At 48.6% G+C, this 144,179-nt stretch overlaps 3 protein-coding genes across 6 annotated transcripts; 1 reads left to right on the forward strand and 2 right to left on the reverse strand.

Annotated features, from left to right (window-relative positions):
- Positions 1-4,035: 4,035 nt before the first annotated feature.
- On the reverse strand, positions 4,036-9,600 carry DUSP28 (dual specificity phosphatase 28). Of its 4 annotated transcripts, none has more exons than XM_061553470.1 (3): positions 9,445-9,600; positions 8,706-9,112; positions 4,036-6,106 (listed from the first exon to the last, which is right to left on the reverse strand). In XM_061553470.1, exons 2-3 carry the CDS (start codon positions 9,105-9,107, stop codon positions 5,957-5,959), a joined length of 552 nt encoding a protein of 183 aa, XP_061409454.1. In that variant the 5' UTR covers positions 9,108-9,112; positions 9,445-9,600; the 3' UTR covers positions 4,036-5,956. The 4 variants fall into 4 exon arrangements, with proteins under 4 accessions (XP_061409454.1, XP_061409455.1, XP_061409456.1 ...); XM_061553471.1 differs by having other exon boundaries at positions 8,706-9,109; positions 9,445-9,587; XM_061553472.1 differs by lacking the exon at positions 9,445-9,600 and adding an exon at positions 9,225-9,434 and having other exon boundaries at positions 8,706-9,109.
- An 825-nt stretch (positions 9,601-10,425) lies between these two features.
- Positions 10,426-71,812, reverse strand: LOC133343711 (atrial natriuretic peptide receptor 1-like). The gene is given in 23 exon segments (XM_061553468.1): positions 10,426-13,550; positions 16,698-16,789; positions 18,116-18,214; positions 20,602-20,776; positions 22,748-22,816; positions 27,327-27,450; positions 29,935-30,081; positions 30,565-30,733; positions 31,098-31,253; positions 46,578-46,737; positions 48,450-48,521; positions 51,078-51,182; positions 52,715-52,792; positions 54,036-54,110; positions 55,763-55,886; positions 56,334-56,418; positions 56,986-57,121; positions 57,425-57,516; positions 58,152-58,287; positions 61,845-61,958; positions 62,617-62,843; positions 70,395-71,118; positions 71,120-71,812. Coding segments are annotated over 23 exon segments (3,387 nt in total). The 5' UTR covers positions 71,282-71,812; the 3' UTR covers positions 10,426-13,484.
- Positions 71,813-89,768: 17,956 nt separating this feature from the next.
- LOC133343581 (urea transporter 2-like) lies at positions 89,769-110,218 on the forward strand. The gene is given in 10 exon segments (XM_061553269.1): positions 89,769-89,828; positions 95,122-95,264; positions 96,326-96,515; positions 98,020-98,143; positions 101,600-101,803; positions 103,537-103,684; positions 106,090-106,169; positions 106,172-106,226; positions 107,872-107,921; positions 108,644-110,218. Coding segments are annotated over 9 exon segments (1,395 nt in total). The 5' UTR covers positions 89,769-89,828; positions 95,122-95,140; the 3' UTR covers positions 109,064-110,218.
- The last annotated feature ends 33,961 nt before the right edge of the window (positions 110,219-144,179 follow it).

Raw genomic sequence — 144,179 nt, forward strand, 5'->3', positions numbered from 1 at the left:
CAACTTGCACCGTTACCTTCTGTGGAACTCTTCAAGTGCATTTGCGTTTGTGAATAAAAACATCGATGTTGGGTGCTTGTTTTGTGGATAAGTAAATTCGCGGTTCAGAGGAGTTATCCTGTTATCCACAGAATTATTGCGGATGCATAGAGTTTGTGTGACTTTTTTTTTATCTGTGAAAAAGCAATGAGATCAATTTAGTGACCACGTCTTTTATCCGTAAAAAAACGCGGTGAACATGGATGAATCACCCCTGTCGAAAACAATTTCTACAGATCCATTTGGAGTCAAGTACGATTAGTTTCGTTTCATATTTTAGGAGATTTCGGATCTCCCAGTCTTAAAATGCGCTCGAGTTTTGATGTGTTACTTAATTTTGTTGAACTCGAATTTTTCCTTAAAGTATTTTGTTAAAATGAAGTCCAACTTAATTAAGTACAACTTGAGTTTAGATGGTGTTCTTGCAGCAATCATATTCCTGTAAATGACTGCTATATCGGAAATTCCCGCTGTGCTAATACAATAATGGAATGGAAATAACTCGTGAAATGCCAGTGCTAATGAATTGGCATTACCATTATTTACAGGATATGTCACAGCCAACAATGCAACACAAAAAATCCTTATTAACACTGCCACATAAGAGAAAAATTATTTGCAGATTAACGTTTTGTGCAATGGTCCTTTCTGCTCAAAATATTAGTCTATTGCATCTCTATCATATGCGTGTATAATAGTTGGCTGGTGTAATTTTCCACATGATGAGCCACTTCGTTGAATTATCGTTTGTGGTCAGGTCACTTCTGAAAAAAAGCCCAGTGGGCCTTACATGGTATAATGATAAAAGTAGATTTCTTTTACAGTCTAAGAGAACGCATTGTTAGTAGTCAGATTATAATGACAATAGTACTGCCAGTATGACGAACGACCATTGTCCAAACGTTGTATTGCAAAAAAAATTCGTTCTAAAACCATGTTCATGATAAATATGCTGATATATTTTTGTTTGCATTCGTGCACCACTACCAATCTCCCTATTCGTCTTATTCCCATCAGCTGCAGTTGGATTTACCTTGGCACTTTCCTCCGCCGCTTCTTGTTTCTCATGACCCCGTCTGCTTGTTCCATTCCCATCCCCAGATATATCACGTCCTCCCGGACACAACCGAACTAACGTTTATTAGGTCTGCTCTATGCTGTTGCCATCTTGCTCTTTCTCATGAATGCTCTTTTGCAATCTGATCCAAGTCCATTTTCATCTCGTGTCCAATCCAGGTCCATCTTGCTGATTTCTTTTTTTTTTTATCTCACCCAGCACCGAGGTACAAGCAGAGCTTAATTTCTCACTCGTTAGTTTGTTCAAAGCTGCTAGCCTGGTTTGAGGTATAAATAAAATAATCGGTATAATTCACTAGCACTCGAGTGCAAGGTATATTAATGCACATACTACTAATTGTACCCTATATTCCTACAACCCGCCACAGTATCGTGAGGACAACATAATTTGAGATGAATTTGGCGTGCAAAAATTATTTCCGGAACAATGCTCCGGGCTGTTCAGGATGACATTAAGCACCGCGTACAACCCTATTATTTCACGTGTCTTCTGATTCGTGAGACATTCGAGAAGATTTTTCTTTAGTCCCTTGCCCAATGGTAGATCTTTGGCTCTAGATTATGGTTGTGTTATTTTCCTGATGAATGTAACGTATGCTGTGGACCACTGCGATTGTTGTCCCTTAGTGGCCAATTAGTCGGCCTGCAAATGGGGTGGCAACCACAGGAAAGAACGCACCCTTGAGACCGTATGAAGTGTCAGTAGATAGAACATGACTGACGGTGAATTATGCAGTATAGATGTAATAATAGAATAATATGACCAGCTGAGAGCTCACTTGACAATATACCCCATTTTTAATGGTGGCCCGGAGAAAATATATTGCTTCAAGTCATATGATGTAGGACATGGCGCAATATGTTATAGAATGAAACGCTAAGTGTTTAAATTGGACAAAATCTCATCAATCAATGCCTCTACGTTTCTAAATGAAAATATCTTACGTTGAAGCTATGTTAAAGCCTATATATGTGATTATGTGTAGCCTGCCTGCTTTCCATCACAAACAGGGTTAATTTGATGAGTCACAATTCAGATTGCACGTCAAGTAATGGTTGTAACTGCAGCTGAGCTTGTGAAAATTGTAGGCTAATTATGACGACTGTCGGCTTAGTTCATGTTCGTTGTTACGATTCAAACTGTGCGCATGCATCGCCATGCAATACAACGGCAATCCAAATCGTTACTGATTGCGTCGTTACAGAATATCATTTTTGCAAGGAACTGTTGAGTGTGTGTATAGAGCACTATTGTCCATTGAATTGTAACTTCTTCTATATATTCATGGCTCAGAAATGTGAAATTTCCATCGCTCGGTGTTCTCCTCGCTGATGCTATGGTGGATAAGCACCACCCATTCATTGCTCCTTTGATAAAAAAAAAAGTTATTCTGCACACGGAGGCATTTGGGACGTGCTGGTACTTTAGGTCAGATTATAAATTCAGCCGTGTAATGACTGTCCTCGGGGTAGAGGTGGTGCGGTAATTAATGTACTGCACCATGAACTTCACTCGGTGAATTTGATCACCAGCAGCTTGTCAAACTAAACTTAGCATGTGCCGCCGGTCACCTCCCCAAACTACTTTGACTTTTGGGGTGAAATATGATCGACGCACCCCCGTGATAGACGTGACGTGGTGATGCCTTTCTCCAGAGGTGTGGACTCGAGTCATGTGACTTGGACTCGAGTCAGACTCGAGTCATGAATTTGATGACTTCAGACTCGACTTGGACTTGCATAACAATGACTTTGTCCCACCTCTGAGGTGTGGACTCGAGTCATGTGACTTGGACTCGAGTCAGACTCGAGTCATGAATTTGATGACTTCAGACTCGACTTGGACTTGCATAACAATGACTTTGTCCCACCTCTGAGGTGTGGACTCGAGTCATGTGACTTGGACTCGAGTCAGACTCGAGTCATGAATTTGATGACTTCAGACTCGACTTGGACTTGCATAACAATGACTTTGTCCCACCTCTGAGGTGTGGACTCGAGTCATGTGACTTGGACTCGAGTCAGACTCGAGTCATGAATTTGATGACTTCAGACTCGACTTGGACTTGCATAACAATGACTTTGTCCCACCTCTGAGGTGTGGACTCGAGTCATGTGACTTGGACTCGAGTCAGACTCGAGTCATGAATTTGATGACTTCAGACTCGACTTGGACTTGCATAACAATGACTTTGTCCCACCTCTGAGGTGTGGACTCGAGTCATGTGACTTGGACTCGAGTCAGACTCGAGTCATGAATTTGATGACTTCAGACTCGACTTGGACTTGCATAACAATGACTTTGTCCCACCTCTGCCTTTCTCTACAAGTGGATTGACAACGGGTTGTACTTTGTAATAACTGTCCATCCTTTCCCGACCCTCCCCTCGATGGATTATGCGCCTACTTAATAGGGGGCAGTGGGGGGGGGGTGCAATAATTTCAGACGAATCATATCCGTGCTGCAGTCAAACGTTCTCATTTGTTAAATAGGTTGGTGTATCCCCAACTTGTTGTTATGATCATTGACATGGATTTTATTAAACAAGTTTGGCAATATCAGTTTTAAGCATGCCATTTATGTATCCCTAACGAACCCTAAAATGTGTTCTCAGCTGTCTGACTGCGTGGGAGAATATTTGTTTTCCTTTTGTGCACCAGTGGGTTTCTTCAGCACTCATGGAAAACTCCCCTCCCTCCCGCACCCCTTTACTTTACAGCAGTACACATTTGTGCGTGACATTTACATGCAGTGTACCCTTTTGAGTTGTGTAAACGTGCGTAAAATATTTTGAGGTCATATGTTCAATTTGATAAATGATCCTTGTGATATCCGGTTGTTTGTAAAGTAAAAGCAGTAATCAATTTTTTCGCGTAACAATTTTACACCATTAGCGTTTATGCACTTCACACCTCCGTCCAATGAAAACATTGGCCATTTAGCTACAGTACTTTAAAACCGATGACGGCATGTGTACGTGGCAATAATTGAGTGTGTTATCGGGCGTCAAAGAAGAACAACGAATTCACTGCGTTTGAACGTGGCGTGTTTTGGTGTGGCGCGTGTGCGTCGCACAAAACGCCATGAAATTAAATGAGAAATAAGCCTCCGCGGCATGTGTGAAGATAATGATGAACAATTCCACAATGTGGCTGCAACAATATCTAAAATATGACGTCTGTACTTCGGGTGGCTCTAGTGCTTTTGAAAGCGTTGCACAGCCCAACAAATATGCTTTCATGCACTCGGAAAAAATTACACATGAAAACAAAAAACCGCTTACATATACATACAAAGATCTCCCATTAAGTCGAATAAATGGTGGTATCAAGTAACAATAATAAGTGCCAATTATTTACCCAAAAAAACCTCACTGGGTCGTTAGGATGTTTTTTTCAGAGGATGTTGCATTGTGATGTTTAGTCATTTCTATTAATGAGTTTTTTGGCAATATCATACGTGTCAAGTGCTATGAGCAGCACCTACTAAGTCTTGGCAGACAAGGAGTCAGAAATAATGTAGCTTGGACAAATGTATGCCTAGCCACCGATGTCTCCCGAGTGCTGCCACAGTCCAAGACAAATCCGGACACCGCTTGCTCCTCATGTTGTGCATCAAACCCAGGTTGTCGCAATTGTAGCACAGTATGCGAACCGCTGTTATATATACACACACACTGTTATTGCACATTCATATACACACACACATGTGCATCGCGTATGTGTGTATGGAGCGTCGACCTGAAACGCCCTGTATCTGCAATGCGTTATGCCAGCCCTGCTCTGAAATGCAACTTGAGACGTCACGGGGCTGGATTCCCAACAGGGCCCTAGTGGTGCACCGCTCTCACCAAAAGCCGAACTATTTTGGATGATGGTAAAACGGGACGGGTATAGGGCATGGTGATCGTGGTGGTGTGAATGTTGCAACGCTTGCAAGGCCACAGAATAGGTACTCATAGAGTTGCATCAGACATACGCTAGACTAGGGCTGACATCGGCATTATTCATCCAGCCTGTTTTTATTATAGTTAGGTGTGGAATTACACATCTGTAATACAGTGCTTTGGTGGGGGGGGGGGGGGGGGGGGGCAAGAGTTTGTGGGTTATGTAGATTTGTAAAACTCTGAAACCCAATGGACTGTGAGGTGGCCTTGTCAGCAACACATAGCGAGAAACTACATTTCTAAGATCCTGGGTTTAATTCCTGCACCTGCGTGTTCCTCTTTCTAAGGATGTTCTTATACTGGTAGGAACGAAGTGGACCAGACCACCAATAGATTAATGTGTCCGTCCGTCCGTCCGTCCGTCCGTCCGTCCGTGGGAGGGGTGGTGTTGAGGGTGGTGTTGGAAATGAAAGACTACGAGTCTTTAAATCTCACAGCGTTTCTTGTCAAAACAAACACTTTTAATTAACGTTACACTAGAATACAGTAATTTTTTTCTTTAACTCCTCTATACCCGGTCGATATCTCTGTACCGGTACTAAGTATTATTCCTACCAGCCCACCCCGCAGGGTCCTGTTAGCTTTAGAGACACCAATATATACTTAAATCTATGGTTCTATGTGTCTCTGAGGTGGTTCATAATGGCACCACCGAGGAACTGGGGTTCAATTCCTGAGCTTGGTGTCTCTCCGTCTGTTAGGTGTCGGGTACACCGAGTCAGGAACCACTGGGATTGTGGGTACAAACCTTGGGTCGGGTTGCCTTGCTCCATTGGATCCCATTCTCTCAGTCATACAGAACAAAAACATCATAAACTATTCAAATGCCCGACATTTATGACTGCTCGCCACTTGCCCCCACCCCATTGCTATTTCATGCTCTGCTAAGTTGATCACAGGGAGGCCAGGGTGCCCCTCGCTCCTCCAGAAGTGCTCCCCACGGCCACTGGCTCTGTTCCACACATCAGCTGAGCCTCGTATTGCAGCAGTTGTCTCCAGAAGCCTTCATTGGGACTTGCGGCTGGTCTCACCGATTTCACCTTCTGGGGGTAGTGATGACAGAGAGGAACAAGCAAAACAAAACACATTACAGCAAGTCCGCTATTTACGTTGCTCAGATTTATGCTCTTTCATTGTTGCGTCACAAGCGAATTATGGACGTAATTTGGTGTAAAACTCACGACGTCGTTTTGAAGAATTGAAATTAAAGAAGGCAGCAGCTTGTGCAGCGTACGTGACGACGCACTATACACCACAGCTCTTCCAAGCGGGCTCTCAATTCTCAGTGTTTACAAGATCGCTGGCCACACTGAAACTCAACTCCCCTTCAGTCCACACCAGGCCTCTAAATGCAATCTCCGCCACCATCTCTGATGAGTACTCTGTATTCACTTATTAATTCAAACTTGTTTTTATAACATCTTTTTTCGGGTATCTTTTTCGTTATGTTATATTTTTCTGTAAATTTTGACCAAAAAACTACCCCCAGGAACGTTAACTAAAGCGATATCATTAAGTCCATGGTAACTAATTCAGATTTCCCGTTGATTCGCCTCGCGTCGAAGTTCACCAGGGATGCATCCCCAACGTATAGCGAGGACGTGGCGATGTGGGTTGATGGGGGGGGAAGGGCGGGGCCAACGGGGGATGTTGGAGCCAGTGAGAAATGAGGGTGGGGGTGAAGCCGATTGCGAGAAGGGCAGACGCAACGAGGGAGAGCCAGGGTACTCATCCGGACGCCCTCCAGTCCACAATTGTACTATAGAAGAAATTGTATTCGTCCGGCTTGAGGTCAGTCTGTCAGCCACAGCACATTGCACATACATTTTTTGTCACGTAGAGTCTTATAAGGGGCTAACTCTGACCAGAAGGAACTAGAGACATATGGTATTTACGATTAGATACGTACGACCTATGAACTTTGACCTAGGTCAAAAATACAGTCACCAAAACTTGATTCTAGATTTGAAGCTTTCGTGACTGCAAGGATTCATATTCTTAGGTTTTTCGGTAAAGTCACGTAGGTTAAAACATTATTAAAATTAAAATTAATAAAAGTAAAATAAAAATAAAATAAAAATCACGACGTTTTGGAGGCAACACAAGCTTCCGTCTTCAGGTGGAACCGTCACAGCACGCTTGCTGTATCATGTAAATGAGAAATTCTAAGAGATCCGACCTTGTATATATACTGGTTGAGGGGGGAAACATCGTGATTTTTATTTTATTTTTATTTTACTTTTATTAATTTTAATTTTAATAAATTTTTACCTACGTGACTTTACCGAAAAAACCTAAGAATACCAAAACTTGAGTCAATGCAGTTCTATTACGGATTGTAGATTATACGAGGATTTGCCATGTCCATAGCATGGACTGGTACTGGACTGTCTTATAGGTAAGATGGCTCGGCTGAGTGACGGGCTGCCTGACACTAGTCTTAAGCTGCGTTGATGAAAAACAAATATTTAAATTCTCCGCGAGGGACTCTGTCGTGATGCCTGTCTTGGAATTTTAATGTGTCACTGCAGTGATGTGATTAGAGTCCTCCTGACGATGGTTAAAGTCTTTTTTTAATATAATTACTAACCAAGCTGAAATCTCATTTGGGACACACATCCTAGGTGTGTGGCTACAAGATAAGATATTCGTTTTTGGGCTGCATCTTCCTCTGATGCAGTATTTCCGAACGTTTTTGGAATATATATTTTCGGAATAACAAAAAAATATGGTGTTTATTAATAAAATATCATATCTGCAAGAGTTCCACGAGCCACTCCCCATAGCGTTGTATGTATGTTGAACTTATCTCGCTCATTTCTATTAAACTGCATTTTGTGTTTAGTTTGTTGTCCTTCCCCCGCACCTCTGATTAGCGCGTTTGGCTACGTATGGTGCGAAAGAAGTTCAACATACATACAGGTTGGCAATCACTGCCCTAATCCACATCATACATATTTATATTTCCTTTAAGACAGTGTTTTTGAATATTGTGTTGAGTTTTGTTGTTAAACAACATCAAGTCATGGAAGGCAATTCCACCCGTCATGATTATTGGTGGAGATTAGCTTGATAAACACTTTTGTGAGATCCATTTCATCCCTATCACTCTCACATTTAGTTGTATACTGTATGCGTTTTCTGCCCTGGAAGATGGTTGTTAAGAATCCCATACCCATCTATTTAACATATTTAATTTCAAATGATGTGACTGGATGCCTCTGGGTAGTAATATCCAAGTGAAATCAATGGGCTGACAATTTTAAAATCCTGAGTACGAATCCATGGATAAGCCATATTGGGAATATTGAGGAGATATCCCAATATCAGAGGTTGGCGATACGGTTACCGACATTGCCAATTCTCAGTCAGCCGACGTATGTACCACATGTTCAACTTCCTAAGCACTGTATGTAGCCAACCGTGCTAATCGGAGGTGATCTATAAAAACTGTGCAGAAAGATTTACGAAAGTTCAACAGCATACCGGTACCAGATCTCGATAGAAATGAATTCCTGCCACTAAAACAAATTACGTAACCAATTCCTGTCCTCGTCAAATCTGTCCGGGGATCAAATCAACACAAGTCCCCGGGGGGGTGATGGGCAGGAGGGAGGAGTTGGTTTCTCGTGGCCCCCCCACCTGAAAGGCGGCCCGCAGCGAGAGGTCCCCGTGCCGCATGAGATATGCCGTGACCACCGCCACCGAGCGGCTGCGGCCGTGCTTGCAGTAGACCAAGGTCCGTCCTCCACGGACCCTCTCCTCTTCTATGGCATCCGCACACGGGGTCAGGTGCGGCCCCAGTGACTCGCTGGGTTCATCGAACACGGGCACGCGGATGCAGACCCTCTGCCCCTGACCTTGCCCCGGAGCCGGCCCCGGTGGGAAGGGTTGAAGCCGTGACACGTTGATGAGGAGGGTGATGCCCGCTGCGTCGAGGAGGTCGGGGCAGCAGGCCGAGTGAGCGTTGGAGATGAAGAGCCACTCGTTGACCGCGTTCAGGCACGAGCTGCACGCCGCTGGTGGGCTCACGGCAAGGAGCATCGCTGCTTCACAGACCCATTCACGAGCGAAGGAACGTGCATTCGAAATTAAAGAATGCACGCTTGGCAAAAGGCTGTTGAAGTGCGCTTTAAATCACACCCTCTCTCGCTGGCTTACGTGAGTCTTATTCTAGCTATACGTCTTGGCGCAGGCGTTATGGCCAGCGAACAGCCGTGCAGGAATAACAATGACATCAATTATATCGCCTATGACCGACTGCCTTGAGATACGTGTGGTCATTAACCGTCGTAAAACCCGTCATCCACGTGTTCACAGTTCTGCATTGAATGTGCTAGTGCGTGTATAACAGATTTCGAATAGAAAGAACTGAACTCACTCCGTGTTGACAAGGCCAGTCCGGTTTCCAGTTCCCAGCGAAGGGTAGATGATTATTTATTTTAAGCCGGCAATTTTTAGAAAGCACGCGATACTCACCACACGCCACTCACGGATTATCCATGAACGTCGAGGCTAAATATAGACTTTTATTCAATATCCAGTCTGCATCGTGTGTCCTGTGGCAGCCTAGTTTGTTTCACGTAGCTCAACTTAACTAAGCTTTTAACGCCAAATAAGAATGTCCTTTATATGAAGGTACAACCGATACGAATTGCATAGCGGGAGACCTTTCATGAACAATGTCCATGAAATGATACGTCGTGCACATATATAGGAAGCATTGGAAATGTATTCAGTACCGTACATTTAAATCCGTTTCTCCCGGATGAAACTAGGACTGGGCAGTGCGCATCTCCGTTTTGTGGCCTTAATCGAGTGATGGAAATTCCACATTTTCATCGTAAGGACAAGTCCATCCAAAAGACAACCCCTGCTCATTATCGACAAATATAAACCGTTGTCCATTGACAGACTCCAGAGGCTTCACTGCAACACACACGTGCATTCATACAAGACACTTGTGCGTGAATTGTATTCATCACCATTTGTGAGCCCATTAAGACCAAATGACTTTTGCATGTTATCGAATGTCAGGATAATAATAACTATGTTACGTTTCCAATCTTATTTTCATGATACGACCTCCATTGTCACTGAATTGCCGTGGTGAAAACACATCTCCTGAGTTGTATTTTCTTTCTTCTACAATCTTGATAGTATGTTTGTAATCTATGGTAGAAACACATTTTCTGAAGCAATGTTGTGCAAGTGGTTGTCACCCGTGTTGCCCATTATTCAATACATAAATGGCAATATTATTACGAATCAAATAACAATATTTCACATCCTGTTATCATGTTGTAAACCTTGTGGTTAAACGGGAGTGACAAAGTCAAAGAAAACACTGAGGACGCATATCTCAGTTTATAGCCATATTTTATTTACAACATGTACATTATTGTTCAATAAACCACATTCAAAACAATAACTTTGATCGATTAAAAATAAGTCTATAAAATAAAATATCGCTTTACTTGCATAAATATATGTTAGGCATTTGGTTTCTGGTAATGTAAAGGCCATAGTCACAGTGCCCCCATTTGTGTACAACCTGATTGTCTATTGGTGTTCATTCTAATACAGCAAACATATTACTCGTTAAATTCACTATTTTTGGACTTTTCCATCTTTGTAAGTATGTTCGTGTTACTGAGTATGTAAGTGATGTATAAATATACTGTATATGACAACAAGCGATAAACAAATTCTCAGAATGACAATATCAACCAAAAAGTTGTTTGCACAATATGAATAGTGATTGCCTAATATTGTGAAGGTATGACTAGATAGCAGAGGTGGGACAAAGTCATTGTTATGCAAGTCCAAGTAGAGTCTGAAGTCATCAAATCCATGACTCGAGTCTGACTCGAGTCCAAGTCACATGACTCGAGTCCACACCTCAGAGGTGGGACAAAGTCATTGTTATGCAAGTCCAAGTCGAGTCTGAAGTCATCAAATTCATGACTCGAGTCTGACTCGAGTCCAAGTCACATGACTCGAGTCCACACCTCTGCTAGATAGGAGGTTCGGTCAAAACATTCGTGGAATTACTTTATTTGGAGTTGAAGAGACGATAGAAATGGAATGCTCTACGAGCTAAAAGTAACTCTAGACGTTTCTCATGGCTGCTGAAAATGTAGTGTACACGCAGAGTCACATACGTGCGGCCCCGTCAGTATGAATTCGGCACCTTGTGAGCCATTGTGGCGAGGCAGCAATGATGCTCCATCAAATTTAGTAAATGCATCGCATAGGCGTTTGCGACCGATGTTACGATTCACAATTAACTTTTGGGTTTCGAATGCACGCAAGTAAAATGTGTCTTAAACCCTCCTTCAGTTGCCACATTTCGTGCAACTGCACCGATGACGTTGGTTGCAACTACCAGCGAAACGTCGCACGGAACTGTGAAACGTCGTGGATTGCTGTCCAACACATCGGTGCGCTGAAATATTAATAACATGGCAAGTTTGTTCATGACGTCACACATTTATTCATTGGTTGTGTCGGGTGGAGGGGGGATTTACGACATATTTTACTCACGCGAACCGATCCAACAATCAATTATGAATCAAATTCTCGTGTTGAACTGGGGGAATTTGCTCTCTGAACGTTTATTTTGCTGTGTTGCACCACAACCTGCATGGAAAATACGACGCACAATACTGGTTGTGAAGACAGAGAATGTCGGAGCGAATGGGGTGAGGTTACTTCAGAGGTTTTTCATGCTGAAGACTTCCAGGGCTGCTCCCAAGAGCTATGCAATCGCTGGCAGTGATGTATCGATGCATGAGGAGAGCGCTGGCCTTTGAAGGGGATCCACAAAATATGTATACAAGTGGTCTATCATGGTTAAAATAAATTTACGTGATTTTTTCTAATGAACTTGTTTTCGGCTTCAATGCAACTGAATATGCGTAACTAAGTACTTTCGTTAATTAAATAAACAAAACAACATTTTATCTGTATCTCCGCATAGAAATACGATGTGTTTAGACATTGATGTCAAGACCTTCTCGACTTTCTAGACCCATTGACCTTCCATTTATTTTGACCCAGAAAATCTAAACTGGTCCGAAATTTACTATACTGAAATGCTGCTCGATAACATCATTTTTGAAAGGTCGGTAGACCGAAGGTCTCAAACATATTTCGATGTGAGATACAGAAAAAGAGGTTGACTTATACATTTGACTCATGTTTTAAACATGGCATTCATATTATTATCGTCATCAGTATCAGGCATGGTCTATCCACTGCTGGATGAAGGCCTCCCCACGCTATCACCGCCACTCACGGTTATGAGATGCCACAAACCATCTCACTGCTGCACACGGACAGCGTCTGGGCTAACTACGGTACAGAAGAAAGCATGTGTACATTCCTTCATTTCAGCACTCAACTCTCTTGACTGTCCATCATTACATTTAAAAAACTACTATTTACGAAACTGTTACTAAGTAACATTTTATTTTTTTACAATACTGGAGGAGTTCCCCAATTATAGTGTTGTTTACGTTAATATATACGCTTATATCTGCTGACCATGTACACCGTGGGACATGGTCAACTCAGCCTTCAATGAATAGGCTTAGCTGATGTGGTGATGCTGGTCAAAACCACCCCTCACTGTACACCACATCTTCCTTAATAGGCACTCACCAAGAGCACTCACCCTGGAAAATAAAGAAAGACAAAATGTCTTTCTGCTCAAAAGAGCTCAAGGCAGCAGCTATCTCAGTTGGTAGTACGAACCCAGTGGTGGATGGAGGCAGTTACGCCAGAGGATAACCACTACAGGTTGCCCATAAATTGCGTGTATATGATAAACAGAGGCTTGTTCGTACCTCTGAGTATGCGTGCACGTGTGTGACTGTGTGTATAGAAAAAGTATCCATATTTATCTTTCCAGACTGTAGGGGTGGACAAGTGCCGTAGCGATTGCCTATTAAGACCAGCACAGCACGCACCGCCGCGCCTTACCTCATTTAGCACACTGCACCACGAACACAGTGTCTGATTCCCAGCGTTGGATAACATCAATGACGAGTGGAATCTGAACTTATCCTGGGCCACTCCTAGGTGGACTGAGCCTCAAATCAGTACTGGGAGCGGTGCGTAAACATCAGCACTGGGAGCAACATTGTCCTAAAATCATCTGCTCCCGGCAGTCTGTAGTCTAGTCGGGAGATTTTACACGGTCTCAACATTAGCAATCCCCTTCTTCCGAAACGGAAACTACGATACTTTTGTGAGCAAAAACCACCATCCTCTCGCTTACGCAAAACTTCCAACGCTCGCACTCCACGGCACACGGGTGGCGCCGCGCGCGCCACCTTCGCCGACCAACGGCGGCGGTGGCGAGAAAAAACGAGGCAGAAGAGGTGAGAGATGAGGAGGAGGTGCCGAAGGACCTCTTCACGGCACACCTGACACCGTGGGATTCTCGCCTAGGAGCCAGTAAGTACGCATGGTTCCTTTGCCCTGGTGAGAGAGACGCATGCCCACACACACACACAAGTTCACTCATTGTTAAGAGTCGTTTCTCAAGGGCAGAACGGGTCTCGTTAAGCGTAACCAAATATTTTCTCATCAGACTCCGGTTTTTGAGCCGCAGCCACTCGTGGCACCAGGCATAAGCAAACCAAGATAAAGTTTCAGGCCCCAAAATAGCTCAAGGGGCCTTGGATTCGTGGAAAAAACACGTGGATGTGCAAATTATCAGCGAGAACTTGGACCTTATATGAAAAATAACCAGTTCATTATTGTAAAAGCCACTGTAAAAATAATTGTAAATGTCATTCATCTATTACCGTAATTATTGTACACAACTGCGATATAATTACATTACTTGTCCATCATATAATGTTTGTGGGTCAGGTGACGCACCACACACCAAGATATAATTTCTGCTTAGCGCCCCCCCCCCACCCCAAGGTGAACAAGCACCACCACTGCCTGTAGCCTCCCCGTGCGCAGGCTCTGCACAATCGCATTCATGCTGAGCAAGGTCATCCATTGTGTGGCCAGCGAGGCCACGTGGGGCATCTGGGAAAAGCCCAGGCTGTAAATCAGGACAGGTGCAGACTGTGACGCACAATGTGAAGGAGCACGTGGAGGAGGATTACCCTCTGAGCAGACTGATTGGAGGACTTGAGAGCATTGAACTCCTGCAGGCAATGAGGCTATGGTACGGCTTGGCCAGCTATGTGTGCATACAATCGATGGGAAATGAGCGATTTGGCTAGTCATTGTACCTTTATTTAACCATGTAAGAGGTTAAAATTGTTTGTTTTTGCAATCTTCGTTCCGGTAGTCCAATGGTAAGAATTTTTTTTTTATTGTCGCTTAATTTTTGTTATTAAAGTCACATTTGGGATTTGGACCAATGTGTTGGCACTCGATTGCTATTTTATTTTTTTACAAATAATGACACCAAGCTGGTCCCGTAACAATTTGGAAGTCTGGCCCATTCCATATTGAATTATATTTTGTGTGCATGCCAGGATAAATAAACCCATGCACATGAGGGCATAGCAACTCAACAAAAATCTGCTCAGTTGGGTCAACACAACCTACCTCGACATACACAATTAAAATTAATAACCTGGAGACATACACAGTTGAAGTTGCAGATTTCACTTTACCCGTACGAAAGAAGAACACAACACAGTACTGCTATCTACTGCACACCTCCAACTTAAGCTATACAAGGCAGCTGGGTCAAGTGCCATCAGCGAGCTCCTGAGACCGGTGAGTGCTTTTTCTTTCATGGGGGGTGGAGGGGGGGGGTCAGCCGTGTGGTCAAAGCTAATTTAATAGGAGTCACAAGAAGCACAACCTCACTCTAACGGTCGGGCCATTGCGCCAAGGCGGTACTTAAACTCCCCAATGACTGAGCCATCGGTGGAGGACGGGAGGTCTGCAAGTCACCGCTCTGTGACCTTCGGAGCAATCGATGTTGTTGATTTGGACACCAATTTAGAACGGATATAGAACTGCACGAACTGCAGGCTGTTGAGACCAAAGTCGGAGTATCGACACGATCAGAAGTGCTCCTCTCCACCAGCGGCCATGCGACAATGGTGGAAATTCCACAATACTTTAGGTAGGGGGTCAGTAATTTCGATACGACATTCGACCTGCTGCTTACAGCAGTTTGATGAATTGCCACGATTTTATTCAAACTTATATTTTTTGTCTCGGTTTAAATCTTATTTGTACATCTTTGACAACGCCCCTATATCACCTCGAGTGGATTCAGGGACGATGTGAACCCATTGCATAAACGTATAATCTTCATCTGTCTTCATCTACCCACTGCTGGACAGATAGCGACAACAAATATGAATTGAAAAACATTGGTTCATACACGTACAATTCAATGTATGTAACGCCAGCTTAATCAATGTGTCGTTAGTGGCAGGGCCTGTTCAACTGAAGTCACCGTGCATTCCTCATGTTCATTAATGAACTCCTGTGCCGTTTACTAACACGAAACAAGCGAGCAGTGTCGTGCATCATTTACCAATTTACACGCCATTAGGGAATGCTGTACGGATAAAACAACTGCAGTAATGGGAAGGCAGCGAGACGGGAGTTTAATCGTTGTTGACCTACGCTCAGTGAGTGCCATATTCCATGATTTTTTGTTTGTTTTGCATTTCTAACATCCACCATTGCCGTGTTGCAGCTTCTCTTCCCCGTGGATGCTGACAAAAAAAGGCATCGATCGACCGACGCTCGTTCTTCCGCCAGTGTCAGGTGTCGCGCTGAGCTATAATAGATAAAATAAAGCAATTCGCTCTCCGTGTAACTGGATCGCTCCTCTCAGTCATTCACTCAGTGTCCCCCCTGTTCGCCTTCTTCGATCAGCTGTGACAGTGAACCGCAAATTAACTTGCCCGTGGGCTATGGGAAAGAGAGATATTCATAACGCTGCTTGCTATGCCGCTCAACAATAAAAAATAAGCATACGTGAAGGAGACACATTGCCCCCATGATCCGTGGATCAAACAAATCACTCGAGACACCGGTGTATGGCAGCAAGCAAAAGCTGTTTATGTGAATGTTGTCGCAAGAGGTCACACGTTTGGCGCAATGGTCCTTCGCTGACTATGCGGTATGAATGAGACATGTTGTCTGTGTTTTTTATATTCTCCATTTTACAATTATATTGTTGCCATCATCATCATTGAAATCAGTGTTTATCCTCCCATTGAGAGTGACTAAAACACAAAGAAGCAGGTGAAATCCAATACCAGTGACACGTGTGCCTTGTACAAGTATTTTACCAAAATAAGTTCAGTGGTCAAAGTGGTCACCTGCTCAAGCTAGCTATGAGCAGAACTCCTGCGTACAACTCTGAGCCAGTTGTGGGAAATACACTGCAGCAGAGTGCTACTCATTTTATGAACCCCCCAAGGATGATGAGTTGAGTGGAACCAAGAGTATGAGTGGAACCCTGTCCAAGATTTTAACTCGCCGGCCTTCGAACTGAGAGTCACGTGCTATTCTAGCCCCTGCACCACCCAGCCACAATTATTTATTTACTATTACATAATGTGGTAATCTAATTTATTGCAGTCTAAATACATAAACAATACATCCTTGCGTCCTTTTCAGCTTTACCTTTATGTCCACGTCCCCGTGTAACTGCACCACAAATCCTCCATATTCATCCAAGATGGCTTTTGTTGTTGAAGAAAGGTGAATTCTGTGAGCTGTAAAAAAACACACCGGCCACGATCAATAATCTTGCAGCTTTTAGTGCAACTCACCTGACCAAATACAGTGCCTGGAAGAAAAAAACTCCCCAGGAATTATTAATAAACGAGGGTTACAACTGCAATTAACAATCCCAGGCACAGCCCTCCTGAAGAACGCGTCTCGAGACTCAGTGAGAGGTTGGTCCGTGCATGGAGTGATTCATCGAGCAATAACAGGAGGTAATTATGTAAAAATAACTAATTTTAATCAAATATTATAATCATTGCGTATTGCAGATGCGTTTCTGCGGCCACCTGGAACGCTCTTCCTTCCGATATTAGGAAGCCACTGGAGCTATGCACTTTAAAATCTCGATTGCAAACTCATTTCTTGAGAACTGCTTTTTGTGTTGAGTTTGTTGTCCTTCCCACGCACCTCCGGTTAGCACGGTTGGCTACGTGTGGTGTGAAAGAAGTTTAACATACACGCATATAGTACACTAAATAAGGTCACTTGACAAAGAAGATGGAACAAAAGCTAAAAAGTGTGCGAGGAAGTATAGATAAATGAATTGCTTGGACTTACACGCAGAAAAGAGAAAAGAAGCATATGGATCTGGGAACAAGCGCAAATGTTTAGTAATTGGGCTTGGGCAAAACGCGTCGCTAGAAGGGATGACAGTTGAATGATCCTCGTGACGAAATTGCAGCCAAAGAAGAGGATGTGCATGAAAGGAGACAGAGTGACGGAATCGTTTTTTGTACCGGAGTGAGTTGGATTGCGGCTTCGCAAGGCTGCGAGGAACAGCAACACAAGTGGCAAGGCCTTCATTCAGCAGTGGATAGACCAAGGCCGATCATGAATACAATTTTCATAAGAAGGGATCACTGAGTTTGGAGCCTGGAGATTCAGTGAGGCTTTGATATGGGATGTTTGACCACTTGCATTACTATGGAAGTAAACGTCTGACAGCTATTCAATTATAGTGTTTTATTATTTTTAAAAGGTACATTGCACATCGGGTGATAGGTCCCATTTAAAACGTGCATCCATGCATAATAAATAAATAATTGAAATATTACCTAAATAAAATCATCATGGGCTGCCAAACGGATAAAATAACCCCAAAAGTTATTTCTGAAAAAAAATAAACATTAATCAATCTAGCTGGTAGTGGCACCCATGCAAAATGAATAAAAATATAAATTTCAAAAATATATAAATATTTACAATTCACCAACCCAAAAATAAACTCCAACTGCATTACATTTGACCCACACGTGTGGAAATGCGTAGCGTATGTCAGCGGCAATGGGCAGCAAACTTCTGGCTCCACCTACCTTCTCCCTTGGCCTCCATGCGTGAGGCGGTGTTCACCGTGTCCCCGAACAGGCAGTACCGTGGCATCTTGAGCCCCACGACCCCAGCGCACACGGGGCCTGGACAGGAAAGTGACGATCGTCGTGGTGCCGTTAGTGGCTGTGTACCCACACACCGTGTGTACGCTGTGCACACCTATAACAATCCTGACTCATGATCAGTTTATTTTTGGTAAGATGTATGTAAGTTGAATTTCTTTTACTCCGTACGTAGCTAACCATGCTAATCGGAGGTGCGGGGATGGAAAACAAACTAAAATTGTCGTGTAGGTATGATGTCAATGGTTTAAGTAAAACCCTCCACCACCCAACAGAGGCAATACAATGAAGTTGTTACGTGGGAAAATATTCTAAATTATTTTGTTTTTCACCAAAACCGGAGGAATGTTTAAAATAAAGAAAATATTGACAATGTTGTACTTTTCGATGGCGATTACAGCCAGCAGTGAATTCATCAGGTGTTAACCTACATGACGATCTAACCCAAAATTAACTAATTACAAATCATAGTATTTTGCTCGTGAAAGGACTCTTATAAAATTATCAGAATCCTACCCGTGCCTTATTCTGGCTATCTTTCTTGCTGCTTTCATCAGCGTATATGTGTGTGTGTGTAGACCGTAAAGGTGCAGCCCTGCAATAGCTTCATTATGCTCCTGCTGGTGAAAGAGCCTCCACAAGAGGCAGCTCTGGAGAGGATATTTGGCCTACTCTTCCACTCTGGCCAGAGATGGGAGTACCCACACATGACCTCACCACACACGACCTGCAGATCGACTAACTTTCATACCGCTAAAGTGGTCATAAAAACCTGCCCATTATTGCAAATCTCTATTGTATTTATTGTACCGTACTATTGATCCATCCACACCAAACCCCCACTGCCTACCTCCACGCGGGCTTGGCTGCGCTTAACAAAAAATACAAATTTAATTCCATAACGAGCTTTGGCGCACGGTGACATCCAAACGCCGAGCGCGGCGGTAAGCACTTCCTACCGAGCTACCGCAACGTTGAAAGCCATTAAAAGTGGCTGCGCCCTCCTCCTGTAGCATTTGAGTCCCGTTGCTTCTCCCTCCTCCCCACTTAACTGCGTAAGACGTGAGCTGATCAGCCGGTGGTTGAGCTCAAGCCTTCCAGACAGGCGTCGCTGTGATGCGTGCGACCATCGCACGCACGCACGCACCCCAGGGGGTGGACACGCGCATGCAGTCTGTTTTGCACGTGGGGGCTGGAGTAAAATACGCGTCTCCTCTCCGGGCACTGGGACCCTGGGCTCGCTTTCAGCAGCCTGCGTAAGTTACGAAACTATGGGGGGGGGGTGGTTTGTTCTTGCCCAAATTAACTTAGAATGTTGGCGAGTTGTAAAGCGGCATATCTTCTGCCAGACCCGGCGTACAATACATTATTTCTGACAGCAGGAAGGCCACACCAGCAACCGGCACAACAGCAACGGCAACAACAAAAGGACGCGGTGCGACTCGGTGGTGGGGTTGACGGATCACACGGAGATGGAGCTAGCATGTGTGTAACACCCCTCCCATCATCGGGACAATGAGTTTCTTTCGGAGGCAAAAGGTTGCCATGACGCTTATCAGAGCATTTTTCGTACATCGTGCCGTGAAAACCTACATCAGCACTACCAATACATTACATTTTATTTCACTGCATGTACCGTATTGTTAGAGAGAAATTGGGTCTCGGCACCAAAGCAGCTTCAAGGGCCCTAGATATCAGGGGGGGGGCGGGGAATGGATCCACCAAACATCGATTGAGTGCATGTACATACAGTACACGTAATTTCACCGGCTTCCACCACTACATCTCCATCTTACAACTCTCCCACCTCGCCGTGTCTCTCGATACCACCTGCATCGATACCGCTATCTTTTGTGTGCATCCCTCTTCGAACCACATCTCTGTTTCATCATTAGACCTCCTTTGCCAGTACCAAAATATAGGGTTTTTCCCCTTTTTCTGGCAACAAAACTGAAACCTTGTAAAAAAGGTTTTGTTGCCAGCAAAAAGGGTTAAACCCGTATTATTATTATCACATCTCTGTTGCCTACATCTCTTCTGCCGCATCTCTTTTTCTTCCTACGCAACCTTCTGTTATCTTACTCGGTGTTCACAAACCGAAGGCGAGAGTGGGGGTGGGTAGGGGGCAGAGCCGGCCCAGCCACTAAGCGACCCTTGCAATTGCAAAGGGCCCCGTGGCCAGCAGAGGGCCCCCTAGAGTCACTGCTGGCGAGTGGGTGAAAAAAATCATACATCAAAGGGGCCTCCAACCAAATTTTGCTTAGGGCCCACAAAGGTCTCGGGCCGGTTCTGGTAGAGGGCAACCCCCACAAATAACTTCTGCTTACAGACCACCACTGGGCTCGCACCACCGCTCCCCTCTCAGCGTCCACTCCCACAAACGCGCCCACCACGTGGCCCCCGCTGACCGGAGTGGATGCCGATGCGAAGCAGCAGCCTCTGCGCGGGCCGGTGGCGGATGTGGAAGCAGCGCACGGCGGAGAGCAGTGCGAGCGCCATGCGCGCCACCTCGATGGCGTGCCGCCTGCCGTTGTGCACGGGCAGCCCCGACACCACCATGTAGGCGTCGCCGATCGTCTCCACCTGGCGGCGGCACGTCCAACAGCGCGTCGGTTATTGCTCGCTACCCCGCCCCCCCCTCCATTTCAAATTCAATCATTTGTTTGGCGTCGTTGTAAAGAATGTAAATGACGACGTTAAATCCACACACAATACGTCAACTTCGCATATCCGACTCGCTACATGACAAAAACAGCGTTTCTTACACAATCATCAGCCGTACGGCCTTCTGGGAGTGCTCTTAATTTAGGCAGCATTGTCTCAATACGAGCAAACTCTGTCCCGGGTTCGGCACTCAACTGTCTCATCAGCAGTGTCAGGCTTGCTTGAATAAATGCTGGTGAACTTCCATTTTTTGAGGCAAAGACGTTATGGGGTCCCTTGCCTGTAAGATTGAGACTTCACGAGCATTGATTCAAGCAAGCCTGACTGCCAATGAGAGCATGTATGTCGAACCCCGGCCATTTATTTTTCTGTTCATTTATTTGTACTTTTGTTTTTTTTCAGTCATTCATCTAAGCTGGTGGTGGCGGTGCCGTAGAGCAAAATACCGCGACGTTGAAAAAAACAGCGCCGAAGCCAATCGCTAAGCCGACGCACGTGTACATCCATGTTGTCAATCCACTGCTGAACGAGGGCCTCCCCACACCATGCCTGTGGCCCCGCTGCAGTCGCACAGCCCGCACATTCGAAAGCTATATTCATGGGAGGAAAATCTGCGATCCTCCAAACATGGGAGGTAATTTGGGTTTTTTTGTAACATGTTTTTTTCTCGGTGGCTCTGATGCCCTACCGAGTGCCCACCGCCCCCAATACCAGGGCCCATGGCCGCTGTGGATGCCGGGATTCAGAGAGATTGAGTGCTCCTCGCCCTCCACCCTACAGGGGCCTCATCGTCCGCGTGCCCTGCCACGAGCGCTCGCCGTCTGCCAAGGAAAGCTCTGGTAACCGAATACAAAAATCGTTAAGTGAAGGGGAAAAAAAAGTTGGTTCCTTGCCGTGTGTTTTTTAAACCATCCGCGTGGAAAAGTTCTTGCCTTCAGGTTTGGCAGGAGGGTGAAGCCCTCATTTTTCACCTGCCTCTGAACCCCACTACTGCCATCACCTCCTCTGTCACCACCTCTTCACCACCGACACCTTCGCAATCAACCCCTATAACCATCACCACCAACACCACCACTGTTATTACCTCCACAATCACTCCACCACCATGTCCACCTCCTCCTGAACACGCATCTCAATCCTGGCCCCTCTGGCTACCAAAGCTCCCACTCCATGGCCACATTTTCATTCCCACGATCACCACCACTACTATAACAATCGCCAGCATCACCACCTAAATGACCACCACTACCACCACCACGACTGCCAACCCCATTGACAACTGCCATTACAAAAATAAATCCCCATCTTGGTTGATGGTGAAGCAATCGGGCTTTTAGGCCAATGCATGTATGGCAGTATAGAAAGTAGGGTGCTGCTGAGCGGTCTGTATGAATGTTTGAGTTTTATCCTCTCCTGCGCGATAGTTTTCTTCAGGCACTCCGGTTTTTCGCTGTCGCAAGGTTCACGTGCCTGCTGATTGCGAGGCATCCGCTCATTTCCTTTCATTACACGCGAGGTTTAAGGGTCCCCACATTCCTGGTGAATACAGAGAAACTTGGTAACACAGACAGCCACACAGACGGACAGTTGTATATAGAGATGGACAGACGTGTGGACATAAGATACAGAGCTGTACAAGATTGACAGACAGACTAAGATGCAGACAGAACAGGTGTATGTCTGCCTGCCTCGCAAACTGGCAGACAGACATCAGATGGACAAACAGACCCGGGGAGACGGGCATGTACACATACAAATAAGCAAAAGAAATAGATTTGCAAACAGACAGAAAGGGCAAGAGAAGGAAACAGGCAGGTACGTACACAAAGAGAGGGCAGATGCACGAACAGACACGTTACCCGCAGACAGACAGCGCAATACGAGGCTCACCTTGTACACATCGAAGTTGTCGATTATTGCGTCGAAGCAAGTGTAAAGGTCGTTGAGGAAGGCCACCACCTGGGAAAAAAGGCAAGGACACGCGCCCGAGCGAGGGATTAATCAAGGCGGGACGTGCGTTGAAACGAGACCGTCTCCACTCATGCCCATGAAAGGTTCTGTCTGAACACAGCGGATAACATCGCGTCTTTATTTGGGTTTCCACATGGCGAGAATTGACACGCGTCCAGTATTGACTTTGCTAAGTTTGTTTGTTTTCGTAAAAATGTACGCGAGTTTGTCTGAATGTAACGTTTGCAGGGTTTTGTTTAAAAAAAATTATTTTTCTAAAACGATGCCGTTGTCGCGGTTTGACGGAACGCCGAAGTGCAGCGTCGTCAAAGCACGATCGTCGTTTCGCTAAAAAGACGCCGTCGTCGCTGCCGCCCGTCGCCCTTTGTGCCGCAATTTTTTCAAGGCTTTGTCAGCGTCCTTAACATACTAACAGACTCTTTTGGATATACATTTTCTTGGTAGTGCTGCAATAGATTTCATTTTGTTCACACGCCAAGAATAGGAAAGTATACAAACTCATTATGTATTCTTGCGGTGCAATATTGGTCACAGCACGCATATTGTGACCTCTGCTCGGTGTCTCCACGTGGAAATACATTACGCAAATATAAGTCCAATGATCCCTGGGTTTTCTACACCAATTTTATCCAACAAATTTGTTTCCACAAACAGATTCTGATAATTGTCACTGGTGTTGTCCGTGAGCTGGGGAATCAAGCTCTGGTCGCCGGTTTTCGTAACGTTATAACATAACATGCATTTTGACACGCGCATTCAACACGTACTGACACCCATGGGCTCACGTTTTAACGCACGTGCTGCAATTAAATGCCGGTGAGCAGAATACACTTTTACTTTTTCTTAACAAAATGTTTTTGTCATTCTTGCTGAAGAACGCTACAGAACTGGGCACTGGTGTTTGTCAGCTGTGTGCTACGTTTCAGAGAGAATGGTTTCAGGGTTTTGTAGTTTCTGTGAAAAACGTGAAGTGTCCTCAGATGGACGGATGGACGAGCGTAATGTTTATCCAAGCACATGTGTGATGCAGTGATGACACTATCGCCGAGGCACGGGCAGGGAGACAAAACAATGAACGCCTCTGATGTCACCGAAGCCATCCTCACAAGTTGCCGACGGGAGCTCGCGCACTCTGAACGACAATGCTGTTTTTTTTCCAAATCTATATTAAGCTTCCCCAATTTTTTGTTAGTTTATGGAGTATTTCATATTCATGTACTCTGGTGTGAAAATAATCACTGTGGTTTCATTTTAGAGTAAAAGGTGGCGATACAAAAGCGTATTGAAACATGATGTGTTTATAAGGGTCACGAGTTGAAAATATTTAACCAATAACATTATCTTAAAATTATATTCGCACAGCGCTAAAATGCAGAAGCATCTCTAGGGAAAACCCACGTGCATATAAATGGAAATAAAATAGCCTGGCCTTCGTCATAAAACTGTATTTCTTGGAAAATTCTATTCTATTCTTGCCTATGACAATATATTCAGGAGCTAAGTCTGCTGGGCACAACGAGAGGGCTTCAGTAGGGAGAGTTTGTGGAGTTTTTCTGTTTCTCCTCCTCCTCTGCTGAAGGAGAGCAGACCACAGTGGGGTTACTGTGCGGTCCATAGTTTGTGTTGTATGGTCACGTTTGCACTACTGTGGCTTGTCTTTAATTTCCCACGAATGACGGAGATGTGCACATTGTCCTGTTGATGTTGTGATGCGGTTGATGGTTCCATCAGTGGCAGTTGCATTTCCTAACGAAGAACAGTCGAAGAAAAAAGTCCCAATCTTCCTTTCCTCTCTGTGACAGCTATTATTATTTTACTAACCCCGTTGTATAAATTGTATAAATTGTATATATTCACTGATGCAGCGACTTTATTAATTATAAATGGGAATATGCAACCATAAAAAAACCCTAAAATAACATTAAATGCAACAACATAAGAAACATAAACCAAAATAAAACAAACCAGTTATAATCAGTTTGTAAAATTAACATCTGATTGCAATTTTTTTCCGTAGAATATTGACAAATGTGGCCTCGGTAAACCCAGATTAACATGGTAAGGCTTCAGAACAACGACAGCGGCCGTAGAGTATGTGGAGAGTTAATGAACTTCAAAGGTTACAAAAAAAAACCTTCTCATTATCTGGTGCTGCAATATTGAGGCAATCAGTGGATGAACCTTTGTTGGATAATACAGTTTGATAATTTACTGTTATTTGTCAATCCAATGCCAGATAAAGCCATGCCCATGTCAGTCATGGGGGTTGTTTAACCAAACGTGACCACACCGTGGCCAGGAATCAAACCTCCAGCCACCGGCTTCATAGTGCAGTGCACTAACCAGAGTGCCAACAATATACCCCCCCCCCCCACGTCTTCATTATTAATGACAAACGTTCTCATCCTAGGACAGACGCCTTTCCGGTCAGCATATATATAAAAAAAACACAACATACTCGATCGTGAACTGAACAGGCAGTCCACTCATCTCTGAGCTTCATCAGTTCTATAAAGGTCAGCTTTTGTTTTGGCCCACTCACTGGCTCACTGGGTCTCTGACTCACCAGGAGGGGTGTGGCCACCAAACCCCGGCTACAAAGACATCCAGTGAGAGTCAGCCAAGCGCCAGGGTCCCGTCAGACTCCGTGGGAGTGGGAGTGGTCTACTACAGGTTCGTGTGATGTCTCCTCACGACAGTGTCGATCAACGCAACGTGCGTGGCACCAAGCACCGTGTCACTGGACTACGCAAAGTGCGTAAAATTAGAAAACTCTTGTGTGACATTCGATTTACGAATTTGTTTGATTTTAGAATGACAAGATCAGAGGCAATTTAAATGCATCATTGAACTTCTGTTCTGTATCTGCATGTACAAAATAAAGAGTCCTTCCGAACGAATACTAGCCACAGCATTTGTTTAATCAAGAAAACTCTGGACCGGTTTTAACTTTTTGGGTCTCATCAGTGAAGTGATGTTTGACGATTAAATACTGTGCGGTTGCCCCAGGGGTTATTGATCAGACCACTCCCCCTTCACCACGTGGCACAAAAAGCTATTGGTATCTGAAATTTGCAAAGAGCGATGTGTAGCTAGAGGCCGGGGTGAGTGGTTGTCGTGTGCGAGTGAGACATGGCGAGTGACTGTGGTGTGGTGGATGGATGTGGTGAGTGGCACACGGTGAGTGGTGAGTGGTGAGTAGCCCGTGGTGAGTGGATGGATGTGGTGAGTGGACTGTGTTGAGTGGATGGTTGCGGTGAGTGGCACACGGTGAGTGGTGAGTGGTGAGTAGCCCGTGGTGAGTGGATGGATGTGGTGAGTGGACTGTGTTGAGTGGATGGTTGCGGTGAGTGGCACACGGTGAGTGGTGAGTGGTGAGTAGCCCGTGGTGAGTGGATGGATGTGGTGAGTGGACTGTGTTGAGTGGATGGTTGCGGTGAGTGGCACACGGTGAGTGGTGAGTGGTGAGTAGCCCGTGGTGAGTGGATGGATGTGGTGAGTGGACTGTGTTGAGTGGATGGTTGCGGTGAGTGGCACACGGTGAGTGGTGAGTGGTGAGTAGCCCGTGGTGAGTGGATGGATGTGGTGAGTGGACTGTGTTGAGTGGATGGTTGCGGTGAGTGGCACACGGTGAGTGGTGAGTGGTGAGTAGCCCGTGGTGAGTGGATGGATGTGGTGAGTGGACTGTGTTGAGTGGATGGTTGCGGTGAGTGGCACACGGTGAGTGGTGAGTGGTGAGTAGCCCGTGGTGAGTGGATGGATGTGGTGAGTGGACTGTGTTGAGTGGATGGTTGCGGTGAGTGGCACACGGTGAGTGGTGAGTGGTGAGTAGTCCGTGGTGAGTGGATGGATGTGGTGAGTGGACTGTGTTGAGTGGATGGTTGCGGTGAGTGGCACACGGTGAGTGGTGAGTGGTGAGTAGCCCGTGGTGAGTGGATGGATGTGGTGAGTGGACTGTGTTGAGTGGATGGTTGCGGTGAGTGGCACACGGTGAGTGGTGAGTGGTGAGTAGCCCGTGGTGAGTGGATGGATGTGGTGAGTGGACTGTGTTGAGTGGATGGTTGCGGTGAGTGGCACACGGTGAGTGGTGAGTGGTGAGTAGCCCGTGGTGAGTGGATGGATGTGGTGAGTGGACTGTGTTGAGTGGATGGTTGCGGTGAGTGGCACACGGTGAGTGGTGAGTGGTGAGTAGCCCGTGGTGAGTGGATGGATGTGGTGAGTGGACTGCGTTGAGTGGATGGTTGCGGTGAGTGGCACACGGTGAGTGGTGAGTAGCCCGTGGTGAGTGGATGGATGTGGTGAGTGGATGAACGTGGTGAGCAGACTGTTGAGAGGATGGTTGCCGTGAATGGCACACGGTGAGTAAATGCAGAGTGTGGATGCGGCAAGTGGACACTTGCGGTGAGTGGCCTGTGCTAAGTTTATGGTTGCGGCGATTGTCCCGCGGTGAGCGAACTGAAGAAGCGCGCGATGGGATCTCGCATCGCGCGGTGAGCACCTGCATGGGCGTGCTCTGGGCCGACATGGCCGTAAAGCCCACGATGTCGCTGAGGTAGATGGTGACGTTGTCGAACGCCTCGGCCGGCACCGTCTCCCCGCGCTTGAGCTGCTCGGCCACCGAGCTGTGGCCACACACGAGGAGTGCCCCAGGCCGGTTGGTTCACCGATCGCCGATTCCCAACGAGCCCCGCGCATCGATCCCGCGTGACTTGATCACTGGGACGCTTCACGAATCCCAAGTAACCTTAGAAATATACCCGCCGACTATTGTGTCCTAATTCTCACTAGGAAGTGGTTAGTGTCCCTTGCCTGCTCTGGGTTGGTTATCACACGCTACGGGAGGGCACCTTATTCGGTTCGCTGATGATGGGGATCATAATAATAATTTAAACTTGTAACGCATCGCACAGGATTCGCTCGCTCTCGAAGACAGAGAATAACTCAGAGGCCCAAAGAGAAACCGCAGCGAAGCGGGGAAAGGCAGTTATATGGTGAGCTGACGCCAATACCATTAACATACGTTTGGTTTTTGGCCAATAATTACATTAAATATGAATGATGTGTAAACACTCATTAATTAGCTGATAATACCTTAATATATAGATGACCACAGGGCTTGGGTTGGAATTTGGCGTAAGCTCACCATGCATGTATGAATGTATGTTGAACTTTTTTCACACTGTACGTAGTCAACTGTACTAATTGGAGGTGTGGGGGAAAATAAGTTTTAAAGAAATTAGTTTTCAATCTCCTCTTCTTGATTTAATCAACAACACTTTCTGGACACATTCTATTCTGAAATACCACGTTTTTTACCCTGTATGCGAGGAAACCAGAGAAAATACATATATACGAAAGGGGTGACATTGAATGTATCCATCTCCTGGTCAACTCACAGCCCCATGCTTGCCTACAACACTTGGCAAATCCTGGTGGTCACCCATCCGAGCACTATCCAGTCTCAATACTGCTTAGCTTCCGATATATTTGACGAGATGGAACGCGTTCCAGGTGATTTGGTCGAAAGGCGTTATCTGCACATGGTACCTGCTAAAATGGCTTCTCTATTGCCTGCGGAAGAGGTAGATGATAAACGGGATGCACGGTTTTCAAAAGGAACAGATCAGCATTCTAATTGAGAAGAGACAGATAGGAGAGATGTAATCTTGATTTGAAGCTTTCGTGGCTGCAGGAATCCATACTGCAGGAGAGATGTAAAAGAGCACTCGGTCCACGACAAAAGCTAAATACACTCATTCCTCGTCATCGCGAGCCTGCGTGCTCATGACTAACGCACAGCAGGACGCAGCGGGGAGGCTAAGGACGTACTCGTGACGTCAGTGTGCGGGTCACCAAGCGGAGAAGTGATGTATTATTTATAGACGCAGCGCAGATACCGCACGTAACACTCCGGTAATTTTCTACTCGCGAGCTCTTGATGATGATGATAATAAAAATAAATTGACAAACGTGTTGCCGGCTCTCAGCCACCTGACTATCAGCCTAATCAGTGCAATAGCCCACTGGAAAATGGTCTCATTTCCTCCCTTAGATTAATATTTTTTGCTCTTCGGTCCATGAAGGTTTAACTTGCCCTTGCCTTCCGCGATCTGTGCAGTGGTCAAGCCATACAATTCTACACAAGGTTGACCAGATTTTTTAAAATATATATTTGTTCAAATGAAATTGTGTGGGGTAAATCGCTCGGTTAAAATAATCCCGAGTCACCGATTTAAATTAACCCCGCGTTTGGGACGAAAGAAGAGAACTCATTCTCCGCGTTTCACAGCGTTCCTCGTATTGCTGTGCGCAGACTCCCCCTGTGAGTGGGATGTAGTGGGTTCAAACAAATCAATTTCCAGCCTTTGTCAGTCCACCGCTGGGCGAAGGCCTCCGCATACCTTGCTGGTCGTGTGGCTGCCTCATGAAAGGGAGCCTGCACACTTTTACCCAAGAATCCCTTCGGAAAACCAGCGGTGACACCACGGGATCAACGTGGAAAGGAGACATGATTCCAAGAAAACAAAGCAGGGCAGAACATTAGCATAACCTCACCTAAGCCATTGTAAATAAAAATTTAATACTAGAAAAATTACCACCAAAAAATCAACCACGGCATGGGACGACCTTCATCCAACAGTGGCTTAACAAAAAACCTGAACACGATTATTATTCCATGAATTATTATTTCATTATCATAATAGTATTACGTTCAGACATAAACCACAGGGAGCTGTACAGAGGGAATGGAGCAGGAGGGGTGAGCCCCCCCAGACCGGGGGGGGGGGGGGGCGTATAACTCATGAAGATGTGCTTCTGCAGTGGTCTGGATTGCTCTTCCTTCCGATATTAGGAAGCCACTGAAGCTATGCACTCTTAAATCTAAATTTACAACTCATGTCTTCAGAACCTCTTTTTGTGTTTAGTTTGATGTCCTTCCCCCGCACCTCCGTTTCGCGCGGTTGGTTACTTACGGTGCGAAACAATTTCAACAACATACATACAAGAGCGGGGACGTGGATTCAAACTGAACTGGCAGGCTGGCCAGGGGCTGTTCCTGGGTCGCCAGGCCAGCTTGGCAGTGGCCGTGGGGAAACCAGACTCACTGGGGCAGGATCTGGTAGAGCAGAGCCTCGGCCTTGCCCTTCTCCTCCAGGTAGGCCTGCGTTCGCTCCTCCACCAGCTCCTCCAGGTTGTTGGCGTACTGCTCCATCCGTGACAGCAGATTGTCCAGGATGGTGCCACTGCTCTCCCTGTGATTACATTGCCAGAGACACCCTGCTAGTGTTTATTTTTGTTAACATTGCAAATGTTACAGTCATGAAATTTAGGTCGATGCCAATGCAACATTTTTGGTTTGAAAATGTCCAATATTTTGTTGTGATAACTCGCATCGTCATCAACATCACCACAATTTGTAATTACAATAACAACTACATTATCAGCAGAAATACATATGTAATCTCTTACCAATATGCCCAATGTTTTCTCAAGTCCTGCGAAAATATATATATACAAGATTGCTGGTGAACATCTACTGTGCCTATTCGAGAAGATGTGAATCTGGTGGACATTACTCGTTGAACATCTACAAGACGACCTGGATCTGGTGGGCACCCCCTGATGAACCAGAGATCTCTGTGACGTCATACACCGTGACTTCCCATGGGACTGAGATCTCGTGAACATCACGTGCTGATCCTCTGCAAGATAATTTTTACGTGAAGACATATCACCTGCTGAACTTCTGCAAGAGGATCTTGATCTGGTGAAAGTCGGGCCTCTCCGTCGACTCCTCGGCCCAGCAGCGCTGCATGAGGTGGCCCAGCTCCTCGGAGTGTCCCCCGGGGTCCACCGTGGGCCGCAGGTAGGGCCACTCGCCCTGCTTCACCCGCTGAACAATCTCTGCTCACGCAGCAACGCAGATGCGACCCGGTGATAGATTAATGCAGTGAACGAGCTCATGGCACGTGTAGTGGCGAAGGCCCACTTGCCAGAGGTAACAGAGCTACAGAGCTAAGTGTTATGGGTTAATAAGCTAGAGTTATTGGCACCCTATTTTCTGCTCATTGTTGCAAACATCGCTCCTCTACCTTGCTGCTGCTGTTGATCACCACGATACAACTACGACGACTGCAAAGCCAGAGATCCCATTTTAACCATACAGACCATGGCCATGGTGGCTACTGGTCAGATACCTACTACGCCAGTGTACCGGCAGACCCAGGAAAACAATCAGCAATACTTTAAATCCCTGGAACTCACACACCTTTGGCCGTGAGGTGGTTGGCCTCCAGGTAGAAAGGTCCGCTGCGCAGGGCGATCTCCTGCAGGATGATGGCGAAGCTGTAGACGTCTCCCTTCTGCGTTCCGCGCGGAGCCACTTCCTCCATGCGCAACAGCTCCGGCGCCGTCCACAGGCGCTCTGGGGGGGGGACACGGGCAATGCACGCAGACGCGCAGCCAAAAGAACAAGTCAGCTTTTCATTTTTAAATCACTTGGGGACTCAATTCAAAAGTCTGGGGAAATAACTCATCTTGTTGGAATCAAAAGTGGCCTGTTTTTATTTGTATGGTTGAGAGCGTGAATACTCCCACCTCTTCCAGTGACATCTGGCCAGTGCGGAAGAGTAGGCCAAGTACCGTCTAGAGGGGGATCTCTCATGTAGGCCCTTCTGCCAGCAGTTACTGACGTGAACAAGCACAAACAATGGGTTTAGTTTAATAGAAACTGCTGGTATAATGCTATATGCCTTATGGTTTGCTTTTATCATCACAGTGTGTTCCAAATTAGAGCTGTCTCTAATTCAGAGGGTTTCCAACCTATGGTCCGCAGACCCCTGGTGAGCCACGAGGCTACTACAGGGGGTTCGTGGAAAAAATAATAATCATTAAAAAAACATCCTCACCAAGGAAATGTACAATTTCAGACAACTATGAGCAGCATGTGGTGGTCGGCGAAATGTTTGGAGGTTGAAAATGGGTCCGCACACTCAGAAAAGGTTACGAACCGCTGCTCTAATTGAACCGAATGTGTCACGTGTAATTTCTCCCTTAAAATATTCACCTGCGTATGGAATTAATTTAGTATGAAAGGAAGAACACGGAATTGTTATTAGATTGTTATGAGCGTACGTTTTTGAAAGGTCGTATAATTGTTTTTATCCAACACATTTTGTACTTTCTGGTGGTGGAGGGTTATCGTAAAAAAATGACATTATACTTACAAGATGTAATGCAAAAGTAACAATTAACGAATCATAACATCCGTCGTGAAAGCCTACATAAAAAAATAGCCATCATATTTTATTAATAGGTGCTCGCTATCAGCTCTTGCCTCAACAGTTCGAATGGCTACACGGGGGAATTTATTATTTTTAATGTTTTATGAGTCTGTACCGACATGTGTAGATCTGCACCTGTGTGCGGATGCCCATTTGTGTGTACCTATGAGGTTGTTAACAGGGGATTATCATTACACACAGCATATATACGCCATTTATATCATGTGCGCTAAAGGTACTCGCATTGTGCTCACATTGTATGATGGGGGTGGTTTCAGTTCTTTAGCGTCAATATACTAAATGCCTCTGTTGATATGTAAACTCTGACTTTAACATAGCCATTTTCGTGACCAGTTACATGCTAATTCCTCACATTAACATCATGCTAATCTCCCAGTTACATGCTAATTTCTGGCTTTAACATCCTGCTAATTCTCTCACATTAACACAGCTTATTCAATGCTAAATTATTCTGCTGACATGTAAACTCCTTTGTCAAGGCGCTCTTCTCCTCCCACCAAGCTTCAAAATACGCTGCCAAGCTTAGCAGTGTTCATTGGAGCGCTGTCTTTCAGACAGCTCTGTCTTCACCTGAGGACGGCTGCTTGTGTTGAGGCCGAAATGTCGTGAGACTTTTATTTTATTATGTTTTATTATTATTTTATTATTTCCCTTCTACGTGACTTTACCGAAAGAACCAAGAAGATTGTGCTCACATGTTGCGACGGCCCTTATTCACGACGTACAGCATGTGCGCACTTCGCTTCTCTTGGCCTTGACGACGACAGCCCGCGGCTTCACAAAGCGAGAAGTTAAAAGGCCTCTTGGGAATGTGTTTAGCTGGGGCTGCTGGATGCGTCAGTGTTGTCCTCCTGGCCGGATGTGTCTAATGGCAGAGCTTAGTATTTTTGAGCATACGTGCACACACACGCACACTCTCTCTCTCTCTTTCTCTCCTGCTCTCTCTCTCTCTCGCTCTCTTTCTTTCTCTATCGCTCTCATTCTCATGCTCCCCTCGTTCTCTCTCTCTCTCTCTCTGTCACTTGGTCTCGCTCACTCTCTCCTTGCTCTCTCATTCTCGCTCTCTTTTTTTTACGATCAGTGGAAACAACAAGATGCTCGGTGTATTCGGCACTTTGCTTCGTTCATCATTTCGTAAATTTTTTAAGTAAAAAATTTTAAACTTTGCTTTATGTAAACCCCCACCTCTCGCTCACTCTCTCCGACGGCCTCCGACGGGTAGCTCATATCATTCTCGCTTTCTCTTGGTCTCTCTCCCTCTCTCTAGCTCTCCCGCTTCCTCGCCTCTCTCGGTCTCTTTCGTTCTATCGGTAAAACATCGGTTCTGTGTTTGTCAACTTCAGTTTGATCATCACTTGGGCTTTTGTTGTGTTTTTTTTTAATGGACTATATCACTCTCTTTATCTCACTCTTACACTCAGCCCCCACCTCTCTGTTCTTCGCGATGCTTCGTTTGAGCCGCACGCTCGCTCAAGTTGGGTCACAAAACTGGCAGGGGTGGTGCGCGTCGAGGCAGACAGTGAAGGAAGGATTATCCCAGTAGCAAAAGTAGCTACAAATGCCACGGGCCTCGCACTTTCAAGGGCCGCACGCTAAATGCTTTCAAGGTATCAATTCCGGGTCAGTGATTCTGCACTTGCTCTATTACTATAGTACTATACTGCCTTCAACTTTTATGAACGACTGGGTGTTTAAGGTTAGCGATTTCTCATATTATCTGGCTGTATAGCAAATGAAAAAAAAATACAATTACTTTACTTTGCAAGTTAAAAATATATGTGTTTTAATATGTACGTTTTTTTTATTTAGGGCCCCTTTATAACATATGCTAGAGGCCCCACACTAGCTTAATTCGGCACTGGATGCAGCGCAAATTCAAATAAACATGGGCGTCGCTACCCTCCCTGGAAAAGCGGCGTGGAATGGGAATTGAAGCCACGGGCAGCTGCATAAACATTATGAATATCGCATTTTAGAAAATGCTTTTTTTTTTATTCGCACTCAATTTTATTTTGAAAATAATTGTGCCAAGTATTGGTGCTAGTGCTACCATTGGCCGCAGTGTGAAAAAAGTAACTGATGGGAGGCCTGCTTCAACAACACAGCGACCACGAATTGTGACGATTTATCGAATCGCTTAGGGGAGGCAGGAGAAAGAGATCCTATCTGAGGATTTGGCCAAATATCCCGAGGAGGATCCTCTTGAAAAAGAGTCTTGCGATGCAATAAAGTTTTGCTAGGCAAAAAAATTAAGGTCTTCGTATGAAGCAGGCTCCACAGCATGCGGTTCTGAGAGATAAAAAACAACACACGTCTCGTATTTTCCAGAGATTATTGGACGCTTTAACTCAATCAGCGGCCATGACAGGAAATTAAGAATTGCAAATTCAATTTGTTGCGCGTGAATGTGAAATGTGGGGAGCGGTGTTGTAGCGGTCAGCACGCGGACTCACGGCCAACACCAGTGACGATTATCTGGACCGGTGCTGGGCCTCCCCAAGGTCGACTCAGCCTAAAATGAGTATCTAGTGCGATTTGTAGTAAACATCGCCACTCGGGAGACAAAGGCGGTCGGGCGTGGTGCTGGCCACCCACCCAACCGTGTCGGCCCTCATAGGTGCTCGCTAACAGCACTTGTCCCAACAGTATATCCAGGTTCTTAGGTTTTTTTCGGTAAAGTCACGTAGGTAAAACATCAAAATTAATGAAAATAAAATAAAACAACAAATCACGACGTTTCGGAGGCAACACAAGTCTCCGTCATCAGGTGGGACCGTCACAGCCGAATTAGCTGCATCAAGTGAGGTGTGATGCCGCCGCCACGAAGCCGTTGGCAGGCACCAAATCCCCGACCTCGCCACCACCAAGCAACGGAGCCGACCCGGCGTCCCCCTCACCTCACCTCACATGAACACACCCGCACTCATTTCCCCCCCCCCCCATAGAGCTCTGAGGGGAGGTCGCCTGGCCGACCGGTTTTTATCCGAGAGACCCTTATCGGGATTAATTCTCACGGTTTCCGGCGATCAGGGAATTGGATGACCTCCCCCGTGCTACGTGGCACCGCGGCGCTGCGGCCGGCCTTAATATGGTGTCGTCGTGGCGTGGGGCATTCGGCCACCGCGGTTGAGGCGCATTTCCCCCCACACACACTCCCACGGGTCGACGGGGCAAGCAGGGGAGGCACGGGACAGCATGAATAGCGGGGTCACAGGGGCTGTTGCGCATAGTCATGGAGGGTTGGGATAATTGCGCTTGAGCGCGCAGGCCCCATTGTTAGGAAGGGTAAGGGAGTAATTAGGATGTACGCCGCCAACGTCGCTCACTGATTAGCATATCAACAGCGCCCGGGAACCGCCGTGCGCGGGCTTGGGGTGCACGAGCCCATTGTTCAGCGCAGCATCCCCTTTGAGGTAGGGAGGATAAATAGAGGAGCGCAGAGGGGAAATCGCTCTCTTCTCTCCAGCGCCAGGCGACAGGACGCTCTCCAGTCCAGCGACCCGATCGTCCGTGAGACGCATCGAGGTACGCTGCGAGCACGGGATCAACGAACCGCCGTGGGCATCCAGCAGGAAGTAAGTAGGTGAATTAGAATCATAGCAGATAAATCGGGAATAGGTATAAAGGTATCAGCGTAGGCCAGCCTCGTCGACTCACTGATTTAACATTAGAATTAGAATCATAGCAGATAAATCGGGAATAGGTATAAAGGTATCAGCGTAGGCCAGCCTCGTCGACTCACTGATTTAACATTAAATTACCAGGTATCAGATAATAAATCATTAATAGCGAAGCGTGGTCTCGCGTGATATTGTCGTGCAGTGTGAGCGTGTGGGTGCGCGTGTGTACACTGTGGTTCACCACGTGAGTGAGCGCTGCGTAGAGCGGCGCACGAGTGGGTGTCGCGTGTGTGCAGGTGTGTGCGCTCGTAGTGTGGGTGAAGGGGTCGGTGCGTCCGCAGGTCCCCGATCCGTCTGTCGCCGCCGGGACTCGCGCAGTGTGAGGGCAGCGTCGTTCGCCCCCGACCCCCGTTTAATAGCGCGTGATCCGTGGAGAGACAACGCAGCGTCTGCAGGTGAACGAGGGCGTGCGGCGAGCTATGCCTCTCACACGAGCTCGCGGAGGGACGGACCAGGGAGGGGAGCCGTCGGGCGATGAGCCCAGCGACGGCAGCAGCTGCTCGCAGAGCAGCGAGGGGTCGGCGCACGGCGGAGCCCCTGCCATAGGCACGGAGCAGGGAGGGACTCCGGGGACCAGCGGCCCCAACAACTTGGTGCCAGAAGTGGGACGAACCCTCACATCTTCACGGGAAGGTGGCGCGCTACTCCACGCAAAGGTAAGGCATGTGTTCACCGGCCAGGGGACCCCTACATGGAAAGCGTTTTCCCGTAATATCATAGGGGCTAAAGAGCTTAATGGCTGGTCGGACGCGCAGGCGTTGCGACATCTTACGTTAAACTTAGACGGGCGGGCAGCCGACTTTGTAGAGGCACTACCCGAAAGCGCGCAAACCCAACTAGAAGAACTAATGCGTAGATTAGACCTGCGTTTCGGCACGCGCAACGCGATACGGGCGAAGACCGCCTTAGAGGCGCGCCGACGCCAAACTGGCGAAGACTTCCGAGACTACGCTGAGGACGTGCGATCACTAACCCGGATCGCCCGTCCAGAGTTCTCGAAGGAGGTCATTGACGCGCTAGCTGCAGACAAGCTACTCAGGTACCTAGCTCGCACCGCGTGGTGGCAGCCCAAAAAGAGTAGCGCAGGCCTCCCTTTCGATACCCTAGTCGAGCAAGCGCTGGAGTGTGAGGAGCTCTCCAGCGAACGCGCGCAGCTCCGAGGGTCAGGACAGGAGTACACCGTGGCGAGCCTGATCCCTGACGAGGATGAGGATGAGCCCGCCAGCCCCATGGGGAGACGGGCAAGAGAGGCCCAGAAACCCCGCGAGACAACCCCGGGTTGGGTAGCTGGGTTACAGACCGGCATGGGAGATATTGCTGGCCGAGTAGACCGAATGGACGGTAAGGTAACCCAAGTAGGTGAGAGGGTAACCCAGGTACGCGAGGAAGCGAATAAAAATATGAAGACCCTCCAGTCTGAGATGGGGGAACTACGCTCGACCGTAGGGGGGCTGGCCGGGAGAGTAGCCCAATTAGAGTCCGATGTGGGACAACTGCGTACTGGGAGAGGGAGCGGACAGGGGACCCGCTACGGAGCCGCCCCCCCTCCCCGGGCATGTTATATGTGCGACCGCCGAGGGCATCTAGTGAGAGACTGTCCTGAAATCACCCGAGCTAGGCAGACGCGGGGGTTAAACTCCAACGCCCCCTAGAAAGCGGACCAACTAGGGGTGCAATCGACGCGGTCCCGATACAAATAGACGATAATGAGAATAATGGCGAGCGAGTGATCTCCACACAGGTTCCAGCAACAACGCCCACAGGAACGGCGACTCCTGGCGACTGGCTACGGGAGCTGGTGGCGGGGATCACGGGGGCCACGTCGCTGGTGGAAGGGGAGGTAAACGGAGTGCGTACCCGAATCCTGCTGGACACGGGGGCGGTGGCCTCGCTCGTGAGCGCAGCGCACTGCAGCACGATCGGGGTCGACGTGCGTCACCTGCAGGCACCGGACCGCGCGCTGCACACGGCGAGCGGAGCCGGAATGGGGCTGCTGGGGAGAGCCACCTTAGAGGTCCGCATAGGCAGCCAGGGGTGCACCCAGGAGTTCTACGTGTCGAGTGCGTTGTGTCACGAGTGTATCGCAGGTACCGACCTCTTAGAACGGCTGGGACTCAACGTGCAACCCCGCCAGCGATGCGCCACCGTGGAGAGCAACGGCGAGCGGATACCGTTCCTGGGACGAGAACCGACGCGGCCCCGCTTCACACCTGTGGCCGCTATCCTGGCGACGGCAGTCACCATCGGGCCGCTCACCGAGATGCTGGTGCCGGTGGCAACATCCCCCACCGACCCCGCGCTCCGACCATCAGGGGAGGTAATGCTAACTCCTCACCCGGAGTTGGCAAAACGGTATGGGATAGTGGGATCCGCCACGTTGGTAAACGCAGATGGGGACCGATTGTTTATGCGGATGTTTAACCCCCACAGTTCCCCAGCGATACTGCGACGGCGCACCCCGATAGCCACAGTACACCCCCTGCACGCACGCCACTCTAACGACTCGGTGTTCGCACTCTGGGCTGAGGACCCCGGTCGTCCTGAGGGTGAGCAGGACCTGGCCTGGCGAGTCGGCCCAACTCCCCGAGCCGAAGTCGTTCCCCTGCTCGACGCGTTACATGTACCATGGGCGGATTTACCTAAGGGAGAGGCCGATCGGCTGCGCGAGTTACTGCGGGAGTATGCCGACGTGTTCAGCGAACACGACTCGGACGTGGGTCGGACCGACCTTGTTAAGCACCAAATTGACACCGGTGCAGCCCGACCCATCAAACTCCCTGCATACCGAGTGGGCGCACCCGAACGCACCCAGATCAAAGAGGCGGTTGGGGACATGCTTCGCGATAACATAATTCAGCCCTCGGCGAGCCCCTGGTCAGCCCCGGTGGTACTAGTAACGAAAAAGGATGGGTCAACCCGGTTCTGCGTCGATTATCGTAAACTGAACGCAGTCACGCTCGGCGACGCCTTCCCCATACCCCGCATCGATGACACTTTTGACAGCCTCGCCGGAGCGCGATATTTTTCCACCCTCGATCTCGCGTCCGGGTACTGGCAGGTGGAGATGGCGGAGGAGGATCGGCCGAAAACCGCATTCACCACCCCGATGGGACTATTCGAGTTTCGAGTACTCCCGTTCGGACTCACCAATGCACCCGCGACGTTCCAGCGGCTGATGGAGTTGGTGATGCGGGGTTTGCAATGGGAACAGTGCCTGATTTACTTGGACGATGTGATCGTGTTCAGTAGATCTTTGTCTGAGCATTGGTCCAGGCTACGAGAGGTGTTCCAGCGACTGCGAGCGGCTCATCTCAAGCTCAAGCCACGTAAGTGTTACATCGCACAACGCGAGGTGGGGTACCTCGGGCATCGCGTCAGCGAGGCAGGCGTGCGTACCGATCCGGAGAAGGTACGCGCCGTAGTGGAGTGGCCACGGCCAAGGAATCTGACGGAGATCAGATCATTTTTGGGGCTCGCCACCTATTATCGTCGATTTGTAAAGGGATTCAGCGAGATCGCACGCCCCCTCACCCAACTCACTTCCCCTAAGCACCCCTATCAGTGGACGGGGGCCTGCCAGACGGCCTTCACCACTCTCAAAGACCACCTCACCCACGCCCCCACCCTCGCTTTCCCCGATTTTACCACCGATTTTATTTTGGACACCGACGCCTGCAGCAGCGGGCTGGGCGCGGTGTTGTCACAGGTACAGGGTGGGATGGAACGAGTCATCGCGTACGCCAGCCGGACCTTGAGTGGGGCCGAGCTGAACTATTGCGTGACCCGCCAAGAGTTGTACGCCGTGATTTTCGCATGTAAGCAGTTCCGGCCGTATTTGTACGGCAGGAGATGTCGCGTACGCACTGACCATTATGCTCTTCAGTTCCTTCTTACATTCAAGGAGCCGCGGGGGCAGATGGCCCGTTGGTTGGCACAGTTGCAGGAGTACAACCTGCAAATCGAGTATCGGGCTGGCCGGACGCATGCAAACGCGGACGCCTTGTCGAGGCGGCCCACGGTGTACGCCGAGACGAGGGCGGAGAAGGCCTGCCCCTGTTTCACGGGGGGACGCTGCCGGCAGGCAACGGACCCCCGAGAGGCCGCGGCCACTGACCCCCCCCCAGCGAGAGAGAGTGCAGTGTGCGCCACAGAGACCCTCACAGGTGGCACCGAGGATCCCGTCGACCGCCCGGCAAGCGCGGGACCCGCGGCTCGGGACCCGATCGGACGGATCCAGGAGGACGTCGGCTGCGCCTTCCCGGGCCTGAACGACGAGCAGCTGAGACAGACCCAGCAGCGAGATCCGGATCTGGCGGCCGTGGAGGCGGCACTGCGGGAGGAAAAGAGCGCCCTACCAGGACCCTGGAGCGGTTTGTATGCCCGGTTGTGTGTGCAGAACGGAGTGGTACGGGAGTTAACAGAGGCCGGCCAGCCGGGGTGCATCTGTGTTCCTGCCCAGGTGCGACCCCAGCTGCTACGGCTGGTGCATGACCACCCACTCGGGGGCCACGATGGGGAACGACGCACTCGAGAGACCCTGCGTCGCCAGTATCTCTGGCCCAAATTGGCACAAGACGTGGCGGCCTGGGTACAGGGCTGCCGCGCCTGTCAGCAGTGCGGGCAGAAACCGGCACGATACCAGGTACCCCTAAGGCCGTTCCGCGTCAGCCGCACGAATCAGCTGGTCGGGATCGATCTACAGGGGCCATTCCCAAGATCCCATCGAGGCAACCGGTATATTCTAGTCGCAATAGAGTATTTCACCCGCTACCCCGTGGCAGTGGCCATCCCTGATAAAACGGCCTTGGTGGTGGCCCGGGCATTCGTAGAACATTACGTACTCAAGCACGGGATCCCGGAACGAGTCCTCACCGACCAGGGTAGCGAGTTCGAGGCCGAGCTGTTCCAGGCACTGTGCCGAGAATTCGGAATCTAGAAGGACCGAACCACAGCGTATCACCCCCAAGCGAACGGTATGGTAGAGCGCATGAATCAGACCCTAGCGGGGAAACTCAAACGTATGGTGGCCGCAAATCAACGGGATTGGGACGAACACCTCCCCTACGCCCTTTTCGCCTACGCCACCACCGTACACACGTCGACGGGACAAACCCCGTTTTTAATGATGTTCGGCCGTGAGTCTCGTTTACCCGCAGATCTGCTATTCGGCGTCCCTTCCCCCCAGCCGGAGGAGGGAAGCCGCCCCGTGGAACACCTGTTGGAGACCCTGCGAGAAGCCCGAGGCCGAGCATACCCGCAAGGGGAAGCCGCGCATCGGCGGCAGGAACAGGGCACCCGACCCCGCATGGAACCCCCCTTATTCCTGACAGGCGCTAAGGTGTGGCTACACACCCCTCGCGTTGGGGCCGGGCAGGTGGGGAAACTGACGACCTACTGGCGGGGACCCTGGACCGTGGTGCGGCAGATATCCCCCTGGACGGTACTAATTTACGGCGGGGAGAGGGGTCGAGAGACGGTGGTCAATGTCCGCCGCTTAAAACCATGGAAAGCGGCCCCGGCGAGAGAGGACTCCGTCACCCGAAAGCCCCGAAATCCCAGAGTACCCGCACCCCTCGTGTTGGGGGGCCTCGCACACTACATGGGCCCCGCCGGGTCCCCGAGACGCCCCGATCCAGTCCGGAGACGGCGCGGACGACGGCCACTAAACCCTTCCGCTGCTGAGTTTGTGCCCCAGCCCACAGGTGCCGGGGGACGGGGAGAGCTGCTGGAGTGGAGGAGGAGACCGCCGCAGGAGCTACAGAGGACGGAACCACCCGCCCCGAGGCCAGCCACCAGGTCCGGACGGATCCCCCGGACCCCGCAACGTTTCCTCGTGGGCGCGGCCCAAGCGAGGTGCTCCAGTCAACCCGGGACGGGGACTGGCACCTCGGGGGGCTATGTGATGCCGCCGCCACGAAGCCGTTGGCAGGCACCAAATCCCCGACCTCGCCACCACCAAGCAACGGAGCCGACCCGGCGTCCCCCTCACCTCACCTCACATGAACACACCCGCACTCATTTCCCCCCCCCCCATAGAGCTCCGAGGGGAGGTCGCCTGGCCGACCGGTTTTTATCCGAGAGACCCTTATCGGGATTAATTCTCACGGTTTCCGGCGATCAGGGAATTGGATGACCTCCCCCGTGCTACGTGGCACCGCGGCGCTGCGGCCGGCCTTAATATGGTGTCGTCGTGGCGTGGGGCATTCGGCCACCGCGGTTGAGGCGCATTTCCCCCCACACACACTCCCACGGGTCGACGGGGCAAGCAGGGGAGGCACGGGACAGCATGAATAGCGGGGTCACAGGGGCTGTTGCGCATAGTCATGGAGGGTTGGGATAATTGCGCTTGAGCGCGCAGGCCCCATTGTTAGGAAGGGTAAGGGAGTAATTAGGATGTACGCCGCCAACGTCGCTCACTGATTAGCATATCAACAGCGCCCGGGAACCGCCGTGCGCGGGCTTGGGGTGCACGAGCCCATTGTTCAGCGCAGCATCCCCTTTGAGGTAGGGAGGATAAATAGAGGAGCGCAGAGGGGAAATCGCTCTCTTCTCTCCAGCGCCAGGCGACAGGACGCTCTCCAGTCCAGCGACCCGATCGTCCGTGAGACGCATCGAGGTACGCTGCGAGCACGGGATCAACGAACCGCCGTGGGCATCCAGCAGGAAGTAAGTAGGTGAATTAGAATCATAGCAGATAAATCGGGAATAGGTATAAAGGTATCAGCGTAGGCCAGCCTCGTCGACTCACTGATTTAACATTAGAATTAGAATCATAGCAGATAAATCGGGAATAGGTATAAAGGTATCAGCGTAGGCCAGCCTCGTCGACTCACTGATTTAACATTAAATTACCAGGTATCAGATAATAAATCATTAATAGCGAAGCGTGGTCTCGCGTGATATTGTCGTGCAGTGTGAGCGTGTGGGTGCGCGTGTGTACACTGTGGTTCACCACGTGAGTGAGCGCTGCGTAGAGCGGCGCACGAGTGGGTGTCGCGTGTGTGCAGGTGTGTGCGCTCGTAGTGTGGGTGAAGGGGTCGGTGCGTCCGCAGGTCCCCGATCCGTCTGTCGCCGCCGGGACTCGCGCAGTGTGAGGGCAGCGTCGTTCGCCCCCGACCCCCGTTTAATAGCGCGTGATCCGTGGAGAGACAACGCAGCGTCTGCAGGTGAACGAGGGCGTGCGGCGAGCTATGCCTCTCACACGAGCTCGCGGAGGGACGGACCAGGGAGGGGAGCCGTCGGGCGATGAGCCCAGCGACGGCAGCAGCTGCTCGCAGAGCAGCGAGGGGTCGGCGCACGGCGGAGCCCCTGCCATAGGCACGGAGCAGGGAGGGACTCCGGGGACCAGCGGCCCCAACAGAGGCAATGATTCAAGATGTAATCCCTTATAAGCACGTTGAAGGGGGGAGGAGAGGGGGGGGGCTCATCAGAATGTTAGTACAACTCATCGGGAGGGGGAGGGGGGGGGGCAAAAAATTGAACGACGGCTTGGACGCGGTTGCTGCTGCACACGCCAACACAATGGACAGAGAGGGGGAGGGGAGGTCTGATACACATGATAGACAAAAGAACGAAATTGTCCATGTTTATACCAATGCTGGCTGAACAATGAAGAGGGTACTGTTAAAAAACAACTGGGGATGTTAACACTCGGTAAAGTAACACTCGGTAAAGTATATCCAGGCTATATGGGGGATATTTGTATTTTGTGTGAATGTGCACTTTTAATGTGCATATAGCCTGGCACAAGTGCCGTAGTGACGTCACCGTCACTTAGTGGCGAACGATGGTTCTTTTGTGAATGTGCGACTTGTTAAAGGCTATATGGGCATCTTTTGTCTTTGTGTAGATGTTTGTATGTGTAGCTGTGGTATTGGTGTGTACAGAGGGTGTGATGTGTGTGTATGTTGGTGAATGCAATAAAAACACATTGAAGGTACATTTTAAATATTTTCACACGGCGCGTGTCTTAATAAAGAATGACATTCCCCACTCCCTGCCAGGTCAGGTAGAGAGAGCGAGAGAGAAAACTTGCAATGGAAAATATGATTTTAAAAATGTAACACACCACGCAAAGATCCCCCGCATAGCCTAACAGACTGTTGGAGCAAGTGATGACCAAGCACCAATGATGGCTGGCACAAGCACACGAGGGGGTGGATGGCCAGCACTACACCCGACCGCCTTTGTCTGCCGAGTGGTGATGTTGACTACACACCGCACCAGGTACTCATTTGAGGCCGAGTCGACCCATGGGAGAGGCCCAGGACTGGTTCAGGTATTTGTCATTGGTGCTGGCCGTGAGCGAGACTCGAACTCTGGTTGAGGGGTTTATAACGCAGCGCGCTAACCACTGTACCACCGCTCCCCACGCAGCACAAAAGACAAACACACACACACAGATCAAACCACGTAAAATGTAGCCGTTGTATAACGATATTAATTCTAAATAAAATAAAAAACATTCCTGTTATTTAAATGAGTAACAGTTGTTTTCAGAAAGAAAAAGAAACTGTCCGCATACCCCCCACCCCACCACTTCACACGTTTTTTTTTGTTGAGCCACAGCTCCGTAATATTGATTCAAGCTGGAGTCTCAAAGGCGATGCTCCCCTCCTTCAAGATGCGATGCATTAGGGCTTCAGGGACGTATCACGAGAGTACCGTGTGCGTAACAAAAAATAATACACATTCTTCAACCTGTAGAGCTTTCACGAAAATGTCGACGAGAACCAAATCTCAGAGTGTTGATCGTGAAGTTCGTGAAATCTTCTTCCGTCAGCCGTTCACAGTGGCGGACAACCCTCCGCCTTCCCGGAGTTGCGCTTCTCCTGCACTCAGCCTCCCGGCCGCAGTGACTCTGGGATGCTACTGAAGCTCGGAGGCTGCAGGGACGTGTCCCTGAAGAACGCTCCAAAGAAAGCGCTCTAAACATGCTGCGTCAAGGCGCTGCATCTTGACGAACTGACCAACCTACCAGACACAAAATGGAGAGATAACTTCTCTCCCCTGATTGGGGTTGCACCCAGCAGAAACAGACGTACAAGCCTCCCATAGCCAGCCACTCCGGTGACCTCCAGTGGAGGTTGGCACGCTGGATGGTGCCATCGGCCATGTGGCTCAGCCGAATCTCCCCAGGGGCACCAGACCCTTGTGCGTTCTGCAGTGCTGGGGAAGATCTGACCCACCGGTATTTGGGGTGTCCGCGGCTCAAACCAATGATCCAGATTTTAGGGTCCATTTTCAGGATACTGGAGGTACCGTTTTACAAGAGCACTTTCATATACAGTACGGGGTGCCTTACCTGGCTACTAAGTGCCAAGATCTAGCAATCTTCGACTGCGCCCAAGCAAAGATGGCACAGTTTACAAGACCAGGAAAAAGATGACGCAAGGCGACACTGACGGCTGCTCTGCAGTGCCAATATTCAGGGTCCTGCTCAAGGCACGGCTCCAACTGGAGCACACGTACCACTCAAATGCTGGTGATGCGCGAGTGTTCTTTGAACGGTAGGGGGTTGGTCAAGCCCTCTGCACCAGTGCAAACAGCATTCTGAATTTCGCTTTTTCACGAACTTATTCGTCGAGCGTGGCGTGTGTAACGACGTGCGGGTAGAGTTTTGTGACGTGATGCTGTATTCGATGGGACTTGTATCGAAATCGGCTCCAGTGAATTTTTACTGCTGGCAGCAATAAGTGGTTACAAAATCAAAGTCTAGCATGAAGTGATAGGCCACTCTGTGAAACGTCCGAATCGAAACTTTGTCTCACGACACGTGATGAGGATAGCACAATCGCAATAACATTGTCAGGGTGTGGGGTTGGGAGGAGGGGAGAAAACAAATCTGTTTTTTTATATTGCTTCATATGTTTTATTGTACCTTCGTTTAAATACAAATTTAACAACCTGAACTTATAGGTAGGTATAAAATATATATATTTTTTTATACCTATGTGACTTTACCGAAAGAACCAAAGAGTATGGATTTCTGCAGTCACGAAAGCTTCAAATCAAGATTGAACTTATATAGGGTTAATTAAGAATGGCTGAGGCTCACAGAGCAAACCGAAGCATCACCAACGTCATTAAGGAACCGAGCTCATGCTTGCTGGGGACAATTCTCATGCTCGCACTGCCGCATAGTTTACAAAATGTGGATTGGAAACCCTGCCTCTTCCACTTGGTGTTCGCGATTTTGCAAAAACCTTCCTCCACTCGACGTCTCTTTTTTAATATGAAAGGCTGATAAAATCAATGCTCTTCTAACAAACCCGAAAACCTTGAAATGTAAAAACTGTTATACAACAAAACAAATCCATGCAGCTAAGTACTTTAACGGAATGTAAACCTGTGGTGAATCAGGATGGCTGATATATGGTCAAAGTTAACCAGGTCTGCGTTCTTAAACAAGCATGACCATGAACCCTCTTCAAAATGAATCCCCAGGCTCAGTGAAGCTTTTGTTTGGGTTAAATTATATATATATTGGCCAAGATGAGTACACGATGAAGAGGACATCCGCAGGTCAGTGACATCATTCGAGCTGTTAAGAATATGAAGTGGTGCTTGGGCAGCACACGGCATGGCTAGAAGGGACGGTGGCAGATGGTCAAGAATAATAATGGAGTGGCAGCCAGGGAGTGGAATGTGCCTGAGAGGACGTCTACCGTGGCAATGGATGCACGGAATCAGCTCGTGTGCAGGTGCTGGTTGGATTCACATGGTGGGTGGGGGTGTGGTGTGGGGGGCAAGGAGGAACCTCACTTTCGAAGTAGTTGGCCGAGCTGTCCGCCTTGCTGTGCGCTCGGACGCTGCTGAGGCCGTAGTCGGTGATCTTGAGCACGAACCTGCTGTCCACGACGCAGTTGGACGACTTGAGGTTCCCGTGGGAGCCGATGACGCTGCTGTGCAGGTACAGCATGCCCTGTGTCAGGGTGTGCGCAGGGAGGGGGGGTTACGGTGGAGCGTGTTATGCACGTGCAGCGGCAATCGCGTTTTTCCTGCTTTAGTTTTGCAGCGTTCCTGTAAACTTTAGCTCCTAACCAGTCGTGTAGCTAGCGTGGGACGAGCAGGGGCGCCTTGTCCCCTCCCCCGTGGTGGCCACAGCTACGAGTTGGGGCCCTCCTGACAACCAGCATGAGATATGTTTTCAACAATAGTGTAAAAGGACAAAAACCTATGTAATGATGTGATTAGTCAAGAAGTGCCACGATACATGATAGCCTGGGTGCGAGCCCACCTGACCGATCGCCGCACCACCTGAGCTGATAATGTCGTGACTACGACACTGCTTCAAAGGCGGCTCTGATGTCACATCTGACTGGAGCATACCCTTAGAAAAACCTTCAGAAGCACGTCCTTTGCTCTTATGTACTGTGTTTGTTTAAAAAACAATTTTTTATCATTGAAATCTCTTGAGATGGAACACCTCGTTTGCAAGGGCGTCCTGGGTGTCAGGGCCATGGAATAAACGTTTCCTCCCCCCGCACTGCTCCCCCAACCCCCAAAGGGGTTTGGGAGGGGGGGGCAAAATTAAGAATGTGGCTTTTTGAAGGTTTTGCTAATCGTGAGCATATACTTGGCGATGTGTCAAAAAGTAAGCTTCTTCGCTGTCGAGAACATCATGAATAGTTTATTATCAGTCAGCCACTCGCGACTGGCTATCACACATGGAATAAATTGCCACGAAGATCAAATTAATCATCTGAATTAGCAATGCCCATTTTGTATGAATTGATGCTGTTGTAAGCACCGCGGGTGGTATTATGAGCATTTAAATGGTACATGATCACAGGAATGTTTTTTTTTATTAAATATGAAAGATTGTTCCTGCATGGGGAACTGTACGTCAACACAATATAGCTACAATGCCATTTAACATGTACAAAAACATGTACTTCAAATTGGTTGAAAATTAGAAATAGACCATTGTGCCTCACAACAAATATTTTGTTTATTCAACAAACGCCCTTGTATTCACATTTATCTAATTGCTATACAATGCTTTCCATTAATTATAAATGATGCAGGGAGAATTAACGTGTTGCACTACGCCTCTAAACATGATTAAATTAATCGATTTTAAAAAACTACAGTTTACGAATTAAACCAAGGCATACGCTGACGATGCATTTGGACTATCGGCAAGTGACAAAAAAACACACAAACGGCGCACAACAGGCATCAAAACACGAGTGATCCATACAAACGAGACGGCAATGACGGGGAAAAGGAACCTAGAAGAGGAATCAAAGGTTGAGACGCAAGAAGAGCGTGCGCGTGCCCGGCTGTGTGACCACGGGCGCATCGTTACACCGCCAGCCGACACGGACACGCAGGGGGTGGGAGCTACACCGGGGCAGTCCGCAATGGAAGCCTTCGCCTGTCGCTCCTCCGCGCCACTTCTCACGCGAGTGACACACAGCACGAGCAACGGGCAATTATCGATGTTGTAAAGAAAGAGCTCGGGCAGCTGAGAAGATCTGACAGTGAGAAATGCAATTAACCCTCGCATGTTGACCTGCGGTCAACAGAAGAAGAAAAAACTCCCTAACAATTAGGCGGTCCAGGTGCCCATTAAGGGTAAGAGCTGCATGCTAATTGCGTTTCCAGCGGCTGGGCTGCAACCTCCTTTACCTTCACGATGTCGTGCATCAGGGAGTACCGGAACATCCAATCCAGGCTAATGCTTTCATTTTCCAAAATGTCCTGTGAAAGGGAGATGGAGCGTTAGGGCACACAAATGTGATGCTCATTCATATTCCGGACGGGAGAGGCGGGCGCTGAGAGCAGTTAGTCAGCAGCGTGGCTGCAACAAGTCATCCCTTTACCACCCACCGCCCCGGACAGTCAATGAATTGTCGTAATTCAGGACAGTGATTTGATGGAATGATACGATTGTTTTTCTATGGTTTTCCGCAATTATACTTGCCTTCGTTTGTACACGTCCTCGTTCGCTCCGTGAGCCCCTTCGATGATTACGTGCATTCATTTGCAAATGATCGGCAGGCATTGAAAATCGATTCTTACAACACGTGAATCGATGAACGTATTGCGAGCATTAAATAGCCACCGGGTGGCTCAGTGGTAGAGCCAGCAGCTTGCAATCAGAAGGTTGAGAGTTAACACCCGGGAAAGGGGGTTGACGAATCAATCCACCATCCCTGCGGTGCCACTTTGTGAGGAAGTTGACGGTGGTTGTCCTATTAACGGAATGACCCCATCCTAAGGAATGTGGAATTATAACCCACTGATTCGGGGCTGTAAAAAAACAGGAGATGCGCACTGCCACAATGAGCAATAAAAACGTGAACTTTTTTTAAGAATCAATATTAATTGACCAACTGATTCATCGTTAGAAATATAAGTAATCGCTCAAGCGATCCACAAACATCCATGCTGCGTTGTAATCGGCAGCCTACAGTCGTTTACCGTAGACTGTATAGCAAGCTACCGCTGTCTGCGTTCCTCCAAACGAGGATGAATAGTAAAACTGTACAGGCTCTCTCCTGAAGCCTTCTCGTCATAGCGAGCAGACCTCAATATTGGTATCCATCTCCTGAACATATTTCTATACGTAGGAGTGGGTGGAGTAGAATGGGCAGATGTTCAATTCGTTTGCCTTGCGATGAATAAACTCGGGGTAACAATTCTATTCGAGAATGTATTCATTTAAACGTCGATCTTTTCCCCTTGTTTTAACGTTGCCCATATTAAAAAGTGCCACGCATGGACAAATAACGTAAATATGAACTCTAAACAGGCATTAAGAAAAAAATTGAGAAGCTTTCACGTTGTTTGAATTATATATCATGCGGGTTGATTTGATTATTCAAAACAGATGATTATTTTTCCATATCGTGTTCCTGCAGAAATCTCCGGAGTGAGTGAGGGTGTGTGCGGAGCCAGGACAGATGTGACTCGGGTTTCTTCTGGCAAAGGGTAAAGAGATCATTGTCAAGGCGCCATGCCTCACCCAACCCCACATCGCTCGTCACGGTCGCAATTCGATTCAAGAATTGTTTTTTTTATCCCAACCCCCGCCGCCCACCCCTTCGGGATGAATTTAGCAGCATCTAGTGGCTGGAGAGAACTCGCGTGAACCCGTTACGTGCCACGTACACACGAATGGAACAAACGTTGAATCTCTACGTGCATGTCTTGATCTTACTGAATCAATAATTTTTCTTTTTCAAAATGTTCTTCATTCACATTTTCCAACTAATGACACACTTTCGTTTATTCTTATAAACGTGATTAAAGGAGGATGGCGGGAGGGGGGGGGATCAATATAAATTGAAAAATCGACACAACATTCCACTCCCCCAAATAATACAAATGAAAGCATATAATCCCCAGGATATCTGATATCACAACCGGCATGTATCGCAAGCCCGAGGAATCGATATTAACCAAAGGATCAGTTCATTATTACGCTTCTAATTGTAATGTTGCAACCGTGCAGGACGGACGGTACGTGCAGGGCGGTAAGGAACCCTACCGTTGTCATTCGCATACAGCCCCCGTCTCCTCTGCCAAGTAAATGATACAGCCGCGGAGGCAACGAATGGATAGATACTAACGCACAGTGACAGCGTAATTATGGGTCGGGAAGGTGTTTGCCGCGGATAAAGTGAGCTAAAATCCTAGCCAGGCGTCAACTCAATGCATCAGGTGAATGGGGTAGGTAAAGCTAGTAACATTTTGTGGAAAGTCAACAGTGGCCATCCTACGATGAGACTGACCCCCGTCCCCGCCGCCATAGAAATATGGAATTGTCATCACTGGCTCATTTGAGCATGGAGACACTGCAACGTGAGTCTAAAGGTAATAGAAATACAAGACAGCATCAGACAGTGATTGAGAAGGGAATCATGTGGGCTTTTTCAGGATGCATCATTGCCAGAAGGAATTTATGCCGATGAATGAGGCCAGTGATGGAATGGCAGCTGAAATGATTTCTAGAGGAGGGTGACCGTTGCCGTTGGGAAGGATCGATATTGATCAGCTCGTGTGCACGAGCGGAATGAATTGTTGCACTGCGAGATTGAGAGGCTTGGAGGCGGTATGAGAAGACCTTCAACTAGGAGTAAATAGATCAAGGCTTATGCTGCTGCTGCTGATAATGACGATGAGTGTGAGTCATTGACACATGTGCACATACACACCCCAAGAGGTGAGGTGGGGGGGGATACATCCGTGTGATACAGCAGCAAGACACTCGTCAACTGCTGCTGCTGCTGCTGCCTATGGCGGTACCCTTACCTGTAAGCTTCCCCTGGGGCAGTACTCGGTGATGATGCAGATGTTGGGCACATCGATGCAGGCGCCTACAAAGCGAGTTAGGTGTTCGTTCTGGACGTCCCGCATCTGTGTGCGACGTAGCAACACGCACTCGCGCATCAGACGGTTGCGAAAGACGTTCAACATGTACATGCACGTACGTACGTACATACGTACGTACGTACGTACGTGGACTCCCACCGAGCCACGTAGACCAGGAGTGGGGTACCGTCTCCATACCGAAGGCTGAATAGGACTCTGAAATACCTTTGGTGGGCAGGTCACACATGAACACACCGTAGCCTTATGCAATAGTAAAGAAAAAAAACAATTAAGGCTCACATTTACCGAGTGCGCTGGAATTGAAAACACGGCGTTATTGCCGGGTCAAAACATAAACTATTAAGGTTGGAAAGGCACAGGTCGGGGCGACGTGGCCATTGTCTCCCAAGTGCCGATGTACTCATTTGATCATGCGTTTACCTCGGGGGAGGCCTGACACCAGTTCAAATAGCCCTCGCTGCCAATGTTAGCCATGGCTGGGAATTAAAGACAGATCACCGGGTTCATAGCGCAACGCAGCACCCTCCCCGATGCCAGTGTAACATAAAGCATGTGTTACCCATATCAGAACCGAGTGCTTTATATCGAGCTCACCAACTTGGAGAAAATTAGTAATAAAGTGTTGTGTCAGGACACGATTAAGAAATACGCGGTCATCTGGCAGCAGTCATAACACCAGCCACCGGATCAGCCCGTGGCTGAGTCAAGAAGGTTAAATTCCCACAGTTGCCACAAAGCGGACACTGAAATCCCCCCAGCGTCGTCGCATGAAGGATTTTTACGACCTGTGTCAATGCTAATGCCCCAAATCCCGAACGCGGAATTAAAGCGCTAGCCTCGAATACACCAACGAGCGCAGTTATGGAAAATAACGACCGGCTGTTTCCTTCTTATGGGACTAGAGGCACTGACTTGTCACGTGGTCTAAATCAAGGACAATAATGCAATACCATTCAGATATTTTTTCTTTTTAATATATTTAAGGTGACAAAAAACGCGAAATAAATCATTATTAATTACCAAATCGTCTGTGGCGTACAAATTTAAAGTTTTTGATTGGTAATAAATAGGTTATACATTTTGATGGCAATGGATTCTCTACTGACGATGCGCTCCCCAAATTTCACCAGGCTCACTGTTCATGAACTCTTGGAAGTGCTTGCACAAAGGATAGTAACATCTCATTGTGTGTTCTTTGGAATCAGGTTATACATTTTGATGGCAATGGATTCTTGAAATAATCTGTGCGGAGCTTTGTATGTACGCATGTTTTCTCCGGATCATGCAGATTCGTCCCACAAGACAAACAATCATTTATCAAATTAGCCAGAACATCCCACAGCAGCAAGACCCTTGAAAAAGTGTCCCAATCCCTGAGGCTTTCATGTGCAAATGCAAGGCCATTATTGTTATCATTACTTCCACCGTCGCGTTTATTGTCCTTCAGCTTTAACTTAATTACTGGCAACAAGGAAACACTGACGCGTTTTGACCGTAATGAGAGCCGCATGCAACGAGGCGCAATGAACAACAACAACAGCAACACCGCCACTTACGTGCTTGAGCTCGAACAGCATTTGTCTCGTCAACTCGATTTTCTTCCGGTTGATGAACTTTATGGCCACCAAGTTTCCCTGCAAACGGGTCGCGGGGAAAGAAAAAAAAGTGCACAATCAGCAGCAGCGGACACGGCAGCAATGTCAGAGTCGAGTTCAAGCTCAAGCGGCCGTCACGGCCAACAGCGTCGAAGCCACTGCGACACCGCAGCCTCCTCCTTCCACCTCCGCCATCGACTCCAAAACCGCAATGGCGTCAACCCCCCCCCCCCCGCCCCCCCCAAGACTTCGAGGTCCTGCTGTCTGTTACAGGGTTCAATCGTTTGGCTGGACGGTTTCCCCTCGGGTCACTGAACTCCTGGGTGCCACTCCAATGCCTACCCTCCTCCTCCTCCCACCCTGCACAGGGGCCACACAGCCTCCTCTATCGCGGGTCACATCTACAGTGCTCCCCAGCCATATTCTATCCTGAGCTTGCAAGTTGCTTAGCCCGTACTACCGTGCAAAAGCCTCTTATCCACAGCATGCACCTGTGTATGAAAGCGAGATGCTGACTTTTCAAACGACGCTTCAATCTCAGTCGTCTCCTCCTATCTCGATCTCGGATTCCTTGAACGCTTGTTGTTTTAACCCTTAAGTCGACCTCTGAACTCTCCCAAAGTGAACTCCCACTCGACACAGTGCACCTCTCACTCTCATAGCGCAACGCACCCATGTTCATGCACACTATCACACAAGTACGGTACTCAATACAGCTCGCCAACGCTCCTATCATGCGTCAAATAACACGTGGAAAGAATTGATTTGATATGTTTTACAATATATGCAAGCGGCACGTAAATGTCACCGTCCTGATAATGGCAATGAACAGGCAGAACACTGAGTGAAGAATATACAAGATGGACAATACGGATGAGACGTTGAAAAACAAGATCTGAAAGATCAGGAACAGATCGTGAAATCAAAATCACGACCGCGAATCGTGAATATCCATCGAATCGCAGGGGTGGTGCGTCGTCGCAAGCCTGCCAGGTGTACGTGCGTCCCCCTTTTTTGTCAATCCACTGCTGGATGAGAGCCTCCCAACACCGTGCCGATTTATGGCGGCAATTTCACTGAACGTCACTGCCGCTGGTCAGTGAAGCGTCGGTGAAGGCGGGAAGCGTGGACGTGTGACGCAGAGTCCGGGAAAGCACAACTGACTATTGCCGCTGTTGCTGCTGCTGCTGCACCCTCTCCTCGCTGACAACGCGGCCCACGGCAAGCATGGGATAAGAGCGGCACGCGGAGCCGCGCCTCGCGACGGCTACGCCGCACGTACCTTGTAGAAGCCGGTGTTGGCGAACACGGACCGCCCGTATCGCGTCGTCGCCAGGGAGCTGTGGCTCGAGCACCTCTGCAAGGTGACAGGAAGGCCGCAAGCGTTAGCGAGCGGACGTCATGCTCAGAGGCTCTGAGGGAAATGAGAGCTTAGACGCACAGAGAGCAAGTATCGTAAGCCGTCACCTGGCTGGGTGGCGTTGCGGTTCGGTTACTCGGCGCACGCGACAATAAGGAAGGTTACGAGTTAAAATCCTGGCGGGGTGAACGGAGGTTGTCGGGTGGCTCGGGCGGGGGGGGGGGGGGTCACTGACGAGGTGCCGGCACCTCTGAGTTTGAAGCTCTGAGTGTGAAGTTGAGTGTGAAGCTGAGTGTGAAGCTGAGTGTGAAGTTAATTAATTCTAATCCGGGGGAAAAAAAAAAACATTACAGGGAGTCAACAAACAATCATCAATTGGTGGTCAATAAAACGGGTACCAATTTGTAGCGGGCATCGCCACGGAAATGGGGAATTCCACTACCAACTCAGGGTTGCCGAGAAAGGCAAGGAAATCGCGAACCCAACGCTCGTTTGATCAGCAATACACATTGTCGGCTTTGATCACGGCACGCAGCGTAACGCACGCACATGCGCGCGCAGGCGCTGATATTGCAGCGAGCTGGAAGGTGAATCACAATGAGAGCCCCAGATGTTTCCCGAGTGAAGCTCGCGGCATTACACGAATCCCAGCAAAGACTCTCGTTACAGGAGGGGCACAAAGGTCACGGGCTCCGTTTAATTCCCGCGGCGCTCGCCGACCCGTTACATCTCTTATGCCTTGGGTAGCGCATGCCATGATCACATTGCCGTGCGCGTGCAAAACCGGTTGCGCTGAAAGCAGGGAGCAAGGGAGCGAGCTTGCGCGCTGCTCGCTCACTCCCTGCTTTCCTCCCGCTCTTTCTCTCTCGTCTTTTCACTCCTTAAGGCACAAACCATGGCAGATGTGCATACTACTGGACATCTGTGAAAAGTGCTTTATAACTCATCGAATTCCTTCAGTATAAATAAATATCGTGATTCTGTTTCTGGTTTGATGCACAAATGGGACACTTTAAATTTGGAATTTGCATGTTCTCCCCGTGGTGGCGTGGATTTTTCTCTGGGTTCTCCATATTTTCCCCTCCACATTTAAAAACAGGCGTTTTGAGTTTTTGGCTGATATAAATTTCCACTGATAAGCGACTTTGTTGAGCTATCATCTGTGATAGCTGCGTCGCTTCTGAAAAAGAGCGACATAGCTCAGTGGGCCTTATCTGGTCAAATAAAACAAGTTTTGATAGCCTATGCGCAATGCCCAATTCACAATTATGAAGGAGGCCTCATCACAGCGATGCACCACTCCAGTACTCCTGACGCTATCATCTGGCTCAACCAGATAATGGCTCTACATCAACATCAGCCGCACGTAGAAGAAGAAAGTGCCCGCCACCCACCACGGTATGTCGCTGCGCGTTGGCCAATCATTCCCCGTTTAAATGCAAATCAGGTAATTACACACAGCACACACGTCATGATTGCTTCCTAAACACGTCCCAAGTAGTGTAGTGGACTGATTAATTGGAATCGGTGGTCTGTACCTCACACTTGAAACCCTTGCACGACATGAGTGTGTGTGCGTGGTGGTGGTCAGCACCATGCCAATGCGCAATCCGGCCAAGGTCGGGGTCCGACGTAGCGTGGCGTCTCACCGTGGAGGGGGTTACCGCGCTCTCTCCCGACAACTTGAGTGCATCACCCACTTTGTCCACGAAGACGTCGTCCCAGTGCACCCTCCACAGCATGCTGGCCAGCTCCTTCTCCAGCTTCAGCTTCCTGCGAACAACGGACGGAGATCCCGGCAGCATGGAGGGTCGGATGTGGACGTGGTAGAGGGTGTGTGCATGGGGGAATACTGGGCGCGACAAGATTCTGAAATAACTTCTGCTTGAAATGGAACGCCGGCCGGGTGGCTCGGCGGTGGAGGGAGAGAGCGGCTCGCAATCGGAAGGTTGCGAGTTCAAATCCTGGCCAGGGTTAACTCAACCCATCATCCCTCCGGGGTTGATAACAATAAGCACCGCTTTGTGCGGAAGTCAACAGCGGCCATCCTACGAAGAGGCTCCCTACCCGCCCCCCGCCCCCGCCCCCGTCATAGGCGGAAAGCACAGTAATCTAAAGGATGATGAGAACGCGTTCGTGGCAAGAAAAAAACGACAACGTTTTCCCCTTCGCCCACGGGAAGGCAAGTCGAGGGGAGTGCGCGGCGTCGCCGCTCCTCACCTGATGACGATGAAGACGGTGACGGCGATGATGAGCACGGTGAGGCTCACCACGATGCCCATGAGCTGGAGGGTGCCCAGGCCACCTGCGGACAGAACAGGGGGCGGCAGCGGCGGTGGAGACGTGACGATTAGCGGTGCTTCATTGCTGTGCCATCTCAGGACCGTGAGGGATGGGAAGAGGCAGCGGAGGAGGTGCTCTTAATGCTGCATGCCCGCAAAATAAAATGCGCAATTCTTCAAAATAAACCTTGCAAATACTGCATACACAAAGAATGTCACCTTCCTTCTATGTGCAAAGGGGACCCACGTGCCGTGAATGCAACTCGATGAGCTCACTTGCATGTCAGGGAGTGTAAAAAAATTACTCTCGACTTGTGATAAATCTGTAACTTATATTAGTACGATGTGGAAATGTAAATGGTTCAGAGTGGATGGGGCATGACCCTGGCACTCATATGCAATATGTTCCTTTTCCAGATCTTGCATCTCTAGATGGCGGATGTACCGCATGATCAAAGATGGGAGTAGCCCTTGCACAACTGCACAACAGAAGGGAAGCGAGCTGTTGCTGTCAAGCATTACCACGGGGCTGTCGTCTCCTAGGAATAACAAGGGGTACCCCAACCCCCGCCCGTCACGATGGAACGTACGTGAGTGGCAGGCGGGGTCGTCCGTGTCGAAGATGCAGGGCGGGTTGTCATTGGGGACCTTTCCTCCTGGCCAGTGGATCTCCGTGCCAGGGACCATCTTGACGGTGTCAGTGACCCCGTCGTAAATGGCGACGATCTGTAGGTGTGCATACATGCAGATGTGCACACACATACATACGTAAACGTACACGTACACACAGCCACACAAAGACGAAGATCCCATGCATAGCCTCAACCACTACCCCTCGCTCCAACCACAGTCTAACCGACGTATTGAATATTTTACAAATAAAATCTGAAGCAGTTGCTGGCCGTTGGCTAATCGGTGGCCACCTGCAGGTTTTGGGGGGTGAGGGGGGGGCTATCTCTGCCCAATCCACCAACGCCAACCCCACAGCGGCTTCATCGTTGCCAACACGCGCCGTGCCACCGCTCTCACCCGGAAGGCCCCGTCCGCGCCGTTCATGGCCCAAATGCAGTAGTTCATCTCACGGTCCCCATTGTCGTCGATTGCCACCGTGCCGGTGACTCCTGCACATGGCAAAGAAAAGACAACGGCCGACAGGAGGTCGGCGGGAAATTCCACGTCCACTGCCGACTCCCCACAACAAGCTGCTGCCGCTCGCCAGGGCGTCCCCGCCGTTAAAATTAATCGCGATGATTCCCCCCCAAATGCGCCAGGGCGGTGGGGGGTGCCGGGAGGGTGGGGTGATGGAGGGGTCGATCAGTACAGGTTGTTCTCTACTTACGATGGAGATGCATTACGACGACCCCACAATCGTAAGTCAAAAATATCGTAAGTCGAAGATGGCCTAGCCTACCCAGGTGTCTTAAAGAATGGTGATAATTTAGAAAAACAGAGCAATTTACAGTACAGTACTGTATAAACTATAAGTTAACTCCGTCGACCGCTGGTGAGAGTGAGGCATCACACAAGGCGGGAGATGCGTACATCCTGGCAGCGTCCCAACGTACTGCATCGTACCTCGTACGCCGCTGCGTTTGCCTTGCCGCGCGAAATTTAAAATATTTTACAATTTTGTCGTATCGCTATTGCCATCGTAACATCGAAATATCGTAAGTCGGACCATCGTAAAATCGGGGACTACCTGTACTCGTCGAGGAGGACGAGAAGAGCGATGAGCGTTTGCGCCGTTGGGACTCACCAGGGAAAGTGCGGTTCCACATGCGGCGCGTGAGGTTGCGCCACTCCTCGCCGAGCGCCGTCTCGCCCAGCGCCTCGCCCAGGGCACGCGCGTACAGCATCACGCCCTCGTAGAACGCCGCCGCGATCAGCGTGTGCTGGCGGCGCGATGCGTGCGCGCGGCGGGTTCGAGGGGTCCCGTCGGGATGGGGGTCAGTTGCGAAGGGAGTGTGGGAGGACGCACAGGAGACGTTCGATTATCGCGTTTGTGGCCCGGCTGAGGTCAGGTGAGGCTAGCTGAGGCCAGCTGAGGTCAGCTGAGTCGTGAATGTAGAAAGTGAGGGGCAAGATCAAAGTGTAAAAGTCCACGCTTGGTATAAAGAGGTGGAACGCAATGCAACCCTACAGCTAGCTGTAACCAACACTAACCGAACACTAACCCTGACCAGAAACTAACCAGACACTCTCACCAACCGTGCCAGCGAACCAAATCGTAGCCTTAAACCCAGCTACAAAAGCCTGGTCCTAATCACATGAGCCACTTACACACTGACCAATACTATTTATACCTCTCACCATACTAGCCAATCAGACCTTGGTATGGATCCAAACCATATAAGCCAATGAAATCCTAAATATTATTCTGGCCATAACCACAATAGCCAATCAAGCCTTACTAGCCAACAAGATCCCAACTCTAGTCCTTATCACTAAGCACGCGAGTCGGACACTAACCATAACCACATCGCTAACCTTGAGCTAACCACACCTCTACTCGCACTCTCCCCATAACCCTAGCCACTTATTAGCGAGACGCTAATAATCTCAGCTCTACTCTTTCCCCTAATGCCACACACACTGACCCGATCGTGAACACGAAGGCTGCCCATTCAGGCTAGCCGTCATCATTGAAAGCATTCCGAACATTTCTTGACGGATTTCTGAAAATCAATGTACGGTAAATGAGACTTGAAGATGAATCATTCAATAGCGAATTGCGAGTCATTCTGCAGGGATAATTGTTGTGGTGGTGGCGGTGGATGCTTATTGTTTTCCCCTTCACTATTATTATGCCGTCACGAACTCTGAAACACGCATTCCCACGTCTCGCTGTTATCGCCTAATCCTGTCACCCCACGAAAGTGGACGCACAAGAGGCTGTTCAAATGCTTTTGAAACAGCTCGTTAGGGGGAAATGGCGTACGCTATTGAGAGCTCGTCCCTCTCAGCGCTCGTCAAACGGGCGACTGGACAACGGTTGGAGGAGAGTGCGGAGAAAGCGAAGCGTTTGCCGAACACAAAATCAATCGCCGTCACTTTGCATGCCCAATTTTAAACAAAATTGGTCAACCAAAACAGCAAACAGATTATCTAATTGCTTATGACCAAGTGCACCCTGAATACTCTCAATCTCGTCAGAACTTGGAAAATCAAGCATAGCTTGAGCCTGACTTGTACATTAATGGAGACTGCCTGGGAATACCAGACATTGTAGGGCGTCAGCTGCTGCATTGGATTATTGAATCTATCCATGCGGAACTTGGAGCTTGTGGTATGAGTGGAATTTCTCCAGGAACTCCGGTGGCCCCCCACACACACTACTCATTGTCCTAATTGGCCAAACATCCCAATGCATGACCCTCTTGAAAAAGAGTCTCGAGACTCAGTGAGGCTTTCCTCGATTCATTAAGGGCCTCTCCCACAAGAGTTTTAAGCAGAAATAACAACAGAAACATCCTCTTTGGGTCTTTCGGGAAAGTCACGTAGATCCCTTCAAAGAAAATAACGAAAAAACTACGACGTTTCGATCGCAACGCAAGCTTGATGACGACCGTTTGCGTTGCAACCGTTATGATCGAAACATCGTAGCTTTTTGTTATTTTATTTGAACCTATCTACGTGACTTTACCGAAAAACCCAAAGAACATGAATTCCTGCAGTCACGAAAGCTTTAAGTCAAAACAGAAACATGGTTTAATGTTACATTTTGTACGTCGGTTGCACGGCGTCACTGCCGCACATTTCAATGCAGCATTCCAGCGACATCACAACAATGCTACGGCTGTATCCCGGGCCTCCCTTGAGTTTACTCAGCCTTAAATAGCCACCTGGTGCAGTGTGTCAACATCAACACTGAAGAGAGAAAAAATAAATGTCGGGCGTGGTGCTGGCCACACCATCCAAATGTGCACCTGTGCCAGTCTTCATAGATGCTCGCTGATAGTGCTCGCCCCAACAGTCTACGTGGCTTTACGGGTGATCTCTTTGTGGGTGTCAGCATTTGTGTGTGTGGGTGGGGTGTCGTTTTCCGGTAATATCGGATGTAATGAGCTATTACTGTAAAAACAAGGCCAAGCACGGCGCTGAAACGACCGATGCATCTGCGACCCTGAAAGATCCATAAAATATGCCCTATAGAATTCCTGTTTGTGAATCATCACTGTTTATTCTTGAGCAGCCGTTGAGTGATGAGTCTAAAGCTACATTTTCTTGTTTATTGGTGCGTGTGTGTGCGTACCTGCACTGATCTTCATAGGTGCTTGCTAACAGCACTTGCCCCAAAAGTCTGTTAAGGCTGTACAGAGATCTTTGTTATTGTTGTTGTGTGTAATTGTGTCTTTGTGCTAAATCCTAAAGGCATCCTCAATCAATGCGACAATAGGAATACCAACACTTGCGTAATTGTCCGGGGGAGCGAATGATGATGGGGCACTTTGGCGCCTGGAGATGCCCTCTTAATATTTAATGCCACTCCGGATGAGGGCTTCTGTCATAAAGTGCTCTTCTCCCTCCCAATTCGGCACTCTCTCCTCTTTCATTTCCCAAATCCGTCTACCGCGACGTGAAATCATCATCGTCGTCATCGCTAGTGATCATTCATCCGGACTCCCCCACCCCCTCCTCTCCTCTCTACCTCTGCATCCATTTCCGTTCATCGTCATTATCATAATCCATCCTTCCATCAACCTCATTCATCAACCAATAATAGATATGCATTGTAATTTATATGAATACATTAACCCCCCCCCCCACCCCCCGGTCTTTCCACCTGATTGGCTCACAAGTGACGACATCACATGGATCCCTCGATTTAACACCGCAACAGGAGGTTTTCTACACAACTCTGGCTGTCACCTGATGATGCTGGTTGTAATTACCAGCGAAAAGTCACAGTACTCGAATTGTAAGTGTTATGAGTTTACTCTCCAACACACCGGTGTGCTGTACTAATAACGAATTGCTATGTTTTGTTTACGTGACAAACCTTACTATTTGGCCATGTCAGGTGGTGGCGGGTTTAAAGACACATTTTTATTTAAGCGATGTATCCCAAAAAAACCTCTATAATGGATAATTCATCTATATTCTTACATCATTATCATCATGATTAACCCATATTCCCATCATCATCATCCATCCATAGACCATCATCAATCATTATGTTTATTATCACCGGCACACTCCACGTCTTTGCAAAGTTTTTCAAGGGATGAAAAAACATTCAACATTCTTGTCCATCGGCCATCATCCCTTCTAGCCACTATGCGGTCTGTTAACTTACATTTCTGATAAACGTGATGCCTTTGATGTGCATTTGTTCTCTCATCCAGGTGTACCTTGTTTTGTATATCAGTCGAAGTAGTGTAAGCCTGAACTCGATGTATAACCAGGTGAGAACCCAGTGGGATGCAAGTCTGTTTTGCACGAATCTCACCAGTGATGGGGTCATCGTTGTATTGAATGCTTCCCGGGCCTTCCTCTGCACGTCGGAGATGAACTGCTCATATTGGCTGTTGTTGGGCTGCTGATATGTGATGATCAGAACGCTCTGTCGAAAGAGGAATGCAAAGCACATCCATATATATCTAAATCAGCTGAAGTCTCCTGTAAATCACGTGACTTCTGCGTGACCACTCTCAACCCCTCCTCCCAGCCCACCACCGCCCCCTGTGGAAATAGACGCTGCTCCGTGTAGCAGCTTCGAGGCCATTATGTACCCTCTACCTCCCAGTCCTCATTTCTGCTGAACCCTTTGGTCCCGTTTCTCCAATTCCATTGTTTTTCATCTTATTTCCTATTCTTTCTCTTCTCTCTTCCCTTTCCTGCCCCTTTCTAATTTTCCCATTCATTATATCCTCGACTAATGGGACAAATTACTAATGGGACAGAGACAAAGATCCCCCAAATAGTCTTTAACAAACTGTTTAAGTGCTATTAGTGAGCACCTACAAAAGACAGCAGCACCGCGCATACGTGGGTAGAAGTGTGGCCAGCACCACACCTGGGCCGCCTCTGCCGCCCCAGCGCTGATATCTCTCTCTACACACTCATTTTTGGCAGCGTCGATCTCGCCGAGGCCCACAACCAGGACCACGACCAAGCCCACGTCCAGTTCGGGTAAACCAGCACTGATCTAAGCCACGGCCAGACATCAAACTCGGCATGCAAGGTTCGCGGCTCAAGCGCACCAGCCGCCGCGCACTCACCGCGAACGCGCTCTTCGCGTCCTCGTCGTCCTCGTCTCCCCGATGCCAAGGAGCCCCGCTGAGGCTGCCGGAGCCTCCTTCCTTGTCGTGCCCAGGCCGCCCTCCTTCCAGGCCCTCACCGAACAGGTCCAGGTAGAGGAAGGCGAACTCTTGCAGGCGAAGTCCAGCGCGCTTGGCGGCCAGAAGCAGACGGCGGAACGCGTCCGGAGAACTGCACACGTACACAACTGGGAAGAAACACAGCCACGCTCTAGCCACTGCCCGGATGACGGCTCGCCCGCACCATCTCTCGTGGACCTGCGATGCCATAATTAGTCTCTCGTTCCTGAAAGTGATCTCATCGCTCCACCTCCCTGGTTTGTCGTCCTCTCTCTCAGATGTGTTCTCTCCAATGGCTGCTATTGTGTTACGGGTCTCAACCACCAGATGATGCAGATGATGATCTATGAATGATTTCTGTGTGATAGATTGATATTTGATGATGGTCAATGGATAATCAGTCGTGGGTGCTATGATCGTGGATTCCTCCAGTCTAAATAATGATTCTGATTGATAGTTTACGATGATCAATGAATGGTGATGATCGATGGATAAACATAATAGAGATCAATGGATAATGACAATAATGATGATGACGATAATGGGTAAAAGGAACACTTAAAGCTATGAGGTTGAATATTTTAAGAGCCAACCTTGGGGCGGGGGTGGGGGCGTGATATTGGCTGTGTAGCAGCTGTGAAATCTGGCAGAAGGAAGCGATTGCGAAGATTGGTCGGATCAATGGCTGTTTGTGCATGGCAAGTCGTTCTTGACCAAATACAATACACACAGGTGGCATGGCTGCATGATGTCGGACAAAACGTCCCATGCCCGATTCTAAAAAAACCCCGAGAACTCTATTGCAGCAGCAGCAGCAGGAGAACTTAATAGACACATAATGAATAAGCCAGGAAAAACACATTATTGCGCCGTGTTAATTGAACACAGCTGGTATAGAGTGAACTCCATGGACACGTGATCTCCCCTGAAACCAAGATGCCCTTTAGCGGCGTGGCAACGAAACCAGATCAATTTGTCTCAATCGTGCCTCGTCTGCCTACTATCAAAACTCCGAGAATGTCTGCGATTTCGCCACAACTCGAATGCCGGAGCAGGGTTGAGATTGGAGTGTGCTTGGGTGGGGTAACCTCCACGCACAAAGCAGGTTATGTTGTCAACAGGGAGAAGTGTAGATACCTCCATTGTTGGACTGTACTATGCTTTTACTCTGACCGCCTTCTCCAACCCGCGCTCACCAGCCTGGTGAAGGTCACATGGCCCGTTACAGCATGGGAAGGAGGGGGCCCTCATCCTGCGGTGGATTGACAGAGGGCTGCACACTACGTGTATGCCACCAACTCGTCTCCCTTGTATCATGGGACCTTTTTGGCAGTATGATAAACAAAAATAGGTTTTACCCGTTCTGGCGATAAAACACGTGTTAAGATGTTCAAATACCAAATAGAAACCTTTTGCAAGGAATCAAGTCTGCATTGACCACACGTACTTGTGGTGAGCATGCAAACAAACATGCCCTTTGAAACTCTTAGGTTTTTTCGGTAAAGTCACGTAGGTAAAAAATAATAAAATTAAATAATAAAAGTAATAGAAATAAAATAATAAATCACGACGTTTCGGAGGCAACACAAGTCTCCGTCATCAGGTGGGACCGTCACAGCTGATGACGGAGACTTGTGTTGCCTCCGAAACGTTGTGATTTAATATTTTATTTCTATTATTATTTCTATAATTTTTATTATTTATTTGTATTATTTTTCACCTACGTGACTTTACCGAAAAAACCTAAGAGTATGAATCATTGCAGTCACGAAAGCTTCAAATCTAGAATTAATGCCCTTTGAAACTGATTGGCCTACATCATACATTGTCAGAGCCATGTTTGTTTGCATGTTCTCCACAAGTACGTGTGGTCAATGCAGACTTGATTCCTTGCAAAAGGCATCTATTTGGGGTTTGAACATCTTAACACCTACTGTTTTACTGTCAGAAAGGGGAAAGCCTATTCGTATTTGTCATACTCGTCTCTCTTGCTGAGACATCTCGGTGGTGGGAGGCCCTTAATCAATGGTAGAAATTCCATGTTCCCATGGCGGGGGGAGGGGGAAACCCAGGAGTGACCGGTTCCTGATATCGCTCACCACTGATGTCCGCTGTGGCCGGGAATCGAATTTGGGTCCGGCGGGTTCATCAATACAGGATAGATGAGTAGACAATAATGTCTTCTTTATGTATCCGTCTCTCCACAAACAAAAACATATCCAGCAGCTTTCTTTACACACAGCCCATCGGCCCCATGCTCTTCTGGGAGTGGATAATTTCAGTCGTATTGATTCAGTACAACACTGGCACTGTTCTCGACATGCAGTGTCTCATCAGCAGTCAGGCTTGTTTCAATCAACTGGTCAACTCATCTTCTTGGTTCTTTCGGTAAAGTCACTTAGAAGGGAAATGATAAAATAATAAAAATAAAACATTATAAAATAATAAAAATAAAACATAATAAAATAATTATCACGACGTTTCGGCCACATCGCAAGCAGACGTCGTGAGAATTATTTTATTATGTTTTATTTTTATTATTTTATTATTTCCCTTCTACGTGACTTGACCGAAAGAACCAAGAAGATGAATCCCTGCAGTCACGAAAGCTTTAAATCGAAATTTAACTGGTGAACTGCCAACTACTCAAGGCAAAGGACCTTCTCTTAAAACATTTGGAGTCGCAAAAAATCTATAATAACTCAAAATAACCATTGGCGTTGTAGTGAGGATTACAATTAACTGGCAGACGATATTTTCTGCAGCATTAATCAAGAGATTCGGCCTCTCAATGCCGTGGGGCCTATGGGTTGTGTAAATACTCATTTTATTAGTTTATGTGAAGGGACATAAATTCGAAGAAGACACATTGTCTGTTATCTATTTGTGATATTTATATTCCCCACCGCATCGTCGGCTGCTTTTCTGCGGTGCGCTAATCGCTGCGCCGCAGCTCCTCCGTTGAACAAAATACAAACCAAGAAAACAATCCTCGGATTATTATCTGATTTTTCATTTCATGGCGAGAGACCTCGGGAGCCCAGCAGGGAGTGAGAGGCGGTGGGTGGGGGGGTATTGGTGGTGGGGGGGGAGATGACGATGTCTCTGCGGGGTCGGTGTAATCCGGCGGATTTACACGTTTCACGCGAAGCTGGTTTATCCCTCAAATTATTGGCCGCGCCCAATTACGGCGGGGACTTTGAGAAACGGGCCACCGGGCGCGCCTCGGTCCTCTAAATTGGGCGCGCGAGCGATCATCTCTGATGAATCGAGCGACTGACGGCGACAAATGCCCGCGAGCCACTGGGTGGACTTTCAGCAGAGGCAGTCACTGGGCCCTCCTGTTAGAAATAACCAAAAAAATCCCACCATAATACCGTGTTTTTCAGATTATAAGACTTTCCGGAAAGTAAAACACACCCCCTCCCCCGTCCTAAAAAAAGTGCCGCTTGGTGTCATTAAAGTTGCGCACACACACACACACAGTGGGCTGAATGATTAATCGATTTCAAATCGAAATCGCAAATTGAAACCATGCGAGTAGCAAATCGCAAAGGCTGCGAATTTTTGCGATTTGGAAAGTTGTATTATTATTAAAACTTGATTTATTTAACTTCATTGTTCTACGTTTGATTGTTCTATTTCATTTAAACCATTTTAATAACTACATGTTGGAAGCAATTTATATATTTTAAGTTCTCATCCTTGCAATAGAATATATAGAGCAGTTCATATTTTGATGGTATCATGTGGTAATGCTCCATCACATGTTTCACATCTATTACACAGTGAATATTGAACTGAAGCTTGACTTAAAAAATGTAATCGCAAATCAAATCGCAATATCTGTCATAAAAATCGCAATTAGATATTTTCCCCAAATCGTTCAGCCCTAACACACAGCTGCCGGAGTAGATAATAAGTACCACTGCAACATTTGCGTTACGTATGTATGTTGAACGTCTTTCGCACCGTACTTAGCCAACTGTGCTAATCGAAGGTGCGGGGGATACGGGGGTTTGTGAATGCACCTCATAATACGGTATATAAATATGTATATTACGTACATATATTAATTTATATCTACTGTATTTCAACTTCAATAGTGCAGTTTGTGTTCTGGCTACTTGGTGCCTGTCCTCAGAAACCCAAGTTCAAACATGTTAAAAAAAATACAATTACAATTCCCATTCACCCACGTGCACGTTTGTACACATGCGGCCCTCTCTGTCGACCCACAGTGCTGGGTGACAGCCTCCCCGCGCCGTGTCGGTCACAGGGCTTTGTTGAGCCATACTTCACCCCATCTGGTCAGTGCGGGTTGGTCACGGCGAGGAGTATGATCCGCGGGAGAGCACAGAGGTGCGGGAAAAACTAATTTCCATGCTCCTCTGCGTCGTAAGTGTCACTTATTCCAGTAACGCGTTTCAGTCCTCGTTACGGTACGCGTTTTAATGATCATTGACGTGCCCGATGATCGCTAAACAATAGCCATGCGTGACGCGAGTGTAGGATGATTTAAACATCGAGATATCCGAGTCAAACGTGGAGGGCACACACAAAGACCTCCCGTATAACTTATTCTTTGGTTCTTTCGGTAAAGTAATGTATAAAGATAAAATAATAAATTAAATTAAATACTAGCATACGACGTTTCGATTGCAACACAAGCAATCATCATCAGGTATAAATTAAATAGGAACACAAATCTAGTATACTTAGAAATGTAATGTAATACAACAGAGAGTCGGATAACATAATAGTCAACACCCTATCTGGTTGATTACGTTCTTCCTGAGAATGCTAAATTTGAGAGAGAGATTAAACACAGAACCAGAAACATAAACATAGACAGACATATAAGCAGACCGATATCACAGATATATCTTTATACGTGACTTTACCGAAAGAACCAAAGAATAATTCCTGCAGTCACGAAAGCTCCAAATTAAACTCCTGTATAACCTTCAAGTACTTTTTGGGGGCAAGTGCTGTCAGCGAGCACCTATAAAAGCCGGCACGGCACACGAGGTGGTGGGTGTCCAACACCGCGCCCGGCCGCCTTTGTCTCCCCAGTTCGCGATGTTTACACGCCGCACCAAGTGCTCATGTGAGGCTACGTCGACCCCGACGAGGCCCAGATATAATCGTCACGGGTGTGTGCCGCGAGCGGGAATCGAACTCGGGGTGGCCGGGTTCTTAGCGCAGCGCGATAACCGCTGCACCACCGCTCCCCACACATGCGAACACACACAAGGCTGCACAACATCCCGATCTCGCCACGCGTACGGTGCCTCGCCCTGAGGCATTCGTGAGCAGATCTCCCAGCGACGAGCCTGTTTAGTACAATACTTGCGTGGGGTAAACTACCAGGGCTTGTAGGAGAGCAGTGGGGATATAACGTAGCTATGCGGTATGAGTACAGCAATGGCTTTCGCATACATACATATGCATTCAGTCGAATCTGTACACTGAGATCTATCTCTGTTATCCCCTCGTGTACGTGGATATTCTCCGTCGTCATCATCACAATCCGCTATCGTGATAGACCCACAATCATTATCCAATAATCACCCGTCATATCACCTATCATAATAACGGGCACCCGTGTCCCACGACCAGGAGTCGAAACCAGGTTCTCCGGCTTATCAACTCATTGCAACCAACCCGCGAGGTGAAGCCACCAATCCCCACTACGACAGTAGCTGCTTCTTTGTGTTACGTTTATTCACCCCCCCCCCACCTCCAATTATCACGGTCTGCTACGTACGGTGCTAAAGAAGTTCAACATACATTTAAACTACTAAACTTTTAATTTTACCAAATAAGGCCCACTGAGCTATACGGCTCTTTTATCAGAAGCGATCTGGCTATCAAAAATGAGAGCGCAACGAAGTGGCTGGTCACGTGGACATGTATAGCAGCCAAATAATCTAGATTTGAAGTTTTCGTGACTGCAGGGATCCATACTCTTTGGTTCTTTCGGTAAAGTCACGTAGGTAGAAAATAAATTAAATTCATGTTATTGTATACCTACGTGACTTTACCGAAAGAACCAAAGAGTACGCAGCCAAATAATCTAAACGCGTGGATGTTGAGTCGAAGTGTGGAGGGAAAAACTGGAGGACCCGGAGAAAAATCCACAAGACCACGGGAGGAGAGAGAGAGATAGCGACACACAAACTCCAAATATACAACAGGCGTCAGGGTCGGGATCGAACCCACGCCCTCCTGTATACCGCGCAATGCGGTTAACATCTCGCCACCGTGGCGCCCGAACATGCAAGTAGACTAAGAAGACCGTGCCCCCAACATCGGCACCACCGCCGAATGAACGCGGCACGAATTGCACGGCAACAAAGGGGAGGTCGCCCTGACTCGAACCCTGCCTTGAACACAAATCTGATAAGACACCAATCTCCCCCCTCTACGGTATACTCTGTGAAGGTTCCCTCCACCCCGCTCAAATTTAAGCAGTGACAATATTGTATCGTCTTGAATCAATATAGAATTGTTGTTTTCAATGGTATATCTAATTTGACTGTGTTGAACTATAATGTAAGTGTTTATTTAATGTTAATGTTGTGTTCGATGTCTTCTTTTTACGGAATTTCAGTGGTTATTTGCAGTGGTTGTAAACTCTTGAAATGTGTATTTATCTTATAAATCGCATCTGATGCATTCAATGTACAACTTCAAACGTGTGTTCTTTTTAATAGCGCCTTGCGGCCTGTGTTGCAAATTGCGCATTCATAAGCAGAGATTATGATGATGTTGTTGCTTCTGATGATAATGACGATCTGAAATAGTGGTGAGATGCTGATGATGGGTTCGGCCGTGGTGGTGGTGGTGATGACGATGATGGTATCGTTGTGGTGGTAAGATGATATCTATGGTATAATGGTGACGCCATGGAGTTGGTGGTGTGGGGGATGTTGATGATGATGATGATTACTGTATTTGACATGTGCCGCTGCTGATAATGATGATTATGACTACTATTACAACAATGACGCTGCTGCTGATGTTTCACATTTTCATGATGCTGCTGCTGTGTCTGCTGCTGCTCATGACTTTGACAACGACCACTGCAATGACACCGCAGATGATGATGATGCAGTTCTTGATGCTGCTCATTATGATGATAATAACGACTAAGACGATGACAATAACGCTGATTAGCGTAACAATTATGATGCTGCTGTTCCTATTGCTGCCCACGACGATGACCATTATGTAGAACTTCTTTCGCACCGTACGTAGTCAACCGTGCTAATCGGAGATTCCGGGGAAGGGCAACAAACTAAACACAACAATCAGTTCTAGAGAAATTAGATTTCAATATAAACTTAGACATGATCATGTCAATAGAGACATGATGATGTCCATCATTACAGTTTCAGTTTCATTTATTAGGTATAGCCCTGTGAGCCATTCGGCTCTTGAATCGGGTGCAACCGCAACAAACAAAACATGAACAAGAAAGCATCTTAAAGTGACTATGTGACTAAGTGCAAACAGAAAATCCAAGAAAAGACAGCAAAAAATGTTGCAGAAAAAGCACCGTACACCAACGCTGTGTGCAAAAATCCCAGTGGGATGCAAGTCAAACAGCTGCAAGGCCAACCGATCGTCATCACAGCGCATCCCTCGCGTTACCCTCGTGCGCATCTGCTCACCTCTGGCTGTGCGCTGCATGTTCTCCACGGCTTTGGCCACGTCGCGACTCGTGAGCATCTGCTCGTCCCACGTGTAGTGCACCACAGTGATGTCGTGCGTTCGCAGCGCCATGTAGATTCCCTCGACCGTAAAGTAGAACGGACGGTCGTCCTTGTTCGTGTCCGAGTAGATGAGCATCGCTTTCCTCCTCCAGCCGAACAGCGCGTGGACCCGCACGGCCATGCGGCCCAATTTCACGTGCGAGGGCCCCACTCGGGTCAGCATTCCGTACTCCCCGCTCTTGTTGTCGAAGCCGTGGGCCGGCGCCCCAGCCGTCACGAGCGGCCTCCGCCAGTGCGTGGCGAACCGTGCCACGGGGGCAGAGCTGTAGACGCAGCCCGGCCCCAGGAAAGCGTCCGGGTCGTGCTCGAGTTTGATGTCCACCGCTTGCAGCTGAGCTTCCACGTCCGAGCAGAAACCATCTTTGTCCTCGGTGCTGGCCAGAACGTAGGTGAGCCGGTGGCGGCCCAGACCCAGGGACGGGTCGGCGTTGACCCGCTCCAGGGCCAGGACCACCGCGGGTCCGACTCTTGACCAGGACCACGGGTAGGAGGAGTTGCGCAGCGGGAGGAGAACGGCCAAGGTGACCACCGGCGGGGCGTCGGTGCCGTTGGCCTTATTGTCCGCGGTCTCGAGGGCGCTTCTTGCTTCGAGGCCAGAGGGCACACCACCAGCAACAACGCCTTCCGCCACGGTCACCGCCGTGACCGGCACCAAGAGCCACACCACTAGCAGCACCGCTACCAATACCGCCGCCACCGCGACCAGCGGCCGCTGCAAAGCAGATGAGAAATGAGAAAATTCCCGGCCCCGAGCAGAGGAGCGAGGGCATCGGACGGGGATGCATTCCCAAAGCACGCAGTCCCCTCCGTGTGCGCGCGCGACCAAGTGACAGACTAAGAGATGACAGACACCTCCTCAATCCGCTCCGTTTAGTCCTGCTGCGGATCACGATAATTGACGCTGCTGGTGCTGCTGCTGATAAAGACACTAATGCTGCTGCTACAACAACTGTCTCGCATAACAAGGCATCCCGTCGGCTTCTAGATGGAGACTGGACACGAGACCACCACCGGTTGAATCCACTCGCGAGTCGAGACAGCAGAATCTCAGCAGCCGCTCCTCCTCCTCATGGCACCGCGTGCTGGAGCCCGTGTCTGTCGGCGGCCTGACGTCCCACACAGCCGGCTTCGGTCAGCGTCATCATCACCGCCACCAACATCCTCCTCTCATCATAGTCATCAGCGTGAAAATTCACCGCTGCTTCAGAGCGCCTCCTCTCCACTCCACACTCTCCGTCGCGCGAGCCTTTATTTCAGTAGCCGTGGTGGGCTGAGCGAAAGAAATACACGGGGAGAGAGAGAGAGAGATGCCACACGAGGAGAGGCAGCAGTAGTAGTAGTAATAATAAAATAATAATGCTGCTCGAATTGGCCAACATCATCTCTGCGGCTATGGCAGCCGGGGCGAAGCGACACCTGCTGATGAATCGAGATCCTGCTTTTGGTGCCCCGACTCTCGCACTCCGCGCGCACAGCGTAAACGCGAGCTGCCCCAAGGACTCAATGTTAACAACAAACACACATACGCAGGCAATACGTGTCCTTCATACAGCTGTCCCTTTAAACATAACAAATGCATGTTGGGTTATATATATACATCCCGTCGGCCACATAGCCTTCTGGGAGTGCATCATTTCAGTCCCATGGATTCAACACAAGCACATATCTGGCACCGGTTTCGACATGCAGTGTATCATCACTCTTTAACTGGCCGATTACACACGTGTTTATATATATGAAGGATCACAAAACTTGTTTAATTGTTGGCGCAGGATGCGGCCTTCCCGCATATCTGTGGTTCTTCAAAGTCGTCCCCTCTCTCTCTACGAGTAGGAACATCAACATGATCATGATCTTACGAGAGTTGAAATTATCAGCAGTCTGATTTCCTTGAATCAGCAGTGCTGGTGAACTGCCAGATGTTTATAAGCAAAATACTTTATCTTTAAGAGAGGGGTCCGAGTTCTATGACGTCACGTGATTTTGGACGATTTTTGACCCCCCCCCCCTAGTCACACGGCGTCACAAAAAGTCAGACCCCCCCCTCAAATATGACGTCACAAAGCTCTGCCCCCTCCCCAAAAATCAAACATGTTTCAAATCGCTTTAAACTATTGTCATTGTAGTGCGTATTTAATGTGCCGATGCACTCCGACGGTGTAGGAGAAAACATTTATTAAAAAGTCTATTTAATTAAGTAGAACGTGTTGTCTATATTTATTTAAAGTTGCGCATTTTGATGTGACGTCACATTTCGCAACCCCCCCCCCCCCCCTGTCGTCACACATCGTCACAAATGTCTAACCCCCCCCCCCCCCAGGTGCGTGACGTCATTTATGGACTGCCCCTTGTAGATTAAATCGCTCATAATATTCACGAGTCGCAGAACATATGGTTGTTTACTTCTATTATCCATAACGACCCTAACGACTCTTCTGCGTATTAGGACGTTTTGCGTGGAACAAGGACCCGTTTCTCATAGGGAGGATCCTTACCAACGGAATCAGAATCTTTATTTAGACTGCAGGCGGAATCCGATGAGCCATGAAGCTCTTTTTCACAGATGTCCAGTCAGCATTTTGGATGGGTGGGCAAGAGACATCAGGAAAACTCACCACAGCATTGTTTCAAGGGGTCTAGAGCTTGATGGTTTTGAACCAGTGCTGCCAAAGCGACGACTCTCAGTTGGTTTGATGGGACCTCACACCTGTCAACCCCTTATCAGTGCCCTATCTTATTACATACCAATTCAGACATTTTTTATATAAAGCTTTCGTGACTGCAGGGATTCATATTCTTGGTTAATTTGGTAACGTCACGTAGAAGGGAAACAATAAAATAATAAAAAGAATAAAATTGTATTGTTTTATATTTTTATTATTGTATTGTTTCCCTTCTACGTTACTTTACCGAAAGAACCAATAATATAATTCAGACCTTACTAATCACCCGTGCCCTTATAAAATCTCAACGTCCATCCTACAAAATCCCATCACAAGTGAGAAACACAAACAAATAAGACTCAATTGTTTTTGTTGTTGCCCGCATTGAAACGGCTGTCCGTCGTCTGGACCTGAAAACTCAATTTCCCTGTACAAGAATACGGGGTAAACCGTGTGCGTTGACAGGGTTGACTTAAACGGATGAATATGCTCACGTTGAGGTTGGCGTGTGTGCCAGTAGGCGGATTCGGGGGGAAGTGAGTGGCCTGCTGAAGAATATATGTAAACACTACCGATGAATGTTTGAAGCGGGACAATGGCGTGACTGTGTGTGACTGTGCGCTCCGCGGTTTGCCACAGGCAAGCCTCGTGGCTGTCTTCACGAAGGAGTTCCCAACTTGTTACGGTAGAGGGCGCTCCCTCATGCCACAATCATTGGTGATGATCATGGTTATTATTATTATGTTGATGACCTCATTCAACTGAGTTCAGGAGAAAAGACTCACTGAGGCTAAAGGATAATGTCCATGCGAGTCATGGTTTCAATTGTTTGGCTCGTTACTTATTTGTGGGGTTACCTTATTTATAAAAAAAAAAATTGGGAAAGATCACGTGAGTAAAATGTGTGTCGTACACCCTCCTCCACCCAACATAGCGAGTTAATTAATTGTTCACGTGAACAAACGTGGAAATGTATTACTGCTTCAGAACACCGGTGTGTTGGAGAGCAATACACAAAACATTTAAGATGAATAGATATTGGTCGTAAAAAAATCCTAAGCGTTAAATTTACCAACCTCTCTGGGTTAACAATGCCGCAAGGTGTGGCGGCATCTGATGGTTGTGGCCATTATTCTATCTTGATATTCATGGTTATTACATTAAGCAGCAGTAGACTTTGCCCGTTTCCGATCGGCTTTAGCGTCACACTCCATGGAAGGCCAATTACTTGGTTCACAGACGATGACGCGTTGAGAACTCGTCTTGAAACAACGTATAACATCAGGCTGACTTCGCACTATTCGTGAGTAAACACATGCCTGTAGTTTTGATGCAAAATAGATGAGATGTTTCTCCCTATATATATGTCTCTCCACATGAAAGGCAAATAAAAGTATTTCTTACACAACCCATTGGTCCAGTCGCCTTCAGGAAGTACTTACATTCAGCAGCATTGATTCAGGACAAGTGTAGTGACATAGAATGGATCACTAAGGACACGTAGCGCTGGATACAATAGAATAAGGAAATATGGGTGTAGTAGCCAGCACAGTATGTCATACCACGCAGTGTGTCGCTAGGATGCGTGGTGCTGGCTGAATATGAGTCCGACAGACGGAGCCATGGTATAGCAGCTATCCCGCCAGCATAGCGGGTAATGCCACATAGTGGGTCACTAGGGGGCGTGGTACTGGCTGCTGGCGGAGAGGGGCATATGAGGACACATCACCCAGGCTGGCTGGCAAAGCACGTGATGGGCCGGGGTGAAGGATGTAGGGCAAGGGTGACCGAGGGGACACGGGGGGCATGGCCCAGGACCTTCTGGAGGGTTCCAGGAGGGGGCATGGTTAAGGATGGAGCCGGACAGGTGGCACATGGAGGTAGGCCCAGAACCTCGTGGAAGGTTCTGGGAGGTGTGGCCGAGGTCGGAGCCAGGCCACACTGGGGGGCACAAAAGGGAAACCCCGAGGCTGAATTGGGGCTGTCTACAGGTTGAATGGAACCCGAGGTGCTACGTCTTCATCTCCGTCTCCGGCATTGTGGGTCAGAGAGCATGTTGGCTGCTCTGACCCGCAATTAGTTATCCCGTGTGTAAACAGTATGTAAGTTATAAAGTGTAGAATAAACGTCGTTGCCTCCTAACATAGTGTCTCAGAAGTGACTCACTACACAAGCAAACTCTGGACCAGTATCTAAGGGTCCGTAGTGTCGATAGGTCTTAATAACAAGTTAATTATTTATGGTGTTCTAGAGTTTAGTATGAATCATAATAATCTCCTCAGCTTCCAAACTCATAGATTTGGCTGCAGGAAAGGAGCTGAAAACAAAAACAAAAAAGTAGAGTCACGTAATACACAGACCAATCAGGAAACAGGAATCCAAATTAGCTTCTTATAGAATAAAGTTTAATGAAATCAGAATATTGATGAGGGCTGCAGATCAACATTCAATAACTCGAGAATAGGGGCCATCCAGTTAGTAGGTACGCATGGAGGGGGGGTTAACCCAAATGTGTATGCTTGCGTATGGGGGGTCTACTGACAATGTACGTGTAGTGAGTTCAACTGAGCCGCAGACGTTATCTTGGGAGCAACACTATTTATTCCGCATTAACACGCAACACAACACGATCTACACTCGGGTCTCGAATGCCCATCTAACCACGCTACGGCAGAAATAGACACGGTTCGCTATCCCGGTCCGGACCACAAGCTGGGTCCCGGACCGTGTGGCTCGAGGCTTCTTCTCCCCAATGTTGATCTTCCAACACCAACACTTGAAGAACCCTGAGCTTCCTCACGAAGCTCTCATTATATGCTCCCAGGCTGGGGCTGGGGCTGGCTCCGCCCTTAGCCCCGCCCACCTTCCAGGCTTCTCGAGCTCCTTCTCGAATGTTCCCGAGAGCCCGTCGGGACCACGTGACCGCCCCTCGGCCCCCGACCACCGGTGGCCCCAGTCCAGTATCGTCTGGTCACGTGACAACAGGTCAGCCAGAGTGTCATGCCCCAGGGTAACCCTGGCTGGCTGACGCTCCCTCTCGCCCCCTCACTGGGAGCCGGCACCCCACACTGCTCGCGGTGCCTCCGCACTAACCAGCGCTCACCCAACCACCGCTAGGGTTGGTACTGCAGCCCGTAACCTGGGCTGCCCGTAATGACAACATTACCGGCTGTGACTTCGCAAGCCCCGGCACCATACAATGACGAGTACAGTCACTACATACGTACGCATAAGAAACGGGGGTGGGGGTGAAGCCTCGATAATAATTTGTCTACATTGGCCTTCAAATGAGCCACAGTTCAGTTTCTTCAGCTGTCAGACAAGTACTACTGGGAAAAGTAGGACTGTGGTCAAGAGGTGTCAATTGTATGTCACCGTACCCCTGACAGCTAGCTATCACGCAGCTCAGCAGTGAGTCTGACATAGTCTGGCGGCCTGCCCCATGGATTACATATCCTTCAATCTGGCCTCACTGCAGACTGCCACTGGCTCAAGATTTTAGCTGCTGCTGCTGCCCAGACTTCAGTACTAACACTGGTCTGTAACATGGGTCTACTGTTACAGCAGATGTTCAGTCGACACACTTTACGTAGAGACTAGTTCACCGAGTTTTTTTTGTGTTAACCAATCAGGATGGCTAACACGGTCAAGTATAACAGTTTGTACAAAGCTGTGTGTATAGCTAGGCCGCAAAGTTGTAAACAAGAGCAACAACAAAAAACTAATCGGTTATGGGAGAAAATAAAGTAGGATGAAACTACGTATGAATATGTTACTGCTGATCTAGCAAGTCAAGTGTTGGCAAGCAGAAGCAATCTTCTATCTTTCTGGTCAAGCACCGACACCAGTGGCGACCGTAACAAAGCCTGAAGTGCCTGAGATATCCTCTCTGCTGACGTTGATGCTTTAGCACCTACAATCATGATTTCAGCTGCATCTGATGTGTTGCCACAAATATCGGCTGGCGACGCTGCATCAAGTTCGTCTACTTCAGCCATGTCTGAACCTACCCCCAGAATCACGAAAACAGCAGAAACTCCACAACAGACCAGTGTTCAACGTGAGATCTCTGAAGACCAAGCACAGCTACTAGCTTCACTACATTTAAGAGATCCAAGCCTCATAACCGAGGAACTAAAGGAGAAAATTAACTCAGTTGAATTGAATTTGAAGCAAAAGAAACTGAAATTGAAGCGGCTGTGCCAGGAGGCCACAAGGTAGCCTGAACGCCGTCTCAAACTCAAACGAACTCTCGAAGATATAGCAGAAGAACAACCGAATCTGAGACAAAAACTACGAAAGTTTACAAGTGATAGAGACGGTAGACCAGCCATCACAGATGACTATCCAGATCTTCTCGACGCAATTATTGATATTGCCTCGATTGGTGCCACTGCCAGCGGCCGGCGCCGGTCGCAGGAAATGCGATTGTGTAAGACGCTATATTACCTATGTAGTGAGTCCAATTGAGTCGCAGACGTTGTTCTTTAGAAGGCAACACTTTCATTGTAACATCAACCCGTTAACACAAAGGTTTAACTGCCCTAGATTTGAAGCTTTCGTGACTGCAAGGATTCATACTCTTAGTTCTTTCGGTAAAGTCACGTAGGTAAAAAATGAAATTAAAATTAAAAGTGATTTTTATTGTTTTATTTTTTATTAATTTTAATTAAATTTTTTACCTACGTGACTTTACCGAAAGAACTAAGAATATGGTTAACTGCCCCTTCACCAGATACAGCCTAGGGTGGTGACCACCTAGCTAACTACTCGAAATGTATAAGTTACAGCTACAAAGGGTCAGACCCTCACTCGGGTCCCCGACCACGTGTTGATGCCTCGTAGGACGTGGAGCTTCCAGCTTGTAGAATGCAGCGACCCCGGTACCTCTCAGGGACCCAACTTATATCCCCCCTGGGTCGGGGCCGCTCCGCCCTTGGCCCCGCCCACCTTCTCGAGCATTCTAGCTCCCTCTCGAGAGCTCTTCCCAGACACGTGATCACCCCCTAGCCCCCCCCCCCCCCCCCACCTGGGGGCTTCTCTGTGGACACTCTGGATCACGTGTCTACGGGGTCAACCAGAGTGCCATGGCCCGGGGCAATCCTGCCCCTGGGTTGAAACTCTCCCACTTCCCCTTGTGGGAGCCCGCACTACACGCTATGCATGGTGCCCGCGCTATCCCAGCGCTCACCAAGCCCTGCTAGGGCTGATACTACACCCTCCTACGGGGTGTACGCGATGACAGTGCTGTGCTAGAGCCGGCCTCACACAGCAACCCACCCGGTGCTGTCCGTGATGTCGGGACATCGCACACCACGGCCCTCTCGGGCCGGCACCATACAGTGACATCCCGATGTCACTACACCTATGTAGGGCTGTTACAGAGGGGCTGTATGTGTAGGGCTGTATGCATAGGATCACACGGGTAAGAAACACAGTGGGCGGGGCTCCGTGAGTACACGGGGAGGTGCCCGCAACGACGTCCGCACCGGGCGGCCTGGGGGGCTGCCCGGGGGGTTGTGATCCTCCGGGGGGTATAAATGGGGATGAGCCGGATAGCTCGGGGTGGAGTTTAGAGTAAAAGGAGGGAAGACAGAAGATCGACTAGCTAGAGCCCTGGACTCCCCTGGGACGCCGCCCTTGTCAGGGCCGCGCAGGACCGAGCCAGTGGCGTGGTCCCGTGAGCCAGAGTTAGTACTCTGGGACTCCGGGTACCGTAGCCCGACTGACCAGTGTCAGGCCAGATAGCCTCCCCTAGCCCATTAGTGGAGGACCAGGAGGTAGGTCAGGGGTAGCTAGTAGAGTATTCCCAGCTATCCGGGTGAGGGGGCCGATACACCCCTCTAGTATCGTATGTCTGCAGTGTGACTACTTGTACGAATAAACACGTGTGCCTTACAACGGTGTCCAAGTGTCATCAACGGTACATCATCTGGTGTCAGAACAACTACGAACATGGATACGCGCCAAACAGCTCGAGCCAAAGTACCGCAAGTGGAGGACACCGCTGAAATTGTCGAGCCCGAGACGGCTCAACAAGACATCGTGCAGCCGGGGCCGGACGCTTTCTTACCGGGGCATCGGCATGAAGAGGAGCCGCAAACAGAAGGGCTGAGGCTGGCTCACGCAAGGCTGGCAGAGCTACTATACGCCGCTGCCGCCACGCTGGAGAACATCACGCGGCTGGGGGCTGGTAGTCCACCACGGGGCGAGGAGAGCCGGCGTCCGGAGCGCCTTCCCGCCATCTCCGAAGATTCAAACTTTGAAATTCCCGCCATCGCCGCAGTGGCTGCTCAGGGCGTGGCCAGCCTGAACCTCGGGTCCGACGTCGGCCTCGCTGGGGCTGCTGCGTCATCGCCTGCGGAGGGAACGTCATCACGGCTGCGACAGGCGATACCATCTGCCGTTTGTGCCGAGGCACAGGCGAGTCACGGAGACAGCAGCCTGTGGGTTCCACGGCGACCGCTGCGCTGCACCAAAGACTGCCTCCGCTTAAAGAGTTTGTTGGTGCGGAGGGCGACTGAGGCGGCTTTCAACGACGCTTCCTCGCCCACCAAGAAATGGCTAAATGGTCGGATGCTGAAGCTCTCTGCGCACTGCCGGCGCTCCTCGACGGCGACGCACTCGCCGCCCTCACATCGGCGCCGAGGGAGAAGCGCTCTACACTACCGATGGCGCTGCAGCTGCTGGCCGGGGTCTACGGACCTTCAGCGGAATGCAGGCAGCAGTTTTACGACCGCCAGCAGGGCGCAAAGGAGTCGCCCCTGGCGTACAGAACGAGTCTCCTGGCGCTGGCGAAGACGGCCTTCCCTCGCATGGACGAGGACGGCGTCGACGCCATGGTGACAGAAAAAATCCTCCTGCTGGCAGACGACCTGGACATTGCCGTCGTTGCACAGGACAACACGGAGATGGATTCTCTCCAAGCTGCGCGGCTCCTCCACGCCAACCTGCTGTCACAGCGATGGAGGGCCAACAGGGCAGGGGCCGGGCGTGCGGCGGCTGCAGTCACCCTCCCGACGGAGGAGTGTTACGCCGTCGACCATCGACGGCAGCAGAGGACGGGAGCACGGTCGGGCCAGGAGGGAGCGAGCCGCTTCCACCGTCCGTCATCGCCGCTGGCGCTCCCGCGTTGCTTCAACTGCGGCGTCCGGGGCCATGTCGCCTCGGGGTGCCGCTCTCCTCGGCAGCGCGGGACGACGCCTCCACAGGATGCCGGCCCTCCTCCTCCTCCCAAGCTCCATGAACATAATCCGGCGAGTCGCGGCACCACACATGTTTGGCCTAAGCACACACCTGTCGCACACTCTCGCACCGTAACGAACGGGGGGCCGACATTGCGCTGCGACGGGCCAACACGCACCACTGTGGGGACTCAAATCGAACCCGGGCAGTGGTCCGTGTTAGCCCATCGCGTTGTGGCCGCGTCGTCGGGGTCGTCGGCCGTCGTGGGACACATTGACGGGGTTGAGGTACGCATCCTGGTCGACACGGGGGCATCGGCGACCATCATTTCCGAACTAATTTACAACATTTTACCTGTCCAGAGCCGTCCTTTACTGCCGGTTAACGTCCCATTCTATGCCGCTAATGGGGGCTCCCTTGGCATCATTGGACAGATTCGAGCGCAAATTTGTATCGGGGATATCAAATTGTCGGGCCCGATTTTTGTTTCCTCCTCGCTGGCGGTTCCGTGCCTGCTGGGGACGGACTTGGGCAAAATGCCGATTCGTATTTTAATAGACCAGGGATGCATTGAGCTCCCGTTGGGATGGCGCATGGCGTTCCTGCCTTCACCTACTGCGACTCGGACGGCGTTCGTAACTATACCAGCGTCCGTCGTTAAAACAGTTCGTGTGCCGCCGGGAGCTCAAATGTTAGTGCCTCTAAAACTTCGTCGGCCCTTCGCTGAGGGCATTGGGGCCCAGGGAATTCTGCTAGGACCGTCTAGGGCCGGGGTTAGTAGACCGCATTTGATTCCGGCCCTGACCGTCGTGAGGGGGGACGGGGACCCTTTCATCGCGGTCCTCAATGTGGGGTCGCAAACAGTGGTAGTTCCTCAAGGGACGGTGCTTGCGCACGCGACGCCGGTGCCCTGCGAGGAACCGGTTGCGAATCATGTCGGCACTGCTACCCGGCCGCACCCACATTCGGACAGCGATGAAGGGTGGCTCGATGCGCTTTGTGCGGGATCGACGGACCTATCAAATTCAGAGCGCCAACAGCTTAGAACGCTACTGCGGGAATTTTCCGACGTTTTCAGTCGGAACAAATACGATTTGGGTTGCACTCATCTGCTGCGTCACCATATTGACACGGGTGACAGCGCGCCAATACGCCAGAATCCGTTTCGGTTAAGTCCCGCCGAAAAGGACCATGTCAAATCGGCTGTTGATGACATGTTAGCCGCCGACATCATTTCTCCCTCTACCAGCCCTTGGGGAGCGCCGATCGTCCTGGTTAAAAAGCAGGACGGCTCGTTGCGGTTTTGCGTTGATTTTCGGCGTCTTAACAAAATTTCGGTTGCCGACGCATACCCGCTCCCACGGATGGACGAATCGCTGGACGCCTTGGCGGGAGCGCGATTCTTCTCCACACTGGATTTACTTTCGGGATTCTGGCAGCTTCCTCTGGACGATGAATCAAAACCTAAAACTGCTTTCCGTACACCGCACGGCCTGTTCCAATTCAACTGGTTGCTGATGGGCTTACACTCAGCGCTGGCAACTTTCCAGCGTTTAATGGAATTGGTTTTGGCTGGATTGCAATGGGAGTCGTGCCTGATTTATTTGAATGACGTTATCATCTTCAGTAAAACTTTTGACGAACATCTCCAGAGGTTGCGGGCTGTTTTCCTAAAGATGCGGGCTGCTAATTTGAAGTTCAAGCCCCAAAAATGTCATTTGTTACGCGATTCGGTGCGTTATTTGGGGCACATCGTAGGGCGCTCGGGTATTGCTACCGATCCCGCCAAAACGCAGTGTGTCAGCTCCTGGCCGACTCCCACCTCGGTGGGAGAGGTCAGGAGTTTCATCGGCTTCGCGTCGTATTATCGACGGTTCGTCGCTGATTTTGCGACGATTGCCAAACCCCTACACGCCTTAACATCTAAAGGGGTTCGGTTCCACTGGGGTCAGGAGGAGGAGGCTGCTTTTTGCTCCCTTCGGGACGCCCTGGTAAAAGCTCCTCCCTTGATTTACCCCGATTTTTCAAAACCGTTTCTGCTCGACACCGATGCGAGCAACACGGGTATTGGGGGCGTGCTTTCCCAGGTGGTTGACGGCGTGGAACGGGTGGTTGCGTACGGCAGTCGGGTGTTGTCTCCAGCGGAGCAAAGATATTGTGTCACCCGCAGGGAACTGTTGGCAATTGTCTATTTCATCCAACAGTATCGCCCATATCTGTACGGTCGGCATTTCACCGTCCGCACAGATCATGCGGCACTGCAGTACGCCCTGCGAGTTCAACAGCCATCGGGACAATTGTCCCGATGGTTGGAGATCCTCCAGGATTTTGATTTCAAAACCACCTACCGTAAGGGCGTTCGCCACACCAACGCGGACGCTCTGTCGCGCATGCCAACCACCTCCGAATGTGCATGCCTCCTGGGGTCGGGACGTTGCAAGCCAGCAGAGGACATGTCGGTTCCGGTCCTGGCGGCCGCCGCCGACGACGAGACAATTGTCCCTAATTCTATCGAACAACAGGGAAAAGATTCCCTGCTGGGTTTGCCCGTTCATGAATGGGGGCGCCTCCAGATGGAGGATACCTCCCTCCTCGCGTTGCGTCGTCGCGCCGGAGAGGCGGGGCGGGGGTCGGGTGATGCCGACGCATGGGAAATGCACGCGGGGTTGCTGATGCATTGGGACGAAAAATCCCATCGACACCGGCTGGTGGTCCCTTCTGGGTTACGGGTAGGGTGGTGTGGGCTGCTCATGAGCGCCTCCTCCACCTGGGTACCCAAAAGACCCTCGCCTTGCTCCAGCGTGATTTTTTTTGGCAAGGCATGACAAGGGATGTCACAGATCTGTTGGCATCATGCCCTCGGTGTGCGCAGCGAAAACCACCAGCACGGGAGTCGAACCCGCCTTTGCAGTCTATCAGGGTCTCCAGGGTAAACGAACTTGTCGCGCTGGATATTCTGGGCCCATTCCCCGCCACCCCTAGGGGAAATAGATATTTGTTGACCGGGGTCGAATACTTTACGCGCTGGCCTATGGCCTGGCCCCTGGCCAACCAGTCGGCAGCAGCCATCGTGGAGGCCTTTGTCCAAGGTTATGTCATGGACAAAGGTGCTCCGGAGTGGCTGCTGACCGACCAAGGTAGAAATTTTTCCGGCAAACTCCTCCAACAGGTCTGTGAGCTCCTGGGAACGAAAAAAATTCGTACCTCTCCCTATCACCCGCAAACTGACGGGATGGTCGAGCGTCTGCATCGCACCATCACGTCTATGTTGTCACAGCAGGTTTCGGACTCACAGACCGATTGGGACTTGCAAATTCAAGGGGTCCTGGCAGCATACAGATTGGCCCCCCATGCTGCGACGGGATTTTCACCCTTCTTCCTCATGTATGGCCGCGAACCTGACCCACCTGTTCGGGCGCAGCTGCAGATCCCCGCGCCGCTGGGTAAAACTAAATTGGTCGACCATGTTAAATTCAACCTTGCAAAATTGACTGAGGCACGGGATGCTGCCATGCTAAATTCCGACCGGCGTCAGGAAGCGAATGAGCGCCTCAGACAGGGTCGCGCGCGCGTGCTACAGTGGAAGCCGGGGGACAGGGCATGGCTGCACTGCCCTCAGGTACCACTCGCGACATCCCCTAAACTGGTGCGGCCGTGGCGCGGCCCTGTCGAGGTGGTCGAGGTTTTGCGGCCTCAGTGCGTTCGCATCAAATGGGGGAAGCGCCGGTGGTTTGTGCACCCCTCGAGACTGAAACCATTCGTTGCGGTGCGAGGCCCCACTCCACACACGCGTGGCCAAACATGTGGGGGGTCGGCCGACTCAAAGGGTCCGTCTCTGCTGCTCTCGCCTGACGTGTTGCCGGCTGTCCCGCCCACAGGTGCACCGGGAATGACAGGCTCACGCCCAACCACCCCTATGGGGGATGCCGAGGGTCTCGCGACGTCAAGCACGGACTCACTTCAAAATGGACAGCTGCCACCGGATGGTCCGCCATCCGGGGTTGCCTCGTGTGACGGGCCTGCGGCAAGGACGCGCGCAAAAATGTGCAGACTCTTGTGAAGCATTAAAAATACATTTTTATTTTTATTTTTATTTTTCACGTGTATGGTTGCTGTGCGCTGCGTCGGTGGGGTGCTCCTGCCACATTGTGTTGTGTTGTGTGTGTGCTGGGGGTTCCTTGCTAATTGTATATACGTTGCTCTTACGGAATTCGTATTTATTCAGGGGGGGTGCGTCGGGTTATTTTCCATTCGGGGTTGTTGGTTCTTGTTGTTGTTCTCGTCACGTTATGGTTAAAAGTTGTTTTTTTGAGGCACACGCGGAGGTCAAGGGGTTAATAAAACCTTTATTGAATTTTTTGCAGCCGGGACGGCTGCGAGCTGTACAGGGGGGGGGGGTGATGTAGGGCTGTTACAGAGGGGCTGTATGTGTAGGGCTGTATGCATAGGATCACACGGGTAACAAACACAGTGGGCGGGGCTCCGTGAGTACATGGGGAGGTGCCCGCAACGACGTCCGCACCGGGCGGACTGGGGGGCTGCCCGGGGGGTTGTGATCCTCCGGGGGGTATAAATGGGGATCAGCCGGAGAGCTCGGGGTGGAGTTTAGAGTAAAAGGAGGGAAGACAGAAGATCGACTAGCTAGAGCCCTGGACTCCCCTGGGACGCCGCCCTTGTCAGGGCCGTGCAGGACCGAGCCAGTGGCGTGGTCCCGTGAGCCAGAGTTAGTACTCTGGGACTCCGGGTACCGTAGCCCGACTGACCAGTGTCGGGCCAGATAGCCTCCCCTACCCCATTAGTGGAGGACCAGGAGGTAGGTCAGGGGTAGTTAGTAGAGTATTCCCAGCTATCCGGGTGAGGGGGCCGATACACCCCTCTAGTATCGTATGTCCGCAGTGTGACTACTTGTACGAATAAACACGTGTGCCTTACAACGGTGTCCAAGCGTCATCAACGGTACATCACCTGCATAAACCTTATCAAAACAAGGCTATCATCTGTCGAGGTCGCGACGTATCTGCGGCTTCTTCCAAGACAATCCAGCTCAATGGAAGGCAAACATTACATACTGACCGTACCTGTGAAACTGACAAGAGCTGCCAATACCGCTCATGACCATCACAAAAATGCAGCAATTGCGTTTGTATCTATGGCATACCTAGATGAAATCTGTTCTATGTTTGGAGCAGACGTGTGTGCTTCTACCTCAGCCAAGACGACACGGCTAAAGTGTCACGACGAAGCAGGCGCCTATACTGATGCATCTCGAATATTCGGTGCGTTTGCCAGATCACGATTTTGTTGTTGCGTCTCGCCATAAACTGATCCCATCTGTCTATGCTGCCTGTGCCGTGACTCCAGGAAAGTTAATCGATGCTGTAATATACTCCGGTCCTACGTATATTGCAGTGCGTTCAATGAAACATGGTGGCAGTACAGCTTTTACGCATGGTCATGATATGGAACATCTGCGCTCTAATACAAGTTTCCTGTCATTGATGTGCACAGCCTATGGTGGTCGTGGCGAGTGATGGAGGACCGGACGAGAATCCGAGATTTCCCAAACCGCTACAGATTGCGGCCACTAGATTTGTTGACTGGGATCTGGATGAGTATTTGTCAGACACCTACGCACCTCATTATACAGCCTACAACAGAGTTGAGCGCCGGATAGCTCCACTCAGCCGAGAGCTAGCTGGACTAGTGCTACTTCATGATCACTACGGGTCACATCTCAATGCATCAGGAAAAACAATCGACACGTAGTTGGAAAAGCAGAACTTTGAAAAAGCAGGAGAAAGACTGGCAGAAGTACGGTCCGCAGTCGTATTAGATACGCATGATGTCCATGCAGAATATATTGACCCAGTAGAGCGTGAATCACCCAGTGAACCAGAAGTCAAATGGGTCGCGCGTCACGTCCGGCAGAGTGAATATTTTCTACAGATCACCAAGTGTGATGATTCTGGCTGCAGTCGCCCATGGCGCACCTCATGGAAAATGTTATTTCATGAACGTTTCCTGCCCGGTCGTACTGACACATTCGGCAGCTGGTCTTAGCATTCCTGAGTCAGAATCCGTAAAGGATCAGATGCACTTGCTCAGCGACTAGCTTTTGGATCATCAAAAGTTCATTTGAACGCGTCGTTTGTTCTGCACTGTCCGTCACTTGCACAACCTGAAACTATCAAGCGCACATGTCCTGTGTGAGGCGTTAATCACGCAGCTGGGGCGGGGAGGCGTCAAGTTTTGACAGATTTTTGCGTACCTACTAAATGGATGGCCCCAAATAAAAAATGCCTCCGACCGGTCGGCCAACATAATACAAGAAAGCAATGCACACACGCCCACACACACGCCTGCCAGGTGTAAGCAATGTTTGCTGTATAGCTGAGGAACAACTTTCAAAATGACGATTATTTGGTTTGTAAGATTTTGAGAAGGGGCCGTCCATAAATGACGTCACGCACCTAGGGGGGGAGGGGGGGTCAGACATTTGTGACGATGTGTGACGAGGGGGGGGGGGGTGAGAAATGTGACGTCACATCAAAATGCGCAACTTTAAATAAATATAGACAACACGTTCTACTTAATTAAATAGACTTTTTAATACATGTTTTCTCCTACAACATCAGAGTGCAGCGCCACGTAAAATACGCACTACAATGACAATAGTTTAAAGCGATTTGAAGCATGTTTTATTTTCAAAATGGAAATATGGTTTGGGGGGGGGGCAGAGCTTTGTGACGTCATATTTGAGGGGGGTCTGACATTGTGTGACGCCGTGTGACGAGGGAGGGGGGGGTAAAAAATCGTCAAAAATCGCGTGACGTAATTTATGGACGGCCACCCAACGTTCAAAGGGGAGCTCTTTCCCTTTGTCTCTCGCTCTTTTATTTTCCCTGTTCGAAATGCTCGTCGCTGCAGTGGGCAATGGGCCGTGAGAGATGTGTGACCATACGCTGATCAGTGAAGATGGTGGGAGGAGGGGCGATTGCCCACAACGCCTGAAACCTCTGTCTTTTGCACATGGTGCTCACTCGTCCGAGCACTATCCAGGCCCAACAATCTGCTTATCTTCTGAGATCGGACGATGTTGGGCACATTTCAGGTGATTTATAATCTACATTAATTTCAACTTGTAACGCGCCCCACAGTTGTCTGCTTGCTCTAATCGAGAGAGAACGACTGAGCCGGCGAGAAACCACAGACAAGCGGGAAGGCAACCACGCTCGGTGAGCAGAGTGCCGACATTTGCCCACGCTCTGCGGTCCTCTATATATGAAGGTGTTTTCGGTCCATGAGTATCTACACGTGGGAGGAAACCAAAGCACCTGGAGAAAACCCCTCGTGTGCGAGGGGGCAACACTCTATCCCATAAAGACGACACAGTTGGAGTTGAAATATTTGTTCTACTGCCTTCTCCTGGCAAGCCAGGGCTTGACACCTCCTGATGACTTTACACTGCCGCTTGGGGTTGCCACCACTGAGGTACAAATCAAATATGGGACGTACAGTATGATGGGATTGAGGTCATGACACAACATCGGGGAATTGAGAAAATTCTAGATTTGAAGCTTTCGTGACTGCAAGGATTCATATTCTTAGGTTTTTTCGGTAAAGTCACGTAGGTAAAACATCAAAATTAATAAAAAATAAAATAAAGATCACGACCTTTCGGAGGCAACACAAGTCTCCGTCGGTCCCACCTGATGACGGAGACTCGTGTTGCCTCCGAAACGTCGTGATCTTTATTTTATTTTATTTTTATTAATTTTGATGTTTTACCTACGTGACTTTACCGACAAAACCTAAGAATATGAATTGAGAAAACTCGGTTTAAAAAAAAAAACTCAACGCATTCCTCAACAACACTTCCCTAAAAGAAAAAAATATATAAAATCGGCGACGCTCGTAGCACACGTAAAGACATTGTTTTCAGTGAGGCACGAGCATTATGCTCACCTGGCAAAACCCGAGACCTTTAATAGGCCCTGGAAAGGACTGACGCACTTTGCAGGAAAGGCACCTCGAAATTAGGGCAATCTTGGGAGGGCCGAGACAGCAGGTGGCACATCTATTGGCCACTGCAGCGACGAGAATTTCGAACAGGGAAAATAAAAGAGCGAGAGACAAAGGGAAAGTGCTCCGCATTGAACTTTGGGTGGCCGAGGCATTTCGTGACAAGTGCGAGAGGGACAGAGAGAGAAATCATGCCACACTTGCCACTTTCCATTACAATGTACATCATCTTTTCAAAATCACATCTTGCAAACAAAATAATCGTAATTTTGAAAGTCGTTCCTCAGCTATACTGGGTGACTTTAAAGTAAAATTGCTTAAACTTGGCAGGCGTGTGTGTGTGCATTGATTTCTTGTTTTATGTTGGCCGATCGGTCGGGTACATTTTCTTATATGGGCCAATCCATTTAGTAGGTACGCAAAAATCTGTCAAAATTTGACGCCTCCACCCCTCCCTGTACACACGCGTACTTTTTACCCCCCCTCCCACCTGCGTGACTGACAGCGCAGAACAAATGACGCGTTCAAAGGAACTTTTGATGATCCAAAAGCTTGTTGCTGAGCAAGTGAACTGTCGTGTGCGTGCGTCTGATTTTTTACAGATTCTGGCTCAGGAATGCTAAAGCACATTTTTCAAATGTGGCTGTATCTATAATGTAGACTTATTATAGACTGTCAGTGCACTCACTCAGGTTAAGAACCAGGCTACAGTCTGCATTATAGACTGCCAGTACGCTCACTCAGTTTCATAACCATTGTTACAGTCTACATTATACACTGCCAATACGCTCACCAGCTTAAAAAAACAGGCTACAGTCTACATTATAGACTGCCAGTACATTCACCAAGGTTAAGAACCAGGCTACATTCCATATTATAGATTGCCATTACACTCGGTTAAGAACCAAGCTACAGTCTACATTAGTGTTTTATTTTATTTGTATTCTTTTTATTCACTTAATTTTTTTATTATTTTTTTCTATCTACGTGACTTTACTGAAAGAACCAAAGAATATGAATTCCTGCAGTCACGAAAGTTTTAAGTAAGAGGTGACTTCTTCCAAATGGACCCCCCCCCCCTCTATTAATAATAATTAGCGGGTGACGTCACTCCACATGGGGGGCGAGGCGCCTCCTCCCCCCTCCTCGGCGTCAACTCACAACCTTCACTACACGTCACGTGATCTCCGTAACGCTACTGAGACATAAAAGTAACTTTTTGAAATAAATAACGTTATGAATATTCAGAGGCATTACTGCCATTGGTTACATTGCAGGCGCGGGGCGGTCAGTGGATTTGTATTGGTTCAAGAAATGTAAATGAGCGTTGTAGGTGGGGACGGCGATGTGCTTATAACGCGTCCTGGAGTCATCATCATCTGCTTCGCTTGAGAAGTAGCCCAGAAACCCGTTGGTGTCCAATACTGAAGAAAAACCCACGCAAGGCAGCACTGAAATTAAAGTAAGTTTCTCTCCTTTACATCCACAGATTCTGAATAAGAAGATTAATGATGGATACAGCCACATTTGCAAAATGTACTTTGTAAATTTTATTCTTAACATTGAATCGATGTTTCAATTGTATGCACTATTTTATTCAGGAACTGTGTGTGATGTGTTGGTGGTGGTCTGGGGCTGTGTATGCTATTGTTTTACTGCCTTTCGTAAGCTTGGGAATTAATGAAAATTCTACTTACATACTTTATTTAATTAAGGGGCACCACGGTGGTGTGATGTTAGCTTCCTCGCCTGATATGCAGGAGGTAGGGGGGGCTCGATCCTGACCATGATGCCTGCTGTATATTTGGAATTTGCATGTCCCTTCTTCCCGTGGTCGCGTGGATTGTTTCTCCGGGCCCTCCGATTTTCCCCTCCACATTTAGAAACATGCATTGAGATTAAATCTTGATTTGAACCTTTCGTGACTGCAGGAATCCATAAAATAAAATTTTATACCGACGTGATTTTACCGAAAGAACCGAAGAGTATGCACTGAGATTATTTAGATTATTTTGCTGTTATAGATTTTCCCATGATAAGCCCCTTTGTTGAACGATAATTTGTGACCAGGTCGTTTCTGAAAAATAAGTTAATACCTCAGTGGGATTTACTTGGTAAGATTTATTTTTAAAAAATGGTTTAGTTTTATTTGTAGATTTGTAAGGTATTTGTATAACGTTCTTATACTTTGCACTCCTATCGTGTTTTTGTAGTGTTTTTGTTGCAATATTCTGACCTCCACTGGACATCTGTGATAAATAACTTTATCGCTCATCGGATTCCTCCTCCAGTATAAATGCGTATTCTCATGTGCTGTAGCCACATTGATGGTCCATTTATAGATACCCCACTAAAATAGTAGGGGAGAATTGTAGACAAAACGACATTGTATTTCAAAGCCTTTTACGTGTATCTCACCAATTTCGGTGCACTTATTCAATTGCCCAAATCTCTCCTCTGTAAGATGTGAAGCCCAATATTCAATCTGCTGTTAAGAAAAAAAAACATTGACATGGCCATTAGACATCAGTGGCGCGTCTATAAATAGATCACCCCGTATTCTGATTAATTATAACACGGTATATGATTAAATATAATTAATATCGACGACCATTGTATGTCCCGGGCGTTTATTTACTTATTTCCCTACATGTAAAGAGGTAAATCAGACATTCGTAATGCTTTCTGCATATTTAATATCAATATAGTTTGTTTGATGGAGAACAATAAAAAAACCCTCATCTGATAATGAGATGCATACGGAATATGAGAATCAATATGAAGTGTGTCTCTAAAAGGAGAACGAATATACCCTTGGATTTCTGCTCGTGGGGATCCCTGCCCTCGGTGTTGAATACTCAGAGATGTAGCTGCCTCGCCGATTTCAAATTCCAGACGGAGTTTGGTTATAAAGTCACAGCGGTATCCACCGTCAGAGAAGTCCACAGTGGTTATCTTCTTCTTGGTTTTTTCGGTAAAGTCACCTGAGGACGGCTGCTTGCGTTGTGGCCGAAATGTCGTAAGAATTGTATTTTATTATGTTTTATTTTTATTATTTTATTATTTCCCTTCTACGTGACTTTACCGAAAGAACCAAGAAGGTGAATCCCTGCAGTCACGAAAGCTTTAAATCGAAAAGAGTGGTTATCTTATTTATGGACTTGGAAATATTCTCCAGAGCTCAGCTTCAGCTGAAATTAGGCTCATGTTCCTTAGCTCAGAGATATGGCGGCTGGACTTGTTGTACTGGAGACCGGGGTAGATCGTTGATCGATGTTCGGTCGCCGAGTTGACGATGGCATTAGTCGTGATTTTTTTTCGCTTAACAAAGTGGAACCCACGAAGCCTGTCGTGATCCACTCCAGCTCAGGAGTCACTCGGCTTAATTGATATGGCAAAGGCTGCCAATGTTCGAAGCCATATCACGTCACAGGTGCTTTGGCTCCGTGGAGACTTGCACAACTAGTTGGCTTCTGGCTCTGATGCGACAGTGGATACTGGTGTGGCGTTACTGCGGCCGATGTGGGGCCAAGAGGACAAGTTGCTCGATCAGATTAAGAAGCACAGCGTAATGTCAGGGCGCCGGTTGCACAACACAGGTTAAGTACAAATTTAGACTCGTTTTTTTTATCCGAATGAAACTATTAAACTAAACATTTTTTATTTTACCGGGTAAGGCCCACTGAGCTGTATAGCTCTTTTTCAGAAGCGACATGACCACAAATGATAATTTAACGAAGTGGCTTATCACGTACAAATCTATAGCAGCCAAATACTCTAAACTCATGTTTCTAAATGTGGAGGGAAAATCCCGGAGGACCCGTAGAAAAATCTACGCGACCACGGGGAGAGAGAGATGAAAACTCCAAATATATATATAAACACCCAGGTATGTCATTCTGTGATTCTGTCATTGTGACTAACGCGGCACGGATTGGTTGAAGTACGTCATGTGACCGCGAGCAAGCAGCCAACCAGAGGTGCGCCCCTTACAAACATGTACGCCCCCCAGGTGATGTTGCGCCGTAATAAGGCGCTGTGGGCAGCTGATCTGCCACCACGCTCACGGGCCGACAGGGGTGGGGGCTGAGGGGGAGGAGGACCCCACTCCAACACTTCCTAAGACCCCTTAAGATAACACCTTGCAAATAATCCTAACAGTTATTTCAGTGATTAATAAGTCATAGCTCGTAGAAGTGAATGTAAATATCACAACTAAAGTTTAAATGCATTTTCATTCATTCACATTAAAGTTACATCGCGGGATCGTCAAAAAAAGGTATGGAGAGTGAAAATTGTAAGTGAAAGCTGCGTAAAGCCGCTCTTATTCGACTTATTGAAAGTCCTCAAGTACAGCAAAGCCGTTCGCGTTTTTTTTACAGTACTCTACAACAACCACAGCCTGTGGCGCCCCCCAACAACCACAGTCTGCAGCGCCCCCCAACAACCACAGTCTGCGGCGGCCCCCAACAGACTGGTCAAGTAAATCCTTACGATCCACTCGCACAGCGTGCGGTGGGCCTTCATCCAGCAGTGGATTTGAGCACCAAAAAACTACAATACTAATGTAATGAGAACCTGAATATGAATATGAATGAAATGTATTTTAACTTTAGTTGTGATATTTACATTCATTTCTAAGAGCTATGATCTTAAGGGGTCTTAGGAAGTGGTGGGGGGGCCCCCCTCAGCAAACCACCCCTGGGGGCTCTGGTCTGTCAACCTCCGGTCACGGGGGGGGGGGGGGGGTGGAAGGCTCTTATCTTAAGGGGTTTTATGGAGGGGGGGGTCCCCCTCCCTCTCAGCCCCCACCCCTGTCGGCCTGTGAGCGTGGTGGAAGATCAGCTGCCCACAGCACCTTATTACGGCACAACGTCACCTGGGGGGCGTACAACCAATCCGTGCCACATTAATCACAATGACAGAATCACAGAATGACAGATTGACAAACCTGGGTGTTTATATATATTTATACTTTTCAATAATACTTTTGATGGTAAAACACACGTGCACTACACACACATCTATTACGTACGGACATATATACACGGTTCTCATTACATTAGTGCTGTAGTTTTTTTGGTGCTTAAATTCACTGCTGGATGAAGGTCCACTGCACGCTGTGCGAGTGGATCGCAAGGATTTATTTGACCAGTCTGTTGGGGGTCGCCACAGGCTGTGGTTGTTGGGGGGCGCCGCAGGCTGTGGTTCATAATAAACATTTTTGGGTTAGATCGCGTTATTTATAAATGTGTCATAACCCTCCACCACCCGACACGGCCAATCAGTAAAAAAGTGTCACGTTGACAAAAGACAAATACAGTAAAACCTTGGATTGCGAGCATAATTCGTTCCGGAAACGTGCTTGTAATCCAAAGCACTCGTATATCAAAGCACTCGTATATCAGTTGTGATCACGTGACGCTCGGCAGACAAAGCCTATACGTACTACTCGTATTGCAAGACCTCGCTCGTTTATCAAATTAATATTTATTTAAAAAATTTGCTCGTCTTGCAAAACACTCGCAGACCAAGTTACTCGCAATCCAAGGTTTTACTGTAGTTAACTACTTTAGCCCACCGGTGTGTTGAAAAGTGAATCCACAACATTTACAATTTTTGGGTACGACGTTTCGCTGGTAATTACATCCAGCATCATCGGGCAGTTTGCCAGAATGGTGAAGCCCTCACTTGCTCCCGGTCTTAAATAGAGCAGCAGGGCGACGTCATCATTTAATTCACTCATACGACACATTTATAAATAACGCAATCTAACCCAAAAACGTTTATTATGAATAATATTGGTCGAGAAAGCCTATGTGTTAAACTCCAAATATACAGCAGGCGTCAAGGTCGGGATCTTACTCACGACCTCCTGAATATCAAGCGAGTTAGTTAACATCTCGCCACTGCGGAACAAATTCTAATTGTGATATGAAGCAAATGTTTCACTCCTAAATGCAAGTAGCTGTTATCGCTATAGGCTATTGTGTCTGACACAAGTCTGAAGATATATTAATGAGAGAGAAAAACATGTCACCCTCGTCAGGCATGTCAACATACCAGTGATGTCATTTCCGTATGACTTAATACATCGTACTAGAGCTATATGAAATTACACCTGAGAGCAGTGGTTCTTCCCCTTAACTGTAGCCTTGCACCCCTTTGGTTCTCAATCGTAAAAAACAGTTTTATGTTAACAAATACATAGGTCTGATTAAACAAAGTAGTTGTATTTATTTACCTTAAAAATATTTTTTCCATGTCTCGCACCTCCAGAAAGGGCATTACGCAGCCGCAGGTGGTGCGTGGACCCCATGTTAAGGACCACTGTCTTAGAGTAACTTTAACGTTGTTTTTATTATAAAGAAAGTTTTGTATTTATGTCAAAGAAGAGTCCGGATCAAGACAAGGACTCTTTTTCATGAATGATGCTTCCAACCTGACACCGTCACTCACTGCTGCCCTTCATTTTTTTTCCGTTTGCCATCACTCCGAAGAGCTGTGAGCCCAAAAGTGATATAATTAACTTGTCGGTACCATCTGAGGTGGCGTAACTTTAGCGGTTCCAATTTTTGTTACGTGGTCAATAACAGTGACTAATGCGATGACCACTCGAAACGCGTGGGGTTTTCCAATCATTCACTATCATTAGCCACGTAAATAAATTGTTACTATGTACAAAAACCTTGCGTGGTACCGATGTATACTCTGGCTCATGCTAATCTCACCGTCTCTTCTCTTATCGCACACAGGCTGGAGGAAGACGCATTCATGGCAGACGAATCAGGCTCCCAGTCACCTGCCCTATCCAACCTCAAGCAAAAGATTCTGCGCATAAGTCAGATACTCAAATATTTTACTGGAGAAATGACGGAATATAACAAGTGGATGAAAGGTAAGGATAATGTTGCGTGTGTTTTTTTTACACAAAAGAACATATCATCACCACTATGCGTCATGTTTATTTCTGAGGTCGAACACTTGCGGAGGCATCAGTGTTCAGAGGGCTCTGAACTCGTCAACATGAATTTTAGTCATGAGTACATTTTACTGGTAGTAACCTCCTGGTTACACTAGCCCACAGGGGATTATTGTGTCCGTCCGTCGTACAGGGAGGGGCTGGGTGGGGAGGGGCTGGGTGGGGAGGGTGGGGAGGGGCTGGGTGGGGAGGGGCTGGGTGGGGGTGGGAGGGGTGGGGCTGGGTGGGGAGGGGCTGGATGGGGAGGGGCTGGGTGGGGAGGGTGGGGCTGGGTGGGGGGTGGGAGGGGTGGGGCTGGGTGTGGAGGGGCTGGTCACCCCGTGGTGCCCTTATAGAACTCAACGTTAACCTACTCACGCCGGCTTGTGCCCGCCCTCACAGTCGGGCATATTTGCGGAATACACCACGCCGCCGTTGACCCTGGCCATTGACCGAGCAACCCAACGTAACTACTAGCTCCCTCCGCAGGAATGTGTTACACGTGTGGCAGGCTCTTGTAACGATTGCTAATTGATGTTTGAGCCACACGGCGTGAGTTGGATGTGTGTCGTACACACCCACCTCATGACTATCAGCGGAACGTACCCACTTGTTAAACGTGAGTGGATCGCTTTCCGATATCACCAACAGCGGCACTGCTGAAGCAGAGACAATTTGGCACGTTTGTTCATCACGTAGCAACTTTTTTAATCGGCTGTGTCGGGTAGAGGAGGGAATTACGACACACCTTGCACTCACCTAATCCGGCCCGAAATCAATGACAAATCAAATCAAGAGCAAGCTGCACGGCTAAACGTTCCAGAAGCCTGGCATCGTTTCGACCCTTGAACTCATGGAAACTTTACCAGTGATCAGTAAGTAACAATATCTCTCACGCGACGTCTCATTCGGATTCCTCCATGTCTAAATAAAGATTCCTATTCTCTGATCTTCCCCTCGGGGGGGGGGGGCCCGCGAACGACGACGACGACGCAAAGAGCGGTGGCTGCCGCTGCAGTTCCTCGACTGGAGCCTGCGAGGAACGGCGCAGGTGAATTTCGTCAACAACCCTCTCCGCGGTGTCCTCATCCTGGCCGCGCTGCTGCTGCAGGAGCCCTGGTGGGCCCTCTGCGGGTACCTGGGCGTGCTCGCCGCCACCGCGGCCGCCCTTCTCCTCAAGCTCAGCAGGTGAAACGTGCGGCAAACGGCTTGCCGGGCAGGGCCGCCCAGATCGACACATTTGGTGGTGGGGGGCGGGGCTTTGGAGGCATCGCATTTTTAAGAACCCCCCCCCCATTACCACCCCCCCTTCTCCAAAAAAAAGATTGCTTGAGAATTCATTGCTGTTCTACCATCTCCTGGCTACCTTGCAGCCCAAGCCAACAAGGCACCACGGTGGCGAGATGTTAACTACCTCCCCTGGTATACAGGATGTCAGTTTAACTCGTAGACTTTCGCGAACGATATCATCCATAATAGAGGTTTTTTGGGGTTAGGTCGCGTAAATATATAAATGTGTCGTTAAAATAGATTTTTTATTATGTTGATTTTGATAATGTTGAAGTTTTGTGCAAAAACCAGCTACTACTGGCCAAGACTAATTAGAGAATCTATCGAAATTGAAAGAAATCGAAATAACGATAACCATTCGGATAGTGCTGCGTGGAAGCGAATCATCAAATAATACATTATTTAAATGCATGCCTACAAAGGGCAGCGTACTTCAATAGGGATTACCGTTGGTATGGCTATTTTAATAAACACAATAGACAGGAAGGACAAGTTCAAAGGGCTCGCATAATGCACATGCATCATGTACGTTGCCTCTGTAATCCCCCCCCCCCACATCGTGCAAGAGCGCAGAAGGGTGGTCAACACATCTACGCCTCTATATAAGGAACGAAACAGGTGGACTTCTCCACAAATCTGGCTGTCGCCTGATGAAGCTTGTTGTAATTACTGGCGAAACGTCGTACTCAGTTTGTAAATGTTGTGGCTTGGCTCTCCAACACACCGATGTTCTGTTTACGTAACAACCCTTACTAGTTGGCTGTGTTGGGTGGTGGCGGGTTTTAACGACACATTTATATATTTACGCGATCTAACCCAAAAAAACCTCTATACAGGATGTCGTTGGTTCGATCCCGACCCTGACGCCCGTATAATTGCAGTGTGCATTATTTTCCGGATCCTCCGGAGTTTCCCTCCACGTTTAGAAATGTGTGTTTTAGAGTATTCGACTGCTATACATTTCCACGTGATACGCTACTTCGCTGAGCTATCAATTGATGGCCAGGCCCCTTCTGAAAAAGAGCTTATAGCTCAGTGGGCCTTACCTGGTTAAATAAAAAAAACTGTTTAAAACTTGACTTAAAGCTTTCGTGTTTGCAAGAATTAATATTCTTTGGGTCTTTCGGCAAAGTCACATAGCTATTTTCTTTGAACCTATCTACGTGACTTTACCGGCAAAGTCACGTAGATATTTTCTTTGAACCTATCTACGTGACTTTACCGAAAGACCCAAAGAATACAACAACTGCTTTTAGTTTACAATTCGTATTCATAGGCAGCCTCCCGCTTAGCTTTGCGAGATGTGACGCGATCTGCGGCGTGTTCTGAGCGACGTGGACAGGGAGGGAGACGCTTTGACCTCCTGCGCTGAACCCACGCTCCCCCTTCCTGCGTGCCCCAGGGCGAACGTGGCTGCGGGCCTCTACGGCTACAGCGGGCTCCTCGTGGGCATCCTCATGGCCGTGTTTTGCGATCGAGGGCCCTGGTACTGGTGGCTCCTGATCCCTGTCTCCATCATGGGCATGGTGAGGTGAGGGAGAGAGTGGTGAGAGCGACCCCTGCCCTTTTGTATTCCTAGCGCCTCCATATCCTTGGCTATGAGCACGTGCCATGACGGGTACCGCAAGATCCGACCATGTTCGTCCAGTGCTCGTCGAGCTGCATTGGCTTCCGGTTGCCGAACGAATGCATTATAACTTCGTATTCATTACACACAAAGTGATTGCTACAAATGAGCCACAATACCTTGCTGATCTCGTCAAGGAGCATAAACCATCACGTGAACTCCGACCATCTTCGCAGCTACTTTTTTAAAGCCATTGTTTCGAAAATTGAGCAGCAATGTTCTGCATTGTTTTTCATGGTGGGTCAAAAGAATCCCACGACTAAAAAATGTGTCTGTATATTAGATGTGACCTTCTTTCCATCCTTGTTTCTTCACGTTTCTCAACATGTATTATCTGCCGAGATGTATTTTTGACGTGGCCCTCAAGCAGTCACATACGCTCAACAAACTTCGACACCACCGTACAACTGCAATATAACTTCTGTGGTAAAAAAAATGGACATTGCCTCTCTGGTTCGTAAAAAAATCTAACTTAGCAACAAAATGTTTTTATCACATGAAGCATGCAACACAGTGAAGGATATTGCCCCACAAGCCGATTACTACTACGGCCATCATAAACATTATGAGCAGCTCGCACGTCAATAGATGGGGTTTAGGAGCATGTGCCGAACACGCACTTGAATTGCTTAATGTTGTTGAGAAGAAACTCACAAACACCTCATGAAAGACTCATAGCAAGAGAACGCCTGGGTTTGAAGCTCATGATCCACCCGAAACTGCATCTGCACAAACCATGGTAGATGCGGATACCTGATGCACAAACAGGTGATTAAAAACTCTCCAGTGGTGAGACTGTGGTCATCCAGAACAGACCATACAACATATGACACAATGCCTGATCCACAAATACGAAGGAGACATCACAGCGATGATACACTCCGCTGCTACTCCTGAAGCGGGTATCTGGCTTGAATATGGAATTATAGTCGTTTCTCTGCAACTACATCAGCCATACAAAAGAAGAAGATTTCTGTAAACGGGAAAAACAACAACAACAACAATTGACAGCCCACGACAAGTTCAGATAACACTCGCTGTTGATGTGAGCCATGGGCAGGAGTTAAAACCATGCGGCCACGGGCATTGCACGTGGTGCTAACCAACTGCATCACCACTCAACCCCTCTATAAATTGTCAGATCTTTCCATCAGGTGACAGACATATCACCTGAACAAAAATTATGGTGCCCTCGTACAAGTGCACATTAGGAAGACAGCATCCTGTTATTATTGTATTCGTCCTCAAATGGTGTGAAGGCAAGTTGCATGTGTCATGACGACTTCGACACACTTGTCTTGAGATGGTTTCTTTATTAAGGAGCCACGTACTCACACTTGGACAGGCAAAGACCACCACTGCAACAGCCCCGAGTTTCCCGTGCATCTCCCTTATATACGGTCCGAGGCCACGCCCCCATTCCCGAACCTCTCGCTGGTTCTAGACCGCTCGCTCTACCAGCAGACTGCCATCCTCTTCCATTACTTGGCCACGCTCCTATTCTCGATCATTCCCGAGCCACCAGTCCATGCGTACTGCAGGCTGACTCCCCTGTCATTACCTCCCGTGGCCACTAGTCCACTCACACCGTAGGCTGACTCCCCTGTCATTACCTCCCGTGGCCACTAGTCCCCTTGCACTGTAGGTTGACTCCCCTGTCATTACCTCCCGTGGCCACTAGTCTACTCACACCATAGGTTGACTCCCCTGTCATTACCTCCCGTGGCCACTAGTCCCCTTGCACTGCAGGCTGACTCCCCTGTCATTACCTCCCGTGGCCACTAGTCCACTCACACCGCAGGCTGACTCCCCTGTCATTACCTCCCGTGGCCACTAGTCCACTCACACCGTAGGTTGACTCCCCTGTCATTACCTCCCGTGGCCACTAGTCCGCCAACACTGTAGGTTGACTCCCCTGTCATTACCTCCTGTGGTCACTAGTCCACTCACATCGTAGGCTGACTCCACTGTAATTACCTCCCGTGGCCACTAGTCTGCTCACACCGTAGGCTGACTCCCCTGTCATTACCTCCCGTGGCCACTAGTCCACTCACACCGTAGGCTGACTCCCCTGTCATTACCTGCCGTGACCACTAGTCCGCTCACACCGTAGGCTGACTCCCCTGTCGTTACCTCCCGTGGCCACTAGTCCACTCACACCGTAGGCTGACTCCACTGTCATTACACATGTATCGAGACTATATCGTCAACTCCGGGAATCGAAGTTCCAATCGCGGCCACGCTTACGGCCTCCTCGCGCGACCGTGCAAGCCTCACACATTCCTCGCGCGATTTTCTTTTTTATCGTGCGCTGTTACAAAACGCGTCGGTAGATAACAGGGCTTGTGCTCGAAGGTTCGAGAAGAGTCGGGCCGAGTGCAAGAGGCCCTGATGGGCCAATGCCGTTTTGATGGGCGCCACTCCTCGGCTGGTCGCTTCCTTCCCTCTGCCAGATTCCTCAACTGTTGCACGGCCGATACCCCACCTGCACGGTCTGCTAGAAAAGCCTCATCGCCACTGCCTGGCTCTGTGAAAATCCCATCATACTAAGTAGATCCGTGCAGATCAATTCGCACTTTCGTTCAAGTACCCCAGTTTCACTCAGTGGGAAGTTACGCGTTCGCCTTTGCACCCTCGATGATCTGCAATCCCCTTGCTCGTAGATCTATCCTAACTTGTTTTGAGTTTTCAACATGATTGAATAAAATAAACTTAAAGCTGAAACTTCGAACAAGCAGGGGGTGTACAATTCATATCTATCGCCATATTGGTATACGCACACCACACTCCAGTCCTGTCGACACGAATGACATTGGACCAGTTGAAGTGCAACCGAGTTCAATGGACCAATCGCTCTGCTCGCGCAGGCGCAACGCGACATTAAGTCGTGGTACTGGCAAAGGAGGCCTCATGATGTAAATGCTGACCCCGAGCTCTCATACTCTGATGGTGCATTGTCTTTGAGTTGTGCGCCTTTTGGCGTCATTAGGTCCAACCCATGTGAGACTAGGCTCTAAGGAAAGCTGTCTCGGGTGTGGACCAATCAACTTCAAGGACAGTGCAGACATTATCAGAGTAATGTTTTTTGTTTGTATTATGACTACAGGTATTGTGGTCTATGCAAACATGACTCCTCGTAAAAAAGGTGTCAGTTTTGTTGCCAGATAGTAGGGTAAAAAACCAATTATCATAGTATATTTTGTTCTATTTGTAAGTCCATACGCACGGACGTGACGACGACGCTTTGAGTGGCAGGTGTGTGCCAGAAAGGCGCCACGTGTTTAAGCAAAACGACAATTGGCGTGACTCATCTTCCTCTTTCGTCGACGCTTCTTCGCACGGTACGTATAGCCAGCCGTGCTAATCGGAGGAGCTGGCGAGCGCGCTCGCATCTCTCTTCGCGCCCCTGGGATTGCCCGTCTTCACGCTGCCCTTCAACATCGCCGTGACGCTCTTCATGGCCGCCACGGGCCACTACAACGCGCACTTCCCGCAGGCGCTCTTCCAGCCGCCGTCCGCCCACTACAACCTCACCTGGACGCAGCTCAGCGTGCCCATGGTAGATCTGGCCAGCTCAGCCGGGGGGCGGGAGGGGGCCGGATTGCATGTCCACACTTACCCCAGGATCTCAACGTGAAGTGGTGGTAAGGGGCCGTCCATAAATGACGTCATGCACCTATGGGGGGGGGGGGGGTCAGACATTTGTGACGATGTGTGACGAGGGGGGGGGGGGGGTTGAGAAATCTGACGTCACGTAAAAATGCGCAACTTTAAATAAATATAGACAACACGTTCTACTTAATTAAATTAACTTTGTAATACATGTTTGCTCCTACAACATCAGAGTGCAGCGGCACATTAAATACGCACTACAATGACAATAGTTTAAAGCGATTTGAAGCATGTTTTATTTTTTTGGGGGGGGGGGGGTAGGAGGAAGAGCTTGGTGACGTCATATTTGAGGGGGGTCTGACTTTTTGTGACGCCGTGTAACGATGGGGGGGGGGGGGGTCAAAAATCGTCCAAAATCGCGTGACGTCATTTATGGACGGCCCCTAAGGGTTGTGCGGATGGTGGTGTTGGCGCAGGCGGGAGGACATGTGGGTACCTCTGGCAGCCATCTCAGTCAACCCATCGCACCTTCGACACTTCACCTGGCCTCAAAGTGCACCTAGACTGGCACGTGCGCTGTGGTGACGTCACCGCCACTTAGTAGCGAACGGCAGCTGTTGGTGGTGTTGGTGGCGTAGCGGTTAGTGCATTGCTCTACAAATCCAGTGACCCAAGTCCGATTCCCACTCACGGTCAGCACCAGTGACGATTATCTGAACCGGTCCTGGGCCTCCCCTAGGTCAACTCAGCCTCAAATGAGTACCTGGCACGGTGCGCCAACATCGCCACAAGGGATACAAAAGCCGTAGTGCTTATCACCCATCCACTCGTGTGCCGTACCAGCATTCATAGGCATAGGTGCTACTCGCTAACGGCACTTTCCCCAGCAGTCTGTTAAGGCTGTGACTATTACTCGCCAATTACACACTCAGACGCTGTCTCCCCGACAGACCTGGTCTTCACCTGAGGACGGCTGCTTGCGTTGTGGCCGAAACGTCGTGAGAATTATTTTATTATGTTTTATTTTTATTATTTATTACTTACTTCTACGTGACTTTACCGAAAGAACCAAGAAGATGAATTATACATTGGTCAACACACTTTTTCTGGCATAAGGTATTCCAACGGTTTTAAGGTAATCACATCATGTTTTTGAGATATCAAATATTGCATTTTCAATAAAAACTGCAGAAGAAAAATATTAAATAAATGTGGATATCTACATAGAATTATATTATAAACACACTATCCTAAAAATACAGCACCATATTTTAACACTAAAGCAGTCACTGACTCGCAACAACTTGCAATCATAAGTGACAGAGTTAATTTGGGGTAAAATAAATGAAAATGGGGTATGCCGATAGCATAAAAATTATGTGATAGAGCAAATCTGAGATCAGATTTGGAATCAGCACCCTGAAATTAGTCTAAAACAGCTGCAAAAGTCCAGGCCAGAAATTTTTTTGTTTGTTGACCAGTGAATTATCGAGCCACATAGCAACATTTCCCTCTCCCGCCTCCACCCCTACTGCGAAACTACAGCAGACTATTATCGTCCGCGAAACACAGCGTCTTCCGTTATACGGTAGATCGTCTTGTGCTCTAAGAAACGGTGCTAAAATAAAATTCACGAATTCTTTTATTCGGTGGTGGTGGTGGTGGCGGCGGCGGGGGCAGCTGCTGCGAGCGGTGCCCGTGGGTGTGGGCCAGGTGTACGCGTGCGACGACCCGTGGGCTGGCGGCGTCATCGCCGTCGCCCTCTTCATCTCATCGCCCATCAACTGCTTGCACGCCACCACGGGCTCCGTGGCGGGCATCCTGGCAGGTGAGAAGCGCTTCCACGCACGCGCTCGCTCGCTCGCCCGCCCACCTACCCACCCACTCAGCCACCCAGTCACATTCTCAGCTGCCCAATCACCTGCCGGCACAGTCATCCGCCTAGCTACTCATCTGCCTACAGGCATCCGCCCACTCAGCCACCCAGTCACAGCTGCCCAATCACCTGCCGGCTCAGTCGTCCGCCTAGCTACTCACCTGCCTACAGGCGTTCACCCACTCAGCCACCCAGTCACATTCTCAGCTGCCCAATCACCTTGCTGCCATTACCCAACGTATTCATTAACCTATCTATGCATTCATTGATTCCATCAATCACTCAGTCACACACTCACTGAACCAGTCAATCATCCAGGCATCTAAACAGTCGTCCACTTTCTAACTTGCATGGTCACGTATTCAAATGCACACGTACGTACTCACCAACCTTACCCATTCGTTGTCACAATTCATCGGATGTCAAGTTCCGTAGAGTACCCGACTATGAAGCAGTAGGGGGCGCTACACACTCACACTTTGCCATTCTCTGCCTTTAAACAGTCCTCCTACCTACGAACGCCCGACTTACGTGCACACATACTTACGAACCAGCTTTCACGAAGTATGAAACAATTACATTGGCTAAAAAACACGAATTCGCAATTGCAAACTGAACCGCGGAGTGAGTCAGACTCGCGCTGGGAGTGAGTGGTTGCGTGCGTGTGTGCAAGTGAGTGAGTGTGTGCAAGTGAGTGCGTGTGTGCAAGTGAGTGCGTGTGTGCAAGTGAGTGTGTGGGGAGCGGTAGTGTAGGGGTTAGCGCGCTACGCTACGAACGCTGTGTTCGATTCCCGCTCACGGCCAACACCAGTGACGATTACCTGAACCGGTCCTGGGCCTCCATAGGTCGACTCAGCCTCAAATGAGTACCTGGTACGGTGTGTAAATATCGCCACTTGGGAGACAAAGGCGGCCGGGCGTGGTCCTGACTACCCATCCCCTTGTGTGCTGTGCCGGCCTTCATAGGTGCTCGCTAACAGCACTTGCTCCAACAGTCTGTTAAGGCTACACGGGGTATCTTTGTTTTGTGTTTTGTGGGGAGCGGTAGTGTAGTGGTTAGTGCGCTGCGCTATTAAAGCATGCGGTGTGTAAACATCACCACTGGGATACAAAGGTGGCCGGGCGTGGTGTAGACCACCCTCACCCTCTTGTGCCGTACTGGCCTCTATACGGACTACTCGCGAACAGCACTTGCTCCTACAGTCTTTTGAGGCTACACGGGGGGTCGTTGCCGTCGTTGTGTGTGTCTGTGTGTGTGTCTGTACGCCGTGCGTATGTCTGTATGTGTGCAATTGTGGTAGCATCAGGAATCCAGGTAAGTGAAAATAAAAGTGTTTTTTTCTCTGTATGTTACTTTTTTATGTTGTAATTTCTATACAGTATTTTTTTTACAGTGTTAATTGCAAATGTAAAATATTTCTTATTAATTATTAGTTTAGCAATGTGGAATCGTAACACATTTCATAACACTGACCGTACAGGCATTTCAATATAGGGCATTATTGTGTTCCGACTTATGAACCCACCCAAAACGCCGCTGTGCACGCAGCACAGCTACTAAACAAACAGCTGCGGGCCGAAGTGCGCCCCCTGCCGCCACGGGATGCATACTTATCGATCGGTCTCTGCTCGATAAACCAACATTTTGGTCTTTTTGTGAACAAATGGGTCGAAATTCGAATTGATTGGTATAGCGAATTTTCATGGAAAGAACGCTCGTTAGGCGAGACATGCCTGCATTTCGAGAGTTATTTCCCAAATTTGTAGCATGTCGCCGGCACACGATGGCCTTATTCTTCTTCAAAATTACATCAACGGATCTTTAACGTCAAACTGTGAAGCGAACGGCGCTTACGTTTTGGTTAATACATCTGTTGTATTTACCAGGGCGGGCTGCCTGTTTCGAGCCGTGAACCAGATTGACAAAAAAAAACTCTACATATACTGTACATAATGTTTGATGAGATGGCAGTAGGTTGATCGGCAATCGACAGACGTGGGGCGTCACGGCGATGAGATGTTAACAACCTCGCCTGGTATACAGGGGGCGTGGGTTCGATCCCGACCCCGATGTCTGCATATTTGGAGTTTGCGTGTTTTGCTAATGGTCGCGTGGATTTTTCTCTGGGTCCTCAGGTTTTCCTCTCCACATTTAGAATTAACATCACCACGTATTTTGCTGCTGTAAGTTTCCACGTGATGAGCCACTTTGTTGAGTTCTCATTCGTGACAGCCAGGTCGCTTCTGTAAAAGAGCTATACAGCCCAGTGGGCCTTACGTGATGTAAAGCAAAATAAAAATTGCTTAATAGTTTATCATAGTTTAGTTCACGCAGTGACGGAACCCTCTGCTCGCAGGCATCAGCCTGGGCTCGCCGTTCCCGAAGATCTACAATGGCCTGTGGAGCTACAACGTGGTGCTGGGCTGCACCGCCGTGGGGGGGGGATGTTCTTCGCGTTCACGTGGCAGGCACATCTCGTGGCGGTTGCGTGCGGTAAGGAGAAACGTGGCACGGAGCGAGGAGTCGTCGTTGCGCCGGGGCATGAAGTGAACTGAGCAAACGCTGAGAGCCCCCGAACAGCTTCACAGGCCCTGGATTGGCGAGAAAAAAATTTGGAGTGAAACAAATATCAGCTCGAATTCGAGACTATAAACTATACTGAACCACTTTTAATTTACCAGGTAAGATTGACGGAGCTATATAGCTCGTTTTCAGAAGCGACCTGGCTATCATGAATGATACCTCAATGAAGCGGCTAATCATGTGGCAATTTGTAGCAGTCAAGTAATATTAAAGGCGTGTTGATTTTAAATGTGGAGGGAAAAACCGGAGAACCCGAGAAAAATCCACGCGACCACCGGGAGAACATGCAAACTCCAAATCTCGCCATCGCAGAGCCCCAATTCTAATGCTCAACACCATGGAAAACTGAATCAACATAAAATGGTAACTGATCTCTCTCATCCCTATCTTGTCGGGATCTCTCATCTCTCTTCTAGCTCCACGGTGGCGAGATGTTAACTACCTCGCCTGGTATGCAGCTCATGGGTTCGATCCCGACCCTGATGCCTGCTGTATATTTGGAGTTTGCATGGCTCTCTCCCCGTGGTCGCGTGGATTTTTCTCCGGGTCCTCAGGTTTTTTCCCTCCACATTTAGAATTAACATCATCACGCGTTTAGAGTATTTGGCTGCTGTAAATGTCCACGTGATGATAGGCCAATTCGCTGAGCTATCATTTGTGATAGCCAGGTCGCTTGCCTGTCCCCCTCTCTCCCTGTTTGCCCTCACCCACTCTACTCTCTCTCCCTGTTTGCCCTCACCCACTCTACCCTCTCTCCCTGTTTGCCCTCACCCACTCTACTCTCTCTCTCCATGTTTGCCCTCACCCACTCTACTCTCTCTCCCTGTTTGCCCTCACCCACTCTACTCTCTCTCCCTGTTTGCCCTCACCCACTCTACTCTCTCTCCCTGTTTGCCCTCACCCACTCTACTCTCTCTCCCTGTTTGCCCTCACCCACTCTACTCTCTCTCCCTGTTTGCCCTCACCCACTCTACTCTCTCTCCCTGTTTGCCCTCACCCACTCTACTCTCTCTCCCTGTTTGCCCTCACCCACTCTACTCTCTCTCCCTGTTTGCCCTCACCCACTCTACTCTCTCTCCCTGTTTGCCCTCACCCACTCTACTCTCTCTCCCTGTTTGCCCTCACCCACTCTACTCTCTCTCCCTGTTTGCCCTCACCCACTCTACTCTCTCTCCCTGTTTGCCCTCACCCACTCTACTCTCTCTCCCTGTTTGCCCTCACCCACTCTACTCTCTCTCCCTGTTTGCCCTCACCCACTCTACTCTCTCTCCCTGTTTGCCCTCACCCACTCTACCCTCTCTCCCTGTTTGCCCTCACCCACTCTACTCTCTCTCCCTGTTTGCCCTCACCCACTCTACTCTCTCTCCCTGTTTGCCCTCACCCACTCTACTCTCTCTCCCTGTTTGCCCTCACCCACTCTACTCTCTCTCCCTGTTTCCACTCTCCCATTCTCTCCCACTCCGCTCTCTTTCTCTCTCCCTGTCGTTTGGTTGTGTTGGCCATGGGACTGTTTAACAAAAATGTTAAGCTGTGTTGTTGTTGCCCTTTTTTACAGCATTCTTTTGTGCTTATCTTGGAGAGGCCCTCATGAACATGATGTCAGCGGTAAGCAACACATAACAGGAATGGTATTCTTCAATATCTTGTGTGTAAAACCGATCCTATCCCAGACAATGTGTTTAATGCCCTCTTGGGTTTGCTACCTAGCTGCACTTGATTTAAGTCATTATCGGTCGGGACAGTACAACAATTATTTGAGTTAATCATGTTTGCACACGTACGTAAGCAATCTATTAAATAAACATTTGATATCGCTCACGTTAAACGCGTCAAACTGTGAGAGTGGAGAACAGATTACTGATTTGCAGCCGATTATTACGCTCACATGAATCAAAACCTACAAATCTTTACATTTATTCACATCTGCGCACCGCTCGAATTGAGGTCATGAGTCAATTCAACTATCGGTTCTCTACATGTGCCCTGCTGCAGATAAATGTTCGCATGACAGTCAAACTGATATTTTTTTTATTCTCAGTGCTGAAATATCGCCGAATCAAGTGTAAACTCAAATTGAACGTCACAGGTGTCTGTACGTGTGGTGAGAACCCGTGGTGACTCACAGGCGGCTGCCTGGATTTGAACCCAGGGTCAAAGTGATGCCAGCTCAGTGCCCTGACCTCTGAACCGTGCACACCCCTCTCTCATTTCTATTATCAATTAGATCTGCAGCCTCATTGGTATCAACCACAACTTCACACCCTTGTCCTCTACACTCTGGTCATTACACCTTCGCTTCGGCATCACGTTTCATTCCTTCTCCGCAGGTCGGCCTGCCTGCCTTAACTTGGCCCTTCTGCCTGGGCACGCTCGTCTTCCTGCTGATGAGCAGCGGGCTGCACGGCGTCTACAAGCTGCCGCTGTCCGAGGTGACGTACCCCGAGGCCAACCGGCGCTACTACCTTCCAGCAGCAGCAGCAGCGGCAGCAGCGGCAGACGGCCGACAGCACCGGCGGTGCCAGCAAGGAAAACAACGCCGCGATTGTTTGAGCGGAACCAAAAGGGTGCCCAGAGGGCACCGAACACGCCGAACGCTACAACAACAGGAAGACTCCGCTGACCACCGCCGCTACCATGCCTCCTTCTTGGCTCGTGCAGCTGCCGCTCCTCTTAAGGGAAGGGGGGGGGGGGGGCATTCGGCAAGCTCACCAGGTCTGCCGCCAGCGCGACAAGGGAGCACACATTAGGACGTGCATTCAGCAAACCGATGTTCGCGCCCGATGTCTGCCTAGGGGATGAAAAAATGCTCACGTATCATTATTATTTGTTGGTGACCGCACGCGAGATACATTTTATTCTCAACAAGCATAAAAAACGAAATTTGTTCCGGCGTGTTGCGGCATTTCGCTCGGCTCGTCGCGAGCGCGGATTTTTTCAAAGTTGACACCAAAAAATGTGGAGGCCCCTTTTTGCGGTCGGCCGCAAGCGCAGTCAGCGACGGGGCCGGGCCGTGTCGTCGTTTGAAGTCGCGGGATTTGGCGTCCGTGGAGGTTGTCCCGTGAGCTAAATACTGCACGTGCACGAGTCTCTACCTGCTGTCCCAGACGATGAGGCAGGTGGATGCAATGTGGTGTTCCACCGATCTGACATGAATTACATTTTTTTTAATGGTTTGTTGAATTATGGCTTGGCTTTAAAAAATATATTATTATATTTTAATTGTGCCATTTATATTTGATGGAAACGTTTCCATTTGGAACTCTTCAGCCAGAAGTGCATCACTCTGTGTTAGAGAGTGGTTCTAGAAAATGACAGAACGACTTATTTCAACAGGATAAAAATAAACTGAAAACGTATTTAATTAAATAAATCGCCATCCATCTATATTTTCAAATGAAAATGTACGATAGTGTTTTGGCCTCCTGGGTGCACGTTAACCATTTTGCCACAGTGGCGAGATATTAACTACCTCGCCCTCCTATACAGGAGGTCGTGGGTTCGGTCCCGACCGTGACACCTGAATATTTGGAGTTTTTATGTTTTCCGGATCCTCTGGTTTTCTCTCCATATTTAGAATAAACATGCATGTGGAGTATTTGGCTGCTATAAATTCCCACGTGATAAGCCACTTCGTTGAGCTGTCATTTGTTAGGTTGCTTTTGAAAAATAGTTATATAGCTCAGTGGGCCTTACCTAGGAAAATAAAAAATAATCTTTTTTGCAGTATTAAACAAGCAAACTCTGGAACAGTTTGCCCTTTTGGGATTCATCAGCAGAGTTTGATGTATTAAACAAAAATTATGTTTGAAGATGTTATGGACAACCACCTCCTCTACACCATCGGCTGTCAGTGCACATCAGTGTTGTATAATACGTCACCAGGAGCTGTATGGAGAAGAAGTTTTGTCTGCCTATCCATTCCCTCGAGCTGCATTGTACTATTCTGGGTAATAAATTATCTTCTGAAAAAAAATGTGTTTATTTAATATTTTGTTACTTTTATTACCCAGAATGCTCCACTTCAGTGCTGGCGATGATGCATACGAACTTGCGATTACAATCATCTTTGGGCCCCGTTATTTCGCCTCTGGGCCCAATCCTGTGGAATTTTCTCACTCGTCAGAGCATCAAAATCTTTGGAAATTAACTTAAGTCGTAGCTGTTCAGCCTGGCGTTTGCAGATAACGATTAACATAGAGACGCCAAATTCATGGTTTTAGATTAATTATTCCGAATTGCATGGTTTAAAAATGTTAGCGATGAATGAAAAATTATGCAGATGCGTCTTGGTTTCAGAAATGTGGCTTCAAAGAAATCACGTTTAGAATTGATTGGATTATTATTAATATGAATAATGTTTTAGATACAGCGTAATTTCATGCAATTTTGCATCTCAAAACGCTGAACATTGCAAGCCACATTACATTCAACACAAGTACGAGAAACACCACAGCTTCCGACTGCTGTGTGGACTAGAGGTGGTTGGGGTTTTTCACAAACTTGGCTATTCTTTCAGCTGACATGACGGGAGATTGAACCGGTGACCTCTGGTTTCAGCCGCAGTGTTAAAGTGACAACTCTATTCTGTTTAAATCAAGGATGAGCAGCAGCCGTTGCAACATTAGCACCGAACCAAAATGTACAGTATCCCCTCGTTGTCCACGAGGGATGCCTTCTGGAGATACTTGTGAATAGAAATGATATTGGCATTCGAACTACTTTTTCATTAATGACTTTAAATAAACATGTAAATAAGCAATTAAATATATTAAAATTATCATAGCACAACATTTTTAATATGGTTATAATAAACATAAAATGAAAGATAAATAAGAAAGTATTAAATAATAGTTTATAAATGAACTTACCTTAAATTATGACAATAGTACGCATCATCACTTTATCTCATCACTTTCTCTTGATGCAGTCGTGTTGAGTACCAGATGCGATTCGCGGACAGCCAAAATCACGGATAGCAAGTTCGTGAATAACGAGGAAATACGTTGATGCCAAACATGGAAAAAAAAGTTGAAAGTAAAACTCCTCTCCTCGTCTTCACGATGTTTACATTTAGTATTTAATAACAAACATTTGTAAAATGAAATCGGCCAAAAATGCCGAGGCAGGACCCTCCTGAAGAGACTGGACAAATAAAAGGGCAACAGAGTGCCTTCACTAACCCACAGTGACCCGCACGGCATGGACAGACCCCGCACCTCCGATTAGCACGTTGGCTATGGTACGGTGCGAAGGAAGTTCAACGTACATAGATCCAGCCGTGAATTGACAAAGGGCTGTGCGTGCACATTTTAAAAAACAACAGTGAAATTAGTAAAGTACTGAGTAAATATTTTTAAAAAACCGTCTTAAATGTTCAAATGCTTTTTCAGCCAAATGCCTCTGAATATTGTGAAGGAAGGCGCGTTGTTTAAAACGACCCCTTATCTAATTTTTTTTCCCTTCCTTAGGGTACATTCAGCAGCCACTTGCTTTTTTCTGTTTTCATAAAGTTTCTCATAAATACTCGAGTCAGGAATTGGGAAAACATTCCGAGCAGGACCCCGCAGAGGAAGGGTCCTCAGGACTGAATGTGACTTTTGCCGAGAAAAGAAATAGCGATCACAAAAAACGACGAAGCCCATTTTTTTGCCGTTGGATCTTCAAACAAAAGAGGAGAAACCTACACAAAATAAAGCGACATGAAAGTGGCGTCGTGATCAAATAACCACGCGGAGGCACTTCTTCTGCTTACCGCCCTGATCCAGTGATGCGTATTTCACCTTCTTGCGAGAGGGGGCAAGCCATTCCATTTATTTAAAACTAAAAACTTAGTTTTATTTTTACCACGAAAGGCCCACTGAGCTATATTGCACTTTTTTAGAAGCGACCTGGCGATCACAAATTATAGCTCAGCGAAGTGGCTTATCGCGTGGAAATGTATAGCAGAGAAATACTCTTAACGCATGATTCCAAACGTGGAGGGGAAAACTGGACGACTCGGAGAAAAATGTATGCGACCACGGGGAGAGAGACATACAAACTCTAAATATTCAGGTGTCAAGGTCGGGATCGAACTCACGACCTCCTGTATACCAGGCGAGGTAGTTAACATCTCCCAACCATGGCAACAATCCATGTATGTATGTTGAACCTCTTTCGCACCGTACGTAGCCAACCACGCTAATTGGAGGTGCGGGAAATTTATATTATATTTATAGGACAACCACTCTTCTCTCAGTGTGATTCGATACGTGCATGTCTCCATGCTTATTTGCACACTTTTCAGCTTTTCCATTCTTTTTGATGTTTCTGATCCGCTTCACCGCAAGGAATATGCATTGATTGAAAAGTTTCTTCTTCAGGCACAATTATATTTTGCTCTCTGTTATCAAGTTACACCCCCCCCCCCCCCATATTTCTCCAGCCTGCTCTCGCTCGCCTCTCCATTGCATCGTTACGATACTGATCCGTCTTGGAAATAATTGCTCTAGGTGTGTAAAACTGTATTTCCGCAGTTGTGTCCCTCCGGCAAATATTTTCTTTTGTTAACAACAACACAAAAAAATAAGGATTAAAACCCCCCCACACGCCAGACATCGCGTGAGAGTGGATGGTTCAGGAACCTGGCACAAACAGCGGGCAATGATTGTGCTGTACACACGTCTCATTGCACACACACACGTTGCCAGCCCCGGCAAAGACTCAGGCATGCGAGGTGTGTCACTGAAGTCACAAAGGCTGCCTTGGATTCAAAGTCACGCAGACTGATTGAGTCGTCGCATTCCTGAAAGCTGCTGCAGAAACTCGACTTTGCTGCGGAGTTTGCGCGTGCATCACCGCGAGGCGCATCAATGTGTAGCTGTGTATGTGCCTCCGTGTGTTCTTGTGGCCATCAATGTGTGACTTGTCAGTGTGTCTCTCTGTGGTGTACGTGTGACTGTGTGTACGTGTGCACCTCGTGGCGATCGGTAGTGTAGTGGTTAGCGCGCTGCGCTACGAACCTGGCGACCTGAGTTCGATTTTCGCTCATGGTGACGATTACCTGAACCGGTCATGTGCCTCACCTAGGTTGACCCAGCCTCCAATGAGTACCTGGTGTGATGTGTAAACATCACCACTAGGGATACAAAGGCGGGCGGGCGTTGTGTCGGCCACCCACCCCCCTCATGTGCCGTGCCATCCTTCACAGGTGCTCGCTAACAGCACTTGCTCCAACAGTCTATTCAGGCTATACGGAAGATCTTTATCTTTGCATTTTTCCGTGCATCTCTGTGTATTTGCGTGTGTCAATGTGCACATCCATGTGTGTCTGTGTCCCCTCCGTCTGTCTCCCTTTGTGTGTAGTACATGCTTATGTGTGTGTGTGTGCCTGAGTGTGTTGTGACATTGTGTTTGTGTATGCATGTGGGTCTCCGTGTGTGTGAATGAGGCAACAGAGGTCCGCTTACTGGCTTACCCTCACTCCACGTGTCGCCTGGTCGCTAGCATGTGGGAGTACTTTGTTGATTTTTATTGCAAAATAAACCCACGGGGAGTCCACATGTGGCCGCACTCCCCTGCTGGGAAGGACCTCTGTCCCATCCTCCAATGCAGCCTCGCTTTTCTCTCATCTCCCTGCAAGAAGCACAATCCCTTTGGTTCTCAAAGACACAAACCAACACTTGCCTGTTTTATTAACACACCTCGGTTGTGTCCCGCCGTCCCACACCGACGACGAAACTCTGTTAATCATAACCACGATTACAAATAATCTATGCCTCAAGTTTCGTGCTGGCTGCTGGCTTGGCTCCTCCGCGCCCCCCCCCCCCCAACAATAACTTTCGTGTTGTTAATGGCTGTGGGCCAGAAGTAGCTGGGTAACTGGCTACACATGATTCTCTGCGCAGCAAAATAAGCGTTGCATTAAATTGAAAGAAGCAAGATAACATAACAGACAGCGCCACCGAAGAGGTGGAAGTAACGAATGCAGAAGACTGACCACACCTCGTTTAAAATTCTTCAATATTTTCAATGTGTGCTCCTATTAATGTGCTTTTTTGCCAGAATTAAAGCTAGGACGAAAAACACTGTGGGTGGGTGACAGGGCCCTGCAGAACGCACACACGCGCCTGCACGGTGTGGCTCGCCACGGTGGCGAGATGTTCACTACCTCGCCTGGGATGCATGAGGTCGTGGGTTCAATCTCGACCCTGACGCCTGCTGTATATTTGGAGTTTGCATGTCTTTCTCCAGGTGGTCGCATGGATTTTCTCCGGACACTCCCGTTTTCCCTCCACATTGAGAATCAATACGCGTATTTGGCTGCTGCTATGAATTGACAAGTGATAAGCCACTTCGTTGAGCCATTATTTGTGATGGCCAGTTCGTTTCTGAAAAATTGTTGTATAGCTCAGTGGGCCTTTGCTTGATAAAATAAAATAAATAGTTTTATAGTTTTTTTGTGTGAATGATGGGCAGGGGGTGGTGGCAATGGCCACGTCGGAAGAAACCGCAACGTTGTTGCTGTATTCTGCCCGGGCTGCCCTAATGCGTTCCCAGCGCCTCCGTCGTTGAAAGAGCGTCGCGGATAAACATCCACTCCGTGCCTGCGATACATGCAGCTTCCTCTCGTCCCCCCTTGAAACACAACAAACGATTCAACCAAATATTCAACAGCAGCCCTCGGCGGCTTTTCCTGAGACGACCTGTGCAGAGTCTTTCTTACAAACAACAATATCGCAACCCCACCACTCCACACGCGTGTGCTCAATGGCACAGGGCTGTGAGATATGTGCGGAGGTGAGAACCTCCGATTAGCACGGTTGGCGACAGCAGCAATTCACGGATCCAGGTCGAGTCGTTGCCCATGGTACAGCGAATCGGGACGAGTACCCAGGGCTTTCGGGGGGGTCTCACGCAGTGGGATTTACCGGGGGCGTGAATAGATGCACGTGAGTTGATGGATAGGTTAGTGAGCGAGCTAGTGGGCGGTTGAGTGATTGAGTGAGACGAGGAGTGTATGAGTGAATAGGTGGATAGCTTGGTGCATGAATGGATGAAAAGCGTGTTGGTAAGTGAGAGACTGAGATATCTATATACGTAAAAGGGAAATTAGTGAAAATGTGTGTCTGTTCGAAATGTTTAGCATACTTCCCGACATGCAACAAACTTGAAATTTGGCATGTGGGTAGCTTCCAGACTGTACACAATGCAAAATAGACTTTTATATTTGGGGGGGGGGCGCAATATTGGATGTATTTTACACGGCAAGTGAGCGGTGACGTCACATCTGTGATGTCACCCGTATGCGGCAGCGTTACACAGTGTGCCTGCTGACGTCACGCATCCCCCCCACCAACCCTCCACGTAGGCCGTGTATTAATCCAAGACAAGAATCCAAGTCTCGGGCAAAGCCGGGTAGTAGAGCTAGTATACATGTAATGAGTAAATAATTGGAGGAAAACTTATTTTGAGGCTAAACGATATTTATTAACAATCTGGGTACAGTTCTCTAACACGAAGGGGTAACGGCCCTTTCCACCCAATACCTAAGGAGGTGAATGGCCTCCGGGCTACACGACCGCCTAACATTGGGACCACCCTGCACGTCTTTGTATCCCTCCGGCTAGGGGACTCTAGGGGAGGCTATTCCGACCCGACCGTGCCAGGGTTCTGACCTCTGGTCCGCTCAGACCCGGCCTTTGGAAGGACATCGGGAGAGAGGAGCCCCAGGCTCTCACCGAAGGAGAGATGATGTTAGCAGCCTGCATGTCATCAACTGCCGATTTGACATGCTGTTTCTCTGCTGGTCAGAGGGAAGTTCGATACATCCTTGATCGACTAGGATTCTGATCGGCATCTTAGCGAGGAAATCTGTGCCCAGCAGGTAGGGTACCACAAGAGACGACAAAACCAAAATAGGCCCTGCCAATTTGATGTCGCCAATTTAAATCTGCGCGTTAATTTGGCCGATGATACCCAGCGAACCCCCATTAGCAGCAAAACACGGGACAGAAACCCGTTGCAGGGGTCGACACCGAACGGGCAAAATGTTGTAGAATAAATAAGAAATGCTAGTCGCCGACGCACCAGTATCGACGAGTACACGGAATATAACCCCTTCGATTGAACCGATGACGACGGAAGAACCAGCGGCCGCGGCGACAACCCTGTGGGCCTGCTCCGACCACTGAACAGGTCGGAGCTCCCGTTCGGAATCAAAGCGATCGCGCCCCCCAGCACCCATCGACCGGCGAAACACACATTGCGGTGCGTTGGGGTGTGTATGGTGAGAGCAAGGGTCGAACGTGTGAGGTGCTGCGACTCGCCTGGGTATGTCGTGAAGCCATGGATGTTTTTTGGTCCAGGGCCCGAGGTCCGGAGGTGCAACGTCAGGGCGCCCGGCAGTCAGATGTCATGTGGCTCCGTAAAGCACAGTTGAAGCAGGTGCGGGGAGAAAGCCATCTCTGCTGGCGGTCGTTACAGTACAGTCGGACGACCTCTGCCCCAAAGGTCGGATCGTCGTGAAGGCCTGGTCGGATGAAGGCCCGTCATCCGTGCAGGTGGGCACCGATGTCGAAGCACAGACGGCGATGGTGGAGTCGCGATGGAGCAGCAGGTGGATGCTCCTGGCGACGCGCAGCGAACACATGTTTTCGTCATCCACCGTTTGGATGACGATGCGGAGTTCCCGCGCTAAGTCCAGCAGTTTTTGTAGGACAAGGGCGTCAATGGCCTCATTGTCCATCTGCGGATAGGTGGCCCTCGCCATGGCCAGCAGAGCTCTGCGGAAGGCGAGTGGCGATTCCGCAGAGGTCCACCGCCGTACCGCGAAATGGTGACAGATGTCCGATGGTGGTCCGTAAACTTTGGACATCCGTCGGAGTACCAAGTGCATCGTTGCCCTCTCCGGTTTTAGAATGGTGATGAGGGCGGCGAGGGCATGGTCATCTAGATCGGCTGGGAGCACAAGCAGCACCTCCACGTCCGACCAGCCCACCATCTCTTGGTGGGTGAGAAAATGGCGTTAAAACGCCACCCAGTCGCCGCCTGCCGCCATGAACTCCCGCAGGACTGGCAGGCGTTGCTGCAGGGTCAACGCGCGCCCCGTGGTGAGCTGTCCGGAATCAACTTTGAGATCGGCGATTGCTGGCCCGATGGCGTCCATTGGAGCGGGTCGCCCGTGTGATGACACGGCGCCCGTCGGTTAGTTGGGCCCGCTCATGTCCGTTGTTGATGACACGGCGCATTGTGGTTGGTCTGGGACGCTCCCAGGATGCATCTGGCTTCTGCTTCCGGCAGAAGTGCGTGGTTCCTCAGCGGGAATTTCAAAATGCGCGGCCAGTCTGCTGGCGGGAATGGCCATTGGTTGCTGCTCGGCTCCGTCCGCAATCTCCAGCACTGTCCCACCGTGGTCAATTTCTTCGAGGATCGAAGCTGCGGCATGCAGCAGTTGTTGCGAGACAGGAGTGCGCAGCCCCGAGTGCGTCGCCCGGGGGAGATGAGGCAATCGGCGGCTGAGCCGGTAGCAGCCGGCAGTGTCTCGGCGTCCTCCGTAGGGCTACCTGCCCCTGCAGCCGAGTCGTTGTTGTCGTCCTCTGGACCCCTAATGCGACTTGTTCACCTTGTATCCATTTTTGGCCACTTATGGCACCAGTTGTAGTGGGTAAATAATTGGAGGAGAACTTCTTTTGAGGCAAAACGATATTTATTAACAATCTGGGTACAGTTCCCTAACACAAAGGGGTAACAGCCCCTTCCACCCGATACCTAAGGAGGTATTGCCTCCGGGCTACACGACCGCCTAACACTGGGACCACCCTGCACGTCTTTGTATCCCTCTGGCTAGGGGGCTCTCGGGGAGACTATCCCGACCCAACCGTGCCAAGGTGTACGGGTCCTGACCTCTGGTCCGCTCAGACCCGGCCCTTAGAAGGACATCGGGAGAGGAGAGCCCCAGAGTCTCACCATTGGCCACACTCAACTCAGCTCTGGCCCTGAGAAGGGCAGCGGAGCTTGGGGTCCAGGGTCCTATTCTAGCTCCGTCCTCGGTCTCCGCACTGGTATGATGACTGAGCCGAACCCTTGAGAGGTCCGGCTTATATACTCATTCGTCGCTTGCTCCGCCCTAGCCACGCCTCCCTTCCAGAACTATCTGGAAGGTGACATCATCCCCCAGTCCCCCCTCCCGGGGTCCGGGGATTGTGTCCCAGGATCCGCTTCCCAGGGATTGTCGTTGGCCCCTTGGGCCATGGTCACTAACCCTGTCGTGAGAGCGCTTCTGCATACTGTTGACGAGAAGGGGGAGCTACCCGCTAACAGGATGGGATGTGTCGATTAATGCCTCTACATCACCCCCCCCCCCCTTCGTAGCCTGCAGCCATCCTGGCTGTAACAATGGAACAAATAAAACGCGAATATGAAACAGAGAACGCGTGTGCCTCGTGAAAAAACGCAACAACGTTAGCCCTACATAAATACCCCAACCCCCTATACAAATACACACTATATACATATATACGTAAGAAAATCGAGTGGCCACGGACACGATCCTGCGCAACGCAAGCAACAACAAGTCAACGGGGAAGAAGAAGAAAAAGAGGAACCCCGCACGATGGATGGTAAGTAACACCGCGGCCATGACGCAAGTAACCGGTGGCGCAAGGTCAGTGATTAATACAGAACACGTGTGTGAGGGAAAGTGAACGAGGACCTCATGAAAACCCCCGAGCTTTAGCACGTATGGTTGTCGCTGGGCCATCATAGGGAATGGGAGGCTTCCTTGGTGGTACAGGTGGGACGGGTTGTGTCGGCCAGCACGCCTGGCAGATCTTGTGAGAACTTGGCGGTAGGAGCGAGCGGTGTCGATCGACACGGCCCCGTTACTCCTGTGTCACCTGCAAGAAGGACAACACGGCTGTGCTGTGGGTTAGGCACCAATGTCACACGCTCGGCCCCCGCGGTGTGTGAGTGACGCAGGAATGCGCGGCACGACGAAGGGCTTCAACCACGAGGGGTGTACAAACCAACGTCGCCTGCCCCATCGGGAACTTGACGCACTGAGGGCGGACAACCTCGACAATTTCGACACGACCCTTCCGTGGTTTCAGCATGGAAGGGTCCCGAACAGACTCGGCAGAAGATGACATTTCTGCGGCTTGAACTTCAAGTTCGCAGCACGCATTTTCAGAAAAACAGCTCGCAATCGCTCGAGGTGTTCATTGAAGAGGCCCTGCAGCGTTCGTAAAGCAGTCTTGGGTTTTGACGCTTAGTCGAGGGGGATTGCTAAAACCCCAACAGAAGGTCCAGCATAGAGAAGTAGCGTGCATCCACCAGGGCGTCCAATGACTCGTCCATGCACGGGAGAGGGTAAGCGTCGGCCACCTAAATTTTATTTAGGCGCCGAAAATCCACGCAAAACCGCAGACTGCCGTCGTGATTTTTGACTATCACTATGGGAGCACCCCAAGGGCTAATTGAAGGAGAGATAATGTCAGCAGCCAGTATGTCATCAACTGCCGATTTGACATGCTGTTTCTCTGCTGGGCTGAGCCGAAATGGGTTTTGCCGGATGGGAGCAGCGTCATCAGCATGGTCCCTCAACGGGAATTTAAAAATGCGTGGCCAGTCTGCTGGTGGGAATGGCCGTTGGTGGCTGCGCGGCTCTGTCCGCCGTCTCCAGCGCTGTCCCACCATGGTCAATTTCTTCGAGGATCGAAGCCGCGGCATGGAGCAGTTGAGCGAGACGGGAGTGTGCAGCCCCGAGTGTGTCGCCCACGCCAGGTGAGGCGATCAGCGGCTGAGCCGGTAGTTGAGCGGCCGGCAGTGTCTCGGCGTCTTCCGCAGGGCACCCTGCCCCTGCAGCCAAGTCGTTGTTGTCGTCCTCTGGGCCCCTAATGCGACTTGTTCATCTTGTATCCATTTTTGGCCACTTCTCACACCAGTTGTAGTGGGTAAATAATTGGAGGAAAACTTCTTGTGAGGCAACACAATATTTATTAACAATCTGGGTACACGAAGGGGTAACGGCCCCTTCCACCCAATACCTAAGGAGGTGAATGGCCTCCGGGCTGCACGACCACCTAACACTGGGACCACCCTGCACGTCTTTGTATTCCTCCGGCTAGGGGGCTCTAGGGGAGACTATCCCGACTGACCGTGCCAAGGTGTACGGGTCCTGACCTCTGGTCCGCTAAGACCCGGCCCTTAGAAGGACATCGGGAGAGAGGAGCCCCAGGGTCTCACCACTGGCCACAGTCAGCTCAGGCCCTGAGAAGGGCAGCGGAGCTTGGGGTCCAGGGTCCTATTCTAGCCCCGTCCTCGGTCTTCGCACTGGTATGATGACTGAGCCGGACCCTTGAGAGGACCGGCTTATATACTGGTTCGTGGCTTGCTCCGCCCTAGCCACGCCTCCCTTCCAGAATTTTCTGGAAGGTGACATCATCCCCCAGTCTCCCCTCCCGGGGTCCGGGGATTGTGTCCCAGGATCTGCTTCCCAGGGATTGTCGTTGACCACTTGGGCCATGGCAGAGGTCGCAAACGGGTTTTGATTCCTTACCCGTACCCGTACCCGGCCGCACCAGGGTCGCAGCGGAACTTGGGATACCCGGCTACCCGTACCCGGCTGGGTATCTGGTAGGGTACGGGTACCCGATTGCGACCTCTGGCATGAAGCCATGTTGCAGGCGCGGGTGGGTTGATTCTAGGAACTTGAATTGTGAGAAGAGACAAGACGTTGGGAAATGAGTGACAAACGGTGACTCACCAGTGACTCACGGCCTACCCGTACCCGTACCCGGCCGGGTACGGGTAGCCGGGTATCGGGTAGGGTACGGGTATCGGGTACCCGATTGCGACCTCTGGGCCATGGTCACTAACCCTGGCGTGATAGCGCTTCCGCCCCCTGTTGATGACAAGGGGGAGCTACCCGCTAACAGAATTGGGAGTGCCGATGAATGCCTCTACATACATATCAAGGTGGGCTCGGCCATTCCTCTCAATCCATAGCTGGGAAGGGGTCATCGCAACTCCATTGAGAGGAGTAAGATCAGGATGAGGGGAGAAGAAGTAACTTTCTTTTTAAACTTCCTCGGCCAATTTCCAGATATAGAATTCATGTGTCGGGCCATGGGGGGCAGCCCCCTGGCACCGAGCCTGTGCGCGTGTACATACGTGCGTGTGTGGGCGGGTGTGTATGTAGTAGGGAGCGATTATCTGAACCGATCCTGGGCCTACCCTAGGTCGACTCAGCCTCAAATGAGTACCTGGTGCAATGTGTACACATTGTCACTAGGGAGACAAAGGCGGCCGGGCGTGGTGTCAGACACCCACCCCTTCGTGTGCTGTGCCGGCCTTTATAGGTGCTCGCTAACAGCACTTGCTCCGACAGTCTGTTAAGGCTACACGGGGGATCTTTGTCTTTGTCTTTTTTTATATATAGTGGGGAGCGGTCGTGTAGCAGTTAGCGCGCTGCGCTTCGAAGCTGGCGACCCGGGTTCGATTCCCGCTCACGGCCAACACCAGTGACGATTATATTATCTGAACCGATCCTGGGCCTCCCCTAGGCCGACTCAGCCTCAAATAAGTACCTGGTGCGATGTGTAAACATCGCCACGGGGAGACAAATGTGGCCGGGCGTGGTATTGGCCACCCACCCCCTCGTGTGATGTGCCGGCCTTCATAGGTGCTCGCTAACAGCACTTGCCCCTACAGTTAAAGGCTACACGTGCGTGGGCAATGTTCCTTGGCTGCCATTCCGTCAGAACTCGTTACCATTCATCCGTTGCAGAACTCAAGGCACAGACACAAAAATATCCATTGGCCACATCGATCTTCTGGTGCGAACCTTCGTTCATCCCAGCAATAATATCAACCAATGACAATTTTTTGGCAACGCACTGCGTCATGCATGGGCAAGGAAGCCAAATTATCCACTTTGGCGGCGCTGAAATGACATCCTCCCTCTGCTGTTATGTAACGTGTTCACCCACGACCGGGCTGCCAGTAGAATTCATTATTCATAAAACATATAGCCGGCCTGGCATCTCTAATAAAGCAACAATGCGGGCAGCCAACATTTCTGATATCTCGCGCGATAAATTGGCAGCGCGCTTTAACTTCCTATTTTTAACTCGCCCTCAGGATGTATTTTTTTCCTCCCCTCTTACAAAACATTTGGAAGTTAGGTGGCAAAGTTTTATGAAGAAGACAATGAACATCTGTAGACTCCTCTAACGGGGACATTTTTGTCATATCCCCCCCCCCCCCCCCCCCCAATGTTATTTGAGTTGTGCCATCGGTCTCGTGCCATGAAACAAAGTACCCATTTGGATCTCTCACAGAGCACACAGCAGTGCCCGAGATAGGGGGCATCGTAGAACTACTCCTGAGATTCCTTCCCGTACTGTACTTTTCTCCCAAAACGCCTTGCCACTTTAGAAATGTCTGTTTGCATACCAAACAAACTGATATATTTTATCCACGTTTAATGTTGTTTTTTTTTGTTAGTGTGCAGTTATTGGTGACCAGGTTGAGACCATCACCTCGCTTATACTTGGGAATTTGAGGACCCAGTGTAACTACCAATTGTGTGAAGACATTGTGCAGCATGCAGCACGGGATATATGGACACGTTTCCACTGCATAAGGGATGGTCAGTGAGCGATGCCCGATCTACATACTGCCAAGGATGACAGTTCAGTATTATTCTTACTATCAAATGCCTCTTAATTAGAGCACATCAGTGAGTTGTGCCCAGCTAGAAACTGCCACGGAGATCCCAGGATTGTATATGGAACTTCGTTGTTGTTAGGACTCACCATCGAGCCGTGCCCACCTACAAACCGCAAAGGCGATTCGGTGAATTTTACATGCGGCCACGTGAATATTCGGACTCGTCGCATAGCGAGCTGGCTGTACCCCGGTACAAACTGCCCGCACTGATTACGGGCAAGGGGAACTTTTCAGCAGCCAGCAGCACTCATAACACACCTCAGATTAGCGCGGTTGGCTACGTACGGTGCGAAAGAAGCTCAACATGCACAACACTTAGGTAATACATCCTCTCGCTCTCGAGTTGTCCGATCGCCACCCTGGCGTGCTACCCCAGCGATGAGTTTATTTTCGAATCAACACGAGCGAGCTGTCGGAGTAGCGGAACTTCCCCCGCAGAAACAACCCCCGCGTACAAATGTGCAAGCTTCCTTCCTTCGCCTGCCAGGAGTCTCTGTGTCGTTTCTTTCTTTTTTTGTTTGTTTGGCGACATTTTTGCACTCAGCGCTCACTCAAATCTTCTCTGACACAGCCCGGTCGAGGGGAGTGGGGGGTTGTGCTGGTAGAGGTGCCATTTGGTGGTTGTGGTGGTTATGGTGCTGGTGGTGGTGGTGGGGATGGTAGTGCTGATGGAAACAATGGTGATCGTGGTGCTAGAGGTGGTGGTATTTATAGTGTGTAGGTGAAGATGGTAATGGAGTAAGTTCTGGTGGTTTTAATGGTGGTAGTGGTGGTGGCATTGAAAATGATGGTGTGGTAATGTGGTTGTAGTGGTAGTAGTGATAGTGGCCGTACTTGTGGTCTTCGTGTTGGTTATGTTATTGATAGTAGAAGTAGTGGTGGTATTTAATGATGTTGTTGTAGTAGCGGTGGTATTTGTGGTTGTAGCGGTCATGGAAGTGGCATCGTATCATGTTTGTAAAGTGTACGCGTAGCCTTTCGCAACCAATATTATCCATGATAGGGTTCGATCGCATAAATATAAATGTGTTGTTCATTGGCATGTTTTGTTTACGTGACAAACTTTACGAATTGGTTGTGTCGGGTGGTGGCGGGCTTAATGACACATTTAAATGTATGCGATCAAACTCAAAAATTTCTATTGCGGATGTTTTAAAATGACGAAAATAATTCCATCACAACATAAATATTAGTGGAGGCCGCAAAACAAACGAGATTTAACAACCTACAAAAATGTGCATGGCACATTCAAAAGCTCTCAGCCTTATACAGACCACCAGTTGCAAAAACTTCATGCGATGCCATCTCTGAGTGTTTCGTCGAGGCTCCCAGAACCTTGATGGCTGTACTGTGCGGTACTGATGATGAGTCCTAATAAAGACGAATCCCTCTCTATAGTTGCGTCTGTTTCGCTGCTGCCTGTTGAGTGACCACTTCTTTTCTCTCGATCGTTTGAGGCGGTGGTCTAAACGACAATGTGGTCACGCATTCAGCTCATTGGAGCTGCTGGTCTGTACATTCAGTGCACATATTTGCGTGTTGTTAAATCTCATGGCATTGGTGCAGGTGGTGATTGTGTCGGTGGTGGTGGTTGTGAAGATGGCGAAGGCTGATGCGTTTGTGGCAACGGTCATGGTGATATCACGACCGTTGCAACCTGAGAACATTTTTTAAGGGCGCTTTATAAATTGAAATGATTATTATCAGTACTGGTGGTGGTGGCGTGCACGATGGCTTGCTGGCGCTGGTATCAGTAATTGTGACAATGGAAATGGAAGTGACGATGGTTGAGGTGGCGGTGGTGGTTGGGAGAGCGTTGATGACAGAGCGTGCTCCATCCCATGTTTGTTTTGATGTTCTCTCTGTGTTTCCCTCTGCCGATCCAGGTTCCCATATCACATTTTGGTGGGGAGGAAATTGCAAATAAAAACAAGGAAACGCCACGCACAGAGATGCCAATGCTGCCCCGCGTCCCACACACTCCCGCACCTCCGATTAGCAACGGTTGGCTATGTACGGTGCAAAAGAAGTTCAACATATGTACGTACATACAGACATACATACATACAGACATACAGATATCGAGTCCACAGGGAGAATCGAACAGGGACACGAAAACACAGCGCAACTTCTCACCTCTGAATCAGAATATTTATTTATACCGGAGGAATCCGATGAGTTATAAAGATTTTTCACAGATGTCCACCTGACCACTCCAACAAGCCCTCATGTCCATAATGTAAATATCAGGGTGGTAATGTTTTATCAACTTGGTGTTAGTTATATGAACGGTATTTAACTGTTCTAGATTTGAAGCTTTCGTGACTGCAAGGATTCATATTCTTAGATTTTTTTCGGTAAAGTCACGTAGGTAAAAAATTAAATTAATAAAAAGTTAAATACTTGATACAGCAATCGTGCTGTGACGGTTCCACCTGAAGACGGTAGCTTGTGTTGCCTCCGAAACGTCGTGATTTTTATTTTATTTTTATTTTACTTTTTATAAATAAAAAAACATTTCCTACGTGACTTTACCGAAAAAACATAGGAATAGTTATTTAACTGTGTTGTTTTTCCTTTCAACGAGAAGAGATGTATAATGTTTAGTGTTAAGACGCAGGGTTTTCTTCAGGTCATAGTAATAATGTCCGTGTTGCTGTACAGGTCTGAGAGATGAACTCTTTAACAAAGCCAGCTGTGTGTAGAGCAGTGGTCCTCAAGGTGGTCCGCTGGCTGTGATGCAAATGCAGGTTGATGTTTCGGTCAGTAATTCATACTTTACATCATGAGGCTTCCTTTTCCAGTACCAAAATATAATAATAGGGGTCTTCCCCTTTTTTCTGGCAACAAACTGAAACCTTTTTGCAAGGAATCATGTTTACATTAACCGCAATACTTGCAGTCGGAATGCAAACAAAAAACAACACTCTGAGAATGTATGCAGTGTCCTTGAAACTGATTGGTTCACACCAGAGACAGCTTTCCTTAGAGCCTAGTCTCATACGGTGTTCGACCAGATGACGCTAAAACAACGCACCATCAGAGTAATGAGGGCTCGGGTCAAGCATCTACAGCATGAGGCCTCCTTTGCCACTACCAAAATATAATAATAGGGGTTTTCCCCTTTTTCTTGCATTCTGACTGCAAGTATTGTGGTTAATGTAAACATGATTCCTTGCAAAAGGTTGCAGTTTTGTTGCCAGAAAAAAGGGGAAAACCCCTATTATTAATTCATATTTTACTCATGATATGTAATTAAAACATGTTGAAGTTAAGTAAATTACCCTGATTAAACTACTCTAACCCGAAGATCTAAACGGCCCTCCCCAATAAAACCACATAGCTGCGTTCAAAAAAAAATGTTTTTATGTTCCGATAATATGAATTGTTTTGTCACCAGGGATGGGGGGCTGGCTGAGTGGTCCGCAGAAATATTTGCATCGGCTGAGTGGTCGCCGGAACCAAAAAAAAGTTTGAAAAACACTGTAGAGGATGCTGGACATGTCGTGGTAGTATCGGGAAAACAACTTGGAAGTTCGAAATAGAACGTGGCGAGAACGTATTGTAAACGTTATCGTGAGCAAGAGGCTGCGATGGGTAGAACACGTGTACAGGATGGAGAGGGGCATGTTCCCGAGACCGGCATTTGGTAGTGGCAGCCAGAAGTTTTTATTACAAATTGTCACTGATATCAGTCGTGGACAGGAGTTTAACACAGGTCTCCAGGTTCGTGGCTGGGTACATGACTTTGTCTATGTGCTCAACATACGCACACCACAAAATCCGCGGTATAGTTTTACAGACCGTTGGGTTAAGTGCTGTTAGCAAGCACCTATTAAGGTCCGCACGGTGCTCGAAGGGGTGTTGTGGGCGACGTCACACCCAGCCACCTTTGTCTCCCCAGTTCTGATGTTTACGCATTGCACTCGGCACGTATTTAGGGCTGAGTTTAAACTAGGAGAGGCTCAGGACCGGTTTTTACAATCACCACTGATGTTAGTTATGGCCAGGGATTGAACCCACGTCGCACGGTTTGTTGCGCAATGCGCTCACCACCACACCATCGCTATCACATAGGCACACATGTAGACACTAAGATCCCCCGTATAGCCTTAACAGACTGTTTTGGCAAGCGCTGTTAGCTAACACCTATGAAGACCAGAACGGTATACGAGCGGGTGGGTGGCCAGGACCCCGCCCGGCCGCCTTTGCCTCCCCATTGGCTATGTTTACAACCCGCACCAGGTACACATTTGAGTCTGTAACAAACTGTAGGGGCAAGTGCCATACGAGAGGGTGGGTGGCCAGCACCACACACACTCATTCACTGACACCCACCCTCACATTTGTAATGAGCGACTTCCGCGACACGTCGTGTAGAGGGTACTCTCTTCTTTATTCACATTCGGGCACACCACAGGCCAACCTTATCCTCTTCCTTCTCCGAGTACACACGTAGATATTAGCATCCCTACAGGCTATACGTGGTCGATCCCACAGCGTGGTTCCGTCCGCCCATTCCCGGCCTCGCCGCTGGTTGACGGCGTGCCGGCGAGGGTGGTGGGACTTCGCAGGAGATCTGCCACTTGGCCGAACGACGGAGAGAGATGACGACGAGCAGCGACGCAGTCCGGACTCAAGGCTCCCCACACCGACCACGAGTCCCCCTCCGCTGATATTGCCGCACGCGCGGCTAGGCTCCGCCTCCGGCCATGCCCTCTCGTGGAACCTTCTAGCTGGTTCCCGGAGTATCTCGGCTAGCCCCGACCTTTACCTTTGGCCCAGATACCTCTCCCTTTGGGATTGGATGAAGTTATAGTGGTGCCTGTACCCGTACTTCCCTGTTTCAACCCGTGGATGTCACTATGTCATTACACATTTAAACAGGCGTGACGTTACCAGCTGCGCAATGTGGCCCTAGTCACAATGTGCAACTAGCAATGACAATTAGTGACTGATGGCACTGATGGCAGACGCTGTCTTTCCGACAGACCTGTTCATCACCTGAGGACGGCTGAAACGTCGTGAGAATTATTTTATGATGTTTTATTTTTATTCTTTTATTATTTTTCTTCTACGTGACTTTACCGAAAGAACCAAGAAGATGGCATACCGTTAAACACAAAAGCAATGTCAAATAGTTTTCCTCCTCAATGCAACAATTCGATAGCGCTCATATCTACTGGAAGCTCTAAACCAGTTGTGGGAATTCCATTTTTCCATGGCAGGGCCCAGTATTTAATTAGGATAATCAATAATGATTTCCTATAGAGGGATACCCTTTTAACCAATCTTAAGGAGATGATGGGCTGATGCAGTTTATCTATCTAATCGGAAGCGACCTTCCCATTGTGCACCATGCCTATGTAGTAGGCTATTCGGGAGATCTTTACCTATGTTTTATTCAGCTGATACATGAACAAGCGTACAAATCATCGTTAATTCAGTGAAGGGCAATTATGGAGACAGATTTAGGAAGCTGCTTTTACGAGCCATTAACTCGCGTCATTGGCTCGCGAATGAGTCGAGAGAGCAAATGAGTTGTGGGAAAAAAAACTGGGAACACGCAGAAGGCACCTTCGCGATGACCATTCTTCGGAGACAACTTTCACGAGACTGATGCCCTCCGCGGAGCAGCGGTCCGAAACCTTTTGTTGGCCGCTGTGCCTGACTCCTATTGAATTAAATTTCGATTTAAAGCTTTCGTGACTGCAGGGATTCATCTTCTTGGTTCTTTCGGTAAAGTCACGTAGAAGGGAAGTAATAAAATAATAAAAATAAAACAAAACATAATAACATAATATAATAATATAATATAATATAAAATAATAATATAATAATATTATCTTTTTATTATTTTATTACTTCCCTTCTACGTGACTTTACCGAAAGAACCAAGAAGATGAATCCTATTGCATTTTGTATCAACCCGAGTACCCCGTACCCCCCTCGGCCTGTACCAACACGGCTCCGAAAGAGAAGTACATGTACGAATAATGAACATCAGTATTTTAACTAGTCGTCCACTTTGTGAGATTATCCTAACCAGCTTGTAACTGCAAGCAAATAAAAAAAGATGAACGGACGCTCTGCATGATTGACGTATTTTTTTCACGCTCGCCTGGTTCCTCTTGGCCATCATATTGTTTACGATTGATGATTTTAGAAAAGTCTTTTATATCGTTCTGGGTTACCATAAGGATTTAAAATGTTATTGTAGTTATTTTATATTGGTAGATTCACACATGATTATCCTTTTTGCCAGGATCAAAGTATGAACAGTAATAATCGATTTTAACCTTTCTGGCAATAAAACAGGTGTTAACATCTTCAAACATCAAATAGATACCAAATAGATACCTGGTGACACTGGGCCATAAAGAAGGTTGTATCTGGATTAGGGCAATCAATAAAAAAATGCATATATTTATTATCAAAGGATGTTTGTTTGCATGTTCACCACAAGTATGTACGGTTATTGCATTCTCGATTCATTGAAAGGTATTTATTTGGTGTTTGAACATCTTAACACCGTTTTATTAGTTTAGCACATAGGCTTTCGCGACCAATATTATTCATAACGAATCATTTTGGGTTAGAGCGCGTATTGCCAGCAAGGGTTAAACCTATTCTTATTTTTTCATACATGATTATTCTCCAATGACTCTCATGTATTATATAATTTCACACATTTCTAAATCACCGCACGCCACTCCCTGAGACATTGCCACGCATCCGCAGGGGTTGAGAACCACTGCCATAGAGGGGGCATTGACGTCAGTCGGTCATGTCGCAAGTTGTCGTCCGTTCGCCACATTTGAAGGATGATCGAACGGTATGCAATCCCCGTTCTCTATCTCCACCTTGCCCAAACATGACAATCGCTCAATACCTATTGCTTTGCCACTCGCAGATGGCAGTGAAGTGCTGCTGCTGGTCGCCGAGCTGTGAGTTCTCTCCATTAAACGCGCTCACCGCACTCGCCAGGTCAGATCACGCCCTCTCACCGATTCCAGATTCTTAGCGGGACGCCAGCTCATGTGTGTATGTGCGTTGAACTTCTCTCGCACCGCACGTAGCCAACCGCGCTAATCGGAGGCGCGGGGGAAGGTCAAAAAACTAAACGCAACAAGCAGTTGTAAAGAAATTAGTTTTAAATCTAGATGAGTCCAAAGTGCACAGCTCCAGTGGCTTCCTAATATCTCAAGGAAGAGCGTTCCAGACGGCCGCAGAAGCGCGCGATGCGGTGACCGCCTTTGTTCGACGGTCAGTCAAAAGCCGCTGCTGCGCTTTGACGAGATCGGGAGGGTATTGCGGTAAATTTGTGGCTCAAGCACCGTGTGTGTAATGCGACTTCCGTGTCCCTAGCGCGGTCCATCATGAACCTCTTCAGCCATCCAGTCGCCACGTTCGTAGGGGAGGGGGGTGTTGGGGGGGGTATCCCAGTACCCCGATGTTTGTACCCTTGTCCCGAACGCGGGACGCCTTGGAGGAATGGGAAGATTTAAGAGATGCCAGCTGGTGTTTCAATAAACAAACAAGCAACGTTTCAAAAGACACCCTTTATGCACCGACCCACGCAGCGCTTGCAAGATTGGGTTTCTGTTTGGGCGAACCCGAGGGGGTCTCACGAATCGAGTGTGTGATGCTCTCGGAGCCTGGCTCACATACGGCCACATCAAAAGACAATGATCCCCCGTATAGCCTCAACAGACTGTTGGGGCAAGTGCTGTGGCGAGCACCTACGAAACGAAGGCCGGATTTGTCTCCCCAAGTGGCGATGTTTACACACCGCATCATGGACTCGTTTGAGGCCGAGTCAGCCTAGGGGAAGCCCAGGGCCAGTTCAGATAATCGTTGCTTGTGTTGGTCGTGATCGGGAATGTAACTCGGGTGGCCGGGTTTGTAGCGCAGCGCGCGCTAGCCGCTACACTGCCGATCCCCACTACCCATACAGCCACACGCACACATGGGCGTTCATATAACTCGTGCGGCCCTTTAATGAATGCACTACTGAATGAAGGCCTCGCCATGCTGATGTCAGCAGCCATGGGGGTTGTTTGACCATACTTCACCACTGATGTTGTTAGTGCGCTTTCGTGATGGGGGTGTGGAGTTCCAGGATCAGTTCAGATCTCATTCTCCACTGATGTTCGCCCTGGCCGGGGGGATGGAACTCAGATATCCAATTCCAGAGGGCAGTGCGATAACCACTGCATCTGCTAATAAATAAAAGGATGCCACGGTGGCGAGATGTTAATTACCTTGCCTGGTATACAGGAGATCGCGGTTACGAGCCCGACCCTGATGCCTGTATATTTGTATTCTTAGGTTTTTTTCGGTAAAGTCACTTAGGTAAAAAAATAAAAAATAAAATTAATTAAAGTAAAATTAAAATACAATTATATAATATATTTTACTTTTATTAATTTTAATATTTTACCTACGTGACTTTACCGAAAAAACCTAAGAATATGAATCCTTGCAGTCACGAAAGGTTCAAATCTATAATGTATATTTATAGTTTGCGTGTCTCTCTGCCCGTAGTCGCGTGGATTTTTCTCCAGGCCCTCAGATCTTCCCTCCACATTTACAAACGTGTTTTCTCAGTATTTGGCTGCTATAGATTTCCACGTGATACGTCACTGCGTTGAGCTATCATTTGTGGCCTGGTCGCTTCCGGAAAATAACTATATGACTCAATGGGCCTTACATGGTAAAATAAAATGAACATTGAAGGGTAATAGCCCTCATTGACCGATACAGATTATTATTGGGGGAAATGTTCTTGATACCACCTGTTAAGTTCAGTGCAAACCCCATTCAAAGGAATATTAACACACGTACATAGCATGCATACGTACGTATATACATACACACATGCGTCACCTTCCGAAATCCATGCATTCTTCTCGTTAGCATTTTTATTTCAAGACATATTTTGGTATCCCGATCTACTCTCGATAAATGATAGCAGGATGGCAACGTACTCGAAAAAGGAAATGTTTCGATTAGTTCACTTATTTGTGAATCTATAAACCCGGACATTGGCCAAGAGAATGGAGCGACAGCAGAAGAGTGTGTAGAACATTGCGGAGAGGTGAGTGCTCGAAAGATCGAGGGACCGACAAAGGAATAACACATGGATCAATAAACAAGCCACGAATCAGCGACGTTCAGTGAAAATAGACAGGACATGTGATGGCTATCGCAGGGATGATGGTCGATAGAAAAAAACTGTTGATGTAACGGAGGCCAAAAGGAACGGACGCTCCTGAGAGGACGAGCATCAGTGGGGGGTGGCGGTGGGGGAGTGATGACAACAACTCACGTGCAGCCGATGGATTGTGGCAATCACGGAACCATGAGAGACTGCGGTGATGGCATGGCTAGACCTTCAGCTGGCAGTGGCTCATCGCGATGATTACGATCAATCCTGTGTGACATCATTGACCGGATCGGCGCTGACCACATCACCCCCCCTCGTATGCCCTTCCCGCCCTAAGTCGGTGTTGGCCAACAGCACTTTCTCCCAACGTGCTGTACGGGAGTGTGGGGTCGGGGTGGGAGGTGGATGGAGGTAGCAGCAGCATTTTTGTTGAGTTTTTTTTAATATGTGTGTTGAAACCTGACAGTCGCGCATCTGAAGAACAATCTCCTCCCCCAAGATTATCAGCCCCAGCTCGGACAAACGTTCACATCAAGATGCGAAGACAAATGCGACAGTTCTCCCTCCTCTCACCTGGCTCCACAGCGCCACCGAAACACGACGTCATTTCGGTTTTTTTTCTATCTGCTCTGCCTCTCTCTTTTTGTGTGTGTGTGTGTTGTGCGTTCGTGCGCTCAACTCGTCACGACGGAGGCAGCGCCCGTCTCGAACCAAACACACTCACGGTTTCCAAAAAACAAAGGGGGCGCGCGGAGGAACGCGCGCAAAGAAAACACGCAGTTGCCAGGTCACGGACCTCAAACACGAGCGGCGGGTGACAGACACTTGGGGCTCTCCGGTAGCTGCCGAGGAATTCCTTCCTGAGATCGTCGTTCGCGATTCGGCGATTCGCTCAAATGCACCTGGCAGGGTCGCCCCTGACCACGGACGGTCTCTCGCTCCAAGGCCTCCGTGCAAAATGATATTGGACGGCGCCGTCTCTCGAATGTTCGTGCTCTTCTGAGACACCGTTATTGACGCGAAGCACACTGTATAAATAACCATTGATATTCTGCATCTTCACAATGCGCCCACCGCTATTTGTGCATCCCTAAAACATATCTCTGTGTCTCCGTGTACGTGTGCATGCGTGTTTAACTCTTTGCTTGTCGTATGTGTATATATGTTGACTTTATTTCGCACCGTACGTAACAAACCGTGTTAATCGGAGGCGCGGGGAAGGATAATAAACTAAACACAAAAAGCAGTTTAAAAAAAAGAGTTTACAATTTAAATTTAAAAGTGCATAGCTCCAGTAGCTTTCTAATATCGGAAGAAAGAGCGTTCCAGACGGCCGTAGAAGCGCATCTGAAAGCGCGCGATGCAGTGACCGTCTTTGTTCCATGGTTAGCCGAAAGCCGCTGCTGAGTGAGGATGACCCGAGTTCGCGTGATGGTTTATAGTCCTTGACGAGATCAGCAAAGTATGTGTGTGTGGTGAATGCATTGCGCTCACAACTATGCCGCCTTTCCTCACACCCACACACACAGACTGTTGGGGAAAATGCTGTTAGCGAGCTCCTATTAAGGCCTTTTCTCACCAGCGCTGATGATGTTTAGGCTGAGTCGACCATGGGGGGGGGGGGGGGGCAGGACCAGTTCAGACATTTTACATAAATATTAGCTGTGAGTAGAAATCGAACTTGGGTCACCGTGATCGTAGCGCAGCGCTCGAACCGTTACACTACCACACACACGCACAAAGTCACATACACACAGACATACTTATCATCCGAAGACATGCGCACACGTCATACACACAGAGACACACATAGGCGAACATCACACACAAATTCGCGCGGTTTTTTTTTTCAGCGATTTATTTTCACGGGATTTGGGGCCTCAATTATTCCTGAACGCACATTCCGACAGAATCTCGGTAGTCTCGCCGGTGAAATCTGTCGATGGGTTAGTGAGACGTGCCTGCCGAGTGGGAATGCAGGGTCAACAATAGGGCTCATTGTGTGTCCGCCTCTCTCACTCGCCGAAAATTTGAGATTCACGGAGATCAAAAAACATCTCAGGTTAAAGATGAAAGGCTTTGCTGGGGACGCGCGTTTCAGTTTATTTTTCTCAAGACACCGTTTTCTGGAGGGTCCTGCATTCCAATTTGTTTTGTTACGCGATATAATTAATCTGTTGGCAATTACAAATATATATGTTGGAGAAAATAATCATATTAAAAATTAGATGCGGGAGACGATTAACAACTCAGCAAAGAAGAACGGCCGCAAAGTCGGGCTTCAGATAAAGGTAAAAACATTTGTTGGACGGATTCAGCTGGATAAACAGCTAAATATATAAACCCATGCGGGGGACGTTATTGTACACAGATTGGGACCAAAGCTGATGGGACATCGAGGGTGTATGAGAGCGGAATGGAGTGCTCATGCGAAACGGAATTTTATTGTAAAAAGTAAAACATATGAATGTAACTGACGCAAGGTTATCGTGTTCGATCCTTACATACTCTATCACCCGCTACGATGCACGGAACACGCAAATGATCATTCACCCACTGTTATGGGTTTTAAACTTGCACAAAGACAAAGATCCCCCGTAGAGCCTTAACCGACTTTTGGGGCAAGTGCTTTGAGCGAGCACCTATGAAGATCGGCCCGACCGCCTTCGTCTGCCCAAGTGGCAATGTTTACACACCACACCAGGTACACATTTGAGGCTGAGTCGACGTAGGGGAGGCCCAGGACCAGTTTAGATAATCGCCACTGGTGTTGGCCGTGAACGAGAATCGAACTCGGATCACATGGTTAGTAGCTCAGCACGCTAGCCGCTACGCCCCCCCCCCCCCCACACACGCAAACACACATGTTTGTGTGTTTATGGGGGGGGAGGGAGAGGGCTCCTATTCAGAGCCTAATTGATTGTGCAGCCTCCAGGCACGGGGGCGCTCTGCCACCTCAAATCCGTGCTGACAAATTCCCCAAAGCACGCCTCGTAATTTGAATTTCACCCGCATGTTTATCGGTTTTATTTTACCATTTTAATTAACGGGTTTTCCCTCCGGAGTCCATTCCCGGTGGGCATTTTTTTCCCAGTCATCATTAGGCTCTGTTGAAGTTTCGCGAATTTATCGGAGAAAAAAAAGAAGTAAAACATGTTCTTGGTTCTTTCGGTAAAGTCACGTAGAAGGGAAGTAATAAAATAATAAAAATAAAACATAATAAAATTATTCTCACGACGTTTCGGCCACAACACAAGCAGCCGTCCTCAGGTGAAAACCAGGTCCGTCGAGGACGGCTGCTTGCGTTGTGGCCGAAACGTCGTGAGAATTATTTTATTATGTTTTATTTTTATTATTTTATTACTTCCCTTCTACGTGACTTTACCGAAAGAACCAAGAAGATGAATCCCTGCAGTCACGAAAGCTTTAAATCAAAATTTAAGTAAAACATGATATTATTTATATTTCATTTATGTCTATATATAATGTTTTTTTACATTTCGTTTTCATGTTTGGTATTTTTTTTTATTACAATAACAAAAATGGTCACCCTGATAACTCCGTACCGGGTAACCCGAGCATAACAATGAGGAGGAAATGTGGCTTGTATCACTCAAGACCTCAAAAACACAGCACTCATCCTTTCATCTCAGCGAGACAAAAACACGTGGAATGATTAACGCAATAATATGACATCATTTTTCCTGTAATTAGCACGCACGTTTGTACGTGGGGACAACGTTGTTATAGAAATGAAATGTAAACTCAACCTGCTGATCGGTCTGAACTTAATACAAGCTGCTTCTGTATAATTCTAACGTGGGACTATGGGTGTCTATGTAAGTCCACGGGGTCTTTGTGTACCCCCGTGTGATTCAAGGCCGTAGCCATGGAATCAACATTGGGGGGGGGGTGGCAAATCTTCCAGGGGGTCTGGGGTCCCCCCCCCAGAAAATAATTTAAAATTGAAAACGAATTTCCTGCCTAAAATATTTTTAAAAAATTCACTAACACATAGGAATGACTTTTTATTTATTTTTAACAATAATGTCTAATAGTGTATTGTATTACATTGCTCTGCTTGTTTCTTTTTTACCTTTTCTTGTTTCATTGTATGTAATGGCAGAGATTAGGGATTTATAAATTACAAACATAACCACAATCATATAAACAGAAATCTATTTTATAGCAATATATTGGGGGGGGGGGACATTTTGAGCATATTTGGGGATGTGTGTCCCCCAATATAGATTATAATTACGACCTTGGTGTGAGTGTATGGGTCTCTTTGTAAGTCTACGGGTCTTTGTGTTACTCCGTGTGAGTGTATGGGCCTCTTTGTCAATCTGGGTCTTTTGATGAGTCCGTGTGATTCCGGGGAGCGGTGTAAGTCTGCGTAAGCCGTGTCCGTGCGTGATTTTGTCGCGACTATGGTTGTGTAGGTAAATCTGCGGACTCGTTGTGAAACATCTCCGGCCACAGATGTGTTTCGTTTGTTAACTCTATCTGCGTTATGTTCCATCTAACGCTGGCTCGACGCTTTCGCGCACGCGGCACGAGAGAGAGAGGTGGAGGGGGGAAGTGTTTACATGTTCGCGACACCGCAATTAACAAGCAAACATCAGTGACGTGGGGCGATGCTTATCTCAAGGCCGCCCATTATCTACGAGGGGACTGCTTTAATTGCGCCGGACGGGAAACCCTCGCTTCCAAGGTCACAAACACTGGCACTCATAACACAAACAACAGACAAAGATCCCCAATGTAGCCTTTAACAGACTGTTGGGGCAGGTGCTGTTAGCGAACCCACTATGAAAACCAACACGGCACACGAGCGGCTGGGTGGCCTAGCACCACGCCCGACCGCCTTTGTCTCCCCAGTGGCGATGTTTACACATCGCACCGGGTACTCATTTGAGGCTGAGTCGACCTAGGGGAGGCCCGAGGGACCAGTTCAGATAATCGTCGCCGGTGTGTGCCGTGAGCGGGAATCGAACTTGGGTCGCCGGGTTCGTAGCGTGGCGCGCTAACCGCTGCACCACCGCTCACCACGGCCATACACACACGCACAGCGACACGCGCCGCGTGTTTGCCTCCCCGCTTGCGCTGTCGATCCGCAATGGCAGTCTGCGCAAGACATTCGTTACAAATGTTGTGTGAAACGTCGCGACGTCTGCTCAAGTCGCCTCTCACGCCACTGCCGCATGAGCTGCCTCTACCTCGTCCATCCGTTACATTCTCATTAATTCAATGCAGGGGGGCATCACGGGAGGCACCCCCCCACCACCCCTAAACGCTTAATCGCCGCACGCTTTTCGTTTGACGCCGCCGCTGATGTAACAAATGTTTACGATTGTCGGCACACACACAAAAAAAACACACACAAAAAAAAACACACAAAAAAACCACACACAAAAAAACCACGCACACACACAAAAAACCACACTCAAAAAAACACATACACAAAAAAACACAAAAAACCACACACACAAAACGACGCACACACGCAAAAAACCACCCACACACACACAAAAACCACACACAAAAAAACCACACATACACAAAAAACCACGCACACACAAAAAACACACACACAAAAACACAAAAAATCACACACACAAAACGACGCACACACGCAAAAAACCACACACACAAAAAACCACACACACACAAAACGACGCACACAAAAAACCACACACACACAAAACGACGCGCACACACACACTGTGCCCGTTAACGCATCAAAACATCGCCACTGGCCGCATGAGAATTCGCCCAGTTGCTCCGTCTCACGAGATGCGATTCCCCCATTAGAGTAAATACGTTCAGATAAAGGCGACGGGGGACCCGCCGATTAACCCTTTCAACTGTTCGGTGGCAAATGCTCTTCGGGGAGCTCCAATTAAGGATGGACATGGCACGCGAGGTGGGGTGCCGGGGGGGGGGGGGTTGCAGAGTGTCGCAGGCAACAACAACGCACCATCTTCGTCTCCCCAACGCGTGTGTCAAGCCCTCGGTGCACATTTAAGAGTCCCGGAGCAGGTTGAGATGCCGCGTGCCACTGATGTACTTATTTAAGGCTGAGTCGGCCTAAGGGAGTGCCGGGAACCGGTTCATATACGAGGTCTTTACTGATGTGCAACATATTCCCACGTTAGAATGATCCAGAAGCAGCTTGTTTTAAGTTCAGACCAATCAGCAGGTTGAGTTTACATTTCATTTATATAACAACGTTGTCTCCACGTTCAAACGTGCGTGCTGATTACAGGAAAAAATATGTAATATTATTGCGTTAATCATTCTACGTGTTTTTCATACACCGCATGTCACTGCCTGGGATCGAGCAGATAAAATAAAGGAGAGGCAGAGAGCCGGCTGGAGATGTTTTGGAGCGCTGAATTGAATCACGAAGAGCAGCAAAGACCGAAGCACCTGCACGACGAACGTTTTCAATCGTTGCACATTACCTGCCGTGACATAGAGATCGCAAACATGTAGCAGGAGCTGACAAGTACGAGCCCTTTACATCATCACACTGAGGGACAGAGAGAATGATACGCGGGTGAGAGCGCCACAAGCAGGTGAGATAGATCATGAATTTTGAACTTATTTCGCAACAAACTAAACAGAAAAAACAGCCATAAAGACACGGAGAGTTTCCAATCTAGATTTAAAAGTGCATAGCTCCAGTGGCTTCCTAATGTCGGGAGGAAGAGCGTTCCAGACGGACGGAGAAGTCCATCTGAAAGCTCGCGATGCATTTACTATTTTTTGTTCGACGTCGAGCCAAGAGCCGCCGCTTGCGAGGATGACCGCAGTTCGCGTGATGGTTTACGCTCCATGACGAGATCAGAAAGTGTTGTGGTTCATCTGTGACAGGCGCTCTGTGTGTACCGAGTGCGACCTGACAATGTTTCCGTTCAGCAATCGGAATCCAATGCAGCTCGGCGAACACGAAACAGACACGGTCGGATCTTGCAGTAAACCGTCACGACACGTGCCAAAAACATTTGGTACACGCTGTAGCTTCGTAAAATATAGGCTGCAAGAGAGAGCAAGTGGGCTTGAGCAGGATATTGCTTTCAGAAAGGATCGTCTTCGGTGGTCGAGGCTAACGACGGAGCGGCAGTCTAAAGGAGGGAACTGCCTGGCGATGATAGAGCGATGAGATCGGCTCATGCGCAAGGGATGAGATGGATGTGAGGCGTTGCAAGAGAACCTGAGAGACGGCGATGCCTTGGGGAGGCCTTCATCACGGCAGCTGATGATGATAATGATAACATCCACCACAATTGTAATAAGTGTTTATGTGTTGCAGGAGGTGGCTGTGTGGCTCAAGGGGCTGATGTTAAGGATAAGGGGTTTTGCATTTATACGGTGCTTAACTGCTAACGCATCTCAAAGCGCCTTACAAAATACAGGAAACCACATAACGACAGGATACAACACAGGAAAAAGCATATTATATCAGAGCACTGATCTTTAGCAATTTGTGCCGAATGTAAATCTGAAATTGTCTTTATGCCCGTTCTGATACAAATCTTGCTGACAAACATGTTATATATATCAAGATTTATATTATCGTGTTCTTTTTATGTGCACATTGATTGCTTTTGCTTGACCCAGGTCTCCCTTGCTAAAATATATTTAAGTCTCAACGACCTCTCGCCTGGTTATGGACGAAGCTCATCTCTCCGTACGGCTTCCAGTGAAAGACTTTAGCTACATCAATTGCGTCCGTCACGAGTTCGGCTGTGAGATCGATTCTAAAGTAGTTTATAAAGGTGATGTATCGAGTCACCTCCTCATCCTCCTTGGCAATTACTCATTGTCACAATGCGATTCAAGATAAATTTATTTGTCGCAATATGGATGATAGCAACTTTCGACCGGGTTGCAGATATGGAACCGACGCATCGTAACACACACTCACGCGATTTGATGCACGTATCGTATATGTAAGAAATGTATGTCATCGATGCATCGATACGCCCCGAGTTATATTTTATTCACTTAGAATTTGTAACGCACATTTAGTTTTTTTTCATTCACACCGAGAGAAAATGATTCGAAAAACACGCACAAGCGGTAAGGCAGCCACAACTGGCACAAAAAATGTGTTGATACATGTAGCAGGGCACTGGAGTACTGGGAGATTGTCCATACTTGTGAGGGGAGTACCCCTCAATCCACGAACTGAAGGTGGTGCCACGGTGGCTAGGAGATGTTAACTACCTCGCCTGGTATACAGGACGTCGTGGGTTCGATCCCGACCCTGACGCCTGAACATTTGCAGTGTTCACGTTCTCTGGACCCTCCGGTTTTCCCCCTCCAGATTTAGAAACATGCGTTTAGAGTATTTGCCTGATATAACTCTGCACATGATAAGACTTTTCGTTGAGCTATCATTTGTTGCCAGGTCGCTTCTAAAAAAGAGTTAGCTCAGTGGACCTTACCTGCTAACAAGTATAACCCGTAAAAACAAAGTTTTTCACTATAAATCCTTTATATGCGTGGCGGCTAGAGTCCTCTCGTCCTCTGGCTTGAGATAGCTGCCACCTATGGGTCAGAAGATTGTCTGGCAGCATTAAACAATTGCTAATTAAATATTTTAAAAAATTCCCTAAACAGTGTAAAATTTTGGTTATTTTTTTTCACGAAAATGCATTGTCACGCACAACCAGTCTGTGTGCAAAATGTCAACTCGATTGGATCACGAGAAGTGGGTTAAACACGACAGAAAGATTTGCACGGTCCTAAACAAGCAAGCGAACTTAATATAAAGGATTTAAAAATATAAATAAATTCATGGAAATCAATATAGGAGATTGTACTCTTTGACTTTCTATGCTGCCATACCCGGATAAGCCTGGAGATGGCGACCTACATGTCCACGGGCAGCGAGTCTCGCACATGCGTGTCTGATCCACCAACCCTTGCCTTCACACTGCTGGACTAAAGGCCTGCATGGCCACTGGCCTAAATAACGTGGCCCTCTTTACAGACCTCTCCCATATGGAGTATTCACCCGACGCTGGGATGACGAAGCCTTCTCAAGCGCGAAGCTCCAAACATCTGGAAAACCGCCCTGCTGCCTACCACCGGACATCCGAAACGCGCCGAGTGACTATCAGTTCCATGGTCAGAACAAGACACGCACATCTTCTTGGTTCTTTCGGTAAAGTCACGTAGAATTGAAATAATAAAATAATAAAAATAAAACATAATAAAATAATTCTCACGACGTTTCGGCCACAACGCAAGCAGCCGTCCTCTCCTCGGCCACAACGCAAGTAGCCGTCCTCTCCACCTGAGGACGGCTACTTGCGTTGTGGCCGAAACGTCGTGAGAATGATTTTATTATGTTTTATTTTTATTATTTTATTATTTCAATTCTACGTGACTTTACCGAAAGTACCAAGAAGATGAATCCCTGCAGTCACGAAAGCTTTAAATCGAAAGACACACACACATGTGTGGACTCGCCTTCCCATACAATCTAAGTATTTGAATTTTAAAAAACGGTCTCTTTACTGTTCATGTATTTATGTTTGTTTACTACTCACCTTTAATGCGATTCGTTGCGCACGGTTGCAATTTCACTTCGCTCGGTCGGTGTCAGCCGCTGAGGTCGTGACGGGTTTCTTCTTAGTGATAGGTTTTTACCCTTTCAACTGGTACAAAAACTGACACCTTTATACAAGGCATCATGTTTGCAATAACCACAACACAAGCAGTCAAAATGCAAACAAAAAGAAACAACTCTGATGATGATAATGAATTGCACTGTCCTTGAAGTTGATTGGTCCACACCCGAGACAGCGTTTCTTAGAGCCTAGTCTCCATTGGTGTTGGACCAGATGACGCCTTTTGGCGTTGTGGTTATTGCAAACATGATGCCTTGTATAAAGGTGTCAGTTTTTGTACCAGTTGAAAGGGTAAAAACCTATCACTATTTTGCCACTGGTAAAGGAGATGTCTCATAGGATTTCTTCTTTTTTTTAATTCCTGTTGCTGCTCTACGCCCCCCCTTCCCCCCGTACCGCTCTCGGTTGCGCTGTAATGTGCACCGATTACCACTTTATTGAGGGCGATCTTGGCACGTAAAATAGAGATTGTTTGATATGTATTTCTTGGAAGCCCCCCGCGAGTTCTCAACCAATAGCCACTCGGTGGCCTCGTCGCTTTCGCTTGAACGTCCTCCAGTGTTCATAACAGAGGTGTTTGGGTGAGATCGATGTGAATATAAATGCGTCTTGATTTAAAGCTTTCGTGACTGCAGGGATTCATATTCTTGGTTCTTTCGGTGAAGACACGTAGAAGGGTAATAATAAAATAATAATAAATATATTAATATAAAACAATAACATATTTCCCTTCTACGTGACTTTACCGAAAGAACCAAGAATATAAATGAGTCGTTAAGCAGTGTTTTCGGCACGAGTTACTCTCAACATGAGCTTCAACGCGTGGCCTTGTCTGTTCAGGCTTTTGGAACACAGTGAAAGTTTTCCACAGGTTGGCTTTCACGCAATTTTGCCACGCACACACACAAATGACGTTACTACATCGCCACGATGGCTCGCAAAAGTGCCGAACTCACACTGATGTGACGGGGCCCGCTCATGGGGTTGGCCATGCAGATTCGTAGGGATAATCCGTCGTCAATTCTATCAAGCGTTCAATTTTGATCAAATAATTCTGCAAACGTTTTAAACGGATATTTTATGTGAGCGTGTGTGTGTGTTTGTGTGGGGAGCGGTAGTGTAGCGGTTAGCGCGCTGCGCTATAAACATTGGCCACCCGGGTTCGATTTCCACTCACGGCCAACACCAGTGACGAATATCTGAGCCGGTCTTGGGCCTCTCCTAGGTCGACTCAGCCTCAAATGAGTACCTACGTGACTTTGCCGAAAAAACCTAAGAATATGAACCTGGTGCAGTGTGTAAACATCGCCACTGGGGAGACAAAGGCGGCCGGGCGTGGTGTTGGCCACCCATCCCCTCGTGTACCGTTCCGGCCTTCATAGGTGCTCGCTAACAGCACTTGCCCCTACATACTCTTAGGTTTTTTTTTTCGGTAAAGTCACGTAGGTAAAAAAATAGAAGTAATAATAGAAATAAAATAATAAATCACGACGTTTCGTAGGCAACACAAGTCTCCGTCATCGGGTGGGACCGTCACAGCTAAAATTACTGCATCAAGTGTTGCCTCCGAAACGTCGTGATTTATTATTTTATTTCTTGCCCCTACAGTCTGTTAAGGCTTTTACGGGAAATCTTAATCTATATACATGAGGGGTGGTGGCGTGGTGAATAGTGCACAGTTCCACGAACCCGGCGACCTGAGTGAGCATGGTTCCTGGCCACAACTAAAATCAGTGGCAAATCTCTACACCGACCCTAAACATTAGGCTACACAGGGGGCGGGCGGGGGGGAAGGCAGTTTTTTTCTATCATGTATTGTGCGTAGCTGCGCGTTTCATTAAATGAGACATGACGTGTGAGCTGCATCTGTCCAGCATCAACAAGTTGGGAATCAAATACGAGGATGGCCGCCCCGCATGGAGCGACTTTGCGGTTTCAAAAAGCAGCGCGCCGGAGAATGTTGAACAACAGCGAAACATTTGATCTCTTGGCATGTTTGTTCATTCTCTGCCTCCGCTCGCTTCTTATGCGCTCAGTCGTTCTCAGCCTGAGCTGATCTCTCGCTGGGATTTATTGTTTGTTGAGGGCAGTGAGTGGGGGTGGGTGGATGAGTGAGTGATATGAGCGGACGAATAGCTTAGTGAGTGGATGAGTAGCTTGGTGAGGGAGGGAGTGAGCGAGAGGGTGGGTGGTGGGTGGCTGAGTAAGTGGGTACGTGGATGGGTGGGTGAGTGAGTATGTGGGTGAGCGAGAGATTGAGTGATCTTATAGGTGGAATTGATACGTCAGTGGATAGGTGAGTGGTTGAATTGACATGTATGTAGGTGAGTGATTGGA

Source organism: Lethenteron reissneri, chromosome 18 (assembly GCF_015708825.2).
Source record: "Lethenteron reissneri isolate LAM-NWPU_2019-01 chromosome 18, ASM1570882v1, whole genome shotgun sequence".
In the NCBI taxonomy this organism is placed as follows: domain Eukaryota; kingdom Metazoa; phylum Chordata; class Hyperoartia; order Petromyzontiformes; family Petromyzontidae; genus Lethenteron; species Lethenteron reissneri.

Excerpts from the sequence above, each read along its gene's own strand:
- DUSP28 (XM_061553470.1), bottom strand. The coding sequence starts at position 9,107 with ATGCTCCTTGCCGTGAGCCCACCAGCGGCGTGCAGCTCGTGCCTGAAC. Across the intron at positions 6,107-8,705 it reads CGCTGCGGGCCGCCTTTCAG|AAGGTGAAATCGGTGAGACC; the intron begins GTGGGGGGGCCA and ends CACTACCCCCAG.